This window comes from Malania oleifera, chromosome 7 (genome assembly GCF_029873635.1).
Source record: "Malania oleifera isolate guangnan ecotype guangnan chromosome 7, ASM2987363v1, whole genome shotgun sequence".
Taxonomy (NCBI): Eukaryota; Viridiplantae; Streptophyta; class Magnoliopsida; order Santalales; family Ximeniaceae; genus Malania; species Malania oleifera.
In genome coordinates, this window is record NC_080423.1 from 107104189 (window position 1) to 107242885 (window position 138697).

At 36.2% G+C, this 138697-nt stretch overlaps 2 protein-coding genes across 5 annotated transcripts; both read right to left on the reverse strand.

Moving 5' to 3' along the window:
- Positions 1 to 4616: 4616 nt before the first annotated feature.
- Positions 4617 to 21354, reverse strand: LOC131160548 (conserved oligomeric Golgi complex subunit 2). The gene is made up of 12 exons (XM_058116348.1): positions 20720 to 21354; positions 19290 to 19496; positions 18693 to 19029; positions 18286 to 18447; positions 17993 to 18092; positions 17687 to 17896; positions 17469 to 17577; positions 6076 to 6276; positions 5745 to 5849; positions 5439 to 5564; positions 5201 to 5335; positions 4617 to 5065 (listed from the first exon to the last, which is right to left on the reverse strand). The coding sequence occupies exons 1-12, from the start codon at positions 21170 to 21172 to the stop codon at positions 4952 to 4954; spliced, it is 2259 nt and encodes a 752-aa protein (XP_057972331.1). The 5' UTR covers positions 21173 to 21354; the 3' UTR covers positions 4617 to 4951.
- A 2759-nt stretch (positions 21355 to 24113) lies between these two features.
- On the reverse strand, positions 24114 to 80850 carry LOC131160549 (uncharacterized). 4 transcript variants are annotated; one of them, XM_058116352.1, is made up of 28 exons: positions 80639 to 80850; positions 80279 to 80474; positions 80009 to 80133; positions 79737 to 79853; positions 79366 to 79512; positions 78882 to 79262; positions 78613 to 78770; positions 61887 to 62008; positions 61691 to 61782; positions 61248 to 61491; positions 61055 to 61124; positions 56681 to 56829; positions 56501 to 56571; positions 56207 to 56380; positions 54609 to 54680; positions 47652 to 47753; positions 47484 to 47573; positions 45181 to 45256; positions 44969 to 45068; positions 44791 to 44860; positions 44461 to 44640; positions 42892 to 43014; positions 42716 to 42799; positions 42448 to 42632; positions 42197 to 42335; positions 42027 to 42086; positions 24823 to 24927; positions 24114 to 24681 (listed from the first exon to the last, which is right to left on the reverse strand). In XM_058116352.1, exons 1-28 carry the CDS (start codon positions 80732 to 80734, stop codon positions 24568 to 24570), a joined length of 3642 nt encoding a protein of 1213 aa, XP_057972335.1. In that variant the 5' UTR covers positions 80735 to 80850; the 3' UTR covers positions 24114 to 24567. The 4 variants fall into 4 exon arrangements, with proteins under 4 accessions (XP_057972335.1, XP_057972334.1, XP_057972333.1 ...); XM_058116351.1 differs by having other exon boundaries at positions 78873 to 79262; XM_058116350.1 differs by having other exon boundaries at positions 78858 to 79262.
- Positions 80851 to 138697: the final 57847 nt, after the last annotated feature.

Below are 138697 nucleotides of genomic sequence, written 5' to 3' on the forward strand. Positions count from 1 at the left end.
TGTGTATGCACACCCATATTGTTTTTTTTTATTAGAAAAAAACTTAATTTTAAAAATGCTTTTTTTTAATATTTTATCAAATTCCACCCGTAATTGCAAGAGGGATAAGTTTGATAAAGTAAGATGAAAGTCAAAATTCCCTCTCTCTCTCTCTCTCTCTCTCTCTCTCTCTCTCTCTCTATATATATATATATATATATATATGTGTGTGTGTGTGTGTGTGTGTGTGTGTGTGTGTAAAGGAAGACACTTAGCTGGATGGGAGAAATTGAAGATGATGTAAACAGGTTGGGTAAAATGAAGAAGTGTTTCGAGTGTGCTTGTGATCGTAGAATACCTTGAAAATTAAAAGGGAAGTTTTATTAGACAATTATAAGAACATTTATGTTATATGGATCAGAATGTTGGGTGAGGAAGAAACAGAAAATCCAAAAAAGTAAAAGTTGTTGAGATAAGATTGCTTAGATGGATGAGTGGTATAACACTAAGAGATAAATTAAGGAATGAACATACCCACAGTCAGTTAGGTGTAGCTTCTTTAGAAGGTAAGGGAGAGACGTAGGCCACATGGTGCGCCAGTGAGGAAGAGTGAGTTAGTTACTGTGGGGACGGTAAAAGAAATAAGGATAAACCTAAAATAACTTGGAATGAGATAGTGAGTAATGATTTAATAGTCTTGAATCTGTCAAAAGAAATGGTCCATGATCGTATAAATAGGCAGAAAAAGATTCCAACCCCACCTTGTGGGACTTGAGGCTTTATTTTGTTGTTGTAGTAGTAATAGTAGTAGTAGTTGTTGTTGCTGTACTTAGCCAAATGGGTCATGTCATTACAAGCTTGCGTTATGTAGCATGACTCATAAGGCTATTTTTCTTAATCAATTGAAAGTCCTGGACTTGGACTATACAATGAAAGATAAACCATCTCTCATCCCATATCCCATCTCACCTGTCTCACTATTCTTTTAATAAGGATGTTTCAAACTTTGATCTCTAAGATAGAGGTGTATTCCGGTCGAGTCGAGTCGACACAGTAAAATACTCGAACTCGACTAGGCTTGAACATGTTGAGCTCGAAACTCGATTCAAACTCGATCGATTTTCTAATTGTTAACTCGATCTCGAGTCAATTAAGCTTGAGTTGATTATAAATTAGCATTAAATATATATAAATATATAACATACAATATATTTATAAAATATATATTCTATAACATATATAATATAAAAATAAGAAAATTAAAAAGTTTGATTAAACTTAAAACTCGACTCAACAAATATTCGAATAGCTCAAATTCACATAGAATCGAGTTGAGTTCAAGTAACTCCCAAGTAGGCTCGACTAACTTACACCTCCTTATCTTTCGTGTAGAATGAGTGAGAAAAAGCTCAAACTTGAGTTTGTTTACACCCCATACAACCGATTCCAGACTACCAAAACAAACAGAGTATTGAAGTTGAAAAGAAAGAAAGGTCCAAATTGCAAAATGTGCGAGGTCAAAGTCCAATCCCCAAAATCAATTTGACTGGCGCATTAGCCGCATTGCAAATACCACGTACGGGTAACAGGCGCAGCAGTAATATAATTACAACGTGCTCCCACGAGCGTTGTTTTCGCCTTTGGTCTCCTTCACGTGGACTTCTACTCAGTCTCTCTCTCTCTAAGTCGGATATGCAATTTCTGAGTCATTTATCTGATCCTGATGCCTCAGGCAAAGCATGAAACACAAGTTGGGTCGGTGAATGGTGGCGGCCCCTCTGAATTTTACACACACCACACACGAGGGAGCTTCAAATGGGGAAATTTGTTTTTTCGAATGTCATGTATGATGTCATTTTGTTTTCTCATGCACTGCTTGCTCTTCTAGACACTCCATCGCTAGCAATTGCCTCTTCCCGGCGGCTGAGCGTCAACTTCTTCTTAGGCTTTCTAGAAATATGCGGGAGCTTCTTCTACCCTCTTTTCATCTTTGTGAAGACAAATTCTTCGTCTTCATCTGCAGGCTAATTTGTTTTTTTTTCACAAAACTGTTTGACATCGTAAAACTGTGATCTTAGATGTGAAACTCGTAAGAGTGGGATCCACGTTCAAATGCTAATCCCACTTCATGACAACTTCAAAGAGTGTAACATAGCCGAATTATTTATAATTAATTGTTCCTTTTTATTGAAGTATGACTCACATTTAGAAGGGTTTGTGCTACCGGAAGCTCTGAAAGAGTCAGAATAGAAGAGCACTCATCTTGAGATGGACTTACTACTTAAATTCTTTTAGCAATTATCTGCTTTTAACTCAATACAAGGTAAAGAAACTTATTCAATGGTCACCGCTAATCAATTTTGGTCCCAAATCTTTCGGGATACACCTATGCCCCCTTGTTCTGGTCTATAGACGATGAAACTACAAGTAATGCAATTATGAATTTCATGGAGAGTTGGATCATTCGGACCTTTCAATTCATAGATGTGGATCTCAAACCTATGAATGGGGATAAAAGGCCTGTTCGGAAAGACTATCTAATTCTCCGAAAAGGATCAATTGAAACCCTTTAATTGTTTATGTACTTGTAAAGGTTAGGCATGGAAGGCCCGCCACACCCGGTATGAAACATCCCTGTATGCTTAGACCAAACCCAACAAGAGTGCCCCCGGGGGAGAATGATGTAATAATACATTTGAATAGGGTGTGGTGTAATTATATTATTATATGAGCTTACTTTGAAATTTCCATATGAAATTATATATACATATTATAGCCTAAAGTTCAAACCCTAGGACAAATTTCATTTGATGATATAATAAAAATTACATAAAAATCTCATAAATGTAGGCACACTATCGAGCCACCTAAATTCATTATTTTTCATCTCTTCATTTTCTCAAATTTTTGATATACGTGTGCATAACCTTACAACGTGATTTCACTACAGTTTTCGTTTAAAGCATTGTTCTTGGGGAATGGTTGCCTATATACACACAAAACATATGCTCTACAGTTTTTGAATAATAATGTGCAAAAGATTTAATAAATATATATATATATATATATATCTGCAAACTCGTTTTTAAAATTTATTAAATACACAAATTTAGTCATCACGCTATCTATTTTTTGAAAAAGAAAATATTTATAGACGACAAATAGACCTCTGCTTTTCCACATCCAAGTGGGATTTGGTTCATGCAATATTTCAAAATTTCCGAAAAAGTAATGTCTTAACATTTTATTCTCCCATTTGTTTTAGTTTGTTTTAAGGTCGAAAGCTAGTATGGCTGTAAGATCACATCTCATGAAAATCTTATAATGGGAACCAGCAATCGCATATTACATTTAGTGGGTGATGGTTGTAGTATTACCAGATAATCATCCTATTTTCAAAAACAGGACGTCCAAAATAAGGGCAGCTTAAATTCCACAAACCAAACAAACTCATGCTTGTGTTTGGCAACCTAAAATTTAGACCTGGAGTTTGTATTAATTTAGACAAGATATAATATTAAGACTATTAAACTCCATCCAAACACAACCTACTCAAATTCTACACTTCCCCCAGAGTACATATGTATGAAAAAATGAACTTGTGGGCTATCTGGATATGTATGAATTGAAAACTCACTGATAGCCATGACTATTTTGCGATTATCATTGAATTTTTCTCACTGTTGAAAACTATATCCCCATTGTAATTTCTGTGGATAAGAAATTTTTTTTCTGAAGGTTGTAGGTCAAAATGCGGTAGTTATTAGTCAATAAATATTTTAAGCATTTAAAAATAAATGGCAATTAGAATGTAAATAATGTATGTATATATATATATATATATATATATATATATATATAAAATGTTTTATACAAATGTTGAAATTAACAAAATTCAGTGTGCATGCCGCTGGTTCTATGATATCTGGGTTTGACCTGACCTATGCTTGTGTCTATATTAGTCTACTAATCATATAATCAGCAAGCAAACTATATTATACTTTTCAGTGCTTAGTTGATATATATGTCTATATATGTAACTTCTAAAGTGACCCACAATTACTTTTTAAGAATCAAAGCTTGGAAATTAAGGGCATATGATTCGACTCTTAAATCCAGAGTTGGCTTTGGGCATGGAATTCCCATCCAACGGTGTCTTCCTAAACCTGTTTCACATTCATGACACAGAATATGACATAAGAAAGTGCATATGCGCAAGGACAAACTGAAAAATTAATCTAACCCGAAAACCCAAACCAAATGAAATTGAAAATTTGATTAACCGAGTTTGGCTATCACAATATTTTACATGTATATTGTACAAATAATATTATATATTTAAAAATACATTAATTCTTTTTATGTTTGAAAAAAATTTGATATTTTTGATATATATATAATTTTTTAACAAAATATTGGCAAGAGAAGTATAATTTTTAAACTAAGTGGTTTGGTTTGGTTAACCGCCCAAACTATTGGTTAACCTGGTTTATTGATGGAACAATCCAATTTTTGTCTAATTTTATGGTGAACCTAAATCTAGTTCAAACAAGCATTTCAGTGTATGGTTTGGTTAACAAAACAATACCTAGTTCAAAGTAGCAAATGCGCATCATAAATGTTTAAAGAAAAAAAAAAGTTAAAAGACAGCATGAGAAAGGCTGTCCACTGCAAATTAGATGACATCAAAGTCGTGGTTATTATTCAAGAACAGCGCTCAAATTAAATACAAAATTTTTACTCTTCCTATATGAATAGATGCAAAACACTCCCAATGAAAGAAAAGGACGATAACCTCAAGACTAGAACTGGCAAAAAATAAAAATAAAACAAAAAATTTTACAATAAACCAACTTACAATATCCGGAAGGGAAGCTACCTGTAAAAATTGGCTGGCCTGAAACAGAAGCCTTGCTTGCTCTAGAAATTTATCTCATCAGAAGCCTTGCTTGAAGCGGAAGCCTTGCTTGCTCTAGAAATTGATCTCATTTTGCCTGTCTGGAGGGGCGACGCATTGCCACAGGGAACAATATGCTGGAATTTTGGCCGCTTCAACGCCAAGGGCAGAAAGGTTACGCCCATACTCCTGGAAAATAAATAACAAAGAGAGCATCATTTGAAACAGCCATAAGTTCTTCCAATTGCTACCCAATGATCTCAAGTCCAAACAATTTTGCAGAAATATGAGAGAGAGGGTCCTGAACAAAAAATGCTGTATTACCTGAATATCGAGGAACAATTGCATACAGATCTTGTCAGTGTCGGACACATTGTGGTCTGAGACATCTGAGCTAGCACCAGCTCGTCTCTGTGCACCCTGCCGTATTCTCTGCAGTGAAGACTCTGTTTTCCTAGCCTGGCCGCCATTAACAGAACTTTTTAAGTTGTGCAACTTTGAACGAAAGATTCTACTAGTTTTTAAAATTTTAAAATAATAGCACAGGGATTTGAAAACTAACCACACTAACGAGATCGGCAGCCAATTCATAGTAACGACTGGTAATCTCAAATGCAGCACCAAGTAACAGGTCCTTTCTAGTTTCCCCTGTCAAATATGTTGCAGCTCGATCTCCATCTAAAAGGACCTGGGATCAATGGGTGGTTCAATATTCCAAAACTAAACTTACCTGGTGGTGGAAGATTACAAGGGGGCACAGCCCAAGATTTCTGATAATTTTTTTCCACCAATGAAGAGATGGAAGAAATTTGATAACTGAAGAAAAAAAGAACACTTAAGGTATCATAATAAGAGTACAAGACCCTACCTTCAGGGGACGCAATACCCCTGACACATATGGTGAATGCCGAACAGGAAGGGGTTTATTAGTCATCCGATAAGTTGCAGTTATTCCCTTCAGCTGCCTCAAGTCCTGGAAATATTTTTAAGCAAGAAAAGAGCAAATGAATATGCAGAATAATAATAACAAAACAGCATTATATCATGGGAACTTTTTGATATGATTCTAGCCCAATCACTGGGTACACCACTAAATCAGTCACAGCAACTGCTATATCCAAAGGACTAGGGCATTCCCCCACTCAACCCGTCAAATAGTTACCCTCAGAAAAAATCCACAAATCAAATTCGAAGCTTACCTCAACAGACTTCTCAACTAGTGCATCTACTATTGCACCTACTACTTGGGGTACTAAATCCTTCAACGATTTCCCACACAGCAAAATGCTCTTTTCAACAAGATCAAGTACTTCGGTGGGGCATGAATTAAGAAGATGAAGTACATGCCCCAGATAACTGCCACCAATCTCCGTTACAAGAGAATTTATGTCATGAATTATCTGCAAAACAGTAGCCTTTATTAATATGCAGATTAAACATTGATACTGTCTGCCCATCACACCTAGCTTATTTTACAACTGAAATAAGCAAATTAAACTACTCCTAGAAGCTAAAATTGTATTTTATGGTAATCCTCATGTGACAATTCATAATAACAGTAATATCCTTACAAATAATTTAAGTGAATTAGATTTTCTTAATATACTGTATTTAATAATTTTTGAGAAATAAATTCATGCATATTTTTATCTCCTCCCCTCCCACAAATATGTCTTCTTTCTATTACCATAAATTACTTTCTCAAATATCTCTGTACTTCTATTATATCTCAACAATTAATTCTCATTAGTTACAATTAATCCTCCATGTAGCCAATTATTCCATTCTCAATTAATTGTAGATACCTTTGGCTACACCTTTGAGACCTGATCTAAGCCTTTTTGCCTTCTATAACTGTTAATGGTTATTTTAGTCTTTTAGCATTATTATTAAGTGTGTCAGTATGTTAATTAGTGAGGGTTAATAAGGATATTATGTTCATTAGAATGTATTTGATTTGTATTATAAGTAGAGAGAGAGAGAAAGAGAGAGAGAGAGAGAGAGAGAGAGACAAACCTATCTTTGAACTAGATCATTCATTTAATCAAAATCTCAACATGGTATCAAAGCATGATTCAACCTGAACCCTATCACACCCAGCCATCACCAAAAAGACACCCTTCTATGGCTGCGCTTCTCAAAACCACCACAACCCTTCATTATTTCACAAACCAACCATATAGCCAAAAACAGAACCCTCTGAAACACAATCCCATTGTTGGAAACCTCCCCACACACCGCCACGTGCCGGCAGTCCCAACCCCATGCACCGGCACATGAGAGTGACTGCAGCCACCTTTTTCTGATTTTTACCTCTAGCATGTTCTGATTCCTTTCCTAGATCATATTATCAAGCTGTCAGGCATGTTTTTGCTCAAAGATCCAACCTTTTTCGACCATGCACTCGTGGTAATCTGTTAGTTGTTGTTCAGTCTTCATAAAGGCTTTTTGTGAGTTTCTTGGAGCAGTGGCACTGTTCATAAGCCGATTTGTGAGGCAGTGGCAGTATTATATCAGTTTGTCAGTGGCCACCTCATCCATGGTTGTTGCGGTGCTTCGCCTTGATTTTGGTTGTCTCAATTAGTTTTGATTGTTTTTCTTGTTTGACTGTGGTGTGGCTGCTAGTTTGTGAGTGTTGGGATGGAGTCTATGAATCCCAAAAACATGTTTCCTTCATCACTACCATAGATAACAACTGAACTGAAAAGTTGGATGGAAAGAATTATGTTTAGTAATCTAAGGCTATGCGGGTTTATTTAGCAGGAGTAGGAAAATCTGACCACTTGCTCAAATTTGGTCCTGATGATAAAATAAATGTGTGGATTCAGGAAGATGCCTTGATTGCTTCCCTCTAGTGGAATTAGATGAGGATCCAGATTGCATGGGTGTGCATGCATCTAGATACATGCAAGGAGATTTAGGATTATGCCAAGCTTTTGTACTCTAATAACATTACACATATGTATGATTTATCCCAAGAGTGCTTTCAGTTACAACAAGGAGATAGGAGCATTACAGATTATTCTAGAGAGACAAAATGAATTCAGAGGACAAACTTTGCCACACATGGTAATTCTAGTTCTCTACCAAACAACCGCAGAAATTATCAAGGTGGTTTGAGCGTTTGTGGTGGTAAAGATGGACAAGATAAAGGCACTCCTTGCAAGTGCGCTCACTGTGGACAAGGTAATCATACTATTGAGCAGTTTTAGTATCTCCAAGGTTGACCTTCACGTGTTGCAGCTACCACTGATTCCACATCTTTGGGGCAAAGTGGGAGGCAACGTACTGTATCTATATCAGAGGAAGAGTACTCCAAATTCAAGCAGTATCAAGCGTCACAACAAGCTTCCCTTCTCATTGCATCTCTAGCCGAAACAGGTAATCCTGCAACATGTCTTTCATCCACTATTTCTCATCCTAGTCCTTAAATTATAGACTCTGCTAAACTGACCATATCACAGGTATATCTAATTTCTTCTCTACTCTTCAGTATTCTTAAAATTTACCTTGTGCTACTCTTACTGATGGATCCACCACTGCAGTTAAGGGCATTGGGACTGTAAATCCCACTTCTTCTATTTCTCTTCCTTCAGTTTTTTATATTTCCAAGTTTTGGAAAAGTTGAAACATCTAGTTTCTAATTTGAGTTCTGTGTCTAGTCTGGATTGCAAGTCTTGTCAATAGGAAAAGCATCATCATGCCCTTTTTGCTTCCTAAGTCAATAAACGGGCTACAAACCCTTTCATGTTGGTCCATTCTGATGTTTCGAGGTCCTAGTAGAGTTGTGTTCAAGTTGGGTTTCTTATACTATGTAACCTTTGTGGATGATAATTCAAAGATGACTTAGCTATATTTAATAAAATATCGTTCTGAGTTATTTTATGTATGTTGTGCCTTTTCCTCAGAAATGAAGACTCAATTTGGTTTTCTAGTTCGAATACTTCGAAGTGATAATGCTAAAGAGTATTTAAATACTCAATTCACTACTTACATGACATAGTTTGGTATTGTTCATCAATCATCCTATGCCCACACTCCTAAACAAAATGGGGTTGCAAAGAGGAAAAATAAGCATATCCTTGAAATCACTCACACCTTACTTTGTCAAATGCATGTAACTAAAGTGTTTTGGAGTGATATTATACTTACTGCTTTCTATCTTATCAACAGTCATCCTCTGTACATAGTGGTAAAATTCCCTACTCCATTCTCTTCCCTAATTCACCTCTATTCTCTCTACCTCCTCGTATATTCGGGTGTGTGCTTTGTTCATCAACAATTCCCAGGGTGATAAGTTGGATCCTCATGCAATAAAATGTGTCTTTCTGGGCTACTCATATACTCAAAAAGGAAATCATTGTTATAGTCATACGTAGCATCGCTTCTTTATTTCTACAAATGTTACCTTCTTTGAGTCTACACCTTACTACACTCAATCCTCGAGTCCTTCTGATCTCAATGAATCTCTTCCATTCCCTAATCTTCTGTGTTCTAGTTTGCTAACCTTAATCAACCACTTGTGTCTCCATGTAGTTTGAGTCCTTCTCATCGTCTTGGTCGTCCTAATTTGCGAGTGTATTCATGACAGCAACTCCAAGGAAGAGAGTCCCCTCTAGCTTCTATTACCATGCCTTTAGTTTCCTCGTTTGATGATCAAATTTCTTACAATGTTGATCCTCCCATTGTTGTCCGAAAAGGTAACACACATGTATACAACATTCCATTTCCAATTATGTTTTTTATGACTTCCTATCACCCTCCTATTACTATTTTGTTACTATCTATCATTTGTTGCCCTTCCTAAATCTATTTTTGAAGCCTTAGCCCACCTAAATGCAAGAATGCCACGGTTGAAGAGATGAATGCTTTATAGGACAATGATATTTGGGACTTGGTATCTCTTCATCTTGACGAGTTTGTGGTTGGTTGTAGCTATACATTGAGAATGTCAACCCTATGGTTATGTGGTTCATCTAAATGAACGTCTTGTTGCTAAGGGATAAACTCAAGTGTATGGTTCAGATTATTCTGACACTTTTTCTCCAGTTGCCAAACTTACATCACTACGTCTATCCATCTCCTTGGCTACCACTTGTCATTGGCCTCTAGATCAGCTAGATGTGAAGAACGTCTTCTTGCACGGTGACCTTGAGGAGGAGGTTTATATGGAGCAACCACCTGGGTTTGTCACTCAGAGGGACTCAAGCTTGGTGTGCCGACTCAAAACGGCGCTATATGATTTAAAACAATCTCCCATAGCATGGTTTGGTCAATTCAGTATTTTAGTACTTGAGTTTGGCCTTTGACGATGTGCAATGGATTGTCATACTTCATCGGATAGGATCATTCTCATTGTATATGTGGATCATATTGTTATTATAGGTGCTAATGATCAAGGTATTCAGAGCATTAAACATTTTCTACAGACTTTCAAACCAAAGATTTGGGACCATTGAAATACTTCTAGGGTATAAAAGTATTTAGATCTCGTACGAAAATTGTTTTGTCACAGAGAAAGTATGTTCTTGATCTGCTAGATGAGATTGGATTGTTGGGATCCAAATCGATTGATACACCCATGGGTCCTAACAGCAAGTTAGTGTCTAATATAGGAGATTTGTTGCCTAATCCTAGAAAATACCAGAGACTAGTTGGAAAGTTGAATTATCTCACAGTCACTCTACTAGACATATCTTTTACAACAAGTGTTGTGAGTCAATTTCTGGATTATTTGAGAACAAGTCACTAAGACACATTAACTCGCATCTTGAGACACCTCAAAGGTGCACCTAGAAGAGGTCTTTTATAACAAGATCAGGGTCACACTTATATTTAGGGATATACAAAATGCATATTGGGTTGGGTCACCTTCCGACCAAAGATCCACAATTAGGTGTTGTATCTTGGTTTGTGGTAATTTGATCTCTTAGAATAATAAGAAACAAACTGTGATGGACAAGTGATGAATCAGAATATAAAGCTATGGCTCACACTACTTGTGAACTTGTTTGGTTGAGGAACATGTTGGAAGAATAGGGTTTTCCACATTCTCAGTTTATAGAGTTGATGTGTGATAATCAAGTTGCACTTTATGTTGCCTCAAACATGGTCTTCCATGAATGAATGAAACACATTGAAATTGATTGCCATGTTGTTCAAGAGAAACTTGTGCAAAAGCTCATTACTACCACTTATGGAAGTCCGATATGCAGCTTACTGATTTGTTTACCAAAGCTTTGGTGGGTGCTCATGTTAATTTTATTTGTAACAAGCTAGGAGCATATGTTATCTATGCTCCAACTTGAAGGGGAAGTGTTAATGGTTATTTTAGTCTTTTCATATTATTATTAAGTGTGTTAGTATGTTAATTAGTGAGAGTTAGTAAGGGTACTATGGTCATTAAAATGTATTTAATTCATATTATAAAGAAAGGGTGAGACGTATCTTCGAGTTAGGTCATTCATTTAATCAAAATATCAACAATAACCGCTTACAATTTCTTAGTTATGGATTTGGTACCCCTATTTCATAACACCTTTAAAGTGGCATATTCATAATATTGTACTCCTTTACTTGTGCAAGTGGTTTTTGAACTGCTAGGAGTTAGATTTCCCATCCAAAATGGAGATGAGCATGTAAAATGGGATTTCAACTCAAGCGCAAGCCCAAGACCGAATCACGTTTTTGTGCTTTATTTAATTCTATACTTTTATTTTGATTATCATGCATGAAAGTCTCCATGGTTTACTCAACTCAAGCCTTCAAGATAGAATCAAATCACGGTCAAACATGATGGGGCACGCGATTGATATATGCAGAGGTGTAATAACCCCAAAAATAGTTAAACAAGATTAGTAGAATGATCCTAAAAAATAAAAAATTAAAATTAAAAAGTTAAAAAATTAAAAATTAAATTAATAAAAAAAATTTAAATTGAATTAAAATTTAAATTAAAATTAAAATTTAATTAATTAATTAATTAATGATTAATTATTAATTACAATAATATAATATTATATTATATTATTTATATATATACATAAACATCCCGAAGGAAGGATTTCAGAATTTCAAAGAAACAAAGACGCCGCCCCCCCCCTCTCTCTGACGCTCGCCACTCTCGCCCCTCTCTCTTCGATTTCTTTGGCCAAACGGGCACTAATTAAAAATCAGAAAGTACTGCTGGGCTCCATTCTCAACTACCGACATTTCTATTGAAGTAGATTTGTCGTAGAAGTGACGTAGACATATCTCCTGGAGTAAGGTAAATTCTCACTCTTACCTCAATTTTTCTTAAATCTTAAGTCAAATTGACGATCGGACACCGTCACGAGAATCTAGGGATGATTCTCTACAAGTCTAGCAGAGCAAATTTCTCGTGGGGTCATCATAGGCATAACTCCAAAATTACGATAAGGGGGTTATTTAGGAATTAATTGTTATTTAATTAATATAGATTTGGAAATGTTAGAATATTGGGCATTCTGGGATTGAACTAAGGTTATTGAATTCAGGGTTCGGGTGAGCGCCGCAAGTATAATTTCGGGATCCCTGCAGGCGAAGTTCAGGAAACCAAGTAAGGGGAATAAATTATTACAATTATTTTGAGAATTACTGATTTAGTTAATACGTGAAAATGAGAATATGTTATTTTGCCTGAAATTATTACGATATGAATATCGGTGATGATAAGTGATAAATATTAATGAGTATTTTCTAAGAAATACTGGAATGTGAAACATTGATATACGTACAGGAAAATGATTATGAAATGAAGATATGTTTTATTGAGAAATGTTGAAATACGTGAAACATGATATATACTATTATGAGATAATGAATTGTGCACAGAAAATGATGAGAACATTTTTATTGAGATAAATTTATATATACTGATATGAGATTAATTGTGAATATTGATATGAGAATATTGAAATGTGAATATTAAAAATGGGAATATTGTAATGTAAATTCTGCACTATGAATATTGAAATGTGGGAATTGAAATGTGAACATTGCAAAGTGCGAAAGCTGCAATGGGATCATTGAAATACTATGATTGATAAAATATCAATACCGTATAATAATTGCGGTTATGTGATAATGATAACCCTGATGGATGGATATGGAAACCCTAATGATGGATTGTGATATTGAGTACAGTATCGTTACTAGTGAGGTGTTAGTGCAACCACACGGTCTCGTGGAGAGTGAGGTGTGGGCAGTCGACTAAGCCGTTTAGTAGAATTTTTGTGCCCCCTGAGTCCGGATCAGGTCTATAGGCCGGCCAGTCATACTACAGACGCATGGATAGATTTCCATTTTAATCTAACCGGATAGGCCAACTGCGGTTAGATCCAGCCTTCGGGCCGTAGAACCCTTATTCATAGGGGGAAGCATGACGTGGAGAAAAAAATCCTCAAGGCAGCCATGAGTTACAGACGTGATGTTGGTACTGGGTATCAAGGACACTAATGGGCTAGATTGTGAAATGGAAATGGAAAAGGAAAGAATAATGAAAATGGAAAATGAAAGAGTGTGAGTTTAATAATCTAAATAATTGAGCGAAGTAAAACTCTCCGCCCGAGAGCTTACTGAGTAAAGTGAATGCCCTGATAGGTAATAGATGTAGCCATATCTGGCTACATAACGTATTAAGGCAGAGGAAAATTACTTGTATGGACGAGTAGATTTCCCTATTCTCAGGAACTTCACTAATAAAAATGGGTTGCATGCGAATGAGATTGGAAATTGAATTAAAAGCTTATAAAGCTTGTTTTTTATATCTATATGATTATGAGTATATATATCAGTGTATTTTTCTCAGATGAATTGATGATTTGACAAGTAAAATGTGTTATAACTAAACTTATATTGTCACACACTATAAATAATTTATTCCATCTTACTGAGATGTGTCTTACCCGAATTATCTAAACTTTTCAGGGAACAGAGATAGAACAGGAGATAGAGTTCCGAGATAATGTGGAGCAGATACCCTAATATACAGGGTCAGTTTTGGACTAGGGAGGTGTAATTTCCCTAGGGTTGTATTGTTTTTGGGTATAATAGAAATGCGTGTATATGTATGTTGATACTCTGGATATTGTATTCTGAATGGTATGTACATTATGTCTTACGCTGTTAGGCTAATATAAATAAAATGTCTATTTACGTGATATCCAATGTGGGTCGGGTCATGTGAGGGGTATCAGAGTTGTTGACGCGGCCGATGTGATGTTTGATGTGTATGATTTAAATATTATTGATGATTTTAACAAAAAAAATGGTATGAAAAATCGAGGCGTCACAAGAGGTCTTTTATGTTTGTTGATGGATAGAGTGTTTATTTGTTGACAATGTGTAATTGATGCCTTGACTGATAACCTAGTTTCTGTTCAGCTGTTTATTTTTGCATAAGAATTAGAAATGCCAATTAGCCATTAAAAGTTTGAATTGGAAAATTGACGTCCTGTTTTCTCAAACTTTCATCGACCTTCTTAATTTGCAAGTTAATTCCTGAACACCAGACTTCCAAATTGAAGGCCTTTTCCTAGAATTGGAGTGTCAAAAAGATTATTTTTGAGAAATACAATCATGCATATTTAATTTTCTTCACCATAAATAATTTTCTTCTCAAATATCTTTATGCTTCTATCATATCTCAACTATTAATTTTCATTAATTATAATTACTTCTTGATTTTTTCCTTTTTTCTTCTCTTTTTTCATCACCAAATACAAATCTCTTATCTGGAGTCATCTCTTCATCTTAGCTTCTACTCGCATTGCCTTTTCAATAATAGATAAAAGCAAAATCTATAGTGTGAAGAATTGTCATATGATTTTTTAATGCATGAGGAAGTTGCCATGTAAATGAGCTATTTCTTAGTTATGCTCACATGGCGAAAGTTGAAACATGCTTATCCTACATGCCTTTTTTTTTTCTTTTTGCTTTAAAAGTAAAATAAATGTATCTTTTCTACGTGAGAGATCATATTGTAGCATCTTTTGTTTTTTAAAATATATTAAATCTTTTGATTCTTTCAATATTTCCAACTCTTTTATCTTTTTGTTTAAATGGTTATTACTTAAGTTCTTAATATTTCTACTTTTACTTTATGTTTCAAATTACATTTGATACTTCTCATATTATATTTACAAGTACATTTCAATCTACATATTTTCAGTACTTCTCTTATTCCTTTCTTAAATGGACCCTCTGATTTAGGAATAAAAGAAGGAATTTCACTACATTAACAATGTTAGATTGGAGCATTAAACACATCTGCTTGGGCCATCACTTGGTCTTTACTCTATCAAGTGTACTAGATCTAACATAAAAGTTAAGATCTTTTCTTGAAATTCCCATTTTATGAATTTTTTATTAGTTTTTATTTGTTGCATGAATATGCGTTAATTTCATTTATTTGAAAAACTTTTCAATTGTATGACATTTGTCCAATTTTATAACATTCTTCCCAAATCGATGTGTGAGAATTATATGATTATATTTATTCTGTTGAAATATTAATATTATATGATTAGGTTATGTGAAATAAGACAACATTATTTGCCATGTGTAAAATACATGGCAAGACTGCATTTGTTTGTTGATACAAGCCAAGGCTAAGCTTAGGCTGGATATGTTGTAAATAGTGTGCAGATCAGGCAGAGCCAGAAGAACAAAAAAGATAAAAATCATGCATATTGTTTCCCATGCTATACATAATTCAGAAATGGAACACCCTGCCACACAATACATACACAGAGAGAGAGTTTTACAACCAGCATGTAATTTTTGAGGCATGATCCTAGAAAAATAATTAAACTTTTCATGTGTCACTCAAAAACTATGAAAATGTTGAACATAAAACACTAGCACAATTAAAAGAATGCACATCTTGCAAGAAGGACACATGATTAAGGGCCACCAACCAAACTAAAACCTTAATCTTGGAAGGAACTTTAGCATCCCATATGCCCCAAAGAAGAGGAAGCACATGAGCCATAACTAAATGAGAAAAGAAATATTTACATGAATAAACCCCTAACACAACCCCACCCCCACCCCCACCGCCATCGTGAAGAATCCAAATTCCAAATTCTAATATCACTCGTGATGAAGATATGGCAAGCCTCTAACACAGTAAGCAAAGAAAGCTCCTCCAATCTCTATCATTCAAGACCCTTCTAAAACGAAAATCCCAAGAAAAGGAGTCCCTCCCAAGAATAATGAAAGGGGAATTACATGATCATGAGGAGAAGAAAGATCGTACAAACAAAGAAAGGAACAAGATACCGCAACTCCTCCCCATCCAAACATTTTTCCAAAAACAAAGACAATTTCCACTACCCAGATGAAACTTAGGGAAGAAAGAAAGAGTAAACTTGAGATATGGACCTTCAATGACCATGAGGAACTTCTAAATCCCCATTTGCATCCCACCATTCTGTTCCAAACCAATTTTACTTGTCATAACTTCATGACAGGGGGAATTTACCTCCATGGGGACAACACCATAATCATTTAGCCAAGAACACAGTGTTTTGGACTCCAAATAACCCTCCCTCTTTAGATCTACACACCGCCTCCCACTTAATTAAATAATCACTTCTCTCTCCTACACCTGACAAAAGAAGGTCCCTCATAATCCTTTCAAGTTTCTAGGAACCCCCACCCTAAGAGGAATCCTAATATGAGATTAAAAAAATACAAGGGAATTCTAAAATTCATTATAAAAAAAAAAAAAAAAAGTTTATTACAAAAAGGATATGAATGATATCTTTAGACCTTTTAAAATTTTATGTAAAATCAAACTTAGATATCAATTACAACATTTCTAAGATCCTTTATTCTAAATTAGTTGCATTTGCATGATCACTAACATTTAACTGATTTATGAATTTCATCTAAATTAGTTCAATATGCCTAATACGGTTAGTCTATTACAATTACTGCATTGTATACACAGCAAATGTATCATTTATGTATTGTATTTATGATATTTTAGTTCAAATCTTGTATTATTATGTCTATTAACTATGAATTATTATGTCACTTTGATCAGGCAGCAGTGGTATACTGCCAGAGCAGAGACTTATAGGCTAGGAAAGGTATCCACTCTACAAAGAAGAGGAAGGAAGCGTTGTCCCTCATTCCCCTTTGCCATCTTTTAGTTTGCGTAGAGAGAAAGAAATAAGAGAGCTTTCAAAGGATTGTGCCCTTACATGTTCTTAAAGACCATTTAATTACAACCGTCATTAGATGGCAAACTGGTTTGTTTTGGGTTGACTCACTTGTAATTCTTGATTTTTTTTGACAACCCTACAGAGCAGGTAATTCCCTTCTTGTTTGTACTTGGATGACCTTTAATGAAACTTTCTTCGCTGATTAAAAAAAATTACGGGTTACCACTGACCAAATAACTCATAATGGAAATGTCAAGAAAACTCATATTTTTCAACTACAAAACCCAAAATATCAAAAAAATTAAGAATGGAAAGTGCAAATGCTCTGCCCCAAAACATAGCCTCATTAGGATCAAAGAACGCAGTAGAAATGTGAGTAATGAAGATATAACACATACATAAATGAAGTCTTCCGGGGCTGCAGAGATAGCCCATTCAGATCCAGGGTTGGGGCTTGTATTACCAGCTTTCCGAGCAGCCAATCCAGATGACAACCAACTTGTATATCTATTGGCCACTCATATTTAAAAAATAAAAAATAAAAACAAAAAACGTTTAGTGAGAACAGTTTGAATGCAAGATCTAATATAAGAAGCTAACCTTTCAGCACACTGACCTTGAAAGTAGTTGCAAAGATAAGCGAAGAAACTTGTCAGAGAAGGAGAGGACAAGAACATCGTCTCTCCAGCAAGACCTCAAGCTCTCCAGAAGAGTAACACTCTGTTTTAGCGTCAAATCTAGAGAATTTCCCTCATCAGAATTTGAAACTGGGACAATACCAGTCACCATAAGTGCAGAATCTAACGCCCCAGCTATTTCCTGGAATCTAAGGAAATTGAAATTATATCAGTAGCCCACTTCATTCAACAACAAACCCCCTTATATGTTCATATAGCAACCATACAAGAGTTGAACTAATTACCTCAATGAAAAATAAACACCAATATTCCACTGTTTCATGAACTCAACATAGACAGTCTCCGTTCGAAGTTTTGCAACAGCAGATCTGGACGGACAGTAGCCTTGCATGACAATTGGATGTCATAACCAAAATGAAAACATGCCCTTGTGCATATATGTATGTTTATGTATGCATGCATGTATATATGTACAACCGTGTGTTCAAAAAGTCTAAGCCAACCACACAGACACACCACCTTGAAATCATAATTTTAGGAATGTGACTTAGAATCCAAAAATAAAATGGTCTACTACCTTCCAAATGAGCCAAGAAATCCAGGCTTGACTTGTAATTTTTAAGGAAATTAGTAGGTCTTCCGGGAGAAAATGCTCCTGGCTTTCCTTTTTGAATTGCTGTCAGAACCTCTTTAAGAATTGAATTGGCCAAGAAGTCAAATACATGTAACCCTGAATTTTCTGAACACCAAAAAGAATACTGTAACTTGTCAAAATCTAAAGAAGTAAACTAGTAATTAACATGTAAAATCATGTATGCTCCTGCCATATATCTAGGAAAAAATTCTCTCTCTTCCAATGTCAATAATGAGAAAAGGTGGATAGACCATACCCACAAAGGAAATTTCCAATAGGTAGTTGGAGCAAGGCTATCGTCGTTTTATTGAAGTACAATAAAGCATGATCTAAGGCACAGAGGTACATACCCACAAAGGAAATTTCCAATAAAAATTTGCAGTCGCTCTCAATGTATTGCTTGATTTGTTGATAATCATCCTCAAGTTCATCCCTAGAAGCTCCAGCAACAGTCTCTGAAGACCCATGAGGAATGACTTTCAGTATCAGTGGAGCCACAACAGTAGTGCGAAAAAATTCTTCTGCATCCCTAGTGTTATCAATGGCAGCATATGCACGCAAGCAATTGTAAATTGCATTTGCGTCCCGGTGTTCCAATCCATCCACAAAACAATGTCCCAAGCTTGCATCTAATAATAAGCTAGCACTTTGAATCCTCTTCTCCATGCTCTCAATGAAAGGAAGATTCTGTACTGCCATGTAGAGAAAAGCAATGAGAAAAGGGATATAAGTTCCAGAGAAAACGATAGTCTATGATTCAGTTTTGAGATGCACCAATCATGAAAAAATTGAAATCAGAGAATGAAAATGGACAGTTATATGAATTCCCAAAAGCATTTACAATTTAAACTTACATCAATACTGCTGGTAGAGGGATGCAATGCAAGGACATGCATAACAGTGAGGAAAATAACATAAAACTAGCAAAATAGAAGAGCGAAAGAGACCTGTGCATGAGCAATATAGAACTTTAGCCGATTCATCTCACTGGCAATTCTCTCTAAAAGCATACTTTGAGTCTCTCTCAGACTAGTTCCATTTTCAGCATGCTGTAAGGAAGCTCCATTGCTGCTAGGACCCTTTTCTGTAGAATTTAGATGTCCATTTGACCAATCAGCAGGTACACTTGGTAGCTCCTTTATTAATTTTTCAACCTTCACTCATAATAAATAAATAAATAAATGAATACCAATCACCATAAAACGGTTTGCATAGACCCAAGTATACAATATGTAATGTTCAGTAGATACATTGAGAGAATGTAAGAAAGGAAAACCTATAAAGAACACATTTTACACTATTTCAGGCCCAGGAAAACAAAATAAAAACAGGGATTAAATTACAGCTTAGTTGAGAAACATCATCCCTTTTCGGAAACAAAAAGCAAACGAGTAATTCACAATTTCTTTTATCTTCTTTACTGTCCATCGGTTTTCTCTTTAAATGAAACAAAGCATGAAAGAGGAGAAAATCTAAACTTCCACATTTTCAAATTTCACATCTGTCAGGCTCCAAAAGTATCAAAACCCAACAGGGCAAATTGATACTGCAAATTTTGATGCATCACCCTGTTTGGCACCTGACAAAATTGAGCAAAATAAATCACAAACAAAATTAAGACTAAAGAAATCCTAAACATTTCACCCCAAGCAATGCCAAAACACTGAGCTAGAATCAATTAAGGAAAAATCAATTCCTTTACTTCTCCACTCCCCAGCATGAAAATGGCAGTTTTCTTTTCCCATATTTTCTCACAACCAAAAGGAGGCAGATCTGCTGGGAAATTGGACAAATACAAAGGAAAGAAGGAAAATATGAAGGAATATACTTTTTCTCATTTGGTTAACAAAGAAAATAAAATATTAATGAAATCAATGAATAATTTTTTAAACATGTCAGTAACTTCTGATTTTATTAAATTTCAATCATATTCAAATCTGGTATTCAAACACATATAAAATGCAACAAAAATCATTTGCTTCTTATTTTTTTTCTCTATCTCTTCCCCTCACAAAATTCTTAACTCAAACCAGCGCCTCACACTCCCAACCCCCCCACCCCGCACCACACACAAAATAAATCACACATTTTCATTATGAACGAAAAAGCTATGAATATGCAAGACCCCATTAAGAAAACAACTTTATTCACGTCCTCCAATCCGCGGCATGGAAATGGTAATTTTCTTATCAACCAAACAGAGAAAACAAAATCCTAGCACACACATCTGGCAGAACAGAAAAAGAATCGAGCTAAATGTACCTGAACACGTCAACACGAAACAAATCGACGCGGTAATTTTCAATTCCCACATTTTCCCAGCAACCAAACAGAACCAAAGAAAAAGAAAAATCGAAACCCGAGTATAACCGCATACCTTCGATACGACATGAAAAGTATCGAGGAGGAGCTCAAGAGTCTCCCTCGCCGCCGACGCCTCGGCCCTCTGGCGGAGCCCGTTCTGGAGCGCGGCAAGCGATGTCTCGACGGCGGCGCGGAACTGGGAGATCTTGTCGCGGAGGTCAGAGAGGGGAGCACGCATGCGGACGACGGCGGAGTCGACGTCGACGAGCTTGGTGCTGAGGTTTACGAAGTCATTGTAGTCGCGGTTGATGAGGTCGACTAGCTCGCGGTGGAGGGAAGATAGGTGGGAGTGGAGCTCGGAGCGGAGGGTGGCGAAGGGGACGAAGGTGCGGAGGTCAGAGATGTAGGACTCCGAATCGAATTCCGGACGGAGGAAGGCCGATTGCTTGAACCAGAGGGGGTGGGAATCGATCGGGTCGCCGAAGAGGTCCGTCGCCGACCGAGGAGGAGAGAGTGGATCCGCCATTTTCACTCTCTCTCTCTCTGAACTGCTAAGGCCAGGAGGAGGACTTCGATTTGAAGCAAACTTCAATGTGATTTTTTGTGGGTAAATTGCACAGCTGGGCCTTGAGGTTTCGTCAATTCTACTTGATCTCTAAATTCAGGTTGTAACTTTTGACTCCCTCAACTAATGAATTACCTATCGATCAAAATCCATTTTAACTCCTTGATTTTGGATTTAGAATTATATTAAATTTAGATAAAATATAATATAAAATTATATTTAAATCTACTCAAATTTAAATGCTTATTCCTAAACAAAAGATAAAATTCTTTTTAGATACTTTTTATTGAAGCATTGAAAGGCGAGTAAAGAAATGACCATTAATTAGGTATTTATCACAAATGATATTAACCCACATTTTATTGGAGTTAAATGACTTTTGATTGTTTTTGTTGGCCGTGTGCCCCTGAGATGACAGAGTTGGTTGTATTTGTTTGATTTTGTTTGATGGGGAGCATTGGTCTTCCTTCTTTCGGGTATACCTAGAGTTTTTGTATATATCCATCTTTTATCAATATAATTTACATTTATCAATCAAAAAATAAATAAATAAATAAAAATATCATAACTTGTCATGCATCACATTCTCTCTTATTTTATACTTTTGGTTTGTTTGATTACAGATCTTTTAGTATTAGATCTCCAAAGAAAAGAGTTATGTGAGTAAATTATATAAGCTACATTTTCTTGGAATTTAAACAATAAAGACTTTTGATATATGAAATTTGAATCTTGAATTATAATTGTACGAGATTAACAATCTTATTGTATCTATTTGAATGTATCATTCAAACTTAAGCACTGTTTTCAAGTTTACTAGTACAATATTACCAATTAGAGCTGAAAAATTAACACAGCAAAAACAACGATTAATTTAATGATTTTTAGCAACTAAATACTATTTTGAATTTTAGAGCAATCAACATCTTGAACTTAAATTGATTTTTGGTATCAATTAGTATAGGGATGTGTGAGATTTTGAAAATCTTATATATATGCAAAACCTTGAAAGAATAGCAAAGTCGAAATGAGAAATTACAACTTATTCTTTAACATCTTTTTTTTTTTTTTTTTTAACATTCTAAGTTCTAGTATCACAACACTTTTAATTTGTGATGCCAAAATTGCTTAACATGTAAAAAAAAAAAAAAATGCTTATTGTATGCAATACTTAAGAGATTTTTAATTTTAAGAGGATACTTATAAGCAATCTAAGATGGAAAATCATAATTTTAACCAACAATGTTTAATTTTAGAAAATCTGTATTTGAATAAAATGCTATAATTACAATTTTTAATAATTTATAAGTTACATTTAAATAATTAATGCATTGAATATAGATAAATGTACTTAATAAATGGTAAGAATGTAATTCATATATTTAACAATTCAATTACTTTGGTTCATATATAATTAAAAATTAAATCAATTTCAATAAAATATTAATACATTAAAATATAGTTTTATATGCACATATAATTATTTTAACAAATTAATTATATAATATTAAATATTTTTTAAAAAACTAATTATTTATTATTATAACTAAATTTATAAAATAAAATAATCTCTCACTAATTGTAATCTCTTATAATAATTTAATTATTTTTATGCCTATATGAGACTCACAATTTAAAAAAGGATGAGATATGAATAAATTTATTTTAAAATGCACTATTTATGATTGTGAGAATCAAAATATTGAACATTTTACACACTCATAATTATTACCTATTGTTTGACACAACACAATCTATTGAAAACTTAAAAATTAAGCACCCGTCAAATTCAGCATTCATTGATAAGTACTTCGAAGCGATCCCTAAAACATTCATTTACAAATTCTAGACAAGAATGAACAATTTACCCTTCACCATGTGCTAGCCAACTACAAACAATAATTCATAAAGAGAGAAAGTAATTGCCAGGCGCATTAAAGATATTTTCTAAAAAAAAATTCAAAAACAAAATGAAATTATAAAAATAGAAACATTTTACTCGAGCACCACATGTCTAATAAGGGCACACGATGGCAATAGGCTAACAGGGTATTTAATATAAGGGTAAGAATGGAAAATAGAAAATTGATCCGAACCACAATGTTAAATCAAACCAAATTACAAATCAAAATAACCATTTTCCCTTCTCATTCAATTTTATTAACAATTTTGATTTCAGCCCAACCCATCCAATGACCACAATTATTAACCCATCCAAACCACTATTTATATATTATACGTACAATATACAGTATATATATGCATACAATGCTAATAACTTTTAACTTTCTAACTGCTAAAAACAGATTGATTGAATTTCAAATGGTTCATTTCCCAAAACCTCAAATTGGTTAATGGGGGATTGAAGAGCATGATTTGATTAAACAAACAACGAGACCAAGTTTGGAACCAACTCAGAACCCATTGCGAAACCCTAGCCACCAACTTGAGCATCAGAACAATATCCTTTTCCGAGCAGCAACAATGCCCTCTCATATGCTCATGCCAACTCCCTTGTGCGAGAATCTTGGTAGACCAAATGCAGACATTTAAACCCACCATGACATTCCCTTCGAAAAATATCGCTGCAGGCCCCTCAATTACAACGATTTTTTAGCACTAAAGTCAAAATGCCATTTCCTCGAGTTGATTTTTGTATTTTCCACGCTGGAAATGCGTTTCTTCCATTCCAAACAAGACAAACTAGAACGCACACACCACAACACCAAATATTGCAGGAAGCATATTGGCTTCCCTACCTAACAACCTTCTTCAATGCGCCAAATCTTCCACAAACAAGATCAGAAATCCTACTCGCAGAAGAGGCTCTGCTGTTTTACATACTTTGAAAAAATTAAATACATCCATACAATTTTTTTTCATGTCCAAACTGCAAAAAGCCTGGAAAAACTAAAAACGGATAAATAATAATACAAAGAAAGAACAAATCACAACTGCTTATTGTGTTATATTCTGACAAACACCATAAAGAATTGACTATTAAATATATGCACAGGGTCTAGGGTTTTTTTTTTCTTTTTTTTCTTTTTTTTTTCAGTTCAATCCTTTGGGCATTAAAACCACATTCTCTTCACATTTGGCAACAAGGGGGTAGCACTGCGGCAATTGCCAAAAACTTCGGAAGGCATCGCTCACTGCCTTTATACCGACCATCCCGAAACTAGCACTAACAGAATATAAATTAAAAAAGGAAAAAAAGCTACATATTACAGACAAAATGACTCCCCAGCATGCCTGAGAGAGCAGCTCTGTTGCATTGACTTGGGCTCGAGGAGAGGGTAGAGCAATGAGGTAAGGGAAAAAAAAATAAAAACATTTTATACAGATTCAAGCCTTCACATGAAGTAGCTGAGAGCCCTCTTCCTTCTGGAACCCCCTTCACCATAGAGTTCATTCCATTGTTGAAGCTCGGTCATGTTAGCAGACTCGGAAGAAACACTCGCACAGACCTATTTCCAGGTGGGAAACAGAAAAATAGTTAGAAGAAGCAATTAGCAAGGAAATGTCGAATAAAAAACAAATAAAATTTTCAGAAAATCATATATATAAATATATATATATATATATATATATATATATTCCTGTTTTACCCGTTCATGAGCAAATTTAAAATCATCCATGTTCAGAGGCCTAATATCAGCACTACCACTCAGGGGTGGAGCAGGTCTGCCTTCTGTGATTGCTGTGGCACGCTCCTGTCATCCATGGTCAATGCAACATATTATGTCAAAAATAAAAATACTTCAGGAAAGCATGAAACTGATTCTGCTAAATATAATAATTTCAGGGACATATGAAAGACATTGATCCACATCTTACTCGTAAAATATATAAAATGTTTCGAAAAAATAAAGGAAAAAAAATCTGTTCCCATTAAGTGTATTAAAAAAAAAAAAAAAAACCCAGTTTGTTTAAATAATATTTTCAGCAGCAGAGGCATACTATATATCTATGAGATACAACTGCTACATCAGAAGTCAAACCCAGTAGAATTTGATTGCACTGAGCAATTATGTAACTGCTTGAAAAACAATGGACTCACAAAAACAAGATTCACGCGGCAACCCCAAAAGCCTTCTTCAATTATGATATTGTTAAATGGTAACTAAACTTTTTGTTGTATACAAAGCCAACGAAGGCTACCTCCCTTTTGAAACTTTGAAATGCCCCACTCCTCAAAAGCTCTCAATTGCTCCTTCCCACCTACATAAAAATAGAAAAAGGATCCAGGGACCATATCTCTCCGTCTCTCTCCTTCGCTAGAGCCTTTGCCATGCATTAATCTCAAGCTTCACAAACAAAGCAAACCCAATAAATCCCCACTGCGTATATCAAATCCCAAAAATTTATTGTACTAGACCAATGAACAAAAAGACAGTTAACCATTCCTCCTCATTCTCAAACAAGTATTTGACTCATATGGCCTTTGCCCCTTCTTTCAAAGTGGTCTAAATAATAAAATATGCTCTCAAGTGGCCTCTGAGTAATAAGAGTGGCCTTGCGAGGGGATTCTACTATCCAAGCTTCCTATGAAATTATACTCACTCCAATGGAGCACACATTTATAATAGCTTCATACATCCCCATTATTACCCTCCGCAAATTAAATTACTCCAAGAATCTCCAAAACCATTTTCAGAGCATTGTTAAAAAGAGACGGGTCCTCAATTCTCAATACAACCACTCACAAAATTTTGTTTGACAATCCCTACCTTAATAAGGGGAAGTTAAATGAACTCCCAAAATTAGCCAGAGAGACTTCTTTTATATGCATGTGTCTCTGTGTATGTGTGTGTGTGTGTCTGTGTATCTGTGTGTATGACAGAATTTATAAAGCGGTTAGAAGTTAGAACTAGGATAAGGTTCACATGGCATGAGGGATAGGTAAAGAAAAATGTCATGTGGTGTCAATTTGAGGAGATGGTAAAGCAGTGCATTTTCAGGAATGCAAGAGGTCTTAGACCATGTCGCATCCTTTGCTAAGAATGCTGAAAAATTTAAGCTTCAAAGGAAAGTTTGGAAGCCCATAATATTGAGAAGAAAAGGGTCATCATTAATTAATTATTGGAACTGTAATGTGATAGAGCAAACTGATGAAGAGGGTGATGAATCGGGAGAGGGTACTGATAAAAGCCAACATGCTGATGCAAATAACTACTCGGGATTCAATTATAAGCATTGGAAACGTTGTATATTGTGCTTCCAAAAAAGCAACAGATTCATAGACCAAGAAGAGCCAGAGACCATCTCACAAGTTGAATGCACATTTCCATCATGGTGGTCCACGAAAGGGTGCACAGTACTTGGTTCCAATGTTTTAAAAGGTGTTCGTAAGGCGCGCCTTTGAGGCGTTTTGAGCATAAAGCGCCCTAAGGCGTAAAGCCTCAAATGCATACGCCTCAAGGGAGAAGGCGCTCAGTAAAAAAATCAAGCCTTTTATGCCTCATTTGGGAAGGCGTACGCCTTTAAGGAGCACCTGATTTAAAATTAAAAATTTTTAAAAAAACAAACCAAACAAACAAGCAACTGCTTGTTTCCTCAAAACCCCCCCTCTCTTGAGACAAAGCTTCTTTCCTCCAAGCTTCCTCTCTCTCCGACGATTCCTCCAGCTCCTCTCTGTCCAACGACTCAACGACTGCTTCCGACGATTCCTCCAAGCTTCTCGTCTCTCTCCGATGAGTCGATGATCCCTTCCAACCTCTGATCTGCCTCCGATGACTCCTCCAACGTATCATCTCTCTTCGACAACTTCTTTCAAAGCTTGCGTCTGGCTTCGAAGACTCCTCCAGCTTCTCATCTCTCTCTGACGAGTCAATGATCCCTTCCAACCTCTGATTTGCCTCCGACGGCCCTTCTGACATCTCATCTCTCTCCAACAACACATTCGAACCCCTCTTATCTCTGCAGCGACCCTCTACAGCCTCTCGTCTCTCTCCGCGACCCCCTACGACCTCTCTGCTTTCAGATTTCTTCTCACTTCTCAGTCTGAGGTCTTTGCTCGAACTAATTCGAGCGTTCAACTCTCACTCTCTCCAATGCTGTTCATAGCAGACTCCATGAGACACTCTGCCACTGTCTCTAAAACTGAAGGTAGCTGCAACTGGCTTTTGGTTTGTTTCAGTTTTCAATTTTCAGATTTAATTTCCTGCTGCAGCTGCCGATTGTTCCTGTTCAATAAACAAAAACATGTCTGAAGGCGAGTCAAAGGGGCAGAAAAAAGATCTTGTTTGGAAATATGTAAAAGAAGTTGAAGGAGAAAAATATTTTAGATGCAAATTTTGTTATCAAACTTGCAGTGGGACTGTCACAAGATTTAAACATCATTTGGCAGGTACAAGGAAGGGAATGAAACCTTGCCCAAAAGCTCCTCAAAACGTGAGAGATGAGTGCAAGATTGCTCTTGAAAAATTCCAAGAAGAAAAGTGTAAAAGAAATTATGTTCTTGAAGAGATTGGAATAGGAGGGACAAGTGCTACATCTCGATTAGTTGGAGATATTGAGCAGCAGCACAATGGGACCATCCTTAATCTAGGCCAAAGGTCCAATGGATAAGTTTTCATCTTCACAGACCAAACAATCCACTCTAAACTCAAAATGAAAGAAGGAAGAAAGAAATGAAGTGTGTAGGAAAGTTGGCCATTGTGTGTTCAAAATGCTCTACCATTTAATTTGATGGATGACATATATTGGCATGTTATGGTGGATGGTATTGCTAATTACGGGCCAAGTTTAAAGCCTCGATCTATGCAAGAGATGAAGACATGGATCCTTAAAGATAAAGTGAAAGACATCGACGGCACGTTGAAGGAGCACAAAAAATCTTGGAAGGAGTATGGATGTTCTATCATGGTTGATGGATGGACTGATGCGTGTTCAAAGGTCTTGGTTAATTTCCTTGTGAATAGTCGTGCTGGTACATGGTTTTTAAAATCCATTGATGCTTCCGATTCAATAAAAAATGGGGGCTTGATGTTTAAGTAAATGGATAAGGTGGTTGAGGAAGTTGGTGAGGAGAATGTTGTGCAGGCGATAACTGATAATGCGAAGAACATGATAAATGGTGGAAAAAAGCATATGGAAAAGAGGGAGAAGCTTTATAGGACTCCATGCGCTGCAAATTGTTTGAATACATGTTGGAGGATATTGCAAAATTGAAGATGTATGCAACCACAATCCTAAAGGCTAAGCAAGTTGTGAAATTTATTTGTAATCATTCTTATGTACTTGCAATGATGAGGAAGCATTTCACCAACAACAAAGAACTCATCCGCCCTAAAGTGATGCGCTTTGCTACTGAATTTTTGATACTTCAAAGCATTTACAAACAAAAGCGAGGCCTTCAATCTATGTTCTCTTCGGAGATGTGGTGCACTTCTACATATGCAAAAATGCATGAAGGACTTGCTCAATTGTTTTATTTGTCCAACATTTTTGGCCTCACATGGCTTATGTTATCAAGAGTGTTGTCCCTCTTGTGTGTGTTCCAAGGGAAGTTGATTATGAGGAAAGACCGGCCATGGAGTTTCTCTATGAGTTGATGGATTCAGCGAAGGACAAAACAATTTTTTCCCATAAATGCAAAGAAATATGGACCCATTTGGAGAAAAATAGATGATAGAAGGACTCCACAACTTCATCACCCTTTACATGCTGCAGGGTATTATCTAAATCCCTAATTGCGTTATAAGGAGAATTTCTCAGATTATGAACAAGTGAAGAAAGGACTATTTGAATGCATAGATAGAATGTTGAGATATGAGGAGAGGCTAGCTGCAGACATCCAATTGGATTTGTATGATAATGCACGAGAGGATTTTGGGACTTGAGTGGCTATTGACTCTAGAATGTTGAGAAGCCCAGGTAAAAATAATACTTCAGTAAAAATTAGCTAATTAGAAGTACTCTATACTTGTTTCTTCTTATAACTTGGAACTTAAACATGTTATTTTTTCTTTTGTAGCTGATTGGTGGAAGCGTTTTGGGACAAAGACCCCAGAATTGACGAAGTTTGCCATTTGTGTTCTTAGCCTGACATGTAGTGCTAGTGGATGTGAGAGGAATTGGAGCACATTTGAGCAGGTTCTTAGTTCGTACAAATGCCATGTTATTATCATTTCAATCGAATATGAAAATATCTTCTAATATCTAAAAATTTAAATGGGTTACACTCAATTGTAGATTCATACGAAAAAGAGGAATAGATTAGAGCATAAGAGATTGAATGCTCTAGCTTACGTGTAAAGTACAACACCAAACTGAAGGAGAGAGCATTGAGAAGAAGACAAAATTATGATGAATGGATCATTGAGAAGGAAAAACCTATCCTCCCAGAAGATACTTCTTGGTCTGATGATGAAAATCTCCTACAAGTTGATGCTATCAAATCTTTTCCCGTGGTAGCTTTTGAAGGAGATGATCCTCAAGCAACACAAGCTTCTGGTAGCTCGCATTCTAAAAGGAAGATTAGTAATTATTGTGAGAACTTGAGTACATACTTATCAATAGTCATTTTTGAATCTACTAATTTATAATTCTCCATTTCTCCTAATTCCTAACCAATAGCTTTATTGAATATCTAGGCACTCAAGACAAAGGCAAGAGGCCAACATTGGTCACAATTGAGGAAGACCATGATGTTGAAGTGGGAGAGGGGGAATTTATAAGTGGAAGAACTCCTACTATAGATGAGTTGATGAAGATGAGGACTTCGATGAAGATCATGATAGTTCCCTCTGAACTTTGTTGATTTAGAATTAGATTCTTAGAAATTAAAGTCTTGGATGATGAGACATTGTGATGCTTTAATTTGGCTTTTCTCTTCTTTTTGTAATGTTATGGCTCATGCTTATTTTTTAACATGTATTGTTTGTGTTTGTTAGCTAAAATTGGCCTATATGATATTTAAAAATTAAGTTTTTATTTTTTTTCTCCATTATTCTAAATTTTTTCTCACTTTTTACTATATATAAATTTATTTTAGTTATTAATTATTTAAAAAAATGCAGTCTCAAAATGCTTACACCTCAACGCCTTAAGGCTTACACCTCGCCTCGCGGAGGGTAAAACGCCTCGCCTAACGCCTTCGCCTATTAAAACATTGCTTAGTTCAGATCATTGTCAAAATTGAAGCATCAATTTACTTCAATTTCACAGCAAGCTCTTTGCTGGCTTCAGTTGCCTCAGACTCTATATCTTGGCAGATCCTCCTATGTCGCATCCATATGAATTGTAGAGAGTTTTGTATAGGCTAGTTCCCAATTTAGCAAGTTAATTTTCCCAAGTCATTCATCATGTCTATGACCTTTATACGTATAACTTTTAACATTTGGTTGGTGTTTTTTACTTGGCTATTCAAAAATATATGATTAAAAACAATTGTCCGGGCTTCTAGAATGTTTCTGCTGGTTTCGTAAAGTAAACTCTGCAGGCAAGCACAGTTCAATGCTTAGATGTCCAAGCCCAACATTTGCTCTAGCTCCAGTTATCCACAGTAAGTTGTCAAATCTCCTCCTGATTCAAGGTTATAAATCTTTTAAGAAAGGATGCTGCAAGCCTGCAACACAGCAAAACATACACCTCCCCACAAGGCCACGACAGTAGCCAAAGCCTAAATAGACCAAAAGTCCGATTTCGAGGGTATATCTACTCTACACAACAGTCATTCGTTTAGAAAAATTTGGAATGTTAATTATTTTAATTTTTCTACAGAAAAAGAAAGGGCTCATTAGCAAAGAAAAAATATTATGGATACAAAGAGGAGGATAAGATATCCTCTCAAGGAAAACAAAAGAAAGGAAAGGGAGACAATAAAATGATACAACATCCAATATTGCCAAAAATCAGAGAAGCAAATCCCATTAACGCAACCATATGAACAAGTCCATAGAGAAGCACGGAAAGCAATTCCATTTTTTTCCTTTTTTTTCCCTTTTGGGGGGAGGGAGGGCCGAGTAGTTTTCTTATTTTATAAGCATTTTTTAAATTAATCAAGGATTATAATCGTTAAACTTTCAGCTTTGGTTTTCAATTAATTGAGGATTATAATCGTGAATTTTCAGCTTTGGTTCAATTGAAGAATGAGTTTTACAGTTTTATCCCTTGGTCCTACATAAGTAGATTTCCATATGCTGCTGATATTAATTTTGCGACTTCTAGGAGTGACCAACTACAAACCCATTTTATCTAACAAATCTAGTGTGCCATCACCTATTAAATAACCCCTCGTACTTTCTTGGCTGTGAATAGGGATTCACGACAAATGATCACCTCTATTAACAATATTATCTGATTCCTTGTTTTTCCTGCCCAATCATATAAAATTGTATAGTCTCCAAATATTTAGGGCCCATATTCACTTTGTCACCATTTTCCTTTTCTTTTTGCACAAAAATATCAACCGCTTCCAAACCAACAATTAGGGTTCTTGAAACATAAGAAATCAGATCTAAAGGAAAACATATCTGTACACATACTAATCTCAAAGTTATTCAAACAATAATCCTCATCATTCCCACAAACCTAAATACCTTCAAATCTTGAAAAAACAAATTTGTTAGAAACGGGGAAAAGAGATAAAAAACACAAGGTGTCTAGAAAGCAAAATTTTAATGAGAGCAAGTCTACATCCTTGAGCCTTGGAAGTTCAAAGACATTTTTTATGAGCTCTCACGAATTTTGCAATAAAAAGAACCCTATTGCCTTATATTTGAAATTGAGCTCAGAAAAAGACCTAAGTGAGAGGCAGTTACCGGCGCTCGCACCCAACATTCCAGCTAAAAAAAGGCCAGCTCGCCCATCACTCAAATCCCCTAGGAATCAGCTCAATTATCCTAGATTTATTTTAAGCCTCAAACAGCGTCAAAACGTAGGATGTATTTGTCAACAGAACAGCAAACAACAAAGCAAAAAATTTCTTTCCTTGCTTCAGCCCACATTTATTTCCTTATATTTCAATTCATTATTTTGTACAGTTAGCATATAGTTAGTTTACATGTATAGGGCTTGACAGAAAATAGGGCTAGAATCATGCTAAACCGACCTTACTTTCCATGTATAGCATTCTTCTAAAGTCTACATATATAATATACAGAACTCAAGGCCGATTCATTCTGTCATTCACAAAATATTTGACATGGTATCAGAGCCAGGTAACTGCTAGGTTTTTTTTCCCTTCGATTTTTTGTCCTCTCGGTTTCGTGGCTGTTGTGGCTTTGTTTTCTCTTCTGGAATTTTTCTCTGTTATTTCGGTACTTCTGTGGCTGCGTGGCTGTCGGCACAGCAGGTTTCTGGTTGCCATTTATTCCTCCAGTCTATGTCCTTGTGATTCTCGGCAAGCAGGCAACAGTTTTCCGTTGCTGTTTGTGACTTTTGGCAAGCGGGCACAGCAGGTTTCTGGTTTGCCACTTATTTCTCCAGTTTCTGTTGCTGTTTGTGACTCTTGGCAAGCAGGCTTGTGACTTTCGGCAAGCAGGCACAGCAGGTTTCTGATTTGCCACTTATTTCTCCAGTTTTTGTTGCAGTTTGTGACTCTCGGCAAGCAGGCAACAGCTTTCTGTTGCTGTTTCTGGTACTTATCTTCTCAGCACAGCAGGTTTTTGGTTCAAGATTTTATTTTTAGTGCAGTTTTTTGGTTCAAGATTTAATTTTTTAGTGCAGGGAGGTTGTTCTTGGTTTTTCTTTGTACCTGCGTTGTTTATTTTGGGCTTCTAGATTTTCTGGTGTTCTGTTTCTTTCGGCACAATCTGTTTCTTTTTGGGCTTCTCGATTTTCTCCATTATTTAGCATAGACTCCGCACCAGTGTGCCAAGTTTCAGGCAACAATTATTCTACATAGGCTTTTCAGTTTGAACTTTTCCTGAAGGGAAAAGATCTTTAGGGTCATATTGATGGCACAGATTGTGCACCCAATCCTGATAAATCCAAGGAGTCTGCAGCTTGTCCTTCATGGGTTATATCATCAAGATAACGGTGCCCGACATTTTCAGTTAGAGCATGCAATTGCCTTGTTTCAACATGAAAATCGTTCCATCCAAGACTATTATTTGGGGTTTCTGACTCTTTGGAATAAATATTCTGATCCGGTTACTGCGGATGTTCCTATGGCTTCTCTTCCCATTATTCAACGTCTTCACGAGACTAGTCGTCGTGATCAGTTTCTTATGAAACTCCGCCTCAAGTATGAATATGTTCGCTCGTCTCTGCTAAATCGCTCTCCTATTCCTTCTCTGGATGTTTGTTTTGGTGAGTTACTTCGTGAAGAACAACGGCTTAGTACTCAAGTTACTCTGGCACAATCTCATGGTAGTTCCAGATCTGTCCCTATGGCTTATGGTGCTCAACGATGAGGACCGTTTGCCCATTCTAGCACTTTGCAGTTTTTTTGCCATAGTAGTCAGAGGCGCGAGGCTCGAGGCACAAAGGGTATTTGAAGCCAAGGTGCAAGGCAAGAGACGCAGGCGCGCATCTCACGAAGGTGAAGCGCACAATTATTAAATAGTGTAAAATAACTATTTGAGGTAGTTGATATATGAACATATGAATATCTAGTAATATTAGAATTTAAAATATCAAAACATTCAATAACAAAATTGAAAAATTTAATAAAATTGTCGGGACAATTCAACATAGTTCAACATCAAAAGAAAGAGTACAATAAAAGATTTCAAAGTATAAAAGAAAAGAGTTCAATAAAAAATAGTTTGCATAGGAGAGACACCGGTTTAAAAGATTTCCCTGATTTAAGCATTGAAGTGATTCTCCGAAGTACAACTAGCGTCCCTTAAATCATTTCTCTTTTAATTTTCGCATGCGATCAATATTATAATTGATCCAAATTCTCTTAGATAAATTTTAGCAGCAATAATTATAATTGAAGATTTGACTATACAATAATCACAACTTGAATTTGTATTAAAGTGATTCTAATGATTTAATAAAATTTAATATCAAAATTAAGTTTAAATTGTCACATTTGATATATCAAAACTTTCTTGAAAATACTATGGGGAGAGTGAATATATATTATTTTAATGAGTGGTATAGAAATTTTGATCATATAAGAATTATTTAAATATTAACCTTATGAAAATCCTTTTTTTTTTTTGGGGGGGGGGGGGGGGGGGGGTCATTCTTTAGAGCAAGCTGTACCCGAAATCCAATCCTGAGAAGACGATAGAAGCTTGAAATCCATTGTGATCCATTGATTTGGGGGGTCTAGGTGTTCGAAATCCACCATCACCCTCACGTGACATAAGCAAAATGCAAACAGGCAGCAGTACGCAAGCAGCAGAAAGAAGAAGAAAAAGAAGAAGAAGACGACGAGCTCGCTGTTGGTTCAAAAAGTAGAAGACCACGTGACGAACTCACGGCCGGATCGAAGATTCGCAGACGAACTCGCGAAGGCTCCTGCTAGTTCGAAATGTGGAAGACGAAGTCGCAAAGGGTCCTGCGACACGTGCTGGTTCGAGATGTCGACGACGAACTCACGGTGCTGGTTCAAAGGCTCGAAGACGAGCTCGCGAAGGCTTCTGGCTGGTTCAAAGGCTCGCAGACGAACTCACGCTGCTGGTTCGAAGGCACGCGAAGGCTCCTACTAGTTCGAATGTGCAAGACAAAGTCGCGAAGGGTCGTGAGGCTTCAAAGGGTCGAAGATGGCTAGGGCTCCTGTTTGTTCAAGTCGAATGAGGGCTACGACTCTGGCTCTGGCTATTTCTTTCATTTAACAGACTCAAATTTTTCAAGGCGCACCTCACTGCGCCTGTCGCCCCTCTGTGCCTCATCTCGCCTCATTGCGCCTCTTGCAGGTTGCCTCGCCTCGCATGGTGTGAGGCACTAGCCTCCTCGCCTCACGCCTAGGCACGCCTTTTAACTACTATGGTTTTTGCTGCAAAGAATTTGGACATATCGCTACTAATTGTTCCAAGAAATTCTGCTCTTATTGCAAAAAGAAGGGTCACATTATCAAAGAATGTCGTATTCGCCCGCAAAATCGTCAGGCCCGGGCATTCCATACTTCTGTTTGGGTACCCCCCCCCCCCCCCCCCATAGTGACTTTTGCAGCCCCCGACACTTCTTTAGTTGACTTCTCTATTCCTGCACCTCCTCCAGCGAATTACTGCACACCCGAAATGGTGCAAAAGAAGCTAATTTCGGCATTATCAGCAATGGGGCTCCAAGGTAACAATTCTACTAATCTCTGGTATGTGGACTTGGGTGCCTCTAATCACATGACGAATAATCCCACTACCTTGTGCCATGTTCGGCCCTATGCTGGTCAATATGCTATTCAAACTGCCAATGGCAGTTATTTAACAACAGTCGATGTCGGAGATGCCTCTTCTAAGTTCACTAATGTATTTCTTGCTACTCAGCTTTCCACAAATCTTATTTCTGTTGGTCAATTAGTTGACAAAAATTGTGCCGTTAATTTTTCTGGTAATGGTTGTGTTGTGCAAGACCAGGTAACAGGGGAGCCGATTGCGAAGGGACCTAAAGTGGGGTGCTTGTTTCCACTACTTTTTCCTGTTCCAGCACATTCTCCAGTTTCTTCTATTAATTCTTTTACTTGTAATAATGTTTTAGATCTTAGTATGGTGTGGCATCGTCATTTAGGCCATCCAATACTCAGATCTTATCTCATGTATTGAACTCTGGTTTACTTCGTAATAAAGAACGTTCTTCTTTATCTCTTGAGTGTGCCTCTTGCAAACTTGGTAAAAGAAAAACTCTTCCCTTCCATTTGCATGCTAGTAGAGCTTCTCAGTGTTTTGAGCTTATCAATAGTGATGTTTGGGAACCTTCCCCAGTAAGTTCACGTGAAAAATTTAAATATTATGTGACTTTCATTGATGATCATGGCAGATTTACTTGGGTCTACTTTCTTCACTATAAATTTGAGGTTTTTCGTACTTTCACTGAGTTTTTAGCATATGTTGACAATCAATTTTCTGCTTCTATTAAGACATTACGCACAGATTCTGGTGGTGAATGTGTCTACCGAGTTTCAAGCATTTTTGGCTTCCAAAGGCATTATTCATCCACGTTCATGTCCTGCTACTCCCCAACATAATGGAGTAGCCAAACAGAAAAAATCGTCATCTCCTAGATGTGGTCCGTACTCTCTTGCTAGAATCCTCTGTTCCATCCTTGTTTTGGGTTGAGGCTCTGAAAACTTCTACTTGATTAATCGTTTACCTTCTCAAGTCCTACTCATGGAGTCCCCCTATTTCCGTTTATTTGCTAAGCAACCTAGTTACGATAACCTCCATACCTTTGGTTGTGCATGTTTTGTTCATCTACCTCCTCATAAGCGACATAAATTATCTGCCCAATTTGTTCGATGTGCATTCTTGGGATACAATGTGTGTCAAAAGGGATTTGTTTGCTATGATCCTACATTACATCGTACACACATTTCTAGGAATGTTATTTTCTTTGAAAATCAACATTTCTTTCATGTGTCCTCTATACACTCCTCTCCTACGGTGATTCTCCCCTCCTTTGAGGAGCAGTTCTCGAATCCTCGTCCAGTTAGTTCTCATTTTAAACCAGGCATTGTGTATACAAAGCGCCCCCGCCCACAGTCCCTTTCGGTAGCTCATCCGATATTCGATCCCACCACACTCCAGATTCAGTCAGTTGCAGCACCTCCAAAGCCTTTGGTACGTCGCTCTTCTCGAGCGTCTGTACCCTCAGACAGGAATGGGTTTCTCTCTTCAAGTTCTGGTAACTCTGTTTCAGTTCTTACTACTACATTGTCCAATTTAGATATTCTCACTTCCTATTCACACGCTACCAAGCATGATTGTTGGCGACAAGCTATGCAGGAAGAAATTGCTGCTCTAGAAGCCAATCACACCTAGGACATTGAGCCTTGTCCTCCCACCATTGTTCCTCTGGGTTGTAATGCGTTTACTCAGTTAAGGTCCGATCTAATGGAAGTTTGGATCGTTACAAAGCTCGCCTTGTTGCACTTGGGAATAATTTGCTGTCAATTATGAAAAGACCTTTGCTCCTGTGGCTAAGATGACTACTATTCGTACAATTCTGGCTTTTGTTGCTTCCAATGAGTGGCCACTACATAAGATGGATGTCAAGAATGTTTTTCTTCACAAGGATCTTAAAGAGTGTATTTATATGAAGCCAACCCCGGGCTTGTTTACCTCTCCGACTTCACATGTGTGTAAGCTTCGTCATTCTCTTTATGGTCTCAAACAAGCTCCGAGGGCCTGGTTTGATAAATTATGCACGACTTTATTACAATTTTCATTCAAGCAGAGCAAGTATGACACTTCATTGTTTCTTCGAAAATCAGACATGGGTATTGTTATTCTTTTGGTTTATTATGATGATATTGTAATTACTGGTTCCAATTCTGCTTTACTTGCTTAGCTCAAGACTCATCTCTCAGAGTCCTTTTATATGAAAGATCTTGGGTCTCTCACATATTTTATTAGTCTTGCGGTGAATCATAGTCCCTCTGATATTTCACTCAATCAACATAAATATGCTATAGTGACTACTGACCTTTAGAAGGGTACTTCTATTGATACTCCCATGGAATTAAATGTCAAGCTTCACAAAGAGGAGGGCAACTTACTTGCTGATCCCAATTTATACCGAAAGTTGGTGGGTAGTCTTGTCTATCTCATTATTACTAGACCAAACATTTCTTTTGCTGTACAACAAGTCAGCCAGTTTCTTCAAACTCCTCGTCATCTTCATTTGGCTGTTGTCCGTGGGATCATATGCTATGTTCAGGGCACTTCTGCCCACGGTTTATTCTTCCATGCAGGCAATTCTACTTGTCTTGCTGCTTATAGCGATGCTGATTGGGCCGGTTGTAAGGATACATGTCGCTCCATCACTGGTTGGTGTGTGTTCTTGGGTGATGCATTGATCTCTTGGAAAAGTAAAAAGCAAGACAGAGCTTCTAAGTCATCGACAGAATCTGAATACCGGGCGATGTCTCTTCTTGTTCTGAAATTATTTGGCTTCGAGGCTTGCTTGCTGAGCTAGATTTTTCTGAGACTGATCCTACACCTCTACATGCCGATAATACTAGTACTATCCACATCACAACCAATCCTGTCTATCATGAGCGCACAAAGCATATTGAATTCGATTGTCACTCTATCCGTGAAGCATTTGAAGCTCGTGTTATCACTCTTCCACACATTTCGACTGAATTACAAATTGCAGATATCTTCACCAAGGTTCTCACTCGTCATCGACATTGCTTCCTAAGTAGCAAATTAATGCTTGTTGATCAACCCGCATCAATTTGAGATGGGCTGTCAATGGAACAGTAAACAGCAAAGCAAAAGATCTCTTTCCTTACTTCAGCCCACATTTATTTCCTCATATTCAATTCATTATTTTGTACAGTTAGCATATATTTAGTTTACATGTATAGGGCTTGTCAGATTATAGTTTACTTGTATAGGGCTAGAATCATGCTAGACCATATTTACTTTCCATGTATAGCATTCTTGTAAAGTCTACATATAATATACAGAACTCAAGGCCAATTCATTCGGCCATTCACAAAATATTTGACAGCATCAAAGAGAGAATTTGGATGCAATGCACTCAATCAAGGGCTACTATCATCTGCAAATGGAAGTTATTCTATTTGAGTTATTCTAGGTCTACGCCTCCCTTATTACTATCTCTAACAAATAAATCACCCCTGCTTACTAGAGTATTATTTGGTCCATACTACAAGTGTCCAAACCATCTTAATCATCCTTCCCTGACCTTATCGTCAATAGGCACTACATCAAGCATTGATGTATTCATTCCTTTATCTTTTAGGGTTATACCACTTGTCTTACTGTTCTCGTTTTTGCAATCTTCACGGTTTAGAATATGTTGATTTTTAGTTAACTGACATTCTGATCCATGTAGCACAATAGGTAATATGACTGCCTTAAAGGAATTTTATGATCACACAAAACACCCAAGCACTTCTCCATTCTACTCGTTTACTTTAACTCACTATATCACATCTCCTTCATTTTCTCTTTTAGCTTACATAATAGATCCAAGGTACCAAAATCAACTAGCACTAGGAATTTCTTGATCATCCAATTCGGCCAGGCTCACAAGGGCCCAAAATTTAGCTGACCAGCTTGCATAATAGATCCAAGGAACCAAAATCTACTAGCACTGAGAAGTGAGAATTTCTTGATTATCAAATTTGGCCAGGCTCACACGGGCCCAAAATTCCCCCACCCCCTTGGTTTTTATCTCAGGTTTACCCCCACTGACCCCCCTTCACATCCCAACTCTTTTACCCCTCTAAACCAATGGAGCCTTAAACCCTGATAAAGCCCCCAAAGCCCTTTCTCTTTTGGTACTCTCGTTTAAGCCTCAATTCCCACCTATGCAAGAGCAGCTCTTCCACCCTAAAAGAATAGTCTCGCAAGTTAAACTGGACACTCCAAGGTCCCTGGCAGAAGAAAGAACAATCTCGCAAGTTAAATCGAACTCTCCAAAGTCCCTGGAGGAAGTATGTCTGGCATTAATTCCAGCTTTCAATAAATACTTGGGATGACACTCAGACAAGTCCTCTCTGCCCAGAAATTGAGTAGCAAGAAGGGCTGGGTATTGACACTGTCTATTTCAAGAAGCAGGTCTCAGATTAGGTCCTCCATAACCATAAAATGAAGATGGTTTGTATGACTATCACACAATATTTAGTACACATGAATGGAATGGAATGAAATGCCCATTCCAACATTTTAATGCCATTCTCATCTTAATATCCATTCCCTTGAATGCTCATTTCCATTAGTGTGTCCATCATAATGTGAAGATGAAGATGAAAGTTCATGAAAAGAAGGGAAGGTTATGTCGAGAAAACTGATATCTTGGAATGTTGGGAGCCTAAATGTCAGATTAAAAAGGGCATTGACTAAATATTTTCTTAAAGAGTGGAGAAGTGAGGTAATATGCCTACAGGAAACTAAAACTGAAATTGTGGACAAGCTTATGATCAGCAGCTTACGGGTGCATAAGAGCTGCGAATGGATGATGTGTGGCGCTACCAAGAGGCTCTGTCTTATTTCCTACCATTTACAACTTGGCCTGCGAGAAAGCATACCTCATCTATCATCACCATTAAATTTCAGATAGGGAGTCTTCTGGAATATTCCCTTTTTTAGAAACGTGGCAGATTGAGAACTCCATCAGCTCACCAAATTTTGCAGCAATCTTTACTACTTCTGACACCAAACCATTCGCAATCATCCAGAATGGACTTTAGATAGGAACAGGGTCTTCACCGTCAGAACCTTCTACACGAAACTCTCTCCTTCAGAATCAAACCACAGCAACTCCCAATGGCTCACATTTGGAGGACAGCTGACCCCTACAAAGGTTGCTTTTCTTGTCTAGGAGGCAACACATGGAAAGATCTTAACCCTGGACAACTTCCAGATAAGGGGGCTGACCATTGCCAACAGGTGTGCATGAATGATCCAGAATCAGAAGGTGGCACCCCCTTGGTGCTCTTTAATGAATTTTATCTCAGCTGATCATAAAAGAACTATAGATATTTTCTCCATTATTCCAATTGGAATTACTAAAGAAGATTGCGTATTCTGGCATGCTTCTACTTATCGTAAAACCTCTAGCTCATACAGCTTCTATCAACAGTTCCAACCTAGATTCTAATCCACATCTAGTTTCATCCTTCACAAACATACGTCCATCATGCAATGTCATTTGGATATGCTCCATAAATTAATAAGCTAGTCAACGTCACCTACAACATGAAAGATCCAGTTCATGGAATAGGTTAGGGCATAGTTTTCAAACTCAGACCAGACCAACCGACCCAACCTGGTTCAACTAGAACCATTCACCAAGCTAGTCCAATTAGCACCCACAAACTGGGTTTGGGGCAAACAAGTATTGAACCAGATGACCAGGGTCACAAGTGGGTCAGTCCAGCTCCCTGCAAAAAAATTACTCCTGCTGGCAGCTTTTGCAAACAGCTGGAGTCAAAGTTGGGTATTGAAGGAGAAATAAGTAGTGAGCTGCCAAATGCACCTTAACACCAACTCTAGCACTTTTTTTTTTGTATTGAATCAAAGTTACAAAAAAATTCCTCTTTTAGCTTTGGTTATTTATTTGACTCATAATAAATAGTTTAAACTTCAAAAAAATAATAAATGCAAATTTTAACTGATGTCACTGACCACTAGTTCACCAGTTTGACCCACTAGTCCAACTAACCTGATGGCTTCATTGGGTTGGCTGATGGTCTGGATTTTAAAACCATGGATTAGGGTATAATTACACAAATACATTGGTGAAAAATGCTATGGCACTTGAGCATTTTGAAGAGGAAGTTGAGATGTTTCTTGAACTATAAGAGCAGATTTTCTTTTGTGAAGTTAGACTACTAATGACTGAAAAAAGAAATACAAAGTGATTGTTCTGCACCATAAATAATAAAAGAATATGTTAAGCGAAAATATTGAATTAAAACTTTGGCATGCTATATGTAGCATTTTGGAATGAAAATGTACCATGTTTCAGAACAATCATACCAATCCATGGCTCACTAGGTCGTTATGCAGTTAACAATAAAACACAGAATATTTTATGATTATTGACAATATGGGAATATATTCATTATAATTGTTGCTGGTGGCCTATTAGTTGTAGATGTGCTGCAACATAAGATGACAAAGTTGATTCCTATGTCATTAAAAGAAACGCCTAATTCCCTTGTTACAAAGTAATATTAACTGCTTGTCGATTTGAAAAAAGAGAAGGAACAAACCTTTTTCTCCTTTTCCAAAATCTCTCTAATTGGACGGTGAGCAGCAGTTACGCATAAATTCTACACACATACAACCAAAAAAAAAAAGGACACAGATAATTTAACCAGATGGACTCGGTAAACAAACTTCAATATCATCAGAAGTCACGTATAAATAACAGGAAAGACACCTTAAGATCACTCCCAGAGTATCCATCTGTCATACTTGCAACTGCATCTAGATCAACATCAGAAGACAACTCCTCTTTTGCTAGTATCACTTTTAAGATCTTTGCTCTGTTTGGAGCATCTGGCAAATTGACCATCAATCTGTGGAAAAAGAGATGTAAGAACTTGCTCTTGCACTCATAAATCACACTGGTTGGAGAAATAAGTTCCTACAATATATTTATTTGGGACATTATAAATTTTGATGTTTTACCTACGCGTCAACCTTCTAATAACAGCCTCGTCAAGGTCAAACGGCCTATTTGTGGCTGCAAGTACAAGAACTCTCTCTGTATCTTTTGTCCGCAAACCATCCCAGTTAACCATAAATTCGTTTTTCATCTTACGCATAGCCTCATGTTCTCCTGGATTTTCCCTCCGACCCAGCATGCTATCAACCTTCAGAAAGAACCAGATAAAAGAATGATTACCTGATACAGAATAAATTGAAAATATAATAGGAAATATTTTACGAGGCTCACTTCATCAACAAACACAACACTAGGAGCAATTTTACTAGCTAGAGAGAAAACAGCCTTCACATACTTCTCACCCTCGCCAAACCACTGCAATAAGATAATAAATGAGTTTAAAGTTAGTAAATAGAATTACTATTCAGATCAAATTGTTTTCTTGAAAGCTTCTTATCACTGCTGACCTTTGATGTGATGCTTGACATTGATATGTTGATAAAATTCGCACCAGCTTCAGTAGCCACAGCCTTTGCAAGCATTGTTTTCCCTGTTCCAGGGGGACCAAATAAAAGTATGCCCTTGCAAGGCTGCACATGGAAGAAATACAATGAGATTTTTTAAACAATTTTTTTCCAAATCTCAGTAAGAGGCAGAAATGCAGAATCTGATACATGCCCAATATGGATGGACAAACTTTTCAAAATTAGGATTCAAAGCTAGGCATATACTATTCATATAAGTATATAAAATTTGCCATGTTTCTCATTACAAAGGCAAGTTGTTGTTGCCTCTCAACACACAGCTGCCTCTCAACACAGCCTATAGACAAAAGTTAATGCATGCTTAATATAACAATATTAAATAAAAATTTATTATAAGTGAAATTTAATACAAGTATAAACAACTTTAGTGCAAACAGCACATAGTATTTGAGCCAAGGAGAGACAGAGAAACAGAGAGATTAAAACAACCACCATGGCTCAGGTCCCAGTGATGTAGAACAGCGAAAGAGAAGAAGAGACAGAAAAAGAGAGATTAGAGAAAGAAAACAGAGAGAGGAGTGAATAAAAAGGGAACAGGAGAAAATAGAAAGAGAAAGTGAAGAAGAAAAGGAAGAAAGAAAGAAAAAGAAACGTGATGAGGAAGCGAATCTGACACAAGGGAGAGAGAGAGAGAGAGAGAGAGAGAGAGAGAGACTACTCTCAATTAATCAAAAATTAATTATCCTCGCACCATAAGTCTATATATAGACAACTAAGAAACCCTAGCAACAAAACTATCATAAATTACAAAATAACCCCAAAAAATTAAAAATTAACCCAAAGTAATTAAAAAACAATGAAATTCCCAAACTAATACAAAGTTCTCAATGTCTTAAACTAAGCCTTTTGTAAACTACTCAAAAGATGGCAAAAGCAATCCCCTATCAAGTATCACCCACTAGTTGGATTCAACATATAAATGATATTATTTATAAACAAAAAATTTTTTTTTTTTTCTCTTTTCTTTCGTTTTAGTACTTCAAGTTCATCTTTATTGTATATGTTTCTCTTTCCTAGTCTCAAAAAAGCTTCCTTTTCTATCAATAAAAATACATAGTAGTTCACTATTATAAGACAGTATTTTACATATCATACAGCAAACAATATTAAATAGCATTTATTATCAAGTTCAACAATATTTAACGTAAATAACATTTATTATTTGCCCCTGAAACATAGTCAAAGAGTACTCAAAACATTATTTATTCCCATTTGAACCATTTGGCAGCCTCTCTCAACAACTAGCTATACAAAGCTTCTGCATATGTGTATGTGTGTTCGTGGTAGAAGTTATAGGCAATGTATATCATATAATATAAAATATTATGGAAAAATGAACTGAAAAAACCACTGTACAATACAAAGATTACATCCAAAAGGAAAAACTACAATTAAAAAAAAAAAAGAATCCGCATCGTCATTGATTATAATTCCAACTACCCTTCAAAGGCAGCAACATATCTAGTGCTGAAAACAGAGAAACAAGATTACCTTGGTTAGTTGCCCCTTGCAGAAAAGTTCAGGCCTTTGCAATGGAAGCATCACCAACTCCTTCAAAGTATCTTTGACATTTTCAAGGGCTCCAATGTCATCAAATGTAACTCCAATATCAGTGGGTGGAATAACATCAGCTAGAAGCCTTTTCTCAAATTCATTTTCTGTGACGATGTCCTGATGTCACCACAAAAAATTACTTGTAAATTTAAATTGAAAACCTTTCAGAAAAGAGGGAAAGGAAGTTTATTGCCAAATTTCATTTAAAATATACATGGATGAAACTTGTTAAGAATGTACTCCAGATGCAGGAAGTATAAGAATCACCTTGAGTGACTTCTTCAAACTCTTGGACTCATTCTGGATAGCCTGTAGAATTCCAATCCCATACTGGATGCTGCCAGAATTGCAACATGGCATTACAACTGTGTAATTTCGATCCAGTAACTAATATTTCAAGTGACAGTGAGTCAAAAACAATGGCACAGGATGAGCTCTGCATTACCTCTCACTAGACAGAACAAGCCTTGCATCAGCATCAGCATTAGCTGTAGGATTCTGCATTAGATGGTGGCTCAAAGCCCAACCAACGACCTTCTCAGCACCTGCAACATAAACAAAGACATAAAATTACCAATTTTTTTTCCAAAAAGAAAGAAAGAAACTTGCTTGGGAGCAGTGATTCTGAATGTCATCATATGTCAAAAAGAAACATACTTTCATTTGTAAGAGTTTGATCCTTGATGCATAAGGTCTCAAATCCATCACATTCCAACCCACTACGACTCAGGACCTATTTTAAAATGAAAACAATGGGCTATGAATCATTTGCATTGCAAAATGTCACATCTTAAAGCATCCAACCTGTTGCAAGTCTCAATCTACTATGCTAAAAAGCATGAAATGTAAAGACTTAACTGTGACAGATGAAAATAAAATTGCCAATGTTCCAGATATGAAAAAATGAACCAATTACTTTCCTAAAACTTATTTTAATCTTATGCCAAGTTATAATAATAGAAATGACAGTTGACGGAAATTTGTTTTGGTGTATGGAGTCTACCAAGGGACCTAAATTTCTGGGAAGCTGATTTGCTATACAAACAAAAACTTCTGACCTAAATAAAATCCTTCATAATGTTCACAACTTTAGCAGAGGAACTCTACAAGACACCAACAGAGGAATTAGCGAACAACTGTGTGTTAACAATTCTAAATTCTATAATAATAATAATAATAATAATAATAATAATAATAATAATAATAATAAAAATAAAAATAATAAATATTTACACAATGACCTAAATTTCTTCCCCATTCTAGAATGAGGAAATTATGATTTCTAAACTGCTAATAGGGAAATAAGGTCCATCTGGTGTTTGATAAAATATAGATCATGAGTACTATATTTTATCTTCATTTACTATTCCAAAAGCATGAAAAATAAAAGGGGTTTAGTAGAGAGAATTCTACATTTCCTTAGAATGAAAAAGAATGGATACTTTTAAATTAATTTTCTTCAGTACATGGATAACATTGGTCAAACCAGCTTCATTCAGCTCATTTAATGGAATTTGCAATGTAAAACAGACACGGCACAGTAACATGACATGCTTCTTTCCTATCATTTGGAATGTAAAATCACAACATGATATTGTGTCGATTGTGGTCATTTTAATCTTCATGCAATTATAAGTTTCATTATGCCTTTTAAATGAGTAAAATTGTCTTAAGTCTGTATTTGACATTTGACATAAAAGTTCAAGGTATAGGCTTTGAAAACTAGAAAATGGCAGCTCAAGCATTTTCCTTTGTAAATGGTTTCACATTACTTATGAAAAAATAATATGTATAATTTGATCTGCTAATAACTAATTTGATCTGCTAATAACCTTAACTGAGTCACTTGGTTTGTTTGAATCCTAGCCCTAATCAATGATGCTCTATTCGACTATAATAATTTTCAATTGTTTGTTATTATTAAAATAAGATCATCCAAAAATATTTAGATATTTGAAACACAATTTCCTTTTATTTGAATGTCCAACCTTCATAAGTAACATTGAAATTCCAAAGAGTTTTAAAGCTTTTTTAGGTGATAACACTAGGGCTTTAAATGCAACTCTAAATAGTTCCACAGCATACATGATCCATAAAAATTTTGATACAGAATTTGAATTCTCTGCTTCAATTTGCATTCACAGGCTCCCAAATCCTAGTGGGGCAAACAGAAAAAGAGACTGAGATGGAGAGATCTCAAAAACCAATTATTCATTTTACATTTCTAGCAGCTGTTGCTAAAACAAATGGAACAATAATAATCCAGACAGAAAAGAGTTCGACCTTTTGCAGCAAGTAATATTTCTTTTTCCTAATTTTGACAACTAAAAATGCCGTTGCTCTGTCAATATATGTCCCAATACCATTCCAGGAAAACATAAATATGGCAATCATCTTTGTTGCAATAATCTTCCAACTTTCCAAGTGCCTCATATCCTAAATACTCTTATAAAAAAATCACAACATTATAGCAGCAAAACCAGCTTGGAATATTGTTTTGAGTCAATAAACTGATCAAGATGACCAAACTATTTCATTTGCAGGCAGATTAACACTTAAAAAAAGGAAAATGAGGCATTCTGACAGCTAATTGCAAACTATTTCTTTCACTTCATAATTCTAGGACTCCAGTTCACTCATTAATCCATGATTTTCCAATGGAAAACTGTGACGAGAATTAATTGAAGTACCAGACAGCAGTTAGAGTAGCAAACCAAATATATGATATATATCTCAAATTTGCAACGCTCCATAAATTTTACATTAAAAAAATAGAACATTCAATATAAGATTAGCTGATTAGGTAACTTTTGGCTTCAAAGAAAAACCAATTTAATAAATTTAGACCAGAAAATTGATGTTCAAATGCAGAAGCATTAGGAATATCTAGTAGTGTCATAACACAAATATTGCATGATGCATATATCATATATTTTCAAAATTTGGAAAAATTTGCTCACAGTGCGCAGATTATTCAGATTTCCCTTCATTTTCAGTGTTTCAGCATCTCGATCCAATTGGTTCTTCCAACAGGCAAGAAGTTCCTCGTCCTGCAATGAACTATAAGCTACTATTGCATGTTGTGGAAGTTAAAGCCCAAATACCAATTACATGGATTCAACATGCACCTGTGGCATATGAATAGTCACTTTATTGGGAAAGAGTTTTGTCAGAAGCTTTGTTGCCTTTGGAATATCCTTTGCCCGGTCATGCAGTCTCCCAAAACTATCCTGAGAAAATCAAAAGAGACTTACATAATGATGCTGCAACTGCAAGTGGACAATTTGCAATGGATATGTCACGTAAAAGTTTCCTGATGTCACATTGTTGAGAGCAAACCATAATAGCAGGCAAGTGTCTAAAACAAGCAACAGCAGCTACAGACCTAGTCGGTATCAGCAGATTAGAAGAACAGATAGTTTGTCAAAGATATCAATCTTTTTGGAGTTTATCTCAAATATGTTGTAGTGCATTTTTGTCCCGAGGGGCTTAAAATTGGGAACATACTGGACCAATAAATAGATGTCCATGGGAATCAAAGATGACCTAAAATATTTTTCTAAAGCAATTACGTTCCATAACCTTGGTTCCGATAAAACAGTAGGTTTTGTCTTCTTCAGTAAAATTTAAAAAAAAAAAAAAAATGCTACTTTTGTATTTTTTATTTTACACACTAATACCCTAGCTTGCATTCTGTTCAAGATCAAAATTTATGAAGATCAAAAGACGTATCAAACAAACACCCTAATTAAAAAGGAGCATTTCCCAAATAAAGTGAAAATCCCTCGTGCCTTGGCTGCGACTGGTATTCGCATACGGAACAAATTTTACCAAACATGCACGCACGCGCACATCAATTTATCTCAATTCATTTAAGAGAAAATCCATAAAGAGTTTACCAAGCATTACCCACAACCAAGTGGAGGATGAGAAGGATCTGTAAGATGTAAATACTACCACCATAATTTTTCATTCTAAGGTAGATTGGTCCCAAAAGCTTCCAGAAAAAAGCTTTTTCTTGTGGTTTGTTGGAAGCAATCCCTCACTGCATATAATTTCATGAGAGATATAACCATCTTTAGCTGCTATTTTCCATGTAAAAGAGATGGTGAAAGCAGCAATTATATTTTCCTGTATTGCAGAGTAGCATGGAATTATGCGCTCCTGTTAAAATTGTTTAGACTGTGGAGTGTATTGGGTAATTCCATGTTCGGTGAACCATTACTCTGGCAGGAAAGGGAGGGAGGTCAGATAGGCAGAGGTTCACTTGAATCACAGCCCTGCAGCAGATATCCACTTGGATCACACCCTTATTGTTTTTCATGTAATGTATCTGGAGGAAAGGAACAATTTGAAGACGACACGGAAACTCGTGCAGTCTAAAGAATTAAAGAGTTTATTTTTCTTTCTTCCTTCTCAAGTGTTTCACGCATGAACATTTTTATTTGCAGGTGCCCCCACATTTGTGCTCTTACATAGTTGCTTATCAAAATAGAGTGAAGAAAATATAATGAAGCCAAAGTGCAACAAACATAACTCACACATGCTGCAATCTTTCTACCTCTAATCGATACTTTTTCCAATGAGCAAGATGATCAACCATGTCCAGTTTTCAAAATTGAGTTGCCCTAACATGCAGTTTCCCCATTATCAAATTTCAATGTTAATCTCTCAAATTCCTTCGTTTATCACTACAAGGTCTTTCTTTCTTCATACAAGTACAGGACAAATTTCAAGAAATCCTTGCAGCAACTTTATGAGAATTGGGCTTCAAACATTACAACAAATACGACCACTGGTATGGGATGCCTCCCTGGAAAAAATCAATTCCAGACCACTTCTCCCTGAGCCATGATAATGAAGCTTCAGTTTGTTCTCTTTTTTATGTCCTCTGCTGGTGATATGACCTGGAACATTTCCTTTGTAAGGAATGCACAAGACTGGCAGTTGGAAACCTTCACTAATTTCCTCGATAAGATTGGAGGGAGGATTGACAGAGAAGCAAAAAGAGACCAAACAGGATTGACAGCAGCCATTTTATGATTAAATCCTATCATAAAGAGCTTGAAAAAGAAAATATTGCAATCAGGAGTGCCAACTTTCCCTGTAAAGCTATTTGGAAGATGAGTTTTTCAACTAAAGTAGGTTTTTTTGCTTAGGAAACGATTTGGAAGGGTTGTTGACTATCAGCAATCTTCAAAAACAATGGGAAAGTTCAAGTAAACAGATGTTTTCCTTCTAAAAATGCAGCTAAACTGTTATTGGACAAGGAATTCGTGGGAGTTGACATCGTGCCTTGATTTTTCTTTGGCAGCAGCTGAGTCTCTAAAAAAGAGAAACTTTGGACTAGAAGTGGTATTAATACTCGTATAGATAAGAATTTAAATAAAAAAAGAAAGTCTAAACTTCGGATCTCTCATCGTTTTCCGGGCATGTTTGGACAAAGAGGAATATAAGGTCTTGAAGGGCTTGGAACGTCTCTTCTTAGTCTCAAGGAAACGTAGCTTATGACACTTTCCACTGGTGTAGTGGCCAATGCCCCTGGGATAGATTGCTTATACACACTGCTTTTTTTAAGATCTTTTGAGTTTCTTAGACACTGCTTTTCTAGATCTTTTGGATTTTTTATCTTGTATATGATACTTTTTTGTTTTTAGCTGGCACCCCATTGGTGCCTTCAATGTTTTTTTCACCAATCAAAATAAAATAAAATTAAAAAAAAAAAAAGCAGATTATTGAAGAGCAAACCCAAGTACATAGGGGGCAATCCTTGGGCCCCAATCATGCTGTCAGTTGTTAGAAGATAGTCTTTTACAAAATAAGTGTTCATATGCAAGATAGCCTCTTCCATCAGTTGTTTTCTCGCCTCTGTACCTTCCCCTTCTTTCTTAATAAATTTCCTTGTCTGATAGCACTAATAGATTTTGATACCCTGAATAGATTATGCATGCTAAAGGTGAAATTGAAGAAGCTGTATACATAGTGTTAAAACAGGGTCAATAAAATGGAGAAGTACTCAAGGCATGGGATGATCAACACCGTTAAAATTAAAAAGAAAGTTTTATAGGATGGCTATTAGACCAGCTATACTATATGGATGATGGATCAGAATTTTAGGCAACAAAAAAACAAATTATTTGGAGTTTTTGGAGAGTTGGGTCTACCACTTGTCAGTGGAGTAGTTATTGTCTAAAGGTCTTGGAAGGAGTTGATATGGTTCTGTTTTGTGGAGGGCCAGGTTTTTCAATGTCTTATGGGACATTTGGTTGGAGAAGAATGCTCGTATTTTCATGGGGAAGGGGATGCCTTGCTCTATGATCTGGGATAGGATTCAAAATTTAGCTTTATTGTGGACTCCTGCTTGTTTCAAAGAGAATTTTTTCAGATTTTCAGCGCTATTGGGTGGTAGCACTGATTTGATGTTTTTCCTTTACTTTCTGCTTTTCTTCACTTCTAAAGAGGATTTGTAATGTTGTATTTTCTCTTCTTTTCTCCTCAATAAAATTTCTTCTTTTCCATCTAAAGAAAGAAAAAACATATTCAAAAAGCAAAAGTCGTCAAATGCTAAGGTGGAAGAGTAGTATAAGTCTAAAAGATAAATTAAGGAATGAAAACATGCATGGTAATTGAGTGTTAAAGCTTGATATACATTGTTGGCCCACAACCTAATAGCTTAAAATTTTGGGTAAAGTGATATTCTAACGTGGTATCTGAGCTGGTTGCAAAGAGGACCTGGGTTCTAGTCTTGTTGTCCACGTTTATTGTGTGGTGTTTAAAAACTTATTATATTGCCTGTTATCATGTTTATCTCTCCATGTGCTATCGGGCGGCACGTGCAGGGGAGTTTTAAAGCTTGAAATACATTGTTGGCCCACAACCTAATAGCTTGAGCTTTCAGGTAAGTCGTATTCTAACATTACGAATAGCACCTATAAAAGATAAGTGAAAGGCAGAGTTAAGATGGTTTGGGCATGTGCAACTTAGACCAAATAACGCACCAGTAAGAACGAGTGAGCTAACTAATGTTAGTCGCGGCAGAAGGAGGAGGGTAGACTCAGAATAAATAGAAGTGAGGATTTGACAACTCTCCACGAGTCAGAGGATATTGCTGTGGAAGGGACAGAAGGGCAGAAATAGTGGAAGAGGATTCATGTAGCCAACCCCACCTAAGGGCCCAATGCTTGTCTTTCTGTTGTAGTTATCTAAAATAATGTGTTTGATTTTCTATCACTATAGCACCCCACCATTGGTTTTCACTTTAGAAGGAAAAGAAAACTTGAGAATAACTTATTAATGACTCTTTTAGAGTATTCAAAAATTGGCAACGGATATCCAAAGGTTGGAAACTTTCTTTCAGAAACTTCCCTTTCAGTTTATCTTAATCAACAATGAAATAGAAGTCTCCCATCTTCTTTTTGTGGCTGAAACTATCATTTTCTATGAAGGACTCGAGCAAATCCTCAATCGTAGGTGCACTCTTCTCAAGGTTGAGGCAGTCTCAGGTTTGAAGGTGAACTTGGGGAAAAGAGAACTACTAGGGGACAGCACCGAGGGGCCTCTCCTTGTGGGCCTTTTGGGCTGCAAGCTGGGGGCTTTTCCAATTACCTACCTTGGTCCCCCCTCCTGGACCTAAATTCAAAGAGAAAGGAGTTTTGGAACCCCATCATTGAAAGATTTAAGGAGGAAGCTAGTTGGCTGCTTAGAAAAGGACATTTTGTCAAATGGTCGGAGTTTTACCCCCATTAAGAGCACTTTATCAAATCTCCCAGTCTATTTTATGTCCCTCTCCCCTATAATGTGCCACAACACTAGAGGAAATTTTAAATAGATTCCTTTGGGGGAGTTTAGTGAAGGAATTCAAATGTCATCTGGCGAATGAGAGGCTGTAATATCAAATACATGGCCCACAGCTCAACTCTTCTCTATCTTCAGCAAAGCCATCCTCAAGAAATGGCTTTGCTGATTCATGAAGGAGAAGGATCATGTATGAAGGGGAATCATCGCTTCAAAATATGGTCTTCAACATAATGGCTGGATCATTAAAGTTGGAAGAGCAGCAAATGGGGTTGGATCTAGAAATTAGCTACGAAAGGTTGCCACGATTTTCTCTCCCTTCAGATTTCAAGTGTTGTATAAGGAAAATATTTTCCTTTGGCATGATATTTGGGGCAGCCAATCTCCCCATAGCACAAAATCCATTCCATTCTTAATTTGGCTCATTGCAAGGATGCCTTTATCAATAATCATGTTCAAATATCTTACCTAGGGATTTTCTGGAACACTCCCTTGAATAGAAATACCTTTGATTTGGAAATTGACCATCTTACACTTGTTTACGGTAGCTTGTACAAAATCCAACATCAAAATGCTAATATTGATCCCATGTGGATCCTAGATAAAACTGATGGATTAACGGTCAGAACCTATCATAGAAAACTCAATTCTCCAAAAGAAACTAGCAACATCTTTCCCTAGAAGCCCATCTGGAAATCAGCAGCCCCCACAACAGTTGCTTTCTTCGTGTGGAAGGCAAGTCTTGAAAAAACTCTTTCCATGGATAACCAGCAGAAAAGAGGGCTGCCCCTTGTTACCAGGTACTCCTTGTGTTTGGAGAAGGCTAAATCTATTGACCGCATCCTGTTGCACTGCTACTAGGCTAGAATCCTTTGGAATTTGGCCACTTCTCTGATTAGGCATCAGTGGGCTGCTGCCCAACAATGGAAAGGGTTATGGGCTTATAAAAGTATCCACTCCAGCAAGCAGAGGAAGAAATCCTTGTCCCTTAATCCCCTTGCCTTTTGGTTTGTGTGGAGAGAAAGAAATAAAGAGAACTTTTGAAGATCATATTGATAAAGATTGAATCCTGAATCGAAATTCCAATTTCAGGTATTGAAAATCAAGAATCGAATCAAAACCAATCGTAAGATTGGTACAAATTCCCAAAATCGATTCCAAATGACGTGCATCTATTGATACACTACCAACAAGAAAACTAGTAAAATACATTTAAATTTTGACAATAAACAGAAAGTCATATTTCATGTGCTTGCCTTCCCCTTCCCTAATCAATAAAAAGTACGAGAACGAATCAAGAAAAATTAATTTGAAAAAAAAAAGTTTAGGGGAAGGAATCAAGAAAAAATAATTAAAAATTGAGAATTTGATGTCAATCATTTTAAGAAAAGAAAAACGATATCTTATGAATATTCTTTCTCTAATTAAAAAGAAAAAACAATTTACTTTTAAAAAATATTGATAATAATTGAACAAACTACTAAAAATATCCATTATGAATATTTACAACACAACGAAACATGAGTGCCACCTTAGCTAACGAGTGTTATGCCCATTCTTCTCAATCGCATGACACAATTCCTCCAAGAGTTCATAATGGGTTTATGAAGGAAATACAAGACCTAAAAGTTCTTTTTCTAGCACAGAACTGCAGCAGACACGCAATGCAATCAACATATTCAGATCAATTTGTTAGTTTCATGGGATGAATCGATAAATTCAGCAATGATTCAGTTGTTTTTTTATTTGCTAGTAAGATCCGACTCAATTTGGTGTGGAATTGATACAAGCTATATGAATCAACTCACTATCTACTGTTACTAAATAGCATGGTGGTTTGGTTTTGGTTGACACTCTTCTAATTCTTGATTCTTTTGACACCCAGCAATTCAGTAGACTTTCCTTGTTTGTTTGTACTTGGTGGCATACCCTTGATGCCCTCAAATGAAATTTTCTTTGTGATCCAAAAAAACAATGAAAATTGTCAGATATTGTAGTGTAATCAGCTGCAGAAGGGAGTGATTGATGCTTCAATCAATTACAAGAAGAACAAAAGATCAAGATCTATGCCATATATACTATAAAACCTCCATGGAGATGTGCACATAAAAGACACAATTGACTCATGATAAAAAATAAAAAATAAAAAGTTGTCTTTTTATTTTGATTCTCATAAATACTGATCAGAATTTTTTAAAACTAAAATAACACCAACAAAAACATAAATAAGAAATCCCATATAGGCAATGAAAATAATCTGGGGAAAAAATCATAATAGGCATAACCATTACCGGGAAAGCCAAGTCGAGAAGAGCAGTTTGGTTGCTCCCAAATTTTGTGAACAGCAGGCCACCGGGATGTGACTGGGAAAAAAACAAAATCATATTCAATTGAAGAAAACAAAAAAAAAATGCTATAGAGAAAAATAATCACACATCTAATGTGTCACTAAAAGAATTATTCAAGGTTCAACAAAGCAACCCCAAAACACAAAAATGAGATTAACCACAAAAACTTATTCAAAAATACTTTCTGCAGTCTAGGAAGCACCAGCCCTAGTGGAAGGGTGAGTGTCGGCATTTGCATAGATCAAGCACCAAGACATGTCGGAAATTAATTAATTTATATTTATTTTCTCATAATTTCCCAACACAGCAGGGATACATTGGACACTTATGGGACCAAAACACTGCATCTTGACCCTTTACTCGGTCTTTAACTAAAACCAAAACAAGAGGCGCATCTCATCAACTTCAAGCCCTAGCTCTTTGGCCTCTGCTCGGAGCTCATCCTCACATCCCCTCACAGTACTGGAATAGCAACCGTCAAATGCCAGAGTCACCAGAAGTTAGCTGATACAAGTACGCCATTGCCTTCTAAGTTCTCCACTTCCCTCTTCCCTCTTCTGCCCTCCCTCTCTCCCTCACAAGCCTACCTACCAGTCATTCTGTGTCTCGTCTTCTTTTCCTTTTCTTTTGCTAATTTCTTGATGGCTCACTGCCTCACTGTGACTGTGCAACAAGGCTCTCGGCTCTCTCCCTGCTTTTTACTTGTTGATGTCTGGGTGTGATATCCTCTGCTTTTTGTCAATTCACAGCTTACTTGTTCCTTTGTGATAACTGATAATGTGATGAAGTGAAGATATATTCTGCTTTTCATTTTTCTGCTTTTTATAAAATTTTTGTGGACAATTGTCGATAGCAGATCGCTCACGGCCGATCTGCCTCTGGGCTTTTAATATGAATGGAGTGAAAATATCGTGATGTACTTTATTTTTCTTTTTTCTTTTTAATTTTTTTTGTTTTCACATCAATTTCAAATGTTGATTATTCTCTAATATGAATGTAGGATCATGATCCATTTTGAATTTATTTCACCACAATAGTTGTCATCTAAAAGGAAAAATATGCTATACACACACACACACATATAATATATGTCCCCACTGTGCCGTGTCCTAATTTTCAAATTATCCTTATCACCATATCAGTACGTGCCATATCAGTATCACATCATGGTATCAGTGCTTCTAATTTATTTGACAAAATTACATCTTATATTCTTAAAATATATGACTTCTTTATAATTTTTGTGTATTGTAAGCTAAATAAAACTGTCTGAAAAGATAAGTAAATGGTTGATGCTGCAAAAAATTTCTGAAAATGTCATAAAGTGCTTTTAAGTGCTTTTATTTCGGGACTTATATGCAATGTGCGTGTTCCCCGCCGCCGGGGGAGGGGGGTGTGGGCAGCGGGATTAAGTACATGAGAACAGAATTGAAAAATAGTGAAGTCCAAGCTCCGAAGCCCAATAAAAGTAAATAAGAACAGAATTGAGAAATAATGACGTCCCTCGTGCCACCAACTTCCCAAAAGAAAACTTAAAATACCTTTTCTTTGCGATTGTCAGTATGCGTGTGAGAACCAATAATGACAACATTATCAGGTAGCTTTTCAAGCCTGCTTTTAAATGTTGAATATGATTCTGAATTTCCTACAATACACTTCTCCGCATCTTTCATAAACAAAATGAAGGGAGAACTTCTGCTCTCACTGAATACAGCCTAGTAAAATTAAACAAAATAAACAATAAGCCAATCTTAAGGTGATAAGCACAAAATCAATTTGCAAGAAATATCAACTTGCAAGAAATCCAGCTGTTTGGAACACAAAAAAAAGAATACCTCAAATAATGTGTTAACAAGTAACTTGTCCAGATCCTCCGCACCCGAAGTTTCCAAACGAAGATCATTAACTAGATAATGAGAGAGAGAGAGAGAGAGAGAGAGAGAGAGAGAGTTCTTAAATAACAATTCAGTAATAAAGGCTGTGAAATAATTAGTATAAACAGGACACCACAGTACCATTGCAGAAGAATCCATGACCCCCTTCACAGAGACCCCCGAGATCAACCCCATCAATTATGGGTTTATCAAATCTTACACCAATTTTTGATGAAGGGTTGTCTTCAAAAGGTAATATAACCTTGCCCCGCATTCCTTGTGTTGGACCCCTAAACAAAGTTGAAAGGGCAAAGATTACCACACAATAATATGGAAATTCCATAATTTTCCTTCAGATGCAAAGAGGAGGGTGCATGTAAAATGCAACATATCAATTATTCTGCATGGAATCAAAACCAAATTTTTTGACCATACAATAGTGCACATTTTCAGACAAAAGGACAACATGACTCACCAACAAAGAGCAAAAGAGGTGGTTGTTTCACTGCCCATCAAATGTCATAGACTAAAGCAAACTTTTAAAGCATGGCATACAGTTTCTCTTGCTTAATGAGAATAAAAATGGCATGAAATGCAAGCAGGACCAAATCTGCTCTTATATAAATTTTTTTCTAATGCTTAACCTTGGTTCTGAAAGCAGGTGCATAGCACATCCGGCATCTTTGTCATCCAGTCATCTTTTTCAGCCTTTTGAAAAATTTCAACTACTTCACCTTTATTGTGAAACAATAAGGGGTGCACAGCCCAATGCCCATCATCTTTTTGAACCTTCTGTTCCATTTTTGAAACTTGTCATCCCAAATAATCAGCTTTCCCACTTCCACAAATACTCCATGCAGTTTAAAATTCTGAATCCAGCCTTAATTATTTTAAAGCAAAGAAGTTAAAAGCCATGCTGGGTGCTTTTACATGTCCTAAACATCTGATACAAAGCTCTTTTTATGGCCTATCAGGAATATCATCCATCAAGTATTCCAAATGCATTGAACTCAAATAACGGTCTTTCTTAGCAGAACCAAATCTCATCCCTTTCGTATTTCCGTTTATCCACCCACAACATCTCATTCAAACATCACCTGTGTAGTTGTGAACAGTTGGCAATTAGCAGAACAATCTATTGCCCATTAGACCATGAACCTCATCCATTCATACCAATTAAAATTCTCCAGGAATCAAATCTCTTTAACACACAAAAACAGAACAAGAATTATTTGACAATTCAAAGTCCAACTCCAACCACTTGATTCTTACATAACTTGAGAAAAAAGGACAAGTAACACACTTGGAGATAATTTATAGTCTAACTGCATGCACTACCAACATAATTTAAAACTCCATACCATAGTTTGAAAATCCGGACCAGATTCAACCAGAACTGGTCACCAGGCTGGTTCGATCAACCTCCCAGAACAGGGAATTCTGCAAACCAGAGTTGACCCCGTAGACTTGGTCTGGATTGGCCAAAACTGGTCTGAACCATGGTTGGAGGCAGTTGGACTCGGCCCTTAGGTTTTAAAATATATATATATTATGTTGATGAAGCATAGATGTCTGAGCTTCAACCCAGGACATATAGGAACAACAGCAACCACTGCACCATTTCCTTTCCCATGCTCTTCTTTCTGCCCCTCCACAGCCCACATCCCTTAAAAATGGTGATAGGGAACAAAGAAAAATCTTTTTCCCCCACATGTATGGACACCTCCCCAAGCACAAAGCACACTCTCTACAGTCCCAGCTGTACCACAAGGTCAGCCAACAAGGATCCAAATCCCATAGGATTTTTTTTTTTCTTTTAAAAAAAAAAATAGTGGTTTTAACCTTGCTCAAAAGAGCTTCTCAAGAGGAAAAAGCAATTGTGATCAGGGCCACCGATTTCCAAATGACCTTCCAAGGAGAATTTAACAAGCCATCAGTAGTGTATTGACAGTCTAGTTCCTTGTAAAGAGTACTTACTTGTAAGAACCATTATTACTCAGCTTCCACTTTGGTTTAACTTGACTATCATGGCACACCTCCGTTCAGTACAGCTTATCCAAAAGTCCATTTAAGACTTCGAGCTCCCAGTCCAGAGCATTCATCTCAAACACTTGTTCAAATGAGCAATGCTAGAATTCATTGAAGCATGTTTGTAACAGACCAAGGTATAAATATCCAAGAATTGACCTCTTGAAGTATTTCCACACCAGGTGTAGTTGAAGCACATATATTACAGATCGCTTCAGATTTGCAAAGAGCAGTGGATTGATGTTGTTTCCAGCTGACTTAGTGGGTGAATTGTAAATGATCTCAATGTAATCCTAGATGTTTGTGGCACTCTACAGAGTGGTTGATGTATTGTCTCTCAGGATGGCATCCCCTTGATGCCCTGCTAACATAAATTTCTCTTTACTGGTAAAAAAAAGGTATAGACATCCAAGATTTGACTTTTTGGAGTATTTCCACACCAAGTGTGGTGCCATTGTGCCAAAAAAAGATGATGCCGCCATTTCCCACTTCAAAGTGCAAAAGATTGAAGAAGTCCCCCCATCCTTTTCTCATCACCATTTTCCAAACACCTACCCATATGGCTCCCGTATATCCTTGGAGGCCTACCTATTTACTGTTATGATCAATGCCATATTTTGCCACAACAACACATTTCCAAATATGATCACACTCAATCACAAACCCCCAAAGCCATTTGCTGGGGAGACTCTCTTCGAATACGGTAAGCTATTTGAGCCTCAAACTAGCCAATTGAATTGGCTGCTTGACCATCCCCATTCAACCAAATGATATTCAAATTCCTGTACCTGTGTCACATGTTGCCCCAAATGAGCCACTTTTGGATGTCTTCAAGTCTTTAGGTTACAGAAGATTTAACGGGAAGGAGGGGCATGAATACACTAGATTTTTGCCCTTTACAACATTGACACTTCCCAGTCAGCAAGATTTCATTCAAACTTAGGCACAATAGGCTCCCTGCCATCCTTGTCCTTGAATTTGAACCCAAGGGAAAGCTCTAGGTAGTTCAGCAGAAAAGCTCTCACTTTGCATCACAAGGTTCCAGCCATATCCAGCCATAGATCCCCTCCCTGTGTGGGATAAGTTCACTTTTTCCCAAGTTGATTTTTGACCCAATACTGTTTCAAAGAAAAGAAGAATGCACTTAACGTTCAGACTGAGAAGTTGGTTAGCCTCAGCCTCACAAAAGACTACATTGTCATTGACAAAAAACTGGTGAGACTAACATTCACTTTTATTTCTCCAACGCAGAACATTTTGGACATAACTCTTAAGATCTACCATAAAAGGTTGAAAAGCAGACAACCATGATGCACAATCCTCTATAGGAATGAAAGAATCCTGAAAGACAACCATTGGGTAAGAACAACGTTAGGGTAGAGATGCGCTGTCTAAACCACTTGCACAAGCTGCCCAAACCCTTTCTTTCCAAAATGCAGAGGATAAATTCCTAACAAATATGATTGAAAGCCTGCTTCAAGCCAAGCTCATGCACAACTCCCTAGTCCTTTCTTTGATTTGGCAACCACAATTTTGAAACAATGAGAACAGCATCCATGATTTGCCTTTCTTCAATAAAGGCATTTTGGTGCCGTCCAACAACTTTCCCAACCACTTTTTTGAGTCTCATGGCTACTTGAAAACAACTTGTAAATGCTTCCATAAAGCTCATGGGCCAAAAGCCTGTGACATTAATGGCTCCATCTTTTTTAGAGAACAATACTATGAATATGGAATGAAAACTTTCCATGAATCTGCCATTAGCATGAAATCTTCAAAAACCTCTAAAATTGTAGCACAGCCTAGTTGGCTTACAAGAACAAAGCCAAGGTAAAGCCATGAGGACCTGGGGGCTATGGCTTTATTACCATTGTACTCCATTAAAACAATCAATATTTCTTCTTTCCTAAAGAATTTTCAAGCCAAGAAGCAAAAGAACAATCAATTTTGGTAAAGCTTCTGCCATTAACCCACAGCCTCCACATAGCCAGTTTGGTACAAACTATAAAAATTCTTATAGAAATTGTGTATGCCTTCCTGCAAAACCTTGTTCATTATCGCTGATGGAGCATTTGCTGTCCAGTGAAAAATTTCATGTTACAATTGCCATCCTTGATCCAAGGGACCAAGATTCTTTATTTCCAAGCATTTTCCTCCATAAGTATAACATCAAATGTCTCCTTTTTCAGCTTCAGCCTCTTTACTCTGTCTTCACAAGCCCCCACAGCTGACTGACTTTCATCAAGATCATTAAGGTCTCTCACAAGTGACACTTTCTTGGCATGAAAATCTCCAAAAAAAAAAGTGTTGCTTCAACTTGGAAGCTACAGTAATATAATTGTGCAGAAAATTGACAAAATGCATGACATATCTAAAAGTTTGTGAACTTCATCTTAAATTAAAAAATATATATCAACAATGAGAAGAGTTCTGGGGGTAAGAAAATAAAAAGCAATTTCAATAGTAATGTACTTAAATTAATTGTACCTTGAAGGAGATGCCGCTGATGGTGAGTATAAGTTGCCGTAAGCTGAACTTGTGAATTTTACTCGGTCACCTAATTAATTAGATCATGGAAAACATAGCTTTAAACACAAATACAAGAAAACAAGCAGTTCTTAAGGGCACGAAAATCTTGAGTTTGAAAGCCTTCTCCTATCTCTAACTTCGAATGGCATACCGAATTTAAACAATTGATTCTTAGAAGCTCCAGAAGAAGAAGGCATAGTGTCAGTCTCCATCTTTGGTTGGGAATCCAGGCATAGAGAAGGTGCATTTAAAGAGCATGCTGCATCTGCTTCGCCGGCTGGAGGACCCATGCTCTTACCCAAGTCAGTGGGCCCCGGACTTTGCTTTGCAAAATTGGATGATTTATCTGTACCAAATCCATCTTTCAGAAGCTCTGCTTCCTTCGAAGATAAACCCTACAAGCACATTTGTAAATAAATGAGTCACTCAACAATAAGTCATCTACAAATTGTAAAAACAAAAATTTCAAAATAGCACTAAAATTGAAATAACGACAACAAGGATCATAACAAAATAATAGTAATATTAATCCAAAGGTCACAATGAGAAATAAGCAACTAGGAGAAATGTAAAATTAGATTAATTTTAGCTTACACCCAAAAATGAATGGCTATCAAATATAAGCAATTTAGCCCCAAAATGATTGGCTAGAGCCTTCGCCAACATCTCCTGATATATCTCAGAACCTGAAAAACATGGAAGGCAAAAATTTATTTTAAAGATAAATCAATTTTATGCAAACCAATACAAATTCAGAAACCTATATTGGGAGAGGAAAACACCATTGCACCTGCAGGACCAGAAAGCAGAATTCTTGGGTTCACAGTAGGAAGTTCTGAGGTGTATTTTGCATGTTCTCTGCGCTTCAGATGTATAAATGAGGCTGCAATCAGCACATTTTTTGTGTTCTCACTGCAATAGCGGAAAAATGAAGTTCACAAATTGCTCATGTCATTCTGAATCTATAGGACGGACATGCCAATTAAATTATCAAATGCATAAACATATTAAGTAGCATAATAATTTTTTTTTTGAACAAAAGAAGATATATTAGATGAAAAGAAGAGAAGGTACAACATGCGGGGGCAGAAAGTCCACCAGATAAAGGAAATTTTTTAAAAAAAAAAAAAGAGAAAAAAATAAATAAATAAGTAAAAATAAAACTAAACTATATTAGACAAGGAACCCCCTCTCAAACCTTTTCCATCATAGTTTACCAAGCTCTTCAAATACATTAAATAGCATAATAGTCAATACTCCATCAATAATGTCAGTGGATGAAGCTGAATAAGGAATGAATATAAGCAATCCCCATTCGATGCAAAAGATGAAAACCACATACTCAATGCACTAAAAGATTTTTATTTTATTTTATTTTTTCAATTGTTAACATTTCCTGGTTCCAACAAATTTCAAGAGGGGAATGATATGCACTTATGCAGTAGTACTCACAAGATGCTATAGCATGCAAGAATAGTACATATCTAAAACTCATGAACTGAAGAAGTTGTAAAAGCTCATGAAACAATACAACAAAAAATTAATTAGTACATATGCCTCTATAAACATACCATGAAAAATGTAGTGGGGAACACAAAACCCAAATTAGCCAACTTAACTAGAGGTGTTCAGATTTGGCTTTCTCCGAAAAAACCGAATGGACCAAACTAGTATTTGGTTCGGTTTTGTAGCTCATCAGGTTCAGTTCGGCTAAATCATTTTACCAAAATAAAACTGGTTTGGTTTTCAGTTCTTACAAAAAAATTTCAGTTAGAATCGAAAACTGAAGTTCTACAGTTCTATATTTCCTCAGTTCATTCAGCTGCTTGAGCAAGACGGCCTGCCATGCTCCAATCCAGCCAACAACTGCACTGCTCCAATCCAAACCTAAGCAGCTATACACAAAAAGCATTCACATAAAGTCTTGTTGCAGGCTTGCAGCAGCCAAGCCCCATGGGCCCAACTTCAGAATAGGGGAGTTAGTCACTTATGTCTCGACAAATGTCCTGTTGATTGTTTGTGTTCTTAGATTTTCAGTTCAGTTTGGTTTTTATCATGAAAAACCAAACAAAATCAGTCCAGTTTAGTGGCAGCTTGACTGCTTGAGAATCGGTTTGGCTCGATTCCCTCATACAAAACCAAACAAATTTGGTTCTTAAATTTTTCCCATCCAAACCAACCAAACCCACAAATTTTAACAATTATGGCTTTTGTTTGAATCATGGCCTGGTCAGTTTGCAGAATAGGTAAACAGGCCAACTCAGTTTAAATGCACTAAACCAAACTATTAAAATTTTCTGCTTCTTTTAAACACAGTTGCTTCAAGTGCTTAATCTAAAACAAACCAACTTTGTCAAGTGTGTTCAATCCTCTATCACACCCTTTTTCTTCCTCTAGTTTTTTCCCTTTCTTTTCTTATATTCCCCTTTTTGGTATATCTAAAATCAAAAGCCCCAATAGCGTTTTGGCAGCCCAAAGATACCATATAGCGGAAATTTTAGTAGCTCCCAATGATTTGGGATGATAGTGGGGATGACTTGTGTGATTCAAAGCAGATTCAGGGCAATAAATGGAGATTGAATTTTCCTATCTTGAATTTTCCCCACCCTGAATATTGCAGGGCCTGAACTATAATCTGCATCAAATCTGCCTCATATAAAAACAAATAGACGTGTGTGTATAATATACTTATTTTGGTCAAAAACAACCCTATGAGATGTCATTTTTATTTTATGTTTTAGACAGTTGAAGTTTGTCATATGAATTAACATAATTACATTAAAAGTAGGGTAAATTATTTTAGGCACAGTTCTTTAAAAATTGCGTGCAATTTTTGTCCTTGGCACCTGGTGGGGTAGATTCAGTCCCCAGCAAGAGATGGAACCCCTAATAAGATGAGGATGACACCACCATATGCCCCGTGGCAGATTTGGAGCAATAGGAGGGCCTAGATAATCTTAGCAGTAGACTGGTTTCAAGTTAAGAGCCCTTGTAATCTGGATCTGTCATGCTTACATCCGAAGTCAAATCCTACCCTTTTTTCTCTTCTCCCTTACCTCAGCCACCAATCTCACTCCCAAGATGAAGATGAGCAGGAGCAATCTCTCATTCTTCTTATTCTCATGGTCAAGCTCAGATCCTCTGTTTTCCTCATCAATGATATGAGAATGTTGATGAGACTCTCTCTTTCTTTATATATAATATATATATATGACATACACACACACACACACACACACACACTAACGTGTTAGTCACATGGTGCTCTGTTATGATTTCATCCTTCCAAACCAGTGACCAACCAACAAAACTGATCAATTTTTTTTATACCAATAGGTTCTGTTTTAGGAAGGTGTTGGCCACACCCAATTCGAAAATTCTTCAAACTGATAGGCCGTGGCAAACTCCCCCAAGACCAGACATGAAAACCTAAAGAGAAATGCAGGACCCCCAAAAATCCACAGATCCTCATTCCTCTGTCAAAAAGGAGAATTTTTTTTTTGAAAAAAAAACATCCAATCGATGACAATGAAATGGGTGAGTCCTACAAAAAAAATTAATAAGCAAGATAAGAAAACATCTCAAGGGATCGTTTGAAATCACTTATGGAGAAGTGCTTCTCTTAAGAAGATCTGAATTGGAAAGTGCTGATAATAAGTGCTGAACTTAAAAAGTGTGGTTTTGGTATATCTAAAAATAAGTGCTAATTATAAGTATTGATCAAATAAGTAGTATTCAGATATTCACTTTCACTATAAATTTATAAATGATATAAAAATTTATATTATTATATTTCATCCATAATGTTAATATGCTGTTACACAAAATAAAATAATATAGGGCAAAAGACACTCACCTCCCCTGAGGTTTGACAAAAAGACAAAGACCTCCTCTAAGGTTTCAAAAATTCCATAGACCTCCCCTAAGATTTCAAAAATGACATAGACCTCCCTTGAGGTTTGCCAAAAGGACACAAATCTCCCCTCAAAAGACTTATTTTTTTGCAAAATACAAGGGGAGGTTTGTGTCTTTTTGGTGAACCTCAAAGCAAGTCTCTGGACTTAAAACCTTTGTAGAGGTCCCTAAGATTTTTGAAACCTTAGGGGAGGTCAATGTCTTTTACCCAATAATATATGACTATTTTAAATTAGAATTAAACATATATTCTAAAACAATTTGATTATAGTTATGTTAACTAATATTTTTAATTAATATTTAAATATTTTTGTTAAGTAAAATAATATAAGATTATTATTTTTTAATTCAAAATAATCTCGATATTAATGTATATTCATAACATACATAATTGTTACAATCTTACGATTCGCAATTCGATTCATTTCATACGATTCGAATCATTTCTACATAAAATCGCTTCAAATCTTAATAGCGAAACTACTAAATCATTTCAGAATCAATCAAAGCACCTTGTGAATCAAACGATTCAATCCAAATCTATCAACTTACACGATTTTGGACGTTCATATCTTGACAAGACTGACTATTTTGAAACCCCAAAACAACATTTTTTTCCTTTTTTATTGCTTTTATTTTTACACAATTACCTTCCATTCCTTGTCTGTCAGTTTTGAACTATAAAAGAGGAGAAAATAAAATTTTAGATCTTATGTTGTCTTCACAAAATCATTCTCCACTCTAGGAGTATAGTGCTCTGCCATTGAGAAGAAGCAGCAGAACATTGACCAGCTATGGCAGTACTCTTGTTTCTTTGTGTTGTTAAAATTTGAAAGTTGGTTTTTTGGCAGTTTGTTCAATTATTATCATTTTTTAGGTTAATTTTTTTTTATTTTTAATCTGAGAAAGAATATGCATGAAATATTATTATGTTTTTAATTGTTGATGAACACCAAAAATCCAACTTATTATTATTTTTTCTTGATTCATTCCAACAACATAAAGTTCATTTTTTTATTAACATATCCTAACTCATTCTCATACTTTTCATTTGTTTAGGGAAAGCAAACACATGAAATATGATTTTTTTTATTGTCAAAATTTAAATGCAGTTTACTATTGTGCTTGTTGTTTGTATATAAATATATGCATGTCATTTAGAATTGATTTTGGGAATTTGTACCAAATCTTAGAATTGAATCTTACAATTCAATTCAATTCTTGATTCCTAATTCTCAAAAATGTTTCAAATCTCAATTTGACAACTATGATAACATATGACTATTTATTATCATAATAATTTATGCTAAATTTAATACTATTAACTAAAATTAAATTTTAGTTAACTTGGTATTAATTGAAATTATATAGCTCTTGCTTCTGCATTCCAAAATTGGAATTTGCAAGGCCATGTCACAACCATCTATGAGGAGAGGCGAATAGGGGGAGGAGGTAGCACCAGCGGCGACTGTGGTATCAATAGCTCATGGAGGAGAAAGAGGAGGGTCATTGTGATCTGCAAGGGGGAGAGTGCTCAACTCATGACCTATGACAGAGAGGTAATAGCACAAAGTGAGGAGGCAGCAGTGACAATGACAGCGTCACAATGGCTCGCAAAGGAGGAGGATGAGTGATCCCTGCAATTTGCAAGGCAGGGAGTGCAAAAGGGAAGAAGATCTGCAAAGAAGAGGAGGCAACGCAAAGGAGGAAGGAGGCGGCAACAGCGATGGTGATGGTAGCAGGTATGGTGGAGCTTCAAGAGATCGAGAGTGCTCAGGGAAGAAGGAAGGGAGATGGAGAGCATATGGTTATTGCATCACTCCAGTGATACGGAGAGAAGGGAAGGAGAATTTCTTTAAATTACAAAAATGCCACTAAAATTCATCTTACTTACAAAAATGTCACCACTCATGAACAGTGCCACTTTTAAGAGACCAAAAAGCTATCTATGATGGCTTTTCAAATTTCACTTAAAATGTTCTTAAAATAGTGGCCCTACAAAAGCACCTTTTGCAATAAGGACTAACTAGAGTAGAAGTCAAACACCACATTTTTATAAAAGCTCATTTTTAAGTACTCCCAAACGGAGGCTAAGGGGAGCACCACAGGGGTGCCAGCCCACATACAACAAAGCCAACAAAAGTTACATAAACATGGGTCAAAATCCTTCAATTCGAGCGTGAAGGCTGGTGAAATTTTCCAAAACTCCAAAAAAATTTTAGGCAGCTTCTTTCATTCAGAAGCTCTTCCATTTCACTTGCTCCATATGTACAATGACAACAAAAATAACAAGCCTTAATTCCCACTAAGTGAGGTCGGCTATATGAATCATTTTCTGCCAATTCACTCAATCAAGGGCATGATCTTCTATAACTTAAGGGCTGTTAAATCCTTCCTCACTACCTCATTCCAAGTTATTTCAAATCTACCCCTCCTTCTAGTACCATCAACAAAAAATAGCTCGCTCCTCCTCACTAGGCACTACTGGGCCTGGGTTTCAAATACCCAAACCATCTAAGCCGTCCCTCCCTCCCTCCCTCCCTTACCTTAACTTCTGCCAATGATACGCCTAGTGTTAGGGAGTGACAATGTAATGGGGAAAAAGGGGGAGAAAGATACTGCTCTAATTGTATTCTCTAGGGATTTATAATGAATCTTTGATTGCTTGTGTTAACATTTGTATGGTTATTCTCTTGGATATGAATAATACAAGTAGACCTTATCATTATGGTGTTATGTTGCCTTGGATTGTGATATATCTTATTGCTTTAGTATAATTCCATGTATATGAATATCTTTGCTCGTGTGATATCCTATCGTTCCTAGTTTCTCATGGGTTGTGAGACTTATATGGTGCTCGTGCTTATAGGCTTAAACGTGTGACTATTGGCTGACTCGTCGGAGGAGAGCTCTCAACGAGTGTCACACGACCCTTACTTGAGTTCTATTTTGGGAGTCCGTGACAATTGGTATCAGAGCACATTGAGTGGTAACATGAGAAAAAAGTCTGTAAAGATAGACCACATTAAGGCGCTTGAGACATATATGGCAAAACTTGAAACCTTGAAGACAACATGTTTTGAACTCCAAGAGTTGGCGGCAAGAATTGATAAAGGAGAAAGGCGTGCCAACAAAGCTTGAGGCTGCCAAAGAAAACCCAAGAGAAAACCTTTATGGGGTATCAAAACTTAAGGAGAGAATTGTGGAACTTGAAAAATTTATTCCACGTGTAAAATCACTAGACAAAAGGCTAATAGAGCTTGAGGCCTTCCAGAGGAACATCGAGCAGTTGGAAGCCTTTGAGAGTAGGCTGGAACATATTGAGGGCATATTGCCATCTCTAACACCCCAAGGGGGAGAGCCAATAGAGCTCGAGGCCTCCCTACGGGAGCTGACTAATAATTTCGATTTCCTTGCAGAGAACGTTAAGGAGTCCATTAGTGCTTTGAAAGAAGATTTGAAGGCGATAGGCAATCTCCAAAGTGCTATGGACCAAGTTCAGAGTGAATTGCAAGAGATGGCTGTGAAACTAAATGCAGTGGCGCAGATGGCTTGAAGGCCGATAACTGAACCTAGTGAGGGAATTTGAATAAAGCTACCATAACCGAAAAGCTTTGGGGTTACCCGTGATGCAAAGGAACTGGACAATTTTATCTTTGATATGGAGCACTACTTCAAGTGCTCACGGATTGATCTAGAGGAAGACCGAGTGAATATTACAACAGTATACCTTGTTGGGGATGCTAAACTGTGGTGGAGAACTAAATGGGATGATATTCAGCACAATAGGTGTGTCATTAATTCTTGGGAGGGATTGAAACAGGCGTTGAGAGCACAATTTTACCCAGAAAATGTAGAATACATGGCACAGTGCAAGGTATATGATTTGCAACAGACGGGTTCAATAAGGAGTTATGTACGGGAATTTCAGGCTCTAATGTTGGACATCAAAAACATGTCTGAATCAAATAGCCTATTCCAGTTCCTCCGGGGTTTGAAGACATGGCTGAAGAATGAATTGCGCAAACAAGGGGTTAGTGACCTCTCTTCCACCCTCGTCGCTACTGAACAATTGGATGATTTTTCTGATACTGCTGGAAAACGAAATTACCCCATGCCCGCCAATAATGATTCAAGGCAAAATAAGGTGTACAAACCCACAAATGGGGGAAGGGACAGGGAAATGAATAGATCTAGGAAAGATAGAAGAGCTTGCATGACTAGGGAGTGGAGGGGCGGACGTACAGGCGGTGGGGAGCGTCGTTTGCTGGTCTCGTGTTTCCTTTGCATGGGACCACACCGAGTAGCAAAGTGCCCTAAACAAAAGGCTTTGAATGCTCTAAAGGCACTTCGAGGAGAAACAGAAACCCCAACAATAATCCCAGGGGAAAAACAAGATATGGTGGGAGCATTGAGATTTTTGGGAGCATTGGAGCACCAAGTAGTTACCAACAAGTCTCAGGAAAAGGGCTTAATGTATGTGGACCTACTTTTGAATGGAAAGAAGATCAAGGCCATGATTGATACCACTCATAATTTCATTACTGATACAGAAGCCCAGCAGTTAGAACTACAAGTAGACAAAGATGTGGGAAAATTGAAAGCGGTGAATTCTGAAGCGTTAACCATGGTAGGAGTGATGCCTAAAGTAGCCTGCCAAATGGGGTTGTGGTCAGGAGCAGTTGATTTCACCGTGGCAACCCTCGATGACTTTGATATGGTATTGGGGATGGATTTTCTTAAGGTGACGCGCTCAATGCCGATCCCAGCCGCGAACTGTCTAGTGATAATGGGAGATACCCCTTGTGTGGTTCCCGCAACCTACAACACTTTCGACAAGAAGAAGTTGCTTTCAGCCCTCCAGTTCAACAAGGGAGTAAAAAGGGGAGAACCTTCTTTCGTGGTACTATCGGTAGTTTCAAAAAATGAAGAAATAGGCAAATATCCGATTGAAATTATGGAAGTGTTAAAAGTATTCAAGGAGGTAATCCCAGAACAACTCCCCAGGGTTTTACCACATCGACGACAGATTGACCACGAAATTGAGTTTTTGCCGAGGGTAAAACTGCCAACATGTGCCCCTTATCGAATGGCGCCACCTGAGTTAGTTGAACTTAAAAGGCAACTAAATGATCTAATAGCAGCAAGGTTCATCCGTCCATCAAAAGCACCTTTTGGGGCCCCAGTGTTATTCTAGAAGAAACAAGATGGAAGTCTGTGATTGTGCGTAGATTATCGGGCTCTTAATAAGGTAACAGTTCGCAACAAGTATCACATTTCGTTGATTGCTGATATTTTTGACCAATTGAGTACAACCAAATATTTCACTAAACTGGACTTGAGATCAGGATAACACCAAGTGCACATTGCAGAGGGAGATGAACCTAAGGCCACTTGTGTCACCCGGTATGGAGCATTTGAATTCCTTGCCATGTCTTTTGGGTTAACAAATGCACCTAATACTTTTTGTACTTTAATGAATCAAGTTTTCCGAGACTACCTTGATCGATTTGTAGTTGTCTACCTTGATGACATAGTGGTATTCAGCTCATCCTTAGCAGAACATAAAGATCACCTTTGGCAGGTCTTTCAAAAACTCCGAGAAAATCAGTTATATGTAAAATGTGAGAAGTGTGCTTTCGCTCAAAAGCATATTAAATTCTTGGGGCATATCATTGAAGAAGGCCAGATAAGGATGAATCCGGCAAAGGTACAAACCATCCATGAATGGCAAGCACCTACATCCATTAGAGAACTGCGATCCTTCTTGAGGCTAGCCAACTACTATCGGAAGTTTATAGAGGGATACTCTAGAAGAATTGTGTCGTTAACAAATTTATTGAGAAAAGAGGTACCATGGGGGTGGTCAAAAGATTGCCAATCAGCATTTGTTGAATTAAAGAAAAAGATTGTAGAAGATCCTGTACTAACCCTGCCTGATGTGACAAAGTCATTTGAAGTGCAAGCAAATGCCTTACACTTTGCATTAGGGGGAGTTCTTTTGTAGGAAGGGCATCTCGTTGCTTTAGAAAGTAGAAAATTAACGGGTGCCGAACAAAACTATACAATGTGAGAGAAGGAACTTCTAGCTGTGGTACATTGTCTTCGGGTGTGGAGGCACTATCTCTTGGGGTCCAAATTTTCGGTAAAGACAAATAATGTGGCAGTTACTCACTTCTTGTCACAGCCAGGACTAACCTCAAAACAAGCCCGTTGGCAGGAGAAGCTAACTGAATTCAATTTTGATTTTGAATATAAGGCAAGGAAGAAGAATGAAGTAGGTGATGCTTTAAGCAAAAAAACTGAATTGGCAGCACTGAAACTCATAAGTCATTTATCAACTAGTAGGGTGGCGTTACCCTTGAAAGAACTTATCAAGGAACATTTAAGTACAAACCAGCAGGCCCATACATTGAGCAAACTGATAGAATAAGGGAAGACACGACAATTCTGGGTAGAAGATGGGCTAATAATGACTAAAGGCAAGAGAGTCTACGTGCCCAAAGTTGGGAACTTGAGGAAAACCTTACTAAAAGAGTGTCATGATACATTGAGGGCTGGACATCCCGGATGCCAAAGAACTCATGCATTGATTACACAGGGGTACTATTGGCCGAATATGCAAGACGATGTGATGAGTTATACCAAAACTTGCTTGATCTGACAACAAGACAAGGTAGAAAAAAGACCTCAGGATTGTTGGAACCATTGCTAGTACCTGCAAGGCCATGGGAGAGTGTCTCTTTAGACTTCATTTCCTCATTGCCAAAAGTAGAGGAGTATGACACGATTATAGTAGTAATTGATTGGTTTTCAAAATATGCAACTTTTGTACCAATTTCGAAGCCATGCTCAGCAAAGAAGACGGCTCAATTATTCTTCAAACATGTAGTGAAATATTGGGTTGTTCCAGAGAGCCTAATCAATGATAGGGATGCAAGATTCACTGGGGGATTTTGGGGCAAGCTCTTTCATTTGATGGGGTCAAACCTTAATCTTTCCACCAGCTATCACCCTCAGACAAATGGTCAAACAGAGCGTTTTAATGGGATGCTAGAAGAATACTTACGACATTTTGAAAACTCAAATAAGAAAAATTGGGTTTCCTAACTAGACACAGCACAATTTTGTTTTAAATCTATGAAATCCTTTGCGACTAACAAAAGCCAATTTGAGATTGTGACAAGTCGACAACCGACTCTCCCGCACACTCTTGATGGTCCACACAAGGGAAATTGCCCGAAAGCATACCAATTCACAAAGAACTGGTTGCAAAATATAGAAGTCACTCGAGCTCAGTTAGAAAAAACATCAAAGTGCATGAAGAAATGGGCAAACAAAGGGCGACGACCACAACAATTTGAAACTGGAGATCTAGTTCTTGTAAAAGTGCCACCAGAGACATTTCAATTTCTTTGTGGCAAAAATAAAAGGCTTTTATGCCACTACGAAGGTCTAATCCAAGTGATCGAAAAGGTGGGACATGCATCTTATCGACTTGAACAACCAGAGTGGATGAAAAGCCATAGATGACCAGTCCATCCGGTGTTTCACGTCAGCAACTTAAAGCCATTCCACGCTGATGAAGCAAATCGAAACCAACAACAGTCAAGGAGACCAACAATTTCCAGAAGCAAGACTGTAGACAAAGATGTCCATGAGATCCTTGCAAATAGAGTCGTCAACAAAGAAGGTCATCAATAGCAACAATATTTGGTTCAGTGGATGGGGTTGGGAGAAGAAAAGTTGGGAAAAGGCAGAAAATCTCTAGCATGCCATGCAAAAGATTGAAGATTTCAGAAATTCGAAGACAGCGACACCAGCATCAACATCAGAAGATTGAAGAGACCTTCTAATACACATCGACGAGGATGTCAATAAAATGAGTGGGGGAGGATGTAAGGGAGTGACAATGTAATAGGAGAAAAGGGGAAGAGAGATACTGCTCTAATTGTATTCTCCAGGGATTTATAATGAATCTTTAATTGCTTGCGTTAACGTTTGTATAGTTATTCTCTTGGATATGAATAATACAAGTAGACCTTTTCATTATGGTGTTATGTTGCCTTGGATTGTGATATATCTTATTGCTTTAGTATGATTCCATGTATATGACTGCCTTTGCATTCCTAGTTTCTCATGGGTAGTGAGACTTATCTAGTGCTCGTGCTTGCAGGCTTGAACGTGTGATTATTGGCTGACTCATCGGGGGAGAGCTCTCAACAAGTGCCACACGAGCCTTGCTTGAGTTCTATTTTGGGGGTCCGTGACAACTAGCTTATTGCAAATATGTTCGTTCCTTGATTCAGGGTTATACCAATCATCCACCTTAGCATGTGCATTTTGCCCACTTTTACTTTTTGAATTGTTTCTCAGTTGCCTAGCATTCTAATGCATGTAGCATGGCTGGTGTACAGCCATCCTACAAAACTTTCCTTCTAATTTTAATAGTATTCTATGATTGCACAACACACCTAAAGCACTCATCCATTTTACCCAATCTGCTTCAACTCTGTGAATTACATCCTCTTCAATTTCTCCCTCCGCTTGCATAATAGATCCAAGATATCGAAATCTAGTGGTATTGTTGATTTCTTGATTATCAAGTTCAATATAATTTTCAGTATTCGTCCTTACTTGGTTAAGATTACATTTCATGTATTTTGTTTTGTTTCTACTTATCCTAAAATCTTTAGACTCTAAAGTTCTCCTATGTTCTAACTTAGATTCTACCCCTCTCCTACTTTCATCAATCAAAACAATTTTATCTGGAAACAACATACACCATGGGACCTCATTTGGATATATTCCTAGTGAGCTCATCAATCACTAAAGCAAATAGATAGGGGCTCAAAGTAGAACCTTAGTGTATAACTATTGTGATCAAAAATTCTATGGACTCTCCTCCTGTAGACCTAACATTAGTTGTTACTCTTGTACCTAGCTCTCTGCATTTTCTTTCTCTAACTCCAACTAGTTAAAATATTCTCTTTCCTCTTCTTTGTATCTATTCTAGCATATAAATTATTATATGCTCTATGTTTAGCTTCACTAATGGCCTTTTTCGTCTCTTTTCTAGCCTCTTTATACTTTTCAAAATTTTCTATATTTCTACAATTTTTCCATGTCCTATACCAAATTCTTTTTATTTTTACTGCTTTTTGGATATCTAGGTCCCACTACCAACTTTCTTTGCTATCCCAAGACTCTTCCCTTGGATTCACCTAAAAATCAATTTTGCTATCTTTTCAATAAAGTTAGCCATACTAATCCATAGAGTGTTTGCATCCCCCTATTGTCCAATCACCCTTTTATCATTTTATCTTTAAATTTTACAATACTTTCACCTTTCTGACTCCACCACATAATTCTCTAGCATTGATTTATGTTGCTCTTTTTCTTCCAGTTCTTTATACAAATACCTAATACTAAAACTCTATGTTGTGAAGTCAAGCTTTCCCCTAGGATAATTACAATCCTTAAAAGATAAACAATATCCTCTTCTAGTTAAGAAGAAATCTATTTGGCTTTCATTTTTCCACTCTTAAAGGTTATTAAGTGTTCTTCTCTTTTCTTAAAGCAAGTATTCATTATAACAAGATTGTAAGACATTGCAAAATCAAAAATCATATCCCCAAGCTCATTTTCATCTCCATATGCACGCTTCCATGTATCCTCTCATAACCTTTATTATCCTTTCCAATGTGTCCATTCAAATCAGCTCCTATATATGTTTTTCCAGACCCTGGTATCCCTCACATGATACCATCCAAATCTTCCCAAAATTGTATTTTAAGGTTTCCATATAGCCTAGTTGTGTAGCAAAATAGGGTCCAAAGGAGCAAGATTCCACATCCTCATAGCATTCCTATCTCTCCTTTTGCCCCTCCAACATTGGATTCCAATAGTGGAAAAGGGCTTTCAAACTTCCTAGCATGACTCAAAAAGATGTTAAAACCACTGCCAAGTCAGATTCTTGATTCCTCAAGCAATAGGGCAATGAGTGACAAATGATTAGGGCTCTCATTATTTTCTTTGCAGGTGAAACACTAATCAACGAATGCCACACCTCTTCTATGAAGGTTATCCCTTGTGAGGACAGCTTCCTGACGAACAAAGAAGAAAACTTTATTGGGAACTTAAATTTCCAAGGAAGTAGCATAACCTTTGTTCATTAAGAGGTAGAAATTCTTCAGTGCTAATTTACTACTTCCGTCCATCCATCTGATAGAATTTTTCAGGTCAAGATTAATTATGGTGTTGTAATGAGTGCCAAAAGTTTGAAATTTCTTGAAGCACCTATCTTGCAAATCCCTTATAAAGAGCAAATCCCAAACAATCCCCTTTCGGCCCTAGGAGAAGATGCAAACAACCATAGCATCCTTGCTTGTAAGCGGATAGAGATGAATCTTTTTTAGAGGATCATCTCCACACCACACATCCAGCCAAAATCTATTTCTAGAGCCATTTCCCACCAAAAAAAAAAAAGTGTATATTTAGATAATTCCTTTGATCCAGCCATTAATTCTTTCCACAACCCAACCTCAAGAAAAAGACTCAACTTCACGCACAAATCAATGATGCAGGACAGCATCAAGGATCTGCTGCCAAGGGAGAATTTAGAAAAAATTTGATGAGAGAAAATAAGGGGAAGGAGGAGGAGGAGGAAGAAAGAAAAAAAGGGGGAGGGGGAAGAAGGAGATGAACTTAGGGGGGAAGAACACATGTTAATCTTAATTCAAATTCAACAATAACCACCTCTAACACAAGAAATCACACATATACCCCTTAAACTACATGAAACTACAAGACAAACCCCTAAAATACACAAATATTACAAACAAGCCCCCAAAACGCATAATTATACTATAAGCAAACTAAACACATACAATAAATGACTAAATAACTAAGCAGATTTGGGTTCAGACCCAATAATCCACTAACACTATTCTTTGACATAGGCCTCCACATTGGGAAAATAATTATCCAACCCAAATACCCGCTTCTCATCCTACGTTAATTCGTTCCTTCCAACTCCACAAAAGTACCAACAAGTCCATCACCATGAATAGAATCATCTTCATAATAAAAAAACAAGTGGCATGCTTCTGAGTGGAAGAGTTTGAGATGACATCAACTTATGCTTCTTCTCGTCGGTGGAGAGGGAATACGAGGTGGAGAGGGAATAAAAACTTCCATATCCATCATGCTTAACCCTCCCATCAAATAAGGACATTTTTTGGATATGACAAATCTTGAGAGAAAGAATATCACATTGCACTGTCTCCATAATTGAGCCAATCTTGAAGGGGTGCAAGCAAACAATCACAGACCTTCAAGTTGGTATTGTTCACCAAAGCTTTCTATGTATTGCATTGAGGTTACAAAACTGCTTTTGACAAATCATAGTTTGAAATATACTAGTTCGCCTTCAATCTTCTTTTTCTTCAACCTTGTGGGAAGGGAGCATGTGCTGGAGTATTAAACAAATCTTTCACATTGCCATCATCACCAAAATCACTTGGGATTTCTGTTTGTACTTCAACTACTTGAATGCCACCATTGTCATCTTCTTTTTCTACAATGGCCATGACCTGCTTAGGACATTGAGTTGCTCAATGCCCAAAATCTTGACATTAGAAGCACTTGATTGATGATTGAACCCAAGTGGTCTTAGTCTCAACTACTTTACTCAATGCTCAACTAACTTCTCCCGTACAACTCCACTAGTCTCAAAACCAAAGGGTTGATATAGGGAAACAAAACATGGGGTGACTTGTCGCCGTCCCCCTTACGCACTATTCTCTGTTAAACAAAGGCCAACAAAAGAGTGTGCCTTATTTCTCTGATAAGAAGGTTTTTTTCTGCCAAGAGCGGATACGCCCTTCATTACAAGTAGTGCACTCAATTCGCAAAGGAGCAGGGGAAGAAGAACATCTTCTTATTCAATACTAGCTAACCTAGCCTATCCATCTCCTTGGCCTTTAATTCTAGAGTCTTTCTTCCCTGCTTCGCTGCCTATTCTTCTTAAACAGATCTATGTTTGTTATCAAAACGAATTGTTTTTGCCTTCTTGGTGTGAACTCCTAACCAACTGATCTTCATCCAACACCAAACTCGATGGCACTTTGGCTGCCACAAAGATATTTCTATCTCCGAATGGTTGCTACCTCATTGCAATCAATCAGTCTGTTTATTCCAGCCAGGTGTTATTCCAAAGAGATTATGTGAAGGACCCTAATGCTGAAATAAATAAGAGGAACAAGTCTTCCATTGAATGGCTAGAAAGGACTTAGCCTCCAGGTGGACTAGAAGTGGATTTAGCTCTAGGAGTCTTGTGCTACATATGTGCTACATATCCTCCTTGGTCTAAGTGGCAACGTGTATTACATCCCCAAACAACCAATTGCCAAGAAAAAATTCAATTAAAATATTGCAATTCCCTCAAACACAAACTTTCGGAATTCACAAGGTAGCAAGCATATTTTAGCGAATCATACAAGATTATCACAAGTACAACAACAAACAAGGCATTGCAGCAATAATTTCAAATTAGTCAACCCAATTTCTTGACCTAACAAAAAACCGCCACCACCCACATACACAAGTACACCAACGACAAATCAAATCACTTTTTCCAGACCAGCATGTATAATGGTACTTGCTAAAGCCTTACAGGATGATTTAGGATGTAGAGTCCATCAATTCTAGAGTAATTTATCTATGATGTTACAACAATCTTTAGCATGCATATTCATAATCTCATGTTGATGAGATATCAACTTGAAATTTTGGGAAGGTACAAATGTACAATTAATATCTAAAGGTTGCAAACTCTAATTTCAAGTAAGTTTGACATCACATTAAACTAAGATGTGTAAGCCATTTTGAATTTTACATATATTGGCTACTTCACAAACTTCCATTTGTTGATAATTGATATAAACAATACCGGCTGGCAATCCACTGAATCATCAAAAATTATAATCACTTGAGAAGAATATGAAGTAGTTTCTTTTAATGACAGCAATAAGTTAAGACTTACCCCCAATTCCCTTTTTAATGAAAGGATTTTTTTTTATATTTTGGAACATGAGTCATAGTTTGCTTGTTTTATGTATTGGTGATGATGAGTTAATAATGAAATTCAGGACTGGAACACTATTGATTAGCTATGTTTTGCTTGTTCTATGCTTTGGTTATGATGAACTAATAATGAAATTCCAGTGGAAATTTTGGAATCAACTGCCCTAGTTTTATTTATTTACGAAAAGTTAGGAACAAACTTTGTTTTATGCTAACACAGATACAGACAAGCATGTGTGCACACAGGTGCTTATTAAGAAAATGTGTGCGCATGCACATAGTATGCATTATTTTATAGCAATGAACTTTGAATGCAGGAACTGACTAATACCAGTACAACCCATCAATGGAAAAAATAAAATGCAAAAGACTTCAATCACGGAAAAGTTCAAACTTAAATGGATCATGACACTTATAATCAATATAAAACTATCTTGACAACAATCTATCGTGAGGGGGAGAAAAAAGCAAGTGCGTGTTTTCTTGTTTTCTTTTTAAGAGAGAGACAATCGTACCTCAAGTAATATGGGAAATCATCAAATGAAACTTGTATGTCTTTGCCATCGAGAATTCCAGCAAGAATGTCTTCCCTGAACACAGCACATCGCAGAGAGAGACCTGATGTCGAAGCTGGCTGCGAGTCCCTCGTCCACTCATTTCTTTCCTCCAGTACCTGTTTAAAGATACTTTTGCTCAATTCCAGGTTACAACTAGTCGACGGAGCTAACATCCTCAAAAAAGGCCTTAGCAAATCATTCACCCCAGAAAATTTTACATTGCCTGCCTCTATGCCAGAGTCCTGGTTGCAATCGAGAGGAAGGTTCTTGCCCGTTGCTCCAATATCAGCAGCATTATCACATGCCCCATTTGGAGCAGAACTGCACTCCAGACCGTCAAGCTCGACCTCCGGAACATCACGAACAACAGAGTGAGTGGACAGCTCCATCCCTTGGTTGGTTTTACCATTGGTCTGAGCTGGAGGCTTCCAACGCGAAGACTCTTGTCTCAAACTTGAGAGAATAGAAGCTGCCCCAGCCACAGCAGAAGGATCCCCTGCCTGCCGTCTTTCCTGAAGCATATATCTTCCTAAACTATTATGAGCCTCTGCACCCCCAATAGAGGAAGGTGCCTTCATTGTAACCTCAGTCAGAAGTTGATGAAAAATCTATACATATAAAATTGAGGAAACTTGCCCACACAACAAATGCAACTCAAATAAATAAAAAGGAAAAATATAATGAACAGGGAAGCCTGACAAGGAAGGATACATAAGCATGGTTCCCTAGCAATCCAAAAACTACTTCATCCCCGGAACTAAGGACACAACTGGTATTCTTCTTAACAAGAGCCCCATTTACATGCACAGATCCCTTGCTCCCCATGCTTTCAAGCATGGCCACAGCAATACCTTCACGCTGATCATGTCAACAAACAAAAAGAACTCATACAGCCATGTACAAATAAGGAAAACAGCAGCCCAGAACTAATCACTACTGAGCCCAAGATATGTGTCTTTATCATGTCCATGTAGTATCAATATACATGACTGTGCGTGCAGAATGCACAAACAAGAGAACATTTAAACTTGCATATAATCCCAAATGGAGTTTAAAATGAGAGCATAGTTACCAAGAAATACCTGTGTATGCTTGATCTTGCATAAAGTTGCGCTAATCGTTTGGTCTTTCAATGGGAAATTGCAGTGTTTGCTGGAACCAATGGTGAAACTCGATGTAGAAATGACAACATTTGCATTCTACAGTATATAATAAAAAAATAAAAATTCATTTTAGCCAAAAGATAAAGCAGAGTAACAGCTACAAATTGAGATTTCATCAAATGATGCGTGCCCGAATTTATATAATTCACATTCTGACCAACTAAATGCATCTCATATGAGAAACATCTCACCATCGCAGACTGTGAAAGAAGCTTGCACCAAGGCATCACCGTTTCGAAATTAGGGTTCTGCTTCTGACAAAAACTCCACGAGGAGAAAGAACTCTTCGGCTTCTCCACCACGATCGGTGGAATCCCTTAAACAACCAAAACCTCAGCCTCATAAATCCAAATTCAAATGCAAATTCAAATTTTCCTCATAGCAGAAACCGAAAAAACCAACACGCTACAGAATATAGACATGCAAAGAGATCAGTGGCAAACTGACAAACAACTCCTCACCTTCCGCGATCGGCGTCGACACCGCGACCGCCGGCGCCGCCTCTCCCTTTCCAGAATTCACAGCATCCCCGGCGCCGCATCCAGGAACTGCAGGATCCACGGGACCACAGTCGGCGGGATCCGCCGCCGGCGAGCACAAATCCTTTGGATTCTCCGCAGCCAGCGCTGATTTCTCCGAAGCACCGCCTGTCTCCGCCTGAAACTCGCGGAAATCGAACATTCAGCTCACAAACATAACATCAAAATCCAAAACTCCAGAGCTTCAAAAACACCGTAACATTCATGATGGAAAAAAGAACAACACAAAAAAAGAAAAAGAGAAGAAAGAAAAAGAAGCTCGAGATGATCGATTCTCGTGACCTTGTGACGCTTTGGCGACGGAGGCTTCTCTTCGGAGGACGAAGATCGCTTGCTGTTGTTTCCCGATAGAGATCCACTTCGTCTCGTCGAAACCATGACTCCCCTTTCTTTCTCCGTTCGAGACTTGGAAAGAGAGAGAGAGAGAGGGAGAGAGAGGAAGAAGAAGGATATATGCAATTATGTGATTTATGTCTTTCCAAAAAAAAAAAAAATATATATATATATATATATATATATATAAGCAATTGTGCCGTTTTTCGTTTTTCCTTTTTCTATTTTCTATTTTTTATTTTTTATTTTTTAAGTTTTCTATATCTGGTAGGTGGCTGGATATTCAATGCCGCGCGTCCTTTTCTTTCTTTTTTTTTCTTTTTTTCTCTTTTTATTTTTGGCGTTTGGGGTTTCATGCGGAAGAGCAGTGCAGTGGCCACTGACCAGACAAGCGCAGGTTAGCTCGACAAACGTGAGGAGCGCAGGATAGCGCCGTTGTTCATTTCTTTCGCCCTAACGTGTGCCACAGCACTCTTCTCTTCCAGCGCAATATTTTACGTGAAATATCTCACATTACACTTGTGCAGTGACGTGCTCTAACGTGCACCGGGTGCGACTTGCTAATTGTTTTTGCATTTCTCCTTTTTTATTTTCCCTCAAGTAATGGGGCCATTCCGCTTTGGCAATAAATTACCCCATCACTTAATAAAAGGTCCACTAATTATTTATTTTTCAAATTATTAAATTACATAAATATCCCTTAATATATGACAAAAATATGATAGCTACCCTCGGGTTTTAAATATGGCAATGATGATTACTGAAATTTAGTAATTAATTACACGAAGGTGTGGTATAATTGTATTTGACACCCTTACATGAATTGTATATTCATTTATTATTGTGATATTTTATTACTTTGATTCAAATTATTATATTATTATTCTTTGCTACGAGCAATTTAACATATCCAGTCAATTATTTTAAAATGTTTAAACTTTTGAAGTATAGTGCCACATGTTAATTAGGAGTCTACAAAAATTATCGAAAAATTGAAAATCGAACCAAAATCGAACTGAAACTATACACGATTTGATTTTTCGGTTTTCAATTTTCGATTTCGGTCGTAATTTTCAAAAATAAAAAAATTTGGTTTTGGTTTCGGTTTCGGTTTCGGTTTTATGTTGAAACCGAAAAACTGATTTATAAAAGATATATATATATATATATGTATATATATATAATATGGCTAGTAAAATGTAGCATACAATATAACCATATAGTCACTATAGAAAATAAAAATCCTTAATAAATTTTTAAGAACTTTATGAAAAATAAAGGTTATTTTTGTTAAAAGTGACCAACATATTTTATTTTGTTAAAATTGTGAATTCTTATAAAAAAAAATTAAAATGTTCAATAAATTTTCAACAACTTTATGAAAAATAAAGGTTTTTTTTTGTAAAAAAATCGGTTTAAAACCGAAAAACTATAACCGAACCGCCACATTTTCGGTTTTCAATTAAAACATAATTTCGGTTCTATTTCAGTTTCGGTTTCGGTTCGAAAATATCAAAATCAAAAATTTCAGTTCGATTTTCGGTTCTGGCCAAAATTGAACCACACCGAACCGTGTACAGTCCTAGTGTTAATATATTCAATCGTGTTGAAGTGTAATCCACTAGATAATACATTTTTAAAATATATTCGACAATAATAAACTCGATCGAGTTAGTTCAAATGGTAAGGGCGACTTGTGACTTTGATGACTCTAAGGTCACGGGTTCAATTCCCTCTTGAGAGTTTACCCCGATGAATTACCAGGGGTGCATCAATAGGTATGCAGCTTTTATCTTCCGAATTTTGTGTCACATCATAGTGTCCAAAGTGACGCAATAGTTGCTGGAGTTCCTAAATTACCAAAAAACAAAAACATATTCAATAATAAACTAGATAAATTACATCAAGATATTTTTAGGTGCAACAAATCATGCTAATGGGTGTTTAGTAAAATTAAGTATCGAGTGTTGACATTAAATTCAAAACTAATTTTATAAGTCAATTATAAATTTTAACTTAAACATAAATGATATAGTATTTAAATAATTTGGTGTCTAATATCTGCTTATTTGTTGTTTTTTAATTTCAATATTTTTAATTATATATAGTACAAGTAATTGCACAAATGAATGTTTTTTTTTTATTTTAGCGTAATAAATTTATTTAATAATAAAAAATAAAATTTAATACAACATATTGTTTAACAAAAAAGATAAAACATATAATTTTTTAATTTTGACGATAGTTCGAATAATATGCACGTGCATCTTACCAAGCATTTTTCTTTTTATATAGTCTTCTTTGTCATTTGATGGGCTGGACTTATTGGAGTAGGACGTGACACCTTCAATTCTATGCATTGCATAGTATTAATCTTATAATTAGGGATAAACATTTGGTCAATTCGGTTGATTAACTGAATTAATAAAAAAAAAAAAAGATTAAAAAATCTCATTAGCCGAACTGAACCAAAACTCCATATTAATTGAACTCAAAACCGATCAAACCGAATTTCGATTAAATCAGTTAACCAATTTAATATTTTAACATATATATATATATATAATATTTTTGATATATATACATATAATATAAATAATATATAATATATATAATTTTAATATGTAATATATAAAAATATATAAAATTTTAGTTTATATATAATATATAAAATATTTTAATATAAAATACATATAATTATTTATTATTAATCTATACTATTCTTTTAATACGACTAACCAAATTAACTAAATTCAAAAAGTGAACCAAAAATTGAAAACCTAAATTCAAGGAAAATGAAAATCGAATCGAATCGAATAAATTTTTAACCGAACCGAATCAATCGAAATTACTTGGTTAATCTTATTAATTCGATTTTAATAATGCTCACCCCGACTTATAATTTGTTAACCATTTAAACATCAATATTGTCAATGTTGACTTACCAATGCTTCTAAAATAATGGATACGTGGTTGTATTGAATACTAATATTCTTTAAATATTTGTTGAATACACATTACATGTTTAAAAAATACAACAAATATTTTAAAAACATAATTAAATATGTTTACAATGTATCATACACGTGCATATGGACAACCACTTCAAATGTGTGAACATTATAAATACCAAAATATTAACTAGTCATGTCTTTTACAAGAAAAAAAAAATTAAAAAAGACATGATAAAAAGGAAAATATAGCATTCTCAAAAACATTAAACTTTTATTTATGTATGGTTTTATGTTCAAATCTAGTCATTTTAATTTTGTTATTGATACACCCAAATTTTACAGGGATACCCATAGGGGCGGATAGCTGTAAGGCCAACATTTGACAGCATTTGATGTCTCGCATAGGAGTGGCAAAACGGGCCGAAATCCGACAGGTGACCCGTGATCCGTCTGTTTAAACCGCATTTGGGCTTAATGCAAGCTGACCCGTTTATAAGCAGGTCAACTCGGACTTAACCCATTTATTAAATGAGGTAGACGGGTTCGGGTGAGGTCACCCGTTTAAAAATAAAATGAATGAGTGTTTTTTTTTAATATGTCATTTTATATGAAATGTTTAAAAAATTTTAAAATAAATAAATTATGTTTTATGAACGGGTGACTCGTTTATTAAATGGGCGAATTTGGGTTTACATAGTAGTCAGTGGTTAATAAACGGGTCAACCCAAACCCGAACTTGTTTAATCCTGACCCATTTATGACCCACCCGAACCCGGTCTGTTAATCCATTTTGCCACCCCTAGTCTCACATAACTACCTCCCGGTTATCCATTGTCACGACCTGCTCATTTTTCACATTTTTTTTATAATATAATAATAATATCAACATCATACATTCCAGCTCAGCAGGTCACCATCTACCTGGACCCGTGGGTACTAGGGATACATCAGAATATATGTAACAGAAGTCTAAGCAGCAGGAAATATACAATCACATGCATCTTCTCATTTTATATATCACGATATACCAGAGTTACTACAATCGTTGTACTTTCATATATACATCCCAAAAATGAAAACTATGGATAATACCCACAAAACCTAACGGTCCCTACCAAAAATTTACCCTTTACAGAGGGCAAATAAACAACACTAACTCAGCGGGGCTTTTCCCGCTCTCCTATCTGGGGCTCCTGAAAAGTTTATAAGATTTAAGGGTGAGACACCCCTCAGTAAAAGAAATAAACTAATACTAGTGTGTGGCAACATGAGTATTCAATGTTCTACATATATCATATATAACATATTCAGTACTATTTATCAAATTTGGGAAAACATATGTATATCAAAACATGGCAGAACATACTGTATTTCATAAGCACATCTCATCTCATATCATAATAATAACATAAAAACAATCCTGGTAGGTTAGCTGGCTGTTGTCATGTATTACCCCCACATGACTGGGTTGTGTGGCCCGAATGAAGGACCTGATCATGGTTGGCTGACTACTGCCAAGTCAAACAGTAGTCTATAGGTCCGATGGGTCTGCCAGACCTGGTCCGTACACCAGGGGCGATAACAGCACACTTCTTGAAAATAACCACATCGACCATCCAATCTCACACCACTCCGTACAACGGCATTAACACAGATATCATGATCACGAGGACCATGGACACATAGCAACGGTACCATACAAGTGCTAGCCTACACCAAGCTAACCAGGTTCTGATATCATATAACATATATTAAAACTGTGATACATAGATATCTCATATCATTTATTTTCACATAAATCATATCATTTGCATATATATTTGTATCATGAAAATCATCGGTCCGTACGCCGGTATTACACATTTTATCATAACTCGGCCCGTACGCCGGCAAATCATGTAAAAATCTCAGCCCGTACGCCGATTTTCCATCATACAAATCCATATCATCCACATTCCCAGAAAACAGTATTTCATTACATTTTATACTCATGCCACACAAACGGATTTTCACATATTCAACCATACAATCATTTTCACTGTATTTTGCAAATATAAAACATATATAAAAATATATATACATTTTCCATAAATCAGATGCTAAATATATATATACAAGCATTTTCCAAAACAAAACTAGTTTAGTTTATTCCCTTACCTGATTCCTGAAAAGCCCCTAATAAAACTGCCCCACACCCGCAGGGTTCCTAACTCAACACCCTGAAAATGAAAACTCCCGGTATTAAAGTTCAATATTTCTAAGTACATAATACTTTCCTCAACTGTCAAAAACCCAAATATTGAGTAGAAAGTTTTTACCCAAAAGTTTTTAAGTCTAACACTTGAGGGATTCCCTGACCAATACCCCAAAACTGAAAACTCTCAGTATTAAATTTCAGTATTTTCATGCGCACAACATTTCTTATAACTGGAGCAAGACCAAATATGACTTAAAAAGCTTTACCTCAACTCTGGGATGATTTCCAACTAGCTTTCACCAACGAACCGTTCTGGCAGATTTGGAGAGAACTTCCCTAGGAGTGTCGTGGTGACTTTGGATTGTCGATCCGGCGAAGATCTGGCCCGAAATCGACGAAAGAAAGAGGGAGAACCGAAGGGGAGAGAGAGAGAGAGGATGAAGATAGCTTAATTATAAAGTTAAAATTCGGATTTCCCATATTTATAGAACAGGGAATTTCGTCGACGAGCCCGTCCTTCGTCGATGAGTGCTTCACAAATTTCATTGATGAAATCCACCCCTCGTTGACGAAATTCAGTCGGCTCAAAAACCCCTCTCGGTATTTTCTCGTCAATGAGCCCCCTGTGTTCGTCGACGAATTCTCTTAAGCCTTCGTCGACGAATTCTCTTAAGCCTTCGTCGACAAATCCCCTGTATTCGTCGATGAAGTCCTGCTAATCCCCTTTTTCCATTTTTCCTCCCAAAGTTCAATATTGTCGTCGAAATCGACGGCCTCCTTCTGTTTCCGATCTCCATTTCCCTCTCTTTATTATTTAAATACCATTTTAAATTCAGGTCGTTACATCCATAACCTTTAATGTGGTTACAACAGTTACTATTGATGTCCTACATAACTGCCTTGAGTCATCCATAACCCCCTCAAGCATAATGGTAAGTCACCCATAACCCCCCTAAGCATAATGGCGAATCACCCATAACCCTCATAAGCATAATAGCAAGCTCATAAATGTCAAACTGAAGGGGAGCCTACCTTCACCTGTAGAAACTCGAACCTCAAAAATAAAAGAAAATAAATAAGGATGGGAGAAATAAAGGAAAACGAAGGAAAAAGAAAGAAACTGGTTTCACATAACCCAAATCGTCGACGGTTTTACAGAGCTTGGGAAAAATTGTCGACAGTTTCAGTCAACTAAGGATGGTCAACTGCCAAACCGTTTACGGTTTTGTTAGGGCAGGGAAAACCATTGGTTTTCGTACAGTTTTTCTTATTTAAGGGCAAAGCAAGGGTTTTAGATTTTCGAAACGTTAGCAGTCTATTTTTTAGGAACAGGTAAGGGGATTAAGTTAAGTCGGGTTTTTATTAAATTTGAACCAATTAAGGTGCTTTATATATGTACACTTAAGATTTTAAAGGTTATTTCGAAAACCAAACGTTCAAAATGAACTTTACAAACATAGAATATAGATACGATATTTTCAATAAAATGAATGGTGGAAAGCTTGGTTTTACCTAACAAACTAAATATACTGTGTTTTCTTGGTTGTCTACTAGACTATGTTCAAATATTGAAACCATGTGGCAGGTGAATAATCCATATGGTTATTGTATAACCGAAGTTGAGTATGTGTAACGTCCCTCAATTTATAAACATAAAATATCACATAATAAATGAAATCGTCAACCCGAACCCGTGGGTAATGGGGACACCTGTCATACACAGTGGAAAACCTAGCAGCAGTAAACATAAAAATCCATACGTCCACCCATAAAACATAATACGAGAGCTTTTATAACATTATAATACTGTACTTCTGTACATATCCATACACATCAAAATATCTCTAGGGTTACACAAAATAACTCTAACCCTAGTACAAAATCTTACCCTTCTCACAGGTAATCTCACTAATTCAATGGCGGCCCTGACCCGCCGATCTCTCTGAGGCTCCTGAAAAATTTAATAATGTTGGGGGTGAGACACTTCTCAGTAAGGGAAAGTAAACTAAATACAGCTGTGTGGCAACATGAATATTTAATGCATTTATACGTATACAGTACATTTCATAACTCTATAAATATCATCATATCGTACTGGGTAAACATATATTTTCACACCTGTTAATAATCATAACATACATAAAATCATCTATTATAATTGTAGTACTGAAAACAAACCCACGATGAATAGCTAGCTGGTGTCATGTATTACCCCCCATGACGGGTTGTGCAGCTCGAAGGCGGGACCCGACAATGGCTGGCCGACTACTGCCGAATCAAATATGTCTGTAAGTACGATAAGCCCGCCACACCCTGGTCCGGACTGCCAGGTGGACGTCCACACTTTACTGAAAGCCACATCGACTATCCATCTCCCATCCCCTCATGGGATGGTTAGCACTAATCTGACGTAGATATCTGATCTACACATATAGCTACGGTACCGAGCCCCTGAGCTGAACTAAACTAACATCCTGGTGGTGATAACATATAATACATGATCATATATATAACATCATTACGGCCTTGCGCCGAAAATATAGTAATTACGGTCTCGCACCAATAACATAAATACAGCCTCATGTCGATAACATAAATACGGCCTCGTGTCGATAACATAAATATATGGCCTCAATCCAAAATTGTCTTAGGTATATATATTCTAAAAATACATCATTTATCACATAATTGTCAAAACCATCACAACATAACTCATATTTTCATAATACCTGAAATCATGCTTTGTTCGTAAAATCTTTCACATCATAATACATTTCATATAAAATAATATTCATGCCACACATATGCTGTTAAAAGTCATACTTCATATTCTAAAATCGTGATTTTCCGACACCTCATACATACATATATATTTTAATCATCATAACAGTATTTTCCCAATCGTACATTTCATTCGTAATACACAATATAACATATGCTTTTCTGAAAATAAATGTACTCATAATCAATAATAATTTGCATGAAAAATTACTGTTTTAGTTTATTCCCTTACCTGACTATTGAGAAATTCCTTAGGACCCAAATCCTACGCCCTTAGCGCCCGAAATTCAACTCCTGAAATTTACATTTTCCCCATATTAATTAATCTATTTCTCCAAAATAATACTTATCTAGCCTTCCCTAGGCTCCATATACCTCAAATTAATATTTAAACTATTATTTAACATCCCTACTTAATTTTCCAAATTTTGCCTGCGGGTCCCAAAATTACACCCGTGGCACTCACCCAGGTCGTAAATTTTAGAAATCCTACTTCAGTCCCAGATGCTTAATATTTTAGCATTTCTAAATTAATGCTAATTAATTAAAAATAAGCCCCTTAATAATCACCGCACCCCAAATTTGGGGTTTTGGCCCGACACCCCCACGAGAATTTCGTCCCACTAGACTTGTAGAGAATCATCCCTAGATTCTCGTGGTGGTGTCCGTTCGTCAATTGGGCTTATATTTTACAAGAAATTAAAGAAAAATAAAAAAATGGCTTACCCCAGGGAATACGCTTACGCCGCTCCTACCACCGATCCACTTCGGTAAAAATGACAGCAGCGGTGAATGGAGTCTAGTGGTATCTTCGGATTTTCGATCGGGCGAAAATCCGTCACGAAATCGAGGAGAGAGGGAGAGAGAACGTGAGGAGAGATAGAGAGATTGCAGGTTGCAGGAAAGAAAACAATTAAATAAATAAAGAAGAAGGAGAAGAATATTGGGGGGGCGTGAATCATTACTAAAGAAGTCACCTAAAGCTTCTTTTAAAGCTTCAGGTGATTTAATATATATATATATATATATATATATATATATATTTTAATATAATAATAATAATGTATTTAATTAATAATAATAATAATATATATATTTTATTAATAAAATAAAAATAAATTTTAATTAATTATTTTTTTATTTTTCTTTTAAATTCGATTAATTAATTAATAATAATAATAATAATAATATTTTATTTTTTTTTAGAAATCAATCTACTAATCTTTTATATCTCTTTTTTTTGGGGGGGTTTTTACAGTATGATTGTGAAAATACATTGTAGAATGGTGAGTACACTTGTTGTGGAAATACTAGAACTATTTGTGAAAAATACTAAAATTGTTTATGCAAAATACTGAATTTTGATATGACAGCTGCAGGCCAGATTTTATTTGACGGTCGAGGGTCAGGTTCTATTTGATGGCTGAGATCCGAGTTGTATGTGACAGCCGAGAGTTGGATTTTACTTGACTGCCAAGAGCTAGGTTTTATTGTGAAATGGCAGGTTTAATACAAAATGAGATTTAAAGTATAGTTTTTTTTATTTAAATTGCATGATATGGTTTAAGAACCCTGAGGACAGTTGTATTGTGAGCATGGTACCGTTGCTCGGGAATTACTATTTGGCCATGTGCGCCCACACTGTATTGAGAAGTGTAGGGTGGTTTTAGCCGATTGACCTATGAAGGGTTGATGGACCTTTCCTAGGTTCCGGATCAGGAAGTGGTAAGGCAATCGGACCTGCAACGAGGTTGTGGATGCCTGTAGACACACTTGCATATGGTTACTTTGACTTTGTTTGGGTTGATCCCCCAAGGCTAAGTCCAGCTTTCGAGCTGCACAACTCGTCATGGGGGTTAAGCATGTCGTCTAGTCTCATGGAGTGTCTTTTACGCATATATGTTAATTTATGTAAATGGTGTTCTTTATTTACGAAGTTGGTTTACACTATGGAATTAAATGGGTATTTTCAACTGTGTCAGTATAAGTAGAATACACAAATGCTATTTTCGGTTTGTTGGATAAAGGGATATTTTCTATATACACTAAAACTCATGTTGGCCACACAATGATATTAACTTAATCTGCCTTATCGAGAAGTGTCTCACCCCAATACACAAATCATTTTTCAGGACCATCTCGAGATCGAGCTTTGCAAGCTCCGGGGCGAGGTGATAGCTAGTTTCTTTTTGTGAGTGTCTGTAAGAACTCTAATGTATTTAAGTTATGTTTGAAATCCCTGGATATGTAATATGGTCGTATGGACTGAATTAGTTTTTTTTCTTTTGGTTGGAATGTAATATGAATATTTGGAGACCTTTGTGTATAAAGGTAGTTTAGAACTCGGGTAATATTTTGGAGTCTCTCACTCTTCATTTACTGTTGAAATTTGAATCTCTCATTCCCTAACTTAGGTATCAGAGTGATCTTTCAGAGTACACTCCGAGTCCTTCAGGCCATTTTTATTTGATTCCTTTCAGGTGGTTACAGTCAAATGACGATTTAACAAAAGTCATACGATTCTTGGGAGCAACAGTTAAACATGTTTTATTTACAATTAAAATGATAAATATCGATGCATGGACGTACTAGTATATATGTAGAGACTCGAACCAGGAAAATGAGGAAATTAAATAAGAAAGGAAATAGGAGTTTTAACAGGTTTCGTCAACGAGGTCCATGTTCTCATCGACAAAGTCCCTAAGCAGTTCATCGCCTAAATTTAGAGCATCGTCGACGAAGAAATCCAAAGCGTATGAAAAATATCAAGCTTAAGGTTCATCTACGAGGTCCTTATTTCGTCGACAAACGACCTTTAGTAGCTCGTCGACAAAGGCGCTATTCGTCGACGAATTTGACTGGGTCAAGGGCTCTATAAATAGAAAATTTGCTTGCTTCTTCATTAAGAAACATAATTTTTCTCTCTCTCTCTCTAACTCATGCCCACGCTCTCTCTCTCTACGATTTCTCATCACTCGTTGACAAAATTGACACGAAAATTACTACGAGGATCTAGGAGAGATTCTTTACAAGTCTAGCAGAGCAGATCTTTGATTTGAGCATTTCGGGCGTTACTCAAACATCAGGGTAAGTAGGTTTTTAAGGCTTTATGGTTGTTGTGGGCTATAGGAAGGCTTAGGAAATGATTAATGGTTGCTGATCTATAGTTTGGGGTGATTTATTTGGGAAAATTGTGGTTTCAAGATTTTGAACTGCAAACACCGTAGGGCCTGTAGTTTGGGGTTTCCAGTGGGCTTTCTTGTAAGCCAGGTAAGGGGATTTGTCTTACATCAGTTATTTTTTAAATCTGAACCAGTTGAACTATATTTTATGATTTCGAGAAAATTAGGGTTTTGGGGTATGGTCTCCATTTTTCTTTAAACTTATATATTCTTATTATATTAAAAGTTTGAGATACCCTATTTTATGTAAATTGTAGTTTTACAAATCGTTTATTATGTTATAGCGTATTTAATTAAATGGGTGTGACATGAGATGGTTAATGTAAATGAACTGAGCTTATGGAATATTTGGTATGAAATATGGGAACTGGAGTTCCAGATTGTTTTCAGAGAATTGTGGAAAACGAGATACCGGTTTAAGACCGAGGGTTGTGTATGCCTGTTAATGCTGATGAATGAATAAGTTTGTGAAAAATACTGAAATTGCTTAAATGCTTTATGGAATGAAAATAGGTTACTGTGCTTTCATTATAAATTGTATATATGATGTATGAACCAGCTGAGAAACTGGTTACTATGGAAGCACGGTACCGTTGCTAGTGGGTGATACAGTGCAACCACGCCTTATTGGCAAGGGTGGGTATCTGAAAAGTCGATTGGTCACTTGTTCTGGTGTTTGATTCAGGATGGGATATGACCAAGGTGGACTTGTAACATTGAAGTGATTAGACTGGTGGGCCACCAGAGATAGATCAGGTCTACAGACCACACAACCCGTACCATGGTGGAAGTAAATGGTGTTTATGTGGTGTTCCTAGGCATAGATGAGTTTGATATGCATATGCATGATTTAAAAGTAAAATGAGCGGAGTTATAGTTTTTAATACTGAGCCGAGGGATTTTACAGTGTATGGTCATGTATCTTACCCTAATCTCTAGAACTCTCGCTTATAATGAGCTACACTATCTTTTGCAGGAATTATATCTATATCTTTTATATTACAGGGTTGGGATTGATTTAACTGCGTAATTCATTTTAGTTAAACTTACTATTGTTTTTCAGTTGGAATAAACTCATGTAATATGATCCACCTTAATGAGAAGTGTCTCACTCCAATATACAAATCTTGTTTCAGGTCCTGTAGGAAACCGGACCTAGCGTTCTAGTGGGTTTTAGAGCGTAGTGTTTTGGGAGTCCTTTTTGTAAGTACTCGTGTAAGTACTGGACTATGGTCAGGTTATCTTTTTGGGATTGTAATAGAAACAATGGAAGTATTTATGTAATAGTAATGACTTAGAACTCTGATATGGTATTTTGGAGATTGAAACTTTTTTGCTGCTTTATTGTATGTTGTTTATGGATAGGGTAACCGTGAACTCTTTGGGGTCGGACCCTCTTATGAAATGTATCCGAGAGTATTTTATTTTATGTTATGTCCTCTAGCACTCCGAGCTCACATGGCGGGTCGGGGCGTTACAATATATATTTGTTTTCTTGCTTTTTTTTTAGGTACGTATTAATGATAGCAAACTATGTATATTGGACTTGTGTTATATAATGAGAAATTATTTATATTTCATTTCAAACCTCCTTCCACTCATGCAAATTAGAACCGTAGGATATTCCCATCACTAGAATTTGAGATTTTCAATTTTACATTAGGGATTTCGTATTCAAATTGTGAGAGTAATTGATTAAAAGGTATAAAATGGAATACATGTGACATATGTTGTTTAGTCCAAATGAAGTAAACCTACAACAAATCAAAAGAAAATATATTTAGATAACTGAATTTAGTAACCAATTGTGATTTCAATTTCAAATTTTCAAATACTTCCAAACATATTTAGAGAGTATTTAAATAATTTGGTGTCTAATATCTACTTATTTGTTTTTTTTTTTTTTAATTTCAATATTTTAAATTATATATAATACAAGTAATTGCATAAACTCCGCCTGTGATGCATTTAATGTCCAATTTTTTTCACTTACAGCCGGTCCCAAGCCCAGGTAAAGGAGGAGGTTTACGCTAGGTAGCTGATAGCCAGCATAAAATTTATCAGATCACTATGATATGAATCCTTACCAAAATTTTGTTGGGGCGTCCCCTACGAGCGGCACATTACACTTGAACCACTCGGGTGTAGCAAAAAGTGAGCGTGGGTGGGCTAGGTCGTCGCCCGGGCACGGTGTCAAATATACGAGGGTTCCTGCAACATCCTGTATGTGGGCAGGTAAAAACGTTAGTTCTGAAAACTATGATTAAATTAGCAACTTGGAATATAAGGACACTTACGAGTAAAAACATCAAAATTGTGGATACAATGATCAAAAGAATAATTAATATAATTTGCCTTCAAGAAACTAAGTGGGTAGGAGAGAAAGTTAGAGAAATTGATAAATCAGGATTTAAACTTTGGTACACTAGAAAAGAAAAACATAAGAATGGAGTAGACATTATTAAAAGATAGCGTTAGGTGTTCGTCGACGAACCCTCTTCCTGGACTCGTCGACGAGGTGACATGGTGTGACAAACCGAATAATAATAGGATTTAAATAATAAAGAGGAAGGGAAATGGAGACTGTAACAAAAGGAGGAAGTCAAGCGTTCGTCGACAACATTGCACTTTGGAAGGAATAACCGAGGGAAATCATCAGGGCTTCATCGACGAATACAGGGGATTCGTTGATGAATACAGGGGATTCATCGACGAAGGTATAAGAGGATTTGTCAACGAAGACAAGATTCGTCAACGAGGAAATATCGAGAGAGATTTTGAGCCAACTGAATTTCGTTGACGAAATTATTAAAGGATTTGTTGACGAACGACGTGGCTCGTCGACGAATCCCCTATTCCATAAATATCAAAATCTGGATTTTTAACTTCCCTATTAAGCAACCTCTCTCCTTTCTCTTTTCCCTTCGGTTCTCTCTCTCTCTCTCTCTCATCAATTTTGGGCCGGATTTACACTGGTTCAACAATCTAAATCCACCACAACACTCCTAGGGAAGTTCTCTTTAAATCTACCGGAGCAGATCGTTGATGAAAGCAAGTTGGAAACCATCCCTGAGTTGAGGTAAGACTTTTTAAGCCAAATTTGGTCTTGTGGTAGTTATAGGAAATGATGTACACATGAAAATACTGAAGTTTAGTACTGAGAGTTTTCATTTTCAGGGTATTGATCAAGAAATTCTACAGGTGTTAGACCAAGATATTTTAGGGGGCTTTCTCAGTAACCAGGTAAAGGAATAAACTAAAGCAGTCATTTTCATGCAAATTATTATTATTTATGAGAAAAGTTATTTTCTAGAAAGCATGTATTATATCTATAGATTACGAAGGAAATGTACGTTTAAGAAAAAATACTGCTAATATGTTGAAATGTATATATATGTATGAGATGCCAGAAAGTATGATTTTAAAATGCAATGTATAGTTTTATACAGCAAATGTGTGGCATGAATATTATTTTACGAGGAGAAATATTATGATATGATAATGATATGAATGCAGTATGATTTGAGAAGTTATGGAAGTATACAGTACATTATGATTAAGATAAATTGATTATTTTCATAATGACGTATTTATGAATGATTTCGGCGCGAGACCGTATTTATGTATGATTTTGGTGTGAGGTCGTAATTATGAAACGATCGGCACGAGGCCATATTTATGAAATGTTCGGCACGAGGCTGTAATTATGAAATTATGAAAGATGCTATATTATCATATACTATATACTACATAAGATATCTAAGTTCAGATTAATGCTAACCATCCCATGAGGGGGTGAGAGATGGATAGTTGATGTGGCTTTCAGTAGAGTGTGGACGTCCACCTGACAGTTTGGACCAGGGTGTGGCGGGCCCATCGTACTTACAGACATTTTTTACTCGGCAGTGGTCGGCCAGCCATTGTCGGGTCCCGCCTCCGAGCTGCACAACCCGTCATGGTGGGTAATACATGACATCAGCTAACTATTCATCCTGGGTATATTTTCAGTATTATCAGTTATAATAGATGTTTTATGTACGATATGATTTATTAGCAAATATGAATATATATGATTATTTAGTACGATATGATGAATGTTTACTGATATATGAAATGTACTGTATATGTATAATTGCATTAAATGTTCATGTTGCCACATAGTTGTATTTAGTTTATTTTCCCTTACTGATAAGTGTCTCACCCCCGAATATTAAATGATTTTCAGGAAACCCAGAGGGACCGGCAAGTCAAGGCCGCAGTTGAGTGGGTTTAGCTTCCCTACGAGAAGGGTAGGCAATGTACTATGATCAGAATTGTTTTGGTTATGGGATCCTAGATGTATTTTGAAATATTTTGAAAGAATATAAATAAATACAGTATTTTGGGAATGTAGATAACTCTAATATTATATTTTATGGTTGGATGATTGAGATTTTATACTTGTTGCTACTTAGGTTTCCGCTGTGATTGACAAGTGTCCCCGTTACCCACGGTTTCGAGTTGATATCATCATTATTTATGTTTATTATGTGGTAAGTTAAGGGGTCGTTACACACGGTTCATCGACGAGGCCATGTAGCTAGCTATCTATATAAGCGCAAAAAAATCAAATTTTGATGGAAATTTGCTCTCTCTCTCTCTCTCTCTCTCTATAAACAGTTTCTCTCACTTCTCTCTAACTTTCCGGCTTTGTTTCTCCCTGGTTCGATGATCAAAAGCTACCACGATGATCCTAAGGAGATTCTCTACAACCTAGCCATAGCAAAATTTCGATTTAAGAAATTTAGAAACCATCCAAAATCAAGGTAAGTAGATTATTTAAGTATTTTTAGTATTTGCAGACTTATCTAAGTCCAAATTTTGTATTATATGAGAATATACTAGAATTTTGTAGAGTAAAAACTAGGGTGTTATATTTTTAGGGTTAGGGTATTTTTGGGACCATGCAGGCGTGGGTTGAGGACCCCAGCATATATTTTTCCAGAAGCCCAAATATATTAACGTTTAAGAAATTGTGAATAGGCAGGTTTAGGAAATATGAGTGAGATAATTTTCTGGGAAAATTCAGTGATTTACTAAGGAATTTGTATAAATGTATTATTGCAGGATTTTGAGATTGGTATGTCGAGGTCGTGAGGGTAGAGTTGGAGGCGAGCCTCCCAGTCAGTTAGCTAAGGGAAATATGCTATGCTAGAAATGTTAGAATATTTATTAATAAATTATATGATTTCCAGATTATTATACAGTTCAAAAATTATTTGTATATCATAAAATATAGCATCAATATATGAGATATTTATTTATCTAGTTGTGTGGAATGAGATAGTATTATATCAGTATATGAAATATACAGTTTCCAAATTATTATATTTTATAGTATCTAAACAAAAATATGTTTATGAGACCTTATCAGATCAATACAGAAACAATATAGTTTTTAGATTGGTATGATTTATATTATTATGCAGAGATATGTTTAATCAGATTTTTACAAGAGTATGAATTACAATGTTTATACAGATAGATATTTTACAGCATATGTAGATTACCATGATTTTCCAAAATATTAAAGCCATAACACTAGGTTATTGCAGTTTATACAACTCAGATAATACAGTATTTTCAGATAAGTTTCCGGTGTTATGGTTATTTTCTATAACACTATGGTATTACAGTTTATACAATATAGATATTACAGTATAATCAGGATTAGCTTCCGATGTTATAGTTATTTTGGAATCATAATGAAACAGCAAGATAATTATGTATATCAGTACTATATAGTATCAGACCCTGATAAATCAGATCAGTAAATATTATGTTATTAGAGCATGGTACCATTGCTATTACAAGATCAGAGTGCAACCACACATCTTAGATAGTGTGTGGAAGGTTTCCGTCAACCATGCCTGGAGGAATTGCAGGCTCCCTAAAAGATTGGGTTGAGGTGGTCGATTTGACGAGGTAGATACTAGTACCGTGCCTAGGAGACGTTGCAATTTGGCCGAGCTGAGGATTGGTAGAGTTACATTGACTTACCTGGTAGGCCAACCAGGATTAAGTCCCGCCTAAGGGCCGCACAACCTTGTCATGAAGGATTAAATCATGATGTACAGTTTTCCAGGGTAAGCATCTTAGTTATGCATATGTATACAGATTTACAGAATATCAGCAGATATAGTATGATATTAGAAGTATGAAAAAGTGGAAACTCATATATTACAGTTATACCTTAAACTATGATAGATGCAAGTTATATTGTATATTGTTTTACCAACTTTTATAGTTTTAGATATTGTTAATACAGTATTTATGAAACTTATTCGCCACACACTAATAATAGCATATTTCCTCTTACTAAGTGTTGTCTCGTCCTAGTGATTTAATATTTTTTTCAAGTGATCTAGTTAAGCGAGCGGATCAGACTCGCAAATAGAGAAGGCGAGTACACTACCCTATTTGTTGAGTAAGTGTATACAGGAGAAAGTATTTTTGAGTAGGTGATATTGGGGGGATGTGTATATATGTGTGTATTGTTGGGATTAGTTATTAAAATTCTGGTATAGTTTATATGAATGGATGGTTTTATGTTTTTCCGCTGCATAGGTGTGTAATATAATCAGGTTTCCTCAATGCTCACTTAGGGCCTGAGATGTTATAGCAGACTATACAGGAGTGACATAATGTTTTGTTTTGCAGTTTATTTTATATATGGAATATATATATATATATATATATATATGGAAAATAGGCAAGTCGTTACATGTAGATTTCGATACCTTGAATCTATTATGCAAGCTAAAGGAGAAATCGAAGATGATGTAATGTATAGAGTTAAAGTAGGTTGGGTAAAATGGAGAAGTGCTTCAAGTGTGCTCTATAATTGTAGAATACCCTTAAAATTGAAAGGGAAATTTCATAGGATAGCTATAAGACCAGTTATGTTATATGGATGTGAATGTTGGGCAATGAAAAAACATAATATCTAAAAAATAAAATTTGCCGAGATGAGAATGCTTAGATGGATGAGTGGTATAACATTGAAATATAAATTAAGGAATGAACATATTTGTGGTAAGTTAGGTGTAGCACCTGTAGAAGATAAGATAAGGGAGAGACGACTCAGATGGTACGGACACTTGCAACATAGGCCATATAGTGCACCTATGAGGAAGAGTGACTTAGTTACTGTGGGGAGTAGTAGAAGGGGTAGGGGTATGAGTGACCCAAAAATTATAATAATAAAATAAAATGGAAACTGAATTTTTGGCTAAGGCAGGAAGAAACCGGCGACAATTTTCTGAAGGAGCCAGAAAATCGGAGACGGTTTTGGGAAGTTATCATGACCGGGTAAAGGTAAAACGGTAAATCTTGGAGCCGGTTAATAGAAAATCGGCGATGATTTTTTGAGAAATACAAAAAATCGGCGATGATTTTCTAGCCAATGTTGAATGTTATAAAGAACCGAGAGCTTTTTTTTTTTTTTTAACAAATCACTCTCTCTCTCTTCGGAACCCACAACCCCTCTCCCTTCTCTCTATAATTTCTACTCCAATAAGCCTCATTTCGGTGATCAGGAGCCACTACGGGATTCTTGGGAAGATTCTCTACAACGTATGCGGAGTAGAATTTCAATTTGGGGTTTTAGGAACACCATCCCAAAACTGAGATAAAGGTGTTATTTGGGTATTTTTTGATTGATCAATTATTTATTTAAGGTATAAGCTTAGATGTGAATGTATTTGTGAGGTTAAATTGAGAAATTGAGATTTTGTATAATTCAGGGTTGGTGTATACACGACAGGAAGGCTAGGTTTTTAGTAGGTGTTTTTTTTCAGGGACCCAGGTAAATTATAAATAGTTTATAATTTTGGAAATGTGAGTATGAAATTATTATGGGAAATTCAGTTAATTGACAGGGAAATATATATATATATATATATATATATGTGTGTGTATGTGTGTGTGTGTGTGTGTAATTTCAGGATTATGGAATTATAAATGTCGTGGGCATGAGTTATAATCAGTAGGCGAGTTCAGTTAGCTAGGTAAGGGAAATATGCTATGTTAGGAGTTTTAGAAATTTTATCAATAATATATATGTGTTTTGGGGTATATTCTGTGGAGTATAAATTATCTTTATTATTAGAAAATATAGATTTCAGTATAAGGCTTTTATTTAGTTGTGTGGCATGAGTTAATATTAGAATAGTTTAGAATTTATGCAATTTTTCAGAATATGATGATTTACAGTACTTTTGCACATAAATATGTTTTCCAGATTTTACAGAATTATGAATTACAGTGTATATACAAACAGATATTTTACAGTGTTTACAGAATACCATGATTTTCAAAATTTCAAAACCATAACACTCGAATATTTCAGTTTATTCAGTCAGATATTGCAGTATTTTCATATTAGATTTACAGTGTTATGGTTATTTTGGAATCATGATGAAACAGTAAGGTAATTATATATTAGTATTATATAGTATCAGACCCTGATGAATTATTTAAGTCATATTAATTATTTCAGTTAGATTCAGTTAGCAGAGCACGGTATCGTACCTATTTCAAATCAAAGGGCAACCACATATCTCAGATAGTGTGTGGATTTCCATCAACCGTGTCTTGGAGGGATTGCAAGCTCCCTAGTGTTATGGGTAGAGGTGGCCGATTTGACGAGAGAGATGTCAGTACCTAGCCTTTGGAGGGATTGCAGTAAGGTTGGACTGAGAATAGATAGAGTATTAGTTGACCTATCCCAGTTGGCCAATTACAGTTAAGTCCCGCCTATGGGCCGCACAACCTTATCATGAGGGGTTAAATCATGACAGACAGATTCCCAAGGTAGTTTTCATAGTTATTTATATATATATACAGATTTATAGAATAACAATAGATATATTATAATACTAGTAGTATGATTAAATAGAAAACTCAGATATTATAGATATATTCTAAGCCACGTAAGTGTGAGTTACACAGTATTATATTTTACATGATATCTCAGTTCAATTATTTATCAGTAAATTATTTGTGTAAATTCAGTTGCCACACACTAATAATAACATATTTCTTATTACTGAGAGTTGTCCATCCTAGTGATTTAACATTTTTCAAGTGATCCAGCTAGACAAGCAGATCAAACTCGTAAGTAGAGAGGTCGTCTACACTACCCTGTCTATAAGGTAAGTGTTATCAAAGGGGGGTTGTATTTTTTAGTAGCATTCAGGAGTTTTTAGGTAGAAGATACTGGAATGATGTGTAATTATGTAGGTATATTTTGGGGAGATACTGAATTATGGTATTATGTACATGGTTGTACAATTTTACATTTTCCGCTGCATAGGTGTTGTTCAGTAGTCTTTACAGGGGTATCATAGTAAGGTAATTTACAGTCTATAGTTTATTTAAAAAAAAAATATGAATTTTTAGGTCATTACAGGGTAGACCTAAAATAACTTGGGAAGAAATAGTGAGTAAGAATTTAATATCTTTGAATTTATGAAAAGAAATGGTCAATGATTGCATAAATTGGCGAAAAATGATTCATATAGCCGACCCCACCTAGTGGACTAAGACCTGGTTTTGTTGTTGTTGTTGTTACAAATAATTGCACAAATGAATGTTTTTTTTAATATTTTAGCGTAATAAATTTATTTAATGATAAAAAGTAAAATTTAATACAATATATTGTTTAACAAAAAGATATAACATATCATTTTTTAATTTTGACGATAGTTCGAATAATATGCACTTGCATCTTACCAAGCATTTTTCTTTTTATATAGTCTTCTTTGTCCTTTGATGGGTTGGACTTATTGGAGTAGGATGTGACACCTTCAATTCTACGCATAGCATAGTCTTGAACTTATAATTAGGGGTGAGCATTTAGTCAATTCGATTGATTATATAATTTTTTTTTATATATAATATATAAAATATTTTAATATAAAATACATATAATTATTTATTATTAATTTATACTATTCGTATAATTCGGTTAACCGAATTAACTAAATTCAAAAACCGAACCAAAAATCGAAAACCTAAATTCAATGAAAATGAAAATCGAATCGAATTGAATAAATTTTTAGTCGAATTGAACCGATCAAATTTACTCAGTTAATTTAATTAATTCAATTTTAACCGAATTTTGCTCAACCCGACTTATAATTTGTTAACCATTTAAACATTAATATTATCAATATTGACTTACCAATGCTTCTAAAACAATGGGTACGTGGTTGTATTGAATACTAATATTCTTTAAATATTTGTTGAATACACGTTACATGTTTGAAAAATACGACAAATATTTCAAAAACATAATTAGATATGTTTACAATGTATCATACACGTGCATATGAACAATCGCTCCAAATGTGTGAACGTTATAAATACCAAAATATTAGCTAGTCATGTCTTTTACGAGAAAAAAAAAATCAAAAAGACATGATAAAAAATAAAATATAGCATTCTCAAAAACATTGAACTTTTATTTATGTATAGTTTTATGTTCAAATCTAGTCATTTTAATTTTGTTATTGATACACCCAAAATTGACAGGGATGCCCATAGGGGCGGATAGCTGTAAGGCCAACATTGGACAACATTTGATGTCTCGCATAGGAGTGGCAAAACGGGTCAAAATTTGACGAGTGACCTGTAATCCGCCTGTTTAAACCAAGTTTGAGTTTAATACAAGCTGACCCATTTATAAACAAGTCAACTCGGACTTGACCCATTCACTAAACGAGTTAGGTGGGTTCGAGTAAGGTCACCTGACAGGTGACCCATTTAAAAATAAAATGAATGAGTGTTTTTTTTTTAATATGTCATTTTATATGAAATGTTTAAATTTTTTTAAAATAAATAAATTATGTTTTATGAACGGGTGACCCTTTTATTAAACCTGCGGGTTTGGTTTACATAATAGTCACCGGTTAATAAACGAGTCAACCCAAACCGGTACTCGTTTAACCCTAACCCGTTTATGACCCTCCTAAACCCGGTCTATTAACCTGTTTTGCCACCCCTAGTTTCACATAACTGTATTCAGGTTATCCATAACCTCCAATGCGATTACAATTGTTACTATTGATGTCCTGCATAACCGCTTCGAGTCATCCTTAACCCCCTCAAGCATAATGACAAGTCACCCATAACCCCCCTAAGCATAATGGCGAATCACCCATAACCCTCGTAAGCATAATAGCACGCTCATAAATGTCAAATTGAAGGGGAGCCTACCTTCACCACTATAAAAAGGGGATCTCAGGAGAAGGTAAGCATCTCAGTATCTCTCACTCTTCATTTACTGTTGAAATTTGAACCTCTCATTCCCTAACCTAGGCATCAGAGTGATCTCCCGAAGTACAATCCGAGTCATTCAAGTCATTATTATTTGATTCCTTTCAGGTGGTCACGGTCAAATGACGATTTAACAAAATTCATATGATTCACGGGAGCAATAGTTATACGTGTTTTATTTACAATTAAAATGATAAATCTTGATGCGAGGACGTAATAGTACATATATTTGTTTTCTTGCACTTTTTTTTTTGCAAGTATGTATAAATGATAGCAAACTATGTATTTTGGACTTGTGTTATACAATGAGAAATTATTCACATTTCATTTCAAACCTCCTTCCACTCACGCAAATTAGAACCGTAGGATGTTCCCATCACTATAATTTGAGATTTTCAATTTTACATTAGGGATTTCGTATTCAAATTGTGAGAGTAATTGATAAAAAGATATAAAATGGAATGCATGTGACATCCGTTGTTTAGTCCAAATGAAGTAAACCTACAGCAAATCAAAAGAAAATTTATTTAGATAACTGAATTTTAGTAGCTAATTGTGATTTCAATTTCAATTTTTCAAATACTTCCAAACATAATTAGAGAGTTTTAGTTGTGAACAAACTCTTCAAAGCTTATAGAATTTATGTGTTGTAAAGTGCCCATTAAAAGTTAGAAAGGGAGGAAAATATATTAAAAAAAAAGGGAGAAGTGATTAAAATTTATAAAATAATATTTATTATTATTATTATTATAATAACAACTATGGATACTAAAGGTGCGCTTCTAAGTAGAAGCCTCACGCGTGTAGAAAAAGTGTGGTGATGATTGAGATTTAATTTTAGCATTGGACCCACGGTTATTTTGGCAGTTGCTTGAAATTATATTACAGTTGCAATAACGAATTTTAAATGATAAATTAATTTAAGTAATGTTTAATATAATGATGTAAAAATTTACTTAAGTTCACGTAATTTTAATTTATGATCCCAAATAGGGGTGACAAAACGGGTTCATGTGCGAGGTCCAGACGGGTTGCAAACGGGCGGGTCATGGGTTACCCGTTTAAAATATATAATTTATTTATTTTTTAAAAATTGAAACATTTCATATTAAAAAAAAAAAAAACTTTAAGCTAATATGAAGAAGTGAAGATGAACACAACCATACCAAACCACAATCTCATTCCTCACCCAGTCGGAACCCCACCCGCTCCTCTTCATCATCCCGTAAATCGCGTAAATCCTCACTGTCGATTCCATCGTATTCGTGCTGAGCACCACCCGAAGCACCTAAATGATGCCCTTATCGTCGTAGGGGATCGACCCTTTGCCCACCACTTCTAGATCGCAGATCAGACGGCGCACAAAGAAAGGTCGTACAAAGAGTGGTCGGTGCGGTACCAAGGCTTTGATCGGACCACGGAGAAAACTTCAACAGCGAGGCCGCACTAGTTCTGTCGGAGGAGCTCCTTAAAGGCAGCGATGAGGTCGGATTTAATGTAGCGGGGGAAACTCTTGGAAAGGATGTCAGGGACCTTCGCTAGATTTGTAGCGCCCTGAACCCGCCACGTGGGGCCGAGGGTGCTAGGAGAGAAAACCTGCATAAATTCTTGTAATAATCTCTGATACCATAGATAAACAACCCAGCCCCAAGCTGGGGTCTTCGGGTTTTTCTATTCATAACTGAAAACATATATATATACACAAAAGAAGACAACCCACCTCAAAACATATTACCAGAGTTCTAATTATCCCAAAAAACAATTACAAGACTCCCTGTCATTATATTACAACCCAAAATTAACAAACATAACACCTAGTGTCTCACCAGCTCTGACAACCACTATAGACCCTCTAATCCCAGCCCACAGCACGCTAGGCTTAGTTCCCTGAAGGGCCTGAAATATTAGATAAATATTGGGGGTGAGACACTTCTTAATTGGAGGATCAGATTATCATCAGTGTGTGGCTAACATGAGTGTGAACATAATATTTCCATTTATTTAATTGAACAAGAAATGCCATTTGAAAACTATACTCATCTGTATAACTGAAAATACTTATGTTTTTCTGTATAACATAATTCGGCTCAATATAGCTTATTTCTCGTAAATTCACAAATATATGCATAGAAGAACCAACCTCTTGGGTCATTGAACTATCGACATGCTTTCCCCTATGACAGGTTGTGCAGCCCAAAGGCTGGACTTAGCATTTGACTGTCCAACCATAGCTAAGTCAAAAGTAGGTTGTAAGTATGTAACGACTTGCTTAATAAACTGATTATATATATACATACTCTACATACTCTGATACCATACTGAGGGGTAAACCCATTCATTAACTTAAGCAGCAAGAAGCAGAAACTGAATAAACATATCCATATGCACAAAGTGCTACATGTTTCCCAAAATATACACATATCTCTGTTCCCCAAAGCACTCTCAACTAGTTAGGGTATACAAAATCATTCCCAAAAATGTACTCACTCTCGGACAGGGCACCACTGAAGCTCCTCTACCTATGAGCCTGATCTGCTCGCCTACTTGGATCACCTAAAAAATAATTCAACACTGGGATGAGCCAACGCTCAGTAAGAAGAAATATGCTATTACTAGTGTGTGGCAAATGAGCTATAGTATCATGAAAATCTATTTTCAAATGAACATGTATAACTGAATATATAAATAAAGTATAAGTAATAAAATCTACCACCCCTGTCCCTATTGCCTAACATGACAGTATTGGAGATTATTATTCAAAATACTTATAGTATAAGTAAGTATGTTCCCTGTTTCTGCAAATCTGTACATACCTAATAATAACTGAAAATATTCCTTGTGGCTATCTGTGTGTCATGACTTACCCCCCTCATGACAGGGTTGTGCGGTCCGTAGGCGGGATTTACCCTAGCTGGCCAACCAGGAATAAATCACTATACTCCATCGATCAATCTGCCCACCTTAACCCATATGTGGATGGGGAGCCTAATCTCTTTAAGGGCTTAGGTGATTGACCTTACCACGTATTATCTAAATAGGTGGTTGCACTCATAAGTTACATAATATCTGTAGCAACGGTACTGTGCTCTGTAGCTGCCAGTCTAACAGGGTCTGATACTAGATAATATATTTCTATATACAACTATCTGAATTACCGTGATTCTAAAATAATTGTAATAACCATGATGCTGCATAACTGTACTGTAATTCATACGTCGTAATACTGAGAACTGTAAGATCATAATACTGAAACTGCATAATCATAATACTAATATTCGTGTAATAATGGTATTGAAATATCGTAAAATTAGAATACTGAAATATCATAAAACATATATTCGTTCTATGTTCATATTCACAAGCCACATGATATTGTAATATATAATTTTCATCATTTAATAAACTGTATAATATTTTAAAAATACCTAACATAGCATATTTCTCTTACCTGACCACTGGAAAGCCCCTATGGAATACTAGCCTAACACTCGTAGGGCCTCCTACAAAATACCCTGAAAAAAATATTCACTAGAACAAAATATCAATATTTCATCGCCTACATCATTTCTTATAACTACTATAAGGCCAAAAATAGGCTAATAGGCTAAAAGGCCTTACCCTGAATTTGGGATGAAATCCAACTTCGTTTCCCCAACGATCCGCTCTGACAGACTTGTAGAGAATTTCGCCAGGAGTGTCGTGGTAGCTTCAGATCTTCGATCCGGCGACTAACGAGGCCAAAAACGAAGAGAGAAGAGCGAGAGAGAGAGTCGTAGAGAGAGAGAGGGGCATGAAAAATGGATAAAAATTCAGTTTTTAGCTATTTATAGGGCAGATTCGTCGACGAGACACGTCACCTCATCAACGAGTCCTTCATTAAATTCATCGATGAGACCCTGTATTCGTCGGTGAATTTCAGAGCAGCCCAAAACTATCTCTCGGTATTTTCTCATTGATGAAGCCTTGTATTTGTCGACGAATTTCCTTATGCACTCGTCGACAAAGCCCTGTATTCGTCAATGAGTCCTGGCAGTCCCTCGAATTTATTATTGTTAAAATGCTATTATTCTTTGGGTCACTACAAAGTAAGACTATGCCTACCCTATACTAGGAACGTCCATCGGGAGGGCCACCTGGAATGTCCTTTAGGAGGGGTCTCCTAGCATAGCCTACAGGAGTAGCACTATACCTAGGTCACAAATCGACTATCCATCATCACACTATCATACCAGTGTGATTGCATTTCCTTCCAAATTATATAGCTATAGTACTATGCTCACATAACATATAATCCCTCAGGGTTCTTAAACCATATATTACAATTTACGTAATAAAAACTGTAATAAAATCTCATTTCATATATCAGTGTAAAACATGCCATTGTTGTATCTCGGCATATAGCCACCATTTCATAACTCGACATACAACCGCCATGTCATAATAACATACCCGATATATAGCTGTCATATCAGTATATCATATCCGGCACATAGCCGCCATTACATTATATCACATCTGTATAAATTTGTCATAACATACACTAATAAAATCATATGATTAAACTATCATATTTAATCATACCATAATACCCGTTCTCATGCCACACAATTTTGATTGATAAATCATAATATAATAAAATGCCCGGGGAATATAAAAATTCCTGAAAATAAGGGTATGATCATCTTTAGGGTTTAATTTAACTCAAACTATATATTTTACAGTAAAAAGGAGATGATCAACCTATTCACTTTAATTTTCCCTAAATATGTATAATACTCAAAACTATGATTTTCATAAGTATGATTCGTTCAGAAAATTACATATACCATTTATAAAATCATATACAACAGTTTAATCGGTTTATATCTCAAAAAGAGCTAACATAATCTAATCTCCTTACTCGTTCCTAAAAAATCTGCCTAAAACCTTCAGAACCTCGAAACCCTAGCCGTTCAAATCTGCCGAGGATTGATGACCTAGGAGCCAGGAGGTGGGAGAGAGGATTGAAGAGCACAAGGAAGCCCAAGAGAGCCATAGAGAGAGAGAACCTCAAAACCCTAGGGGAGAGAGAGAGAGAGAGAGAGAGAGAGAGAGAGAGAGAGAGAGAGAAATTAATTTTTTTTTTAAAATGAGCTCATTTCTATTTATAGGTGAGCAGGCCCGGGAGAAAACTGTCGATGGTTTGGCACTTAAAATGCTCTCGGTAGTTTTAACCACTGATGGTTTCCTGAGACTCCCTGAAATCATTGACAGTTTGGTCGTGTGCCAAACCAATTTCCTATTTTCTCTCCCTTTCTCTTTTCTTTTTCTTTTCCCTTTAATTTTCTTGGTTTGGGTTCCTACAAGATTGGATTGGATCTGTGCGCGGGGTTTAGGTATTGGATGGCGAGGATTGCTTCGGATTCGCCCTTCACCCTTTTCCCCCTTTCATGATCTTCATCTGTTCCGCCTTCTTCTTCTCCTCCGTCCAAAGGCTCACATGATTTGAAGTCCAGAGTCCACTGTAACACTGTTACTTAATGGGTTATTGGGTTTAGGAGCCAAATAAATAGACCAAACCCAAGTTGACTTGTTTATAAACAAGCGGGGTTCATGGATTGACCTGTTTATAAACGAGTTAACTTGCATAACTCTGAACCCATTTTAAACGGATGGGTCACGAGTCGCCGGTCGGGTTTCGACCCGTTTTGCCACCCCTAATCCCAAATTTGTGTTTGTGTAAATGGAACGATTCTGAAATGTAAATTTTGCATTTACACAGTTAATCTTGATAAATATGTTTGATTTGTTGAAAAAGTCACATAAAATTTATATAAAATCTATTTTTATATTATATACCATCAAATAGTTAGTAGTTTGCTCGCTTTATAAATATAAGTTTAAAATTATAAAAAAAAATTATATAAAAGGAGTTTTGATTTCAAAATTTCTATTTGAATTTCTAGACACAAATTCAAATTCAAAATCCAAATTTGATACTCCCAAATGCATGGCGGGAATCATAATAACAAAAAAGTTGTTTTCCAAACGTTCTTATATAAATTATAAAATTGAAAAATAAGATAGTATTTTTGTAAATATTTAAAAGTAAAAAATAAAAATTTAAACTATTTTTTACAAGTAAAATAGTGTCAAAACTATTGATTTGTCCTTCAATAGGAGGTTATTTATTTGTTTATTTATTTATTTATTTAGTTGAGTGTCGAGGGGAATTCCATTTAACTTGCCCTTTCTATTCTAATGGAATGATATTATAATTTTTTGTCTTCTTTATTCTATCTTTTATTTGTATTTTAAAAACATTACAACTTCGTATATACTTTGGGCCTTTGCCTTTATAATTTAAGCATAAATCTTATATTTAGAGCTGTCTTTATCTGCTCCTCAGCTCAAATATCAATATTTTTTCAATTTATTGAAACTCACATTGGGTCAGTTTGCACAAAAGAGGAAACCTAATTTTCATTCAATATCCTTCTCGTAGCTTGTAAGAAATTGTTATCCACAAATTCCGAACCATATTATCTAAATGAAAAAAGTATAACTAGTCTACCAATGTAAATCTTTTGGGTAGGGGGGTTTATTTTATTCCAAAAAAATATCATGTTATTCTTAAATTCAAGATATATTCTCCCAAAATAAAAAAATTTTCTTTCTACACCTGCATATATTTTCTACCACTGTGGAAAAAAAGAAAAACATAATTTGTTTAGAAAGTACATATTTGTCTTTTCAAAGTTGCAAGAAAGTGGGGCTAATGATATAACTTAATCGTGACTTGTGAGAGTTGGATTATTTCATGCGAATGCATGATCTCAAGCTGATCAACACATAATTGATTACCTAGAAAGTGAATGTGGGATTTCATGTCGGATTCCCACCAACCAAACAAGGGATCTACTCTGGCCATCTTCACATAATTTCCTTCTGCACCCCCCCAGACACAACCTCCAACGTCAACTCTACTTTTTGGCATGCATTAACCTAAAGAAACTGTGTACACACACAGCAATTATTATGGCTTCCTCCTCCACAGCAATACCTTTCTTCTTTTCTTTTTTTCTTGCTCATGGAGAATGGGCAACACATGCAAGTAGGCTTGAAGGGTGTTGAACTGCAAGTGGTTATGAACCCACCCCATAAGGAACAAGAAAGGAGAATAAAGAATGATTGTTTTGCACTTTTGGGTATTCAAAATTAGGGCAATTGTAATTGAATGATTTAAATAATTAAATGTTTTAAAATATCTAGAAGAATTTGCACAATCCAAATAAGTTTTTTTTTTTTTTGCGCATAAAGAGGCATGCTAAATAATAGGAAATTTTATAGTTTTATGAAATTTTTGTAAAAGATGTAGCGTGAAAGGTGGAATAATGGAGTTTTCTTATGAAATAGTTCTAACTTTATATTTAGGGGTTTGGAATTCAAAGCTTGAATTTGAATTTGTATGGGTACGGGCAGAACTTATTATATTTTATTTTAAATATGGGTTTTGAAATTCATGCTCTCGAACTTTATTCATGAATTCCAAGATTGGGTTTAGGCGTATTTGGTTTTAGAATAAAATCAATGCAATATGTTTTGTTTAAATTCATAAAAATTCAAATTCAAAATCTAGATTCACGTTCCCAAATGTGGGGTACGCTTATACTAGATTTTGAAGAACATTTTTGATCACTACATTCCCAACTAGCTTTTGTTTTAACCATTGTTGACCGACCTTTATTGCCATCATTGTGGCCAACAAAACCACTAACTGTACCACTACAGGTACACCCCTAATGCATGCTTTAGTTTGTGTAGCATAGCAAGTATATAATTTTAGGTTTAACAGATAAATGACAAACCCATTTAAGTCACCAAATTGGTCGAACTAGTAGATCAAGCCAAAAGTGTTTCAGTGATTATCAATATGACAATTTAATATACGTATATACATATGCGGACTATATGTAAATATATAAGGAAAATGATAATACACCAATCCATATAAATGCTAATCATTAAAATCATTTATATTAGCTAATTATAGCCCCAAAAGAAATCACTAACGACCATCTAAATAAAATTTATACTACTTCACTTGTTTTTAAAAATATTTATAAAATACATGTCATCATAGTACACCAATCCATATAAATGCTAATCATTAAAATCATCTATATTAGCTAGTTATAGCCCCAAAAGAAATCACTAACGACCATCTAAATAAAATTTATAATACTTCACTTGTTTTTAAAAATATTCGTAAAATTCATGTTGTGCCAATTATTGTTTTTTTTATACATATAAATTACTGCATTAATAAAACGTTATTTAGAGGACATTTTTTTTTTTCAAATAAGTATATTTCTTCATGCACTAATAAACTAAAAAATTGCAATGAGCGGTAGTGTGGTAAGTCACCCAAGATATTTTCATTAAGAATATTTTTGAATTCCTCTTTTTGTTTCTCACTGTGGTAAGTCTCAAGGTCAACTCTATAGTTCACATTATTTTCGATTCTTAGATATTGACTATAGAGCCCGGCAACCAATACAAATTGAACTTGATCAAACTCATCAAATTAAAATTCAAAAATTATGAAAAAAATCAATGGCATTCTATATTTTAAAATTTTTTTATAAAAAATAAAAAATTAAGGGATGAAGCTAGAAATTAAAAACAAAAAATAAAAATAAAAAATATATATTCTTCGTGTGCACTAAATGTCTTTTCCAATTATATATCAATATTCATATCTACATAAGGTATTCAAATATTACTTTTAAAAAATTATATATACGCGAAAGGTCTCTCAATCAAGTTGTTTTTTTTTTCTTTTATTATTTTTTAGTTTCCCTTTTTCATCGTATCAAAAGGTAGCCACATGCATTAACAACTATTGACTTTTTGAGTCTGATCCTTGTTTTGATGCTGACAAAGTACAAGTTATTTATGTGTGTATTTAGTGATTAAAAATGTTATAATTCAAGACACACATAAGGTGACTAGAAATGGAAGCCACGAAAGACGTAAAGACTATACACTCATACGCTTTCCATGAAGTCAAAATAGTAAAGAATAAGGTATTTTGATTTAATTTGTATTACATTTAATTTTTACATCTTTGATCTGTAATAATGCATGTACCTGAATGATATAGATTGAATGCTCAAATTGACTATAGACAGACCTTAGGGCACATAAAGTTTAATAAAAAATCTTTTTTTTTTTCAAAAGTTAAAATCAAATAAGATTTTTGAAATATTTATAGGGTCATAACTAGGTTCGGTCGACTGACGTTGAATTTTTAGGCTAAATTAACTAACCTTGGTCGACCGACCCATGAAGGTTATAAACACCTTGGTTGATCGACCACACTGAAGGCCAAAAGTTAAATGTTTGACCATGCCTCAGGCGACTGACCTAAAATGAACATATTTTCCTCGTTCGACCGACCATATGATTTTGACTTTTCCACCGTCCCCAGCCGACCAAACTTTCAGTTCAAATTTGTCTCGGCCACCCGAACCTCAAGAACCGATAGACCGGCATTAAGCCTCGGTTAACCGAACCTACGAGGTTCGAAAATCGCCTTGGCTCGACCGACCGACATTGCCCACAACCGACCGAACCCACTTTTTAATTCAAATTCCTTGTGAGTGTTCAACCGACCGACACCAAGCACCACTCGATCGACCGCACTGAAGGCCAAAAGTCAAATGTTTGACCATGCCTTGGGCGGCTAACCTAAAATGAACATACCTTCCACGATCGACCGACCATATGATTTTGACTTTTCCACCGTCCCCATTGTCTCAGCGCCAAACTAAAAGAACCGGTAGATCGGCATTAAGCCTCGGTTGACCGAACCTACGAGGTTCAGAAATCACCTTGGCTCAGCCAACCGACATTGCCCACAACCGACCGAACCCACTTTTTAATTCAAATTTCTTGTGAGTGATCAGCCGACCAACACCAAACATTGCTCGACCGAACCTCTCGAGTTCAGGTATTTTTCAGCGCCTAAATACGGTTAAAATCTTAATTAAACAATTTCAAAATGACCTTCGTGTCTCTAAACAGTCAGATTTTCTGAAAATTTATAAATACCCTTTCATAAGCCAAAATTAACAACTTTGAATAGCTTTAAAATTCTCTCAAATATTTTTTAATCAAAGTTTCCCCACATCACTTTTATTGCAAAAATTTATATGGGGCAATTTTTTAAACACTCTTTCCATCTCTCTTTCACTTATCCATTTTCTTGTACCATCATTTTTGAAAGAGAGCAAATTTTTTAGGGCATTTATATCATCAAAAACATTTTACTCTCATTAATGCCTTCATTATTTTAAAATCAATTTTGAGAGTAAATCTTGGTTTCTCCCAATTATTTTCTTGATAAATTTTTTTATAGGGTTTAAACCTTTGAAGTTTTTATATTATATATCATATACAAAGGTTGCAAAAATTATTTTGAAAAATGCACCCTTACTTTACTGAACTCATTTTCATATCATATTAGAGAGTGCATTGTAGAGCTTAAACGTGTATATCTTTACTTGTATTTTTAGAAGCATTTTTATATGTACAAAACTTTTTTATGTACCAGTTGGGTTTAGCCTGTAATTGAACTGGTGAATCTCCGTTCGTAAGGGAGACCAGTTCAGCTCAACCTGATAATTGAGTTGGGGTATTCCTCGCCCCGTAAGGAAAGGTGCGAAGGTTGGGGTTAACCCTATAATGTGACCTAGGGTTTATCTTACACAGTAAGGAAATGTTGTTAACGGTTTCTACTCTCCTCGCATAAGTGAGTAGGGATAGTGGAATCCTTGGGGGGAATGCCTAAGGCGGGGACATAGGTTAGTTTAACCAAATCTCGATAACAAATATCGTGTGTTTCTCTCTCCTTATCTCATTTAATTTCTGTGCTTTAAATTCAACATTTGTATACTTATTCATTTATGGTTATAACTAATTGCATGCTGACATTTATTTTAATGAGATACACGTGTATGTTTGCACATATTACTTATTCATCTTACATACACGACCATAATTAAAATGGGATATGATATGTGGTGAATTGGCGTAAATGTTTAATTTGACCAAAATATTTTTAAAACCCAATTCATTCCCTATTGAGATCACACCAATTCCAACAACAACATCTACAATTAATTACATATTTTCAAGATTTTTCCCAGTTGAGACATGTCACATGTAATATCATTCTTGAAATAAAAATAATAATAAATAAATAAATAAATAACTTAATTTGTCAAATGTCAAATAGCAAACATGTAATATCATTCTTGAAATAAAAATAATAATAAATAAATAACTTAATTTGTCAAATGTCAAATAGCAATCGGCATCAACAACCGCTAATCACCTCTGCCGCTATGACATCCTATTGTTATTATATCATCACCACCGCCCTATCAATTATGTCATCGTTATCCTTACTCTTGATATTAAATCTTTAATGACTTTTAGGGGCCTCTTGGACACTCAAATCATATTCTGGATATAGTAATAGGTATTGCAATCATAGTCACCCTCTAATTATAATTACAATGTCCTAGAGAGTGTTTGATACATTTTTTTAATGGCTCATTCATATAAACCTTGTTACTAGAGACTAAGCGTGCCATCAATAGGGGTTAAATGCCCCATCTATACAGAGAGTTACATATCATTATAAAGGGTTTATGTAAATTCATATATATATATACTCCTATTAATTTTAGAGACACCGATAATCTCTCTTATTGAATAGCCTTTGAGTCATTATAGAGTATGAGATGAGTTTTACATCAATCACCACCATCAACACTAGCAATACCACTCGATACACACCCCCAACAAGTGAGGTCACTTGTCGGTCATATTGGTGGATTAAACCAGTAATCGATGATTATCAATATGATAATATAATATCTATGTATACACATTAATATATATACATATGTGTGTGTGTGTGCGCGCGCGCCCGTGTTTATGAATTAGAAAACAAAATGATAATGCACCAATCCATATAAATATTATTTATTTAAATAATATATATTAGCCAATTATAGCAAAAAAAATCACTAATGACCATATAAATAAAATTTGTAATACTTTTTTATTATTATTTTTAAATATTGTTAAATTTCATGTCGTTATGAAGAGTTTATATAAATTTTCCTTATATATATATATATATATATATATATATATATATATATATATTCTCCTATTGATTTAAGAGACACTAATAATCTCTCTTATTGAATAATTTTTGATACATACACTCTCCCAAAACATGATGTCATTAAGCCGGTCAAACTATTAGTCAATAGTCAATGACTATCAATATGGCTATATAATATCTATATCCATACGTGTGTGTGTGTGTGTGTGTGTGCATGTATTAGAAAAAAATGATATACACCAATCCATATAAAAATTAATTATTAAAATCATCTATATTACCCAAGTATAGCCAAAAAAATCACTAACAATTATCTAAATAAAATTTGTACAACTTTTCTTATTTTTAAAAATATGATTGAATTTCTTGTCATCTTAGTCGGCCAATTATTATTTTTTATATATATAAATTACCGTATTAGTAAAACGTTATTTAGTACACATTTATTATCTTTAAATAAGTAAATTATTGTTACTGCATGCATTGAAAACTTAAAAAATTGCAATTAGTGTGGTAAGTTACTCAAGATATTCTTACTAAGAGTATGCTTGAACTCGTCTTTTTGCCTGTCAACACTTCCTTTTTTTAAAGAAGGCAAGTATTAAGGTCAACTTCGTAGTGTCTAGGTCAACTTCATGGTTCACGTTATTTTCAGTTCTTAGGCATGTTTATTGCACAACCTGATAATCAATTTCAATTGAACTTGCTCAAACCAGTCAAATCAAATTTCAAAATTTAGAAATAAATGACATCTTATATTTTAAATTTCTAATGGAAAATGAGAACTTAGAAGCGAAGTTCAAGATTAAAAACAAAAAAGTAAAAGTGACAATATGTTTTCAGTATTAAATGTCTTTTCTCGTGTTCGTAGAATGTTGGCAATCACCTCAAAAATAAAATAGTTAGGAAGACTCTCCAATGACTTTCAAGGGTCTTCTTCAACCTCAAATTATAATTTGTATACAATAATAGGTATTATAACCATAGTCCTCTCTAATTATAATCACGATGTCTTAAAGAGTGTCACGTACATTTTTTTAATGGTCTTTATACCGGCCTTATTGCTACAGATTAAATGCCTTATTACTACGGAAATGCCTTAGCAGTAGAGGTTAAATGCCTTTAATGATTTTAGAGACACCAATAATCTCTCTTATTGAATAACCTTCGAGCATAACAAAGCAAAAAGTGAGTTTCACATTGAACACCACCACCAACACCAACAATACCACTACACATACATCTCTAACACATCCTTTAGTTTATGTACCATCAATAAATACATATTATTTGATTTTCAACAAATTAATTATTGTTTTAAAATGCAGACAGGTGACAAGCTTGATTAAATTATTGGATTGGTCAAACCAGTGAATCAAACTAGTAGTCAATTCGATCATTATCAACATGGTAATCTAATACACTACATATATATATATATATATATATATATATATATCACAAAAATAGTAATACTGTTAGGACCCTGTGAGCAACCAGAAAAATTTGGAACACAAATTTACGTGGTTCAGTCAAAATCGACCTACGTCCATGGAGCACACCACAATTCACTAAAAAACCGCCGCTAGAAAGAAATACAACTTTTTCAGTTTCTCTTTTCCTCACACTCACTTCTTCCTCTCCTCTTTCTTTGTTTCTTCTTAGTACATCTCACAACTTTCCATAGCTCCTTTAATTATAGGGCTGATAATCAATTACAACTTAAATACAATAAACCAAAAATGGGAGGTTACATTCATCAAGATAAATCAATATAAATGGAGATAAATGACACAACTTGCACAACTTGCAAACCACATCTCCAGCTCATGGCTCTAGTTACGTCTTTTGGCTTGAGCTATACAATCTCCCACTTGGATACGGAGACGCCTCCTCAACCAGTATCATGAATAAGATGTGCTCAAAATATGTCTTCAGGTATGAAAACCAACTAAAGTTGAACACAACTTCAACTTCTCTGTAGTCACCACTTTAATTATCATATCTGCCAGATTTTTACTACCTTGGATTTCTTCAAGTGTCAACATGCCGTCTTCTATCAGAGATCTAACGAAGTGATAACGTAATCCAATATGTTTAGTTTTGGAATGAAATGTGGAGTTCTTTGCTAGATGTATCGCACTCCGACTGTCACTGTACAAAACATTTCAAGCTCCGTTAACAAACTCTGAAGCCAAATCATCTCTTTACTGGCTTCTGTCACTGCTACATACTCAGCTTCTGTAGTGGATAAAATAACAATCTTCTATATCTGTGACATCCAACTAACAACTATTGTGCCAACAGTGTATATATATCCAGTGGTGCTTCTACAATGATCAATTTCACCTGCAAAATCAGCATCTACAAATCCTTAGATTTTTAAATTGCTTTTGCCGAAACATAGGCACTTATCAATAGTGTCACATAAATATCTCAAAATCCACTTCACTGCTTCCTAGTGTGTCTTCCCTGAATTTTACATTTACCTGCTGACAGCTCCCACTGCTTGGCCAATATCTGGTATGATACCAACCACAGCATACATTAGATTTCTAACGGCTGAGGCATATGGTACCTTAGTCATGAAGTTTTTTTCTTCATTTGTCTGGGTAGACTGGTCCTTAGAGAGACGGAAGTGACCTGCCAATGGTGTATTTACAACTTTGGCACTACTCATGTTAAACCTCTATAAAACACGACTGATGTACTTTGCCTGAGATAACCGCAACGTTCCTTGTTGCTTATCTCTAGAGATCCACATCCCAAGAATCTGCTTTGCAGGACCCAAGTCTTTCATATCAAATTCTTCTGACAATTGTTGCTTCAATTTTCTAATCTCTTCAAAATCTGATCTTGCAACTAGCATATCATCAACTTATAACAATCCGTCGACTTCGTCGACGACATTGAACTTTAGAAGGACTAACGGAAAAAGGGGGGAAGCAACAGGACTTCGTCGACGAATACAGGGGATTCGTCGACGAAGGCTTAAGAGAATTCGTCGATGAACACAGGGGCTTGTCGACGAGAAAATACCAAGAGAGGTTCTAAGGCAGCCTGAATTTCGTTGACAAATACAGGGTTTCGTCGATGAAATTTTTGAAGGACTCGTTGACGAAGAATGAACTCATCGACGAAATCCTCTGTTTTATATATATACGAAAATCCGGATAATTTGGCTTCTTAAAGAAGCCAACGCACTCTCTCTCTCCCCCCCTTCGACTCACTCTCTCTTCATTTTTGGGCCATTTTTACGCCGGATCAACGATCCGAAGTCACCATGACGCTCCTGGCGGAGTTCTCTCCAAATCTGTTGGAGTAGATCGTGGGAGAAAGCTAGTTGGAAATCATCCCAGAGTTGAGGTAAGGTTTTTTAAGTCATATTTGGTCTTGCGCTAGTTATAAGAAATGTTATGCGCATGAAAATACTGAAGTTTAATACTAGAGGTTTTCAGTTTCAGAGTATTGGTCAGGGAACCCCTCAGGTGTTAAACTTGAATGCTTTTGAGTGAAAACTTTTTACTCAATATTTGGGTTTTTGGTAGTTGAGGAAAATGTTGTATGCTTCGAAATACTAAACTTTAATTCTGGGATTTTTCATTTTCAGGGTGTTGAGTTAGGAACCCTGCGGGTGCGGGGCAATTTTATTAGGGGCTCTCCAGGGATCAAGTAAGGGGATAAACTAAGCTAGTACTGTTGTGGAAAATGCTTTTATATATATATATATATATATATATATATATATATATATGTCTTATATTTTCAAAATATTGTGAAAATGAGCGTATGTTGAATATGTGGAAAGTCTATTGTGTGGCATGAGTAAAAATGTTGTGAAATACTGTTTTTCTGGGAATGTGGATGATATGGATTTTTATGATGGAAAATCGGCATACGAACCGAGATTTTTATGTGATTTGCCGGCATACGGGCCGTGCTATGTGGTTTGCCAGCATACGGGCTGTGTTATGTGATTTGCCGGTGTATGGGTCGTGCTATGTTAAAATGTATAATACCGGCGTACGGGCCGATGATTTCATGATACATGTATATATGTGAAATGATATGATTAATGTGAAAATAAATGATATGGGATATTTATGTATCACGATTTCAGTATATGTATATGATATCATAACCTGGTTAGCTTGGTTTAGGCTAATACTTGCACGGTACCGTTGCTAGGTCTCCATGATCCTTGTGATCATGATATCTGTGTTAACGCCACTGTACAGAGTGGTGTGAGATTGGATGGTTGGTGTGGTTATTTTCGAGAAGTGTGCTGTTATCGGCCCTAGTGTACGGACCAGTCTGGGTAGACCCATCGGACCTACAGACTAGACTATTGACTTGGCAGTGGTCGGCCAACCATTGTCAGGTCCCGCCTTCGGGCCACACAACCCAATCATGTGGGGGTAATACATGACAACAACCAGCTAACCTACTAGGATTGTTTTATGATATTATTATTATGATATGAGATGAGATATGTTGTGAAAATGCAATATGTTCTGCCATGTTGATTTATATATATATATATATATATATATATATGTTTTCCTAGATTTGATGAAACAATACTAAATGTGTTATATATGATATATGTTAAACACGAATTACTCATGTTGCCACATACTAGCATTAGTTTATTTCCCTTACTGAGAGGTGTCTCACCCCTAAATTTCATTAACTTTTCAGGAGCCCTGGATAGGAGAGAGGGAAAAGCCCCGCAGAATTAGTGTTGTTTATCTGCCATCTGCGAAGGGTAAGTTTTGGTAGGGATAGTTAGATTTTTGAGGGAATTGTCCCTAGATTTATTTCTGGGATGTATATACTGAGAGTTAGTGGTTGTAGTACTCTGGTATGTATTGGGCACATTATGATGAGATGTATATACTTTTATACTTTCTGCTGCGTAAGCTTCTACTGTATGTTTTGTTATATCCCTGATACCCACGGGTCCAGGTAGATGGTGACCTATTGAGCGGGATTGTGGGATATATAGTATTGATCTTATGATGTTGATAATATATATAAAAAAAAATGTGAAAAATGAGCAGGTTGTGACAAATATAGCTAGTACGATACCTTTTAAAGTAGCAACAATGGTTGGCATTGCACTTCTGAAAATTGTTCCTCTGCATACAACTATCAAATTTCTTGTACCACTGCCTAAGAGCTTGTTTGAGACTATACAAACTCTTTTTCAATTTGCATACAAGATTTTATTTACCTCTTACTGAGAAACCTTCTGACAGTTGCATGTAAATTTCTTCATCAAGATCACCGTGAAGAAATGTCGTCTTCCCGTCCAATGGCTGAAGATGTAAACCCTTTGAGGCAACAATTCTCAAAACTGATATGATGGTTGTCAGTTTGATAACTGGTGCAAAAATATCAATATAATCAATTCCTTCCTTCTGTTCGAAACCTTTGACTACTAACCGAGCTTTATACCTCTTGGATCCATCATGCTCTTTTTTGATCCTGTACACACATTTGTTGTAAAAAGCCTTTTTACCATTGGGCAACTTAACTAGTTCCCATGTTTTTTTGGAGTTAAAAGACTTCATCCCGTCTTTCATTGCAAGCTCTCACTTACTTGAATCTCCTACCTGACATGCTTCAACATAGCATTCAGGTTCTCCTCCATTTGTAAGAAGTAAATGATTCACATACCTCATGTTTGGTACACGCTGCCGAGAAGATCTCCTAAGCTCTGGTGCTGGAGTAGGAGGTGGTGGTGCAACAACTTGCTCCACATGTTCCTCTGCCTGAGGATTCTTGGTGTTCTGTTAACGTGTCCTTACACCTACTAAAACATTATCCACATCTACAAAGGTTGTTTTAGACTCTGTAGATTCTGTTGTGTGTCTATCTTTGTACATCATCTTTTCATAAAAAATCACATCTTTGCTTCTGATCATCTTTTTGTTTTCATCATCCCAAATGCGATATCCACATTCATCTCCATCATAATAGATGAAAGTGCATTTTCAGAATTTCGGATCCAGCTTATTCTTGACATGATCATTGATATGTACGTATGCAACACAATAAAAAAAATTTAAATGTGAAAGTCTTACCTCTTTATTACTCCAAACTTATTTTTGTAGACTATAGTCCAATGGTACTAATGGACTCCTGTTAATCAAATAAGCTGTTGTGTTGACTTATTTTGTCCAAAACATCTTGGGTAAGCCTGACTGCGTACGCATGCTTCTGGTTTTTTTTGTCAATGTTCTGTTCATCCGCTCAGCTACATCATTGTGTTGAGGCGTACCTGGCATATTTATTTCCATTTTGATACCATGCTCATAGCATAATTTCTTGAACTCGATGTCAACATACTCACCACCGTTATCTGTTATCAGCTTCTTGATTTTCAAATCAGTTTCGTTTTCTACCATTGCTTTCCAAATTTTAAAAGCATAAAAAACATTAAATTTATATTTGAGGAAGTAAACCTATACCTTCCATGAGTGATCATCGATAAATGTGACGAAGTAATGCTCCCCACCTATGGACGAAATGGTTGTTGGTCCCCATACATCTGAATGGACTACTTCTTTGGGGTACTGATGTTTGTCTGGAAATCGACTCTCTTCTATTTCCTAAATATGTAATACTCACATGTTTCAATCTTCACTGACTGTAAATCACTTAACTTACTCTTTGAGTGCATCAGCCTGAGTCCTTTCTCACTTAGGTGTCCGAGTCCTTGATGCCATAAGTTGTTATCATTATTTTCTGTAGCAACTGTAGTAGACATGCATGCATTAGGAGTTACATAAAGAGTACCACTTTTCTTATCTCGTGCAATTGTCAATTCACCCTTCGAAATCTTCCATTCATCACCAATGAAAGATGTGTTATATCCTTCATCTGCTAGTTGATAGATTGACATCAGATTCTTCCTCAGGTCTGGAATATATTTGACATCTCTTAATTTTCATACTGACCCTTTAATATTGATCTTCACTGTCCCCTTGCCAACAATGTCACAAGGTTAATCATTGCCAATATATACTTTACCGAAATTACCTGATGTATACTCCTCTAGGCAATCTCTATTGTAAGTGGCATGGAATGAAGCTCCAGAGTCTAACACCCAAGACTCCTTTTTGCTCTCCAAATAGCAGATCAACATATCATCATTTTCTGAAGCAACATTTGCTTCTATCTTTGCCCTTGTCTCATATTCTTTCCTCAGACTTTTGCACTGGTTTTTGTAATGACCAGTTTCTCCACAATTCCAGCACTCAATCATTTTTGTACTTTGGGAACCAGTGTCCCAAGAGCCTCTGGGATTTTTGGATTTAGATCATCTCGGCCTAGATCTGTCGCGGTTGTTTGATCGTTCATGCCTGCTTTCTCTACCTCGACTTTCCATATTCAAGGCTGAACTTAAGGTGGAACCATGGTTTGACTGCATTCTGATTTCCTCCGTTAAAATCATGTTGACGACCTCATCATATACAAGCTTTGATTTCCTTGCGAAATTGTTGATTGCAGTAACAACACCATTCTAAATTTCCGGCAATTGACTGAGAATCAGTAAGGCACGTATCTCACTATCAAATGTTATCCCGACTGAGGTGAGTTGATCCAACAACACATTGAAATTATTCAAATGCCTACTAAAACTTTCATCTGTAGACATGCTTATAGTAAATAATATTTTTATAAGATGTACCTTGTTAGCGGCTGATGACTGCTCGTACATATTAGAAAGTGCATCCATCAAAGACTTTGAGGATGATATATGTTTGATATTGAATGCCACAGACTTTGACAATGTCATTTTGATGGCTCCGAGAGCTTTTCAATCAAGCAACTCCTACTCGTCCTTGTTCATAGATATTGACTTACCCTTCAATGGTAAGTGCAACTCCTTTCCAAACAAATAATCTTCAATCTGCATTTTCTAGAAACTAAAATTGTTGGCATTGAACATTTTGATTTTTTAGCTCTTTTCATTTCACATCTCGATTCGATGATCTAGAGATGTAATTAGCTCAAATGGATAACACGGTTGGATTCAGAATGGACGAAAACCTTAGAAATGGTTCAAGTCATTCGAAAAACAGACCCAAAACGACTCCGAATGGCTCAGTCAAATATCAGGTCAAACCTAGTCAACGTGTTGACGTGGCACTGTGGGGTCTACCCGTTGATGTGGAACTGGGCCCACTGCTGACATGGCATTGGGGCCCACCTGCTGGCGTGGCGTTGATGTGGCAGGTGACGCGGCGGCTGACTCACTGTTGACGTGGCCAGGTCTAGAACGTTGTCGGGGTTGGATGCATATTTGGGTTGGGGACCGGGTCTGAGTTTAGGGTGGGTTGCTCGGTCAGATCCTGGGTCGGGTTAAGGTGGTCTGGGTGAGGAGGACGCATGGCGTGCGTGGGGCGCATGGTGTGACGGGGTGCCACTATTACAGTATTACTGCGTATAAACCAAATTACGAATTCATCGCTGCCATCGACTGTTAACATCAATGGATAATTTTACCTCTAAGGCGCCGAACCCATTGATCCTTGCCGCCGCCGCCGCCGCCGCCGCCGCCGTCATATTCCTGTCACTCTCACCGACCTTTTCTTTCCCAACAGCCGCAGTACCAGTGGCGGCGCGCCCCCTGCCGTCGCGCGGTTCATCCCGCTACCAGTTCATCCGCAATGCCTGCAATCCCACCGAGAACGCCACCTTCTGCTTCCGCGTCCTCTCGTCCGACCGTCGTACCAAAAATCTCAACGCGACCTCCTAACTCCGGCAATTGACGGCCGTGGCACTCGACCTGGGAGCCTCCAACGCCACCAACACCCTCAGGTACCTGACCAATTTCAGCTCGAAGCCCAAGGTAAAGGGCGCCATTGAAATGTGCGTTTCGTTCTACAAAGTCTCCGCCGCTTCGTTCCGAAGCGCGCTGAGAGAGGTCAACGGTACCACCGTGGTTCGCCGGGGTATGGTGGAGGCGGCGAACTATGACGCCAGAGTTGCAGGGGATAATATTGTGTACTGCGAGAACAATTTAAGGTCTGTAGGTGGTGTTCAAGATCCGAAGATTCTGATGGGGAATAAGTTTGTTAAGTATTTTAGTCGTATTGGGTCTGTGCTTACTGAAAAACTTTTGAACACTACTCATGGTTAATTTAAGATAAACACGTTTGCGTATGTTGTTAGTTTCTATTTGCAGATCTTAAAAACGTGTTTATCTATGTTATCGATTTTTTATTTTTATGATCGATTTTTAGCTGTTTGCTAAAATTTTCGAACAACCTATTGTCAAAGTTTTAATATTCAGAAATAAATTTTTTTAGTAAATTATTTAATTTATACACTTTAAAACTAAAATAAAAATTAATGATCATAGAATTTAAATATAATTAAAAGAAAAATATACATAAATTTTAAAAAATAATAATAAAGTTAATTACAAAATGGTTTCATTATTTTTCAATTTTCATGTTCGATAAAAATCTTCTTGTTAGTAAAATTTCGAAGTAGAACAATTAAATAAAATAATTATAATGAATTTTATTATTATTATAGTAATTTTTTCAATGCATATTATTTGTAATTTTATTGTTTTCATCATATTTCTATAATATTATTTTATTTAGAGATGAAAATGAGTATTTTTAAATTATATTAATTTTATTAATATTAATCAAATAGGTTACTAATTTTTAATTTTTAGTTTCTATTTCTACTGCTAGTTTTCATTTCTCTAATTTTAGTCAATGATACCAAACCACTCATTACTTTTGTGTCTTTTCAATCAAGATGCATTTATCGAGATATTGAAAATCAATTGTCAAGAAAAATAAGGTTGTTGGTCACATGGGTGTTGTATTTATGTAGGTATAAGCTTTGCTAGTTAGATATAGGGATTTGGATTCTACTCTTCTATCTAGTTAAGATACCATCCGGAATGTAATTGTTAAAATTTGGAAGAAGAGTGAATCTTATTTGGTAAGATTTGAGTTAGTGTTAAAAAATTTGACTAAACTATATATCTTCCTATAGTTGATTTAGTAAGAGGTTTATTTAAATGTTTTGTTGAACATGCTTACCCTTAAAAAATATGAATTTGATGATATCTTACAAAACACTTCTTCTCTCCCACTTCCTATATTACATATATATTTAGTGGTTAGTTAATTATCAAATGACAAAAATGTTAGTTTATTATAATATTATATTATAAAAGTTGATTAATAAGAAATGACTTGTATCTCGAAGTTAGATTTTTATTTATTTTAGTCGTGGGCTAAGCCAAAAATACCGTAAAAGGCTTAAATCTCCTTAAAAAGAGCAAGACATTCATGTATCAGCCTAATTATGAATTGTGTTTATATTTGATTTGTGTTTAAGTTTTTTGTTTTTTTTTTTTAAATATCTGTGTTATAATCCTAACAATTTTAAGAAGAATTAAAAATATAGAGACTATAGTTGAAAAATCAAATGAAAATGTTAGAGATCTCAACAAGCTCTTTCGTTTTAAAGGAGCTCATTTCAAGAGATGGAAATGTAAGGTGCTCTTTTACCTCAATCTTCTCAAGGTTGCCTATATTCTCACCAAGAAACATCCCAACAAAATCAAAATCAACAACATGAATGAAGATTAGTTAGTTAACCTGTGATACCCCATGGATGAAAGACTTAAAAGATTAGATATTACTACCCATATCAACAAAGTGTACATTTCTTTTCGGGAGTCTTCTCATAAGAACTTCATGGTTAAGCGTGCTTGACTTAGAGTAATCTTGGGATGGGTGACCTCCTGAAAAGTTTTCTCAGGAAGTGTGTGAGTGAAGACAAAACATACTGAAAAGAACATGTGTTGGTCTATGGGGTTAGTCATTAGTCCGATAAGGCTCGCCCCCTATTGTCTGGTCCAAGTGGAAGAGGAGAGACACAGTGCTCCTTGGCAGACCCAGGTTGGGGCATTACAAATGGTATCAGAGCCAACACATGGCCGAAAGTGTGATGAGATTCACATCGTCTGGGTTTGGAAATGTGGGTTTGTAACGAAGACTTTGCGTTCTATAAGTGGGGTAGAATGTGATACCTCATGGATGAAAGACTTAAAAGATTAGATGTTATTACCCATATCAACAAGGTGTACCTTTCTTTTCGAGAGCCTTCTCATAAGAACTCCATGGTTAGGCGTGCTTGGCTTGGAGTAATCTTGGGATGGGTGACCTCTTAGGAAGTTTTCTCAGGAAGTGTGTGAGTGAGGACAAAACATACTGAAAAGGACATGTGTTGGTCTATAGGGTTAGTCATTAGTCCAATAAGACTTGCCCCCCTATTGTTTGGTCCAGGTGGAGGAAGAGAGACACAGTGCTCCCTGGCAAACCCAAGTTGGGGCGTTACATAACCACCATGAAAAGTTGAAACGATGCAAAAGGATGGGTAAAATGTCAATTTTATATTTTAAATTGTCTTGCTGATCATTTTAATGATTATTATGATACTACTTATTCCTCTGCGAAAAGAATTTGGAAGATTTTGCAGAATAAGTATGAAATCGAGGAGGTAAGGGCAAAGAAATATGTAGCTAGCTGATTTTTCTACTATGGCGTGATGGATGAAAAATTGGTTGTAAAGTAAGCACAAGATTTTCAAATAATAGTGACGGAAGTTACATCCGAAGGCATCAAAATTGGAGACAATCTTGTTATGGCTGGAATCATTGACAAGTTACATCCATCTTGGAGAGAATTCCAAGAAAGCATGTGCCACCATAAGAAGGATATGTCTTTTGAGATTTTGATAACTCGAATCCATGTACTGGAGGAGGCAAGAGGGCAAGATGTCCTTATATAGGAAAGCAATGATAATACTAATAATGGTAGCACCACAAAGATAAATTTAACTGCTTCCGAACATACTACTTTGCCTAATGATCATTTTCGTAAAAACCCATAACTAAAGTCTAAAAAGAAAAGTATGAAAAAAATAATGGTAGACTATACAAAATTTGTAACGACCTACTTAATTTCCACATAATTTTTTTTCCAAAATACAATAAAACTCATATAATAAATTCAGCAGATGATAATTCACCTGGACCCGTGGGTACCAGGGATACAACAGAAACACAAACGGAAGCCTAAGCAGCAGGAAACATACAATCATAATATCATAAATACAAAATCATCCATCACAATACTAGAGTTACTGCATCCATTGTATTTAAGTATATACATTCCAAAAGAAAGACCTAGGGACATTTTCCACAAAATCCAACCGTCCCTACCAAAACTTACCCTTCAGAGATGGCAGATCAACAATACTAAATTAGCAGAGCTTTACCCGCTCTCCTATCAAGGGCTCTTAAAATGTTTATAAAATTTTACGGTGAGACACCTCTCAGTAAGGGAAATAAACTAATACTAGTCAGTGACAACATGAGTATTTTCGTGTTCTATATAAAATCATACATAAACATATCAGTACAACTATCTGTATCATATCTGGGAACATATATTATCATATCATGGCAGAACATACATGATTTTCACAAACATAACTCATCTCATATAATATAATACGAAAAAAATCTTGGTAAGTTAGCTGACTATTGTCATGTATTACCCCCATATGACTAGGTTGTATGGCCCGAAGGCAAGACCTGGCAATGGTTGGTCGACCACTGCCAAGTCAAAAGTACAGTCTGTAAGTCCGATGGGTCTACCAGACCTAGTCCGTACACCAGTGGTGCTCACACTTCTTAAAACTACATCAACCATGCAATCTCACGTCACTCCGTACAGTAGTGTTAACACAAATATCATTATTAATCATGAACACATAGCATCGGTACTGTGCAAGTGTTAGCCTAGATCAAGCCAACTAGGTTCTGATAACATATAGCATATACTGAAACTGTGATACATGGATATTTCATACTATTAATTATCAAATCAATCATATCATTTTGCATATATACGTATATCATGAAAATCACGGCCTGTACGCCTGTATTTCACATTTTACCATAGCTCGGTCCGTACGCTGGCAAATCATATCCATAGCTCAGCCCGTACGCTAGCAAATCATATCCATAGCTCAGTCCATACGCCGAAAAATCATATACATAGTACGGCTCGTACTGCAACAAAACATATCCATAGCTCGGCCCGTACGCCAGCAAATCATACACATAGCACGGCCCGTACGCTGGCAAAAATATCCATATTTTTATCATATTCCCATAAAATAGTATTTCATTATAACTTCTACTCATGCCACACGAAATAGGTTTCATATATATTTAAACATACCTTCTTTTACAACAGTATTTCCCAAACATAAAGCATACATAAATATATTTATTTTCTTGAAATCAGATGTTGTAATAACATACATACTTTTTCATAAAATAACTAGTTTAGTTTATCCCCTTACCTGATTCCTGAAAAACCCCTAAAATATTCAGTCCCGTACCCGCAGGGTTCCGCGTTCAATACCCTGAAAATGATATTTCCCAAAACTAAAGTGTGACGACCTCAAAATTTACATCATTTATACATATATTAACTGTTCTGATACCCCCTGCTATGGAACTCGAGCCTCAGAAGGCACCAAGATAAATCTGAATATAAAATCATACCTATGCAGTGGAAACGTAATCCATACATCCATACACATCATACAATACCAGGTATCTGTGTTTCTCAACCATAACTATATAAAATACACCTCTCTCCACAATATCTATCCCAAAATACAAAGCTCTACACAAACTTACCCTCTAAACTAGGGTAACCAATATACTATTTATCCGTGAACCTGATCTGCTTACCTAGTTAGCTCACCTGAAAAATGTTAAAGTCATGGGTTGAGTTGACGCTCAGTGAATGGAAATATGCTATTACTAGTGTGTGGCAACTAAGTCAGGAATACTGTTTAAATAACAACTAAACTATAATACAATAATAAATCTGTAAAGCATATATTTCTTTTCACATTTTAAAATATAACTGAATCATCTGTATTTTCTACTTTTCATACTGCTAATATCATACTATACTCATCATATACTGTAAAACTATATACATATACATAACTGTGCTTTATCCCTGAAACTCTGTATGTCATGATTTGACCCCTTATGACAGGGTTGTGCGACCCGTAGGCGGGACTTAATCTGGTCGGCCTTCTAGATAAGTCAATATACTCTACACTACCTCAGCCCGGCCAAACTGCATACTCTCCTAGGTGCAGGACTGACTGCTACCTTGTCAAACCAGCCCCCTCCACCCAGCAATCTGGGGAGCTGCATACTCTTCGAGCATGGTCGACGGTACCCACACACTATCTAAGATACGTGGTTGCACTATATCTGTATCTAGCAACAGTACTGTGCTCTGTATTCTTTATCTATATCTGTCTGTAATCTTTTCTTATGGATCTAATACTATATATATACATATATACTCTTTTACTATTTTCATAATGTTTCCAAAATTACCATAATGCTATATTTCTGTACTGTAAATAATTACTCTGTATAATGTATCTGTAGCATTTAGATGCTATCTCTATATATATGTCTGTATACTCTGTCTATATGCTCTGTCTGTACACTCTGTATATTATGGTAATAAGAAACATGGCATACTATAAACACTATATATATTGTTCTAAATAAAACTATAATATACTGATCTGAGTAAAACTGTATACATGTATATGTATATATATCTGTTTTATGAAACTATTCGAATAAAAGTTGTATATGTATGTATATCTTTCTGTATAATCTCTGTGAATATATGGCTATATCTGTATATTCTGAATAACTCCATATACTGGGAAAAACTATATAAACTGTATATACTGTCTATATCTGTGTGTTCAGTATAGTATGATATACTGTAAAAACTATATAAGTTCTTCATCACATAAATATCTACTCAGCCCATACAAGCATTTAAAACTCATATTTTGTAAAACTGGGTAATAAGCTGGTATATGCATATGTGTAAAATCTCTGTTAATATTATAAAAATTCCTAGCATAACATATTTCCCTTACCTTATCTCTAAAAAGTCCCTACTGTACTCTAGCCCTATACCCACAGGGTTCTCCACTCAACACCTTGAAAATCAAATCCCCCATAACAAAACATCAGTATTTCTTCATGTATTGTATTTCTTATAACTAAAGGAAAGACAAATACTGAATAAATTGTCTTACCCTGAGATTGGGACGAAATCCAAACCAACTCCACCAACGATCAGCTCCAACAAACTTGCATAAAACTTTGTTAGAAGCGTCGTGGTGGCTTCAGATCGTCGATCCGGCGTGAAACGGGGCTGGAAAAGAAGAGAGAAGGAGGGAGTGACATTTTTAGAGAGAGAAAGATCTTTCTATGCTGAAAATTTATCTAAAATCTGGTTTTTCACTATTTATAGAGCAGGATTCGTCGACAAGACACATCACCTCGTTGATGAGTCCTTTAATAATTTCATCAAAGAACTTCCTCCCTCGTCGACGAATTTCAGACTGTCCCTAAAACCCTTCTTGGTATCTTCTCGTCAACGAGGAGTGGCTTCGTCGACAAGGTCCCCTTATGCGCTCGTCGACGAACTCCCTGTGTTCATCGACGAGGCCCTGTGAAAAAATCTTTCGGGTTATTATCCCTGTGTTCGTCAACGAGGCCCTGCTGCCTCTTTCTATTTCTGTTTCCATTTCCTTATTTCTTTATTATTTAAATAACATTATTTTTCGGGTCGTTACATAAAGTTCAATATTTCTACACGTACTACACTTCCTACAACTGTCAAGAAACCAAATACTGAGTAGAAAGCCTTACCTTGGATTTTGGATGGTTTCCAACTCAGCCCCACCGATGATTCACTCCAACAGATTTAAAGAGAACTCTCTCAAGAGTGTTGTGGTGGCTTCAGGTCGTTGATCTGACGAAGAATGGACCCGGAAAACTAGATAGAAGGTTGAGGAACCGAAGGGAGCGAGAAAGGAGGATTTTGTGCTGAATTTCTATCAAAAAATCACGTTTAGAACTATTTATACTATGTCCTTCGTCGACAAGCCACGTCACCTCATCGACAAGGTCATAAAGAGAGTTCGCCAACAAACTCTGTTTCTCATCGATGAAATTCAGAAATGAGAGGATTGCTCTTCGGTATTTTCTCATCGACGAGCCCAATTGTAACTTCGCGTTCGTCGATGAAGCCTGCTGCCTCTTTCTTTATCCCTTCCAATTTCTATTTCCTCCCTCTCTAATATTATTTAAATATTATAATTATTCGGGTCACTACATTCTCCCCTCCTTATAAAATTTCGTCCTCGAAATTTACTGTTCACGTATCTCATCATGTAACGACCCAAAAAATAATGTTATTTAAATAATAAAAAGAAAGGGGAATGGAAACCGAAAATGGAAGGAGGCAGTTGACGACTTTGCATTTTGGAAAGGATAATCTCGAGGAATTTTTCAGCTCCTCGTCGACGAGGGTATAAGAGGAGCTCGTCGACGTGGATAGGATTCGTCAACGAGAAGATACCGAGAGAGAATTTGTGGAAACCTGAAATTCGTCGACAAGGGTTTACGTTCATCGACGAACTTTCTACAGGACTCGTTGACGAGGTGACGTGGCTCGTTGACGAATCTCGCAGTATAAATAGGGTTAAACGTGATTTTTCAGTCATTTTCCTGCGCAAAACTTCTCTCTCTCTCTTACCCTACGGTTCCCTATCCTTCTCTCTTTGATTTCGGGTCGGATTTCCGCTGATTCAAGGATCTGAAGCCACCATGACGCTCTTGAGAAAGTTCTCTAAAAATTTGCCAGAGCGGATTGTTGGTGGGGCTGAGGTGGAAACCATCCCAAATCCAGGATAAGACTTTCTACTCAATATTTGAATTCTTGACAGTTATAGAAAGTGTAGTACGCGTAGAAATACTGAACTTTAGTTCTAGGGATTGTTGTTTTCAGGGTGTTGAGTAGGGAACCCTACGAGTGCAGGACAGATTTTCTTAGGGACTTTTCAAGAATTAAGTAAGGGGATAAACTAAACTAGCATTTTATGAAAAATATGTATATTATTATAGCATTTGATTTTAGGAAAATAAATATATTTATATATGATTTATATTTGGGAAAATGTTGTTGAAAGTGATGATATGTTAAATATACGAAAAACTTGTTTAGTGTGGCATGAGTAGAAATTAATATGAAATACTGTTTCTGAGAATGTGTTAATGATATGAATTTTTATAATGGAAAAATCGGCGTACGGGCCAAGATTTTGATATGTTTATCGGCGTACGGGCCAAGCTATGTGTGATACCCCATGGATGAAAGACTTAAAAGATTAGATGTTATTACCCATATCAACAACGTGCACCTTTCTTTTCGAGAGTTTTCCTATAAGAACTTCATAATTAAGCGTGCTTGACTTGGAGCAATCTTGGGATGGGTGACCACCTGGGAAGTTTTCTCAGGAAGTGTGTGAGTAAGAATAAAACACATTGAAAATGACACGTGTTGGTTTGTGGGGCCATTCATTGGCCTGATAAGGCCCGCCCCCTATTGTTTGGTCCTGGTGGAGGAGGAGAGACGCAGTGCTCCCTCGCAGACCCAGGTTGGGGCGTTACAGATGGTATCGAAGCCAACACCCAATCGGAAGTGTGATGAGATTCACATTGCCTGAATTTGGAAATGTGGGTTCGCAACGAGGACGTTGCATTCTATAAGTGGTGGAGAATGTGATACCCCATGGATGAAAGACTTAAAAGATTAGATATTACTACCTATATCAACAAGGTGCACCTTTCTTTTCAGGAGCTTTCCCATAAGAACTCCATAGTTAAGCGTGCTTGACTTGGAGCAATCTTGGGATGGGTAACCACTTGGGAAGTTTTCTCAGGAAGTGTGTGAGTGAGGATAAAACACACTAAAAAGGACACGTGTTGGTTTGTGGGGTCAGTCATTAGTCTGATAAGGCCCGCCCCCTATTGTCTGGACCAAGTGGAGGAGGAAGAGAGACGCAATGCTCCCTGGCAGACCCAGGTTGGGGTGTTACAACCCAAGCCGGAAGTGTGATGAGATTCACATCGCCTAGGTTTGGAAATGTGGGTTTGCAACGAGGACGTTGCGTTCTGTAAGTGGGGGAGAATGTGATACCCCGTGGAAGAAAGGCTTAAAAGAATTAGAACCCATATCAACAAGGTGCACCTTTCTTTTTAGGAGTTTTTCCATAAGAACTTCACGGTTAAGCGTGCTTGGCTTGGAGTAATCTTAGGATGGGTGATCTTCTAGGAAGTTTTCTCAGGAAGTGTGTGAGTGAGAACAAAACATACTAAAAAGAATATGTGTTGGTCTGTGAGGTCAATCATTAGTCTGATAAGGTTCACCCCCTATTGTCTAACCTAAGTGGAGGAGGAGAGACTCAGTGCTCCCTTTGGGGCGTTACACTTAGAGGATGTGGATCGATGGTAGAGCAATCAACAAGATCCTCGTCAAGAATAAGTTTCCCATACCTAAACTAGATGATATGTTTGATAAGATGGTAGGATCCAAGATTTTTTCAAAGATACCTTAAAAGTAGATACCATCATATTAGGATTATACCAAGAGATGAGTGGAAAATTGCCTTCAAGACGAAGAATGGGTTATATGAGTGATTAATCATGCCATTTGGGCTAACTAATTAATGCACCGAGCACTTTCATGAGAATTATGACTCGGGTATTAAGGCCTTTCATTGGACACTTCTTTGTAGTCTACTTTGATGATATATTGATCTATAGTCAGATTAGGAAATAGCACCTTATCCATTTGAGGAGAGTGTTTGAGGTTTTGAGGGAGCAGAAGTTATATGTCAACTTAAAGAAATGTACTTTTATGACTAAACACATCATTTGTAATGACTTCAATTTCCTTAACATAAAATGTAACATAATAAATAAGATGGTCAACCCGAACCCGTGGGTAACAGAGAAACCTGTCAATTACAACAGAAACCTAAACAGCAGCAAGCATAAAATCTCGAACATCCAATCATAAAACATAATACCAGAGTTTACTATATCATCAAAATACTCTTACTATATACAACCTCCAAAAAGTCAAAATAACACTTGGATCGTATAACAAAAATCTCTCGATCCTAGTTCAACGCTTACCCTTCTAGTAGGGAAACCCCAATCACTCAACGACAGCCCTGACCCGCTGGTCTCTCTGGGTTTCCTGAAAATCATTTAATGTTTGGGGGTGAGACACTTCTCAGTAAGGGAAAATCAACTAAATATAACTGTGTGGCAACATGAATATTTAATGTAATTATACAAATACAATACATTTCATATATCTGTAGACATTTATCATCACATACTGAATAATCATATACTTTCATAATTGCTGATAAATCATATCGTATGTAAACATCTGTTATACTAATAATACTGAAAACATACCCAGGATGAATAGCTAGTCGGTGTCATGTATTACCCCCCATTTCGAGTTGTACAGCCCGAAGGCGGGACCCGACAATGGCTAGCCGACCACTGCCGAGTCAAATATGTCTGTATGATGGGCCCGCCGCACCCTAGTCCGAACTGCCAAGTGGATGTCCACACTCTACTGAAAGCCTCATCGACTATCCATCTCCTACCCCCTCGTGGGGTAGTTAGCACTAATCTGATCATAAACATCTTATCTATAAGCTACGGTACCGAGCCCTTGAACTGAACTAAACTAACATTCGGGTTCTAATAACATATAGTACATGATTATATAGCATCTTTTATAATTATGGCCTTGTGTCGAACATATCATAATTACGGCCTTGTGCCGAACATATCATAATTATGGCCTTGTGCCGAACATATCATAATTACGTCCTCGTGCCGAGCATATCATAATATCGTTCTGAAATTACATCAATTACCATGCACTTCAAAATCATCATAATATACTGTACTCTTTCATAATTTCACAAAACATATTTCATTCATATCATCGTCGTATCGTGATATTCTTACATGGAAAATAATATTCATGCCACACATTTGTTGTATAAAACCATACATTCTATTCTAAAAATCATATTTTCTAGCATCTCATACATCTATATATGTTTCATCACATTGGCAGTATTTTTCTCAAACATACATTCATTTCAGAATATTCAAATATCGTAAATATTTTTAAAAAATCAAGTTACTCGTAAATAATAATAATTTGCGGAAAAAGTAATTAGTTTAGTTTATTCACTTACCTGGATACTGAGAAAGTCCCTAAAATATCCTGGTCTACCCTCCGTAGGATTTCCTGATCAATACCCTGAAACTGAAAACTCTCAGTATTAAACTTTAGTATTTTTACGTATACATCATTTCTTATAACTATCATAAAACCAAATTTGTCTTAAAAAACCTTACCTCAACTCTGGGATGGTTTCCAACTTACTTTCACCAACAATCCGCTCCGGAAAATTTGGAGAGAACTTCCCTAGGAGCGTCGTGGTGACTTCAGATTGTCGATCCGGCATAAATCTAGCCCAAAATCGATGAGAGAGAGAGAGAAGGCCGAAGGGGAAAGAGAGGGCCGAAGGGGAGAGAGAGTTAGCTTAATAAAGAAGTTAAAAATCGGATTTTTGATATATATAGAACTAGATTCGTCGACGAGCCACGTCATTCGTCGACGAATCCTTCAATAATTTCATCGACAAAATTCAATCAGTTCAAAACTCTCTTAGTATTTCTTCGTCGACGAATTCTCTTCTACCCTCGTCGACGAATTCCCTGTATTCGTCGACGAGTCCTATGGGTATTTCCTTTCCTTATTATTTAATTCCAGATTTATTTGGGTTGTCACATCATCTTCCTTGGTTTTGTTGTGTCTGAGCATGGCGTTTTTGTTGACCCTGATAATGTCAAGGCCATTAGAGATTGGCATACTCCCCGGAACATACATGTTGCGATGAGTTTTCATGGGTTAGCCACATTCTACAGGAGGTTCATCAGAAAATTTAGCACTATCATGACCCCCATTTCAATCTACCACAAGAAATGAGAATTTAGATGATTGAAATCTGCGACAAAAGCCTTTTTTGATATAAAAGGTTTGATGACTAAGACACCATTGCATCACCTACCATATTTCCATAAATTATTTGAGGTTGCATATGAGGCCTCAAGTGTAGGCATTAAAGGAGTGCTTAGTCAGGAGAGACGCCCGATAGCCTTCTTTAGCGAGAAGTTGAATAGGGCAAAACAGTGGTATTCTACCTATGATAGGAAATTTTATGCTATGGTATAGTCACTGCGACACTGGAGACACTATCTCCTTCCTTAGGAGTTTCTCTTGTACTCAGACCACCAAGCCCTTAGGTATTTACATACTCAGATGAAGCTAGGGCATAGACATATGAAATGGGTTGAGCACATACAACAGTACACTTTGTACTCAAACACCGAGCTAGTGTTGAGAACAAGGCTGCTGATGCTTTAAGCCGAGTCGTAGCCACCATGTAGACTCTTCTGGTGAAATTTGTTAGCCACCATGTAGACTCTTCAAGTGAAATATATTTAGTTGAGTTGGCGCTTTTGGGATTTAGTCCATTTATAGTCAATTGTGTGCGTGTATATATATATATAGAAGCTTCATCTCACTAACTCTGATTAAGGAGATTTTTGTAATATAAAATGTTCTTATTAATTATATTAATTTTGATTAAAATTAAAATATTTGCTTTATTCTAGGGACCGGGTCACTCTCTATCTTTCTATGTTCTTGAGATACTATTTAGGATGACCATGTTATTTATTACGAACCTATGATGAAAGAGTATGCATTTGTCGAGATATTAAAAATATACTGTCCAAAAAAAAATGTAAGGTTGTCGGATGGTGTGGGATTTATGCTAGTGTCTAATTGAGATATATAATATGTCACTCGAAATGCATTCACTTGAGATATTAAAAGTTATAGAGATATGGATATCACACGAGATGCATTAGTTAAGGTAATGGGAATGGGTGGATCTTGTTTGATAAGATTTGAATTAGAGTTGAATTAAATTTGACTAAATTAGAAATCTTTCAATTGTTATTCAACAAAAGGTCTATTTAATGTTTTGATGAACATTTTTTCCCTTTAAAAAATATAAATTCTATAATATTCGACGACACACTTCTTCTAATCTCCCACATGCAATCTCACATAGGTATTTAGTGGTTAGTTACCGAATGACAAAAAAATAATAAGCATTCAAATTAAAGACAATTCTAATTATATTTATAAGCTGATCCACAAATTTAAAATTGTATTGAGTATTTATCACTTAATGATCCCTAAAATAGTAAGCTCTTAAATTTAGTGAATTGTTTGTTCTTAAAAAAATAGAAATGAATCAAACTTAACCAAAATGTACCAATCAATCAACAAGAAGAAGAAAATAAAAGCACAAATCACCCAAAGGGATCTACCCTTTTCAAGTGTATGTGAAACTATTTTTTATATAGAAAATGCTAAAGGATGCGGGTACATGATGTCACGGCTTTCCGATTTAACTGAAATTTGGTTTGGTCGGTTTTGAATTCGATTAAATATGGAATTTCAGTCGATTCGGTTAATGAGATTTTTTAACCGAACCGACTGAATACTCACCCTTACAAGTAACAATGGGTGCAACAATATGGGCCCACATCATTACACCCATTGATACCCTACCACGTGAGCTCATGTCATCATGGTTGTTCATATCACATAACACTACTCTTTTTATATTTGAAACATGTGATATTGGATCGTACTCGATCTATATATGTCAATGCCAGTGAGTGTGGGATCAATTGCCACATTTTTTAAATTTAAAAAATAAATGCATGTTTACATGAGGCGACAGATCCTTTGTAATTTTTATAATTTCTCACAGAATAGAACTGCAAAAACTAACGGCCCCATTTGTTTGGTATGATAAAATTAGCACATTTATTAAAATTTTATATGAGAAACATATTAGGAAAGAATATTTCATGTTGAATTTAGAATTCACTAATTATATAATATTGTGTCAAAACTTTGTGGATCCAAATGTTAATATAACATGTTGTGCTTTGTCAATTCCAAATCTTACATGGGCTATATGTGATCTAATCAACTTAAGTTGAGAATTTTTCACGATTAGATTTTAAAAATAGAATGTGTCACATTTATAATATCAAACTACAAATTATATGGATATAATAGACTAACATCAAATGTTTTTCTTGAGTTTTTGTAAAGAACTCACACTAGTTAGAACTCCAAGTTTTCCCCTCCACACATTCTAATCTAAGGTTTGGATTTGAATGATAGTTCAAAATCAAATTGTCTTATAATCGATCTTTTCGATTGACTACTT

What these genes read in the sequence shown, in the direction of transcription:
- LOC131160548 (XM_058116348.1), bottom strand. Translation starts at nt 21,172, where the DNA reads ATGGCGGATCCACTCTCTCCTCCTCGGTCGGCGACGGACCTCTTCGGC. An exon ending in TCTTTGCAACTACTTTCAAG is followed by an intron (nt 17,578 to 17,686) that starts GTCAGTGTGCTG and finishes AGTGGCCAATAG; the next exon opens with ATATACAAGTTGGTTGTCAT. An exon ending in GGGTATTGCGTCCCCTGAAG is followed by an intron (nt 5,565 to 5,744) that starts GTAGGGTCTTGT and finishes CATTGATCCCAG; the next exon opens with GTCCTTTTAGATGGAGATCG.
- LOC131160549 (XM_058116349.1), bottom strand. Translation starts at nt 80,734, where the DNA reads ATGGTTTCGACGAGACGAAGTGGATCTCTATCGGGAAACAACAGCAAG. An exon ending in GCAAGATCAAGCATACACAG is followed by an intron (nt 79,513 to 79,736) that starts GTATTTCTTGGT and finishes TGACATGATCAG; the next exon opens with CGTGAAGGTATTGCTGTGGC. An exon ending in GTGTTGTGTTTGTTGATGAA is followed by an intron (nt 42,633 to 42,715) that starts GTGAGCCTCGTA and finishes TTCTTTCTGAAG; the next exon opens with GTTGATAGCATGCTGGGTCG.